Below are 136,465 nucleotides of genomic sequence, written 5' to 3' on the forward strand. Positions count from 1 at the left end.
GTGGGGTGTGGGGGGCGTGGAGCAGGATTCTCAGTGGTTTGGCAGTCAGGACCCAGTGCGTTGAAGTCCACCCCTTCCATAGGGGGCTCTGCTGCCTATGAGAAGCTCGCCGGTTCTGAGATTCGGGTGCGTGGGAGGCAACACTGGTTACTCAGACCACAGCCCTAACACAGTCAACTGAGAGGAAGTTGCCCCAGGGGTGTGGCTTGTTTCCAATGTAACTGGACACTACGGACACTTGTCTGCTTTTTGCTCTGTGTGCATCTGGCCAACGACCTGCTGTTTGCCTGCTGATCCAAGGAGTCATAGTTGGCCTGCCACCTAACCTGTGGGCCTTGGATTCCTTCACCTTCACCGCCACAGCCACAAGCCTGCCATTTCCTGACTGAACTCGGGTTCTTCAATCCCCATAGCTCCACAAACCAGAAGTCTCCAGCCTAACATCTAATTCATGAACTTGAACTTACCTGCATATACAGCTTTATATAAATACCTTTTTCTGTGTATATATATATAGATAGATAGATATAGATATATATATATAGATTGTATAGACATTATACATATTATAATCTTACTGGTTTTGTTTCTCTACAGAACTCAGCCTAGACAGGCGTCCTCAAACTATGGCCCGCGGGCCACATGTGGCCCGCCGAGGACATTTATCCGGCCCGTCAGGTGTTTTTCCACCTTTTGTTTTTTCACTTCAAAATAAGAAATGTGCAATGTGCATAGGAATTGGTTGATAGTTTAAAAAAAAAAAAACTTTAGTGCGGCCCTCCAATGGGTCTGAGGGACAGTGAACTGGCCCCCTGGTTAAAAAGTCTGAGGACCCCTGGATAACCTTCTGCTTCCAAAGCCTGACCTCTCCACCTCTTCTATTCCTACCGTCATCTACATTCTCTCTAAGGATAGCCCTTTACTAATTCCCAATTAATGGCTTCAGCTGAGTCAGTGTCTGTCTGGTCTACCATTTACTTATAAACGGCATAAGACCAATGAGCATAAGACCTTCCTGATCCAGACATTTCTACCAGTTTCCAATCTGCTGATTTTCTTAACATTTACCCAACCTCTCTACAGATGTGCCTGTTACCAATTTCAAACAGTAATTCTGCCTTTCAACTCATTGCCAATCAATACTGACTCCTAGTGTCGGGCAGGATGGAATTGCTCCTGTGGATTTCTAACTCTTTATAGGAATAGAAAGCCCAATCTGTCTCCCAAGGAGTGGCTGGTGGTTTTCAACTGCTGACCTTGCAGATCACAACCCAAACCGTAACCACACCACCAGAGCTCCTGAATTATGTTTAACACACACATAAAGTTTGTTGATACAGCCATTGATTATTCCCACCCCGACCCGACTGCCACTGAGTCGGTTCTGACTCACAGGGACCTACCTATAGAGCAGGGTAGAGCTGCTCCCTAGGACAGCGCTTCTCACCCTGTGGGTCGCAACCCCTTTGGGGTCGAACAACCCTTTCACAGGGGTCGCCCGATTCATAACAGTAGCAAAATGACAGTGATGAAGTAGCAACGAAAACAATTTATGGTTGGGGGGGGTCACCCCAACATGAGGAACTGTGTTAAAGGGTCACGGGGTTAGGAAGGTTGAGAACCACTGCTCTAGGGTGTCCCAGGCTATAAATCTTCATGGAATGAGGGAGCCTCAACTTTCTTTGGAATGACTGGTGGGTTTAACTGCTGACTAGGTTCCTTGCAATGAATCTCTACTGGGTCAGCAAATCAGTCTAGATGGAGGAGCACAAAGGAGGGCAGAGCCTTTTGAACCCAGAGAATGGGGTGGTTAAAAGGCATCTATTATTTTAGTCAAGGACTTAGAGTGTCTGTTAGGACTAAAGCCCTCCTTCCGATCCCCCAGAGGCAAGGCTGCAAATCTGAATATGGAACAAGAGGAGACAAAGGAAGACGCAGCCCCCAGCCCAGGAGCCAGCTGCAGCTCTTTAACATCCCAGCTAGACTCCAGAGACCACTAGACCCGGCAATTTCCACCATTCAAATAGCTGAGGCCCTGCGGTCACCTCTGCTGACAGGGGTCTGAGACCAACCCCTCCCCCTCCCCCCAGCTTTGCCTTCTTACAGCTCCAGTCTCTTCACATCCACCCAGAGATTGCAGAAGGCATTTCCTTTCCAGGGCTGAATAGATTTCTTCCAAAGAGATTTGCATTTTGAATCATATTTTTAAAACGTCCATTTCATGACTACAGATCATGTTTGTTTCTAATCGTTCTCTGCAAGCCTACCTACTCACAAAGCAAATATCATAGATTCATAAATGGCCTTTTCTTTTTCTTTCTTTCTTGGTTAAGCAACTGGAGATAAATGCTAAGTACAAATTCAGGAGAAAACTTTCCCCCCATCTTTTCCTGCCTGCTAGGTGTGCCAACAGTGGTGAACGTGGCCTGTTTGGGGTCTCCGGCCCCACAAGCCTAGCTAACTGGGCAGGCCAGACAGGCAGCTTGATGTACTTTTGTACTGAAGGACTGCCTCACAGGCTAAGCTCTCCTCCCCACTGTATGATGTCTGGAGCATGGTGTCCAAATTAGTCATTTTGGTGACAACACAACACACTTTACAGCACAATCACAGAAAGCATGCCAAATCAGGAACGATGTCCTCTTTCACTTTGGGCCTGACCCAATCAATACTCTTCCTTTTTATGTCCTGTGTCTTATTAAGCTCACTTTCTTCTCCACCCTCATTACGTCATTTAAACAAAACAAAAACCAGCAGCCTCTCCTTTAGAGCAGTGCTTGTTAACCTTCCTAACTCCGTGACCCTTTAACACAGTTCCTTATGTGGTGGTGACCCCCCCCCCCAACCATAAAATTATTTTCGTTGCTACTTCATCACTGTCATTTTGCTACTGTTATGAATCGGGCGACTCCCGTGAAAGGCTCTTTCCACCCCCAAAGGGGTCTCGACCCACAGGTTGAGAACCGCTGGCTTTGGTCCCTCATGCTGCACCTTTCCTCCTGGACGTGTACAGCTAGAGGGGCCTTTTCATCCCTGCCTGCCCTGCCGGGGAATTGTTTTTCCACGGAGACTCCCAGGGTGGGTCTGCAGCAGGTGACCGCACCCCAATTTTCTACTGCAGAAGGTGCTTCTTGATCCCCTATTGTTAGCCCACAGCCCGAAAAGACTCGACCGACACCTGCTCCGCCATCTGTTTGGAGCTGGGCTGTGTCCCGTATTTCCATCACCATCACCTTGTTGCTTTCTAGGGTTAGGAAAAACCATCATTTTCTTGGTTTGATCTTCAGCTTCTGGCCCACCTGAGTCGAAAGAACCATCTACAAGGCCAATTTAAACCATGTGCGCCTACATTCTGGGTTTGCTTTGTAGGATTATTGTCTACCTTCTCCTCTCTAGATTTAAAGCGCCCCCACCCTCCCCAAATCTCACTGCCTCTGTTCTTCCTGGACTCTTTATACGAGGCGCTTCCAGAGCAGGAGCTTCAGTTCTTGCTTCCGTCCACATATCCTCTCAAGCACCCACTCTGTTCCAGACGTCTGCCCTCAGAAAGCTTGCGTTCTAGTTTAAGGTGATTTTACAGGTGAGCCTGCACGGATATTCCGTTAGGGAAAAACCAAGTGGTTGTCTTCAAAGCCCCTCAAAAACCAAGCCCACTGTCACCAAGTCCGTTCCAACTCACACAGCGAGCCAAGGCAGCAGTTCCAAGGCTGTACGCCGTCAGGGGAGCAGATGGCCTCCTCGTTCTCCTGCACGTAGCTGGTGGGTTTGAGCCGCCCAGCTGGCAGAGGGCACCCCAACACTTAACCGATACCGCCCCCAGGATTCTTACTGGGGGTAAAGAACATTGCAATAGCTGCGCACATACCATATGCTAGCACATTTTTTAAATGACCATTTTTTGTGCTTTCGTTTTTAATCAAAACATTTGAAATACTCTAGCTAGGACTGTTTAGGAGGTGCTCTGGTGGCAAAGTGGTTTTATGCACTGGGCTGCTAATCCAAAGTCAGCAGTTCAAAACCCCCAGCCGCTCCTCGGGGGAAAGATGAAACTTCCTACTTCCGTGAAGCTTTTTAGTCTTGGGTCCACAGGGGCAATTTTACTAACAAATGGGATTGCTATGATTCATAATAGACTGGATGGCAGTGAGGTTTATTTTTTTTTGGGGGGGGGAGGACTGTTGAACATTCTTCTAGTATCTAGATTAGGAGCCTGAGAAAGCATCACAATGCAATGACTATATCTGCATTCAAAATAGAAACAGCTACCAAGGACCTTCAGATTTGCTTTTACGCTGCTAGACACGATCAGTTAAATGCTAGACTACTAACAAAAAGGCTGGCAGTTCAAACCCATTCAGAGGTACCACTGAAGGAGGGCCAGGCGATGTGTCTCTGAAACGCTACAGCCTTGCAAACCCCATGGAGTGTACCTCTGCTCTGCCACACATGGTTGGAACTGAGGACTCAGATCGGAACTTGACTTTTTCTGCAGTTGAGCATCAATGTGGCGTCTTTTTTTTTTTTTTACCATGATCTCTGTATATCATGGTTATTAGAAAATGATCTGAAATTCCAGATGTGAAAGGTGAACAAATAGTTCAGAAAAAGACCGGCCACAGACAGGAAGCCTTGTGAGTCCGGCAAGAAGGTAGCGACTTGAAACAGGGTCCCCGAGTGCCACTGACGCCAGGGCAGCGAGTGGGAGTCAGAGGGGCCTGGGTGTTGATGACGCTCTTCTTTCCTCCTCTGCAGCTTTGAGATTTTGAAATACACAAAGTATGGAAAATAAAGATTAAGAAAAAGGGGTAGGTGGAGGGGCAATCGTCACAAGATGGGTTTTGAAGGAAAAGCAGAGGATTCACAAATTAGTTCTGAAACCAAACACAAATTCTTTTATTATTTGCGGGACATCATTTTACATCAATTCTATTAAGACCTAAAACCAGTTTGCTGTACTCGGTAGGTGGCATCATGGTATTGTAGTTAAGCTGGGAGTCACAGGACTTGCGCAACTTTGATGAATGTAGTGCAAACACTGACGACACGAAGCGTTCACAGGTACAGGTTAGTTGCTGCTCATTTAAGGGGACCCCTCCCGCCCCCCCCATTAGAAATTATTTTAGGGGGAAAAAAGCAAAATCCAACATTTTGGTCTCATTTACAGACACCCAACATTTTAGTTAGTCGATGAAGTCTATACATTTATTATACAACATGACAGGATACGGGATTAGGCTGACAGAGGTATTTCAGCAGTTGTAAGAATTAAAACCAAGGGAACAAACGAACTTTAAGAGCTTTCTGTATAAACTTCAAAAGTACTGTGAAAGTGGAGATTAAGGGGCTACAGAGATTTGTCCACTGAACTTGAATCTAGGTCTAGTCCGATTTATAAATCCTAATTCAGAGTTCAAGCTTCCACACTGGTTTGTAGGAACGTTACGGTGGTGGTGGTGGCGGGGGGCTGTGGCCAATCACAAGGGGAGATTTCTGAGCTAAGTGCTGTATTCTGTTAGGTGGCAATCAAATCCCAAGGGGCAGGCAGGGAGAGGAAGGGGGCGGATCTAGCTAGGACTCAGGACTCGGACCAAGATGTCTTGTCTAGGTCCCCATTAGCCGGCAGCTAACTAATCCCATGGTGATCGCTGCCCAGTTGTGTCGCTCATATTTGAGAAAACGTTTGAGGAGAAGGGTCTTATTCTGTCAGGTCCTCTTTTCCCTCAGTTTGCAAAGAACCACCCACATCAAGAAAACCCAGAGCAAATGGCCTGGAACCTATTCGCCTCAGAGATTTTTCTCCAGGGGAGCTGAGAGTATTCCCTTTGGCGCACGTACTTAATGCTTACGGGTCATGCAGCGGCCTTTCCCTGGGCTCTGCACCAGATCATGGCCATGCTGCCTGGGTAGGAGCTGCACTTCTCCCCCACCCCGTGCAGCCGCCCTTTGGATTGCAGGACTGCGTGTGCCTAGTGTTTAAGAAGCACTCCTCAGATCCCAACAACCACTTGCTGAGATATTTCATCTTTGATTTACGTTTGCTGTAAGCAAAACGGCAGTTGACCCATCTTTAAGAACTGTTGCTTTCAATGCCATCTCTTCACTTTGTGGGAAATGCTTTGGGAAGAGCTAAGTTCCCCACACATCCAACTCAGCCTCTGGACATGCCGGTCAGAGTCCAGACGTACCCACGGAGAGGAGCACTCTCAACAGCCGGGGCCGCCCGTCAAATGCTTGGCATTCTTCTGGGGGAGCAGTTTGTCAAGCGGAGTCTGCAGACGGGCCACCGTTAGCACTGCTCAGGCGCTAGAGCGCGCACACCTTCTGGCCAGTTTCACAGCGAGCCAAACCTTCCTGCGCTGGTCTGAGGGCGGGAGGGGCTGCTCCCTGTCCCCCCCCCACCAGGCCCGCTCACGTATGCACACGTGCTCAATGTGCGCACCAAATCTCTGTCTTGGGTGGCTGGCTCCCTTGGGGAGAAAAAATACGACTGAAAGCCTGAACACTGCTGGCAAAGAAAATGTGTGACTGGGGCCTGCTGTCCTCCCGAGCGCCATCTGAGGCTCACACTTCATCGCAAGGGTTTGGGGGGCAGGGGCGGGCAAATGTCAAAGTAATCTCTTCCAATTGTTGCACGTCCAATCGTGGGTCTTGATCGCAGCTACACCATTTGTTCGTCTGCATGGGGTGCTCTTGCTGGACACACTCACCAGCACTGTGCGTGTTGTTTCGGGGGCTGAGGAAGGCCCTCAATAGCACCAGGTAGTTGATGAAAGCACACGTGACTGTGGACACATCTTCCGAAGGAAGAGTAAGGCAAAGACCAAACGAAGCCGACCACCGCCAAAGGACCGGCCCAAACACCGTCCTGCTTGCCACGCCCCCCCCCCCCCCCCCCGAAGGGCTGGCTGCCAGCGCTGGAGGCCTCCCCGGGAAGGGCTGCCCGGCGCTGGAGGCCTCCCCGGGAAGGGCTGCCCGGCGCTGGAGGCCTCCCCGGAAGGGCTGCCCGGCGCTGGAGGCCTCCCCGGAAGGGCTGCCCGGCGCTGGAGGCCTCCCCGGAAGGGCTGCCCGGCGCTGGCGCCGAGCGGAGCTGGGGGTCTCACGTCCGCTGCCCACGGTGGGCATGCTGCCAGGAGGCCGGCCCGAGAACAGCACAGGGAAGAACCAAGGCTTGAAGCAGAACCTCTCACGTAGGGTCTTGTGTCTTTTCAAAACATGAAAAATAAATACCTAAAAACACGCCCCCAGGGACGTGGAGCCGGAAAGGCAGGATGGTGCCGGCGGGTTCCTGGCCAGCAAACCGGGAGGTTTCCCTGGAGGCGTGGAAAGCCACAGCCGACCCAACTGGGAGGGCGAGAATGTGAAGGAAATGGGGGTTGGGGGGAGCCCAGTCAAAAAATGCTCACATTTAGAATTTAAACCCCATGAAAAGAAAGGTGTACTTTTATTTCAATTGCTGTACCTCGAACCAAACTGCTCTAATTGTAACGTTACAAACAGAGGAGCGGCACCTCGCCGAGGCACGGTGGAGAAGGCCGGGGTGCAGCCTGCGCCAGGCGCTACCTGGGCCAAGGAGAAGCGCAGGGCAGTTGGCGTATGTTACTGACAAGTCAGTGACTCCTTCCCTCCTCCTTCCCCACTCGGCCACGTAAGCAACCAGCTCCGTTTCTGGCCTGTTTGCTCCTGGCAACCATCGTTCCGGCTCGCTTTCCGAAGTGCTACAGTGGAGACCAAATGAGATAAAGCCGGTTCGTTTGGGGGTGAAAAAAGAGGGGGGGGTGCCTAGAAATATGCCACAAAATTATTTGTACAATACACTTGTGCAGAAATAATCTCTCGGTGAAGCGATTTCTTTTATACACATGTACAAAATTTAAACAGCAATATACACATAGTCACAGTGAGGACATTGGCAAATTCACCAATCGGTAGTGTGAATACAAACTACAAAGCGGCCTTCCAAGAGAACGATGCCACACAGCAAGCAGAGCCGGCCGTCGGTCGCGAACCCCGAGAGTCCCCGCAGGAGGAAGGCCGTGCCAGGGAAGCAGCATGCGCGTCGAGACAAACAGCAATTTATGGCTAATGGCTGACAGAACGGCGGGAACAGTGACTCGCGCTGAGGCACATCCGGTCCTACGACATCTGCTTGTCTTTGTACCACTCCACGAACTCGTCCAACAAAACTGGCCCTGACGAGGGGAGAGAGAAGATACCGGGATGGTGAGGCCTGGCGGCCTTTCGGGGAGAGGGGCAGGGGAGCCGGGGAGGAGGGAGGGCCAGCGCCAGTACTTACAGGCTCCGTCCTCGTCGTAGTTGCTGAGGTCAAGGTTAATGGTTCTGCTGAACTCTAGCACATTGCACCACTGGTCTTTGTTAACAACTTTGTACTTTGATTGCTGATGGAGGGAAAAGTAGCACGAATTACTGACACTTGAAATCAACAAACGGGAGCATTTCAACTGCCGTCGGAAGCAACTTTGTCCCTTTCAAGGGCGGTTGGCTCTTCCGGTTGGAGGGGAGTCAGGTGCCAAGTGAAGACGGTGAGAGGGAGCGGGGCCAACTCTCTGATGACAGTGTGTCCTCACAAAAATTCCATGGGAACGCAAAATAAAATGGCAAGCACACCCAGAAAGGGCATGTTCTATCCCTTCAAGCGGTCTGCGTGGGCTGCAGGCAGGAAAGGAGGCTGCTAGTGAGGCCATCCACGGGAAGGCCTGCCGGCACGCAGCAGGGTCCACCCCAGTGCAATCAGCCCTGCTCACTGCCGGTCGGTCCCCAAGCACTTACTAAGTGGCCTGAGTGGTCTTAGAACCTGGTGCTCGGGCCTTAGAAGAAACGACCCGTCTAATCTAATCCCTCAAAACTCAAATTGGATCACAGAAGCAGCTAAAACGGCTTCGCAGCTGTCTTGCTATCCCTTCTCAAGAAGAAACAAGCCATGTGGACATTTTAAGACACGCAGCCCTGCAGGAAAGTGTAAACACAACGAAACTTGGAACCAAGAACCTTAACCCTCATCGCTCAGATCAGGCACATAACTGACACAATACAAGTAGGTACACAGAAAGCCAAGAGGAGTCCAGCCAATGGGCTTCAGGATGCAAACACAAGCGGAAATCAAGAAACCAAAGGGGGATGGTCCCCTTTAAAAGAAAAATGCAAGCTAATGTAAGCAATTGGAAAGGAGAGAGAAAGAGAACAAAGCACAGATCACAGGTTGAGCTTCCTAAGCCATTAAAAGTTAAACCAGTCCCTGTAACCATTGCTTATACTCCTGGAGTCCTGCAAAGTCAAACTGGCACAAGGCAAGGCCTTCCCGCTGCGAAGGAAGGCTTTGCTTCCCATTCAAGTGCTGCTAAGGTCTCTGAGACCAAGAACCCACTTGGATTCATGATCAGACTGGGCTGACTGATCTCAGAGGTCATCACAGAGATAAGCACGGTTTACTTTTGGATACAGCCAGTCAGTCGTACAAATAAGTAGCTCCTCAATTACAACCCATTTTTGTGCGGTTTCTGAGAAGTTCCAGTTAGTCATGTGAAAAGCAGCAAGTGCTGGTAGCGGTCCTCAACAACTGCATGAGCTGAGAGCAAGAGGAGTACTTCAAGAGTGAAGCCGGAGTTAGGGGAGGGGTTCTTTCGGGATCTCTCAAAGGTGCAATCCTCTGGTAAGCCTTCCTCCTTTTGAGCCAAGGGCCTTTCTGACACAGGGTTGGGGCACGAGGGCGAATGAGGACGTCACACATGACAACTCAGGTAGCAAACTCACATCTGCGATCCTTCCAACATCGATTACATTCCATCCCAAACCAGGCTCAAAACTCTTACAGTAAGCCACCCCCCGGGATGTGCTAACACCCTTCCCTGTTTCTAATGCAGACAGGAAGAAAGGGCAAGCTGAAGGCTGCAGGGCCATTTGCCTAGTGTTTAAATTGAGGCTGAGTCTCAGACACTTGGGAAAAAGAGTGGATGAGAAGGGACTGTTGTCAGTTCCGGCCCACAGAGTCTGAGCACCCTTGTTCCTATGCCCGAGTCCATTGCAGAGCAGACTACAAATTCACAATTCCTTATAATAATCCAAGAAGGCAGGCAGATGGCAGTTTTTGTTTTGTTTCTTAAAACGTATGCTTAATAAAAACAGCAATCTGTGTAATGTGTAAAGCCACACACATCAGTATTGTTGTGAAAAGCGGTGCATTTAACGCAAACTCCAACAGGGGATGAGACAGGCAGGAGAGGCTGGAGAAGACAGAGCGAGGCTGCTTCGGACGCCATTTACATGGAATGACTGGACACAACATGAAACACACACAGACACACTCAGAAAATGGGCGGCTGCTGGGTGGCCATGACGTCACCATGAGTTCCTACAGGCAGAAAAGCACAGCAAGCAAAAATGGTAGAATGTGGTTAAATAAGTAACTGTGGAAGCTCTAAGCAAGTAAACATATACATTTCATAAAATAACAATTTGGTACCTCTAAGAATTGGTGAAAAACTGGAAAAAGGGGCCAGATTTTTCCTAATAAGAGTCCCAACATGCACTTGGCAGTGTTTATGTCTAGGCTGCGCTGGTCCTTTTCCTGTTTAACAAACAAAAACAAGGGTGAGCCGATGCCCCCGAATAATAAATTCCAGTAATTCAAGTTTCGTTATTAGTATAATTCCAACAACAAATTAGTAAACAGCTCAGTTATCACACACCACAGCACCCTGCATGGAGACTGGGGCCGAGGGGGGAGGGGAGGGGGAGGGAGTAGTCAGCCACAGCGGCAGATCCCACCAGTCTCGGGAGGAGACACGTTCACGATGAGAGGCAGGTCCGCAGCCTAACACAAAAGTCACTTAGTTATGTGTAGAAGCAGCATCTGCCGTTATTTCCCAGTAAGAAAACTATCTAATTGATCGCTTGCTTGGTTGACTGACCATTTAGAATAATTATCAAAATCGTAATTGTTGACCCCAAAGTCTATCTCTTAATTAAAAGGAGTTGAAAGGTTTCGATGTCCATGTTTAGAAGTTCTGCTTCCTCAGAAAGAGTCACTTGTCGACCACTTTATTTCTTCGGTAAATGTTTCCCTACTTGGGCTGACGTAGGACTAGGAGTGTGTGGGAGCTCTGGCGGGCCTCTCTCCCCAGGTGAGGGGAGGCCCCTTCCCCCCACGGCAGGAGAGTGGCGTGTCTACCTCTGCGGTCCTCCTTACCTGGCTCTTGTTACGCGGGAGCCCTCCTGCCCGCCAGCCCTCACTAGCAGGCACGTGAAAGACCCCATTTCACCAGGACACCAGCCAAGAGCGAAGACACAGAAGATGAGCCTGGGAAGACGAAGCTTGTTCCCACTGTGCCTGCAGACCGGGGGCCTGCTTCTCCTTCCTGTCCTCCTTACAGACTTCCTTCTGGAACTCCACGTGGGCAGTTTCCAAGGAAAGGGCGCGGGTCCTAGGGCTGTACCGTCACCTGCCCCTCCCACGCTAGCTCCATGGGCGGGCCTCTGCGCTACAGCGGAAACCTGCAAGCCTACTGTGCAGTGGGCAGAGTGCCGGGCCATCCAGCGGGTGGAAGAACACACAGGCTGAGGGACGAAGCAATGACCACTGCCATGCAGCCACACAAAGTCCTGAACAGTGACACGTGGCCTGGGGGCAGTAACAGTGATGTGCTCTTGGAGCACACAGGTAACTTCCGGTCATCACGCCGAGCCGGAATGTGTGGGACTCACCAACAACACTCAACCACAGCGAACACGATCAGTGAAGGTGTGGCAGATGGATAACAGGTTTGTCCTTTGGTCCCAGTCAAATAACGTGACAATTAAAGAACAGACCAGGCCAGCGGGCTCCACGTCGCCGTCTCCACCACAGAGCTAGAGTCTGACTGTGGTGGGGGCTCAGGAGCGGGAACCACAAATCTCACGGTTCTCCATAAACACGCGGGGCCTCCTTCGACAGCAGCATCCTGCGCTTGCCCTCCTGGCCATGCACACCCCGCTGCTCAGGGCTGCAGCTCCAGCGGAGATGCTCTGGGGAATGACCACTTTCCCCCAACATTGCCCCCTGGCCTGTTGCTCTGCAGGGCTTGCGCTGTGCAAGCCAATAGGATCTAACTTCCCTCTCCCCTGTATCCCACGCGTGGCAGACTGCACAGCGCACTGTGAAGCATTCCAAAAGAAAACAGCCTCCTACGGAGCGAAAGAGAGGCGCCCGTGGACCTGCACAACCCCTCTGCAGCCCTGGGCTGACGACACTGCTGCTCGGGACAAGCGTCCCCTTGCTGGATGTCACCATTCACTGAACCCCAAAGACCCGAGATCTTGCTTTGAAATGTGCTGTGCCTATGACCCATCACAGTGGACATACACTGGGGTGACTAAATAGATACATGGGTACAGAGGACGAGACAGACACTGGGCCACAAAAAAATCCTCTGACAACTGACGACCGTGAAAGATGTCAATGCACGTGCTCGGCAGTAACGTCTAAGCCTGGAGGAGAGGCACAGGACTCACAAGGCCAGAGAGCTGAGCAGCACTATCCTGTTCCTGCTCTGCGGCAGCTCGAAATCCCTCCCACCATCTGCCACCCCCCGCCCCCCGAAACAAATGAGAGAAAGGCATTAGATGCACTCACAACCGGCCGAGGCACAACACAAAGCCGCAAAACTGCCAGCACTTAGGATTCTGAGAGCAGCGAGGCTGAGAAACATGGACAGTGTCTTAACACAGACACTCCCAGAGGGTTCCCTGACAACGGCCCCAGTGGTGAAGGGGACTCCACTTAAACATGAGCAGAATCTCCTAGGAGGCAGTCAGGGAAACTCTGCACAAGGAGTGCCAAGAAGCAAAGCTGGGCTAACAGACTCCTGGGCCCTAACAGCAGAGCGGACACAGGAAAGCACCTGAGACAGCCTGTACGGGGCCCATCGAGGGAGAAGGAAGAGGGGAAGTTCCTGCCCCTCACCCCACCCAGCCCATGGCTATGCATTTCACCCAACTTTAATTTATAATAGTAGAAAAATAGACTTTGTTTCCCAATAGGGGCTTAGCAAGTTCTGTAATACAAAAATGCACACATGTCCCAAATAATAAATAACTAGAACCCACCTTACTTTATTCTCCTTCTTAAATACAGGTGAAAATTGGCAGCTACAGAACAAGGTCAGGCTTTGAGCAACACAGCTGCCGAACCAAAAGCTCCTCCCCGAGTCTTCAGAAGGTATATTGTGCATACAGTAGAAATGCAGTCCCTAAGCTCAAGCCTAACAGTCAGGAAGAGCAATGCCACTGGCGTTAGGTCTGATTCCGAATCCTAATAATAAACTTCACACAAGTGTGTTCCTGGATAGGTCTTCTTGTAAGACACCAACAGTCAACACCTTTCCCTCAAGGGACAGCACGACGACGTATGAAACAACCATGAAACAAAACAGCTGGTCATTAACCGACGTGGACAGGCAGTGTGTTTGAGTCACATGTGAAGAGGAACCTGAAGTTACTATACCGGTAAAAGACTTGTACCAGAGAGGAAAAGTCCCAAAGATTTTCAAGTCTAGTGGGGCCTCAAGAAATGGTTAGCAGCCACGATTCACAGACATAAGTAAGTGACAATGAAGACAGAGGTTGGCGCATGATATCATTAAGGGCTTACAAACTACAGGAGCAGTCAGCTTCACTTTTCTCCTAAGGACCAGCTGGGGGCTTTGAACTCCTGATCTTATAGTTGTAGCAGCCCCACCCCTAACCTACTAGCACTCACTGAGATTTGCAAAAATTGGACAAAGATTAAATCAAGCCAGTCATTTTCTTTTACAGCTACCCAAAGGGAAAACGCACGCACACAGGTGCGCACACACACACAGATTCAGAGCTCCAAAGAATCCAAATCTTCAACCTTTTGACTCAGTGGAGGCAGCTGAAAGTGCAACAAGGTGGTGTTTTGAACAGGAAATTGAAAACAAACAAAAACGCAACCACACATTAAAAAGCTAAAGGTCAGAAGGCTCAAGAGTGCCATCCCCTTGGGAAAAGCCCACCTGAAATAATTAATTTTGTTAAAACAGGCAGCTTTAGTTGCCAGAAAACAGTGTTCTCAAAAACGGCAAGTCAGTGAAGAAGGCGTGGGGCGTGGCCCAGGCAGCCTGAGCTCACTGTATCCTATTACACTTCCTTGAGAAAGAGGAAGAGAATTAATTACACATTAAGAGACCATGAACTTTATACATAACCACTGAGCAAGTCTGTGTAGTACTTCAATAAGCAAAGATGACTATTGAAGTTAAAGTGGGCACCATTTCCAGGGTAAATGAACAGGGGTCAGACAAAAATATTATTCTCACCATGCCCTCACCTGGGCCCGTGTCCTGTGTCACTTACAGGGAGGGTCCGTGGGAAAAGCAGAGTGAGGCTGGGGTTGATGGTGGGAGAGGAGAAAATTAGGCAAATACACAGGCGTACCTCGGATACTGTGGTTTGATTTCAGATCACCACAATAAAGTGAGACACAAAAGAGTTTTGGTTTCCCAATGCGCGTCAAGTTCTGCTTATCCACGTTCAGGCTGTCAGGCGGACAATGGCATCAGCAGCAGTTGTCAGAGAACAATTCATAGCAATCGATGCAAGCATGAAAAACGAGGAGAAACCCAAAGCAGCGCCCTGAGTGGCATCTTCAACAACTGCACCAAGAGCAGCAAGATTAACCTTCAGTGATAAATAATAATAAATGAATTGGAAAGCAAGAGAAAGCAAAAAGTTATTTTTTTGCAAAAACTTATTAAGACCAGACGCTGGTTCTTTGAAAGAACCGACAAAATTGGCAAACTACTGGCAAACTTGATCAAGGACAAGAAAGATGCAAGTATCAGGAGTCAGAGATGAAAATGGCGCCATCCGGAAAGGGCCACACGAAATATAAAGAGACACTCACACGGACGGCCAAAAACACTGCTCACAAGGACAAAAATTGCCCGCAGCCCAAATGCCTGTTAGCAGAAGACTACACAAAGAAACCTCGGTCCATAAAGGCCAGGAAATCCTGTGACACCACGAAACACCTCCTAACGTGGGTGGGCCTGGAGAGCAGGAGGCTGAATGAAGTCAGTCAATCACCAAGGAACAAATCTTGTATGCAACCACGGTGATAAGGCTTAACACCAAGGCCAAGACTCCCAAGGAAGGGATGGAGTTTGAGGGTGGGAAGAGGAAGCAAGGTTGACAGAGTCGCCCTGGGTGCGTGGGAGGACGCAGGTCCACAAGAAAGAAAAGAGGAATCAGTGAGAGGGCGTGGGGTGGGAGGAGGCGGTGGATTTGATGCATGGCTTCAACGGTTGTGTTGCACAGCCGATGGTCGGAAACGTAAATCCCTCACCTAATTCACAATAAAAAATTCATTCTATTAAAAATTGTGTAATGGTATTATGAAAATTTGAAATACTGAACTGCCAAAATGTAACAGGGACACAAATGGATCATACGCTGGTAGAGAAGTGGCACCGCTGACTTCCCCAGTGTAGAATTGCCACAAAGCTTCCTTCAAATGGAGGAAAGTGTTGCGTGCAGGCAAGCAAAAAGAAAAACTACTGCTACATAATCACGGACATCTTTATGAAACAAAAATCCCCACATGTGGAGCTGTTTCTGGACATGACCTTCACTCGGGTCTCTATCCTTCTGCAGGCCACGTTTCCACTTCTCTAACAACTTTCCACCAGGGATTCTGCACCTTCTGACTTCCACCACGCCAACACAGGCACTGGGGCATCCTCCAAGGACAAGCCTTGTGCCTTGGGGCTGTTCTTTGAACTTGAGGAAAGTACAGAGCTCTGAGAGGGCATTCCCATGGCTATATAGTGGATGGAGTATGGTTTCCAACAATTTTCGTGCAGCCGTTGTTACCTTGAAGAATGAGCAAGCGGGTTGAGATGAACCAAGCACCTCGACGCGGATTTACTGCCCTTTCCTTCACCAATGCAGGGGTTCACGTTCTGTCAAGTTTCTTCATCAAAAGCCCTCTTGATCGACATGTCTGATCGGAGCACAAGGGAGCAGACAAAGGGGGAGGAGGAGAGAGTGGAGCACATCCTGGCCCACCAGGCGTTGAGGACGATGGGCCCAATTAGAGCAGCCAGTCCAGAGAGGACCACATGGCCAGCCCCACTATGAGACGTGACGCCCCTCACTGACCCATGGCCCTGTGGGGGTCAGCACCGGAGACACACTGTGGGAATTGCACTCAACCTGATCCCATCACACTGAGGCAAAGCACTGGGGGAGTGCAGCGGAACAGCAAGGGAATGGAGCGGCAAGGTGTCCAGGGAATGCTGAAAGTGGACTTTGGGGCCAGGGTGTGGTACCCCAACAGACTGGACTGGAAAACACTCCTAAAGGCCACAAGCTTTTCTTTCTTGTTGTGCTTTGTTTTGTTGCTAGTGGGTTGTTGTTGTTTTGTTGTATATTGTTGCTTAGTTTTGCTCTGTCTTGTTTTTGTGTATGTTATTATCTCCGCAGGCTGGATGAAGAGAAAACTGGATTGACAGTTCCGGGGGGACATGGGATAGGGGATGTGGGGGGAAACCCAAGTACAAGGGAACAACAAGTGATCCAAATTGGTGGTGAGGTGGGTGTGGGAGGCCTGGTAGAGCATGATCAAGGGTAATGTAACCAAGAGGAATCGCTGAAACTCAGGTGGGGACTGAGCATGATAGTGGGACAGGAGGAAAGTCAAGGGAAATAGAGGAAAGAGCTGGGAGGCAAAGGGCATTTATAGAGGTCTAGATAAAGGCATGTACATATGCAAATATACTTATATGAGGATGGGGAAATAGATCTATGTGCCTATATTTATAGGTCTAGTATTAAGGTAGCAGAAGGACATTGGGTCTCCACTCAAGTACTCCCTAAATGCAAGAATACTTTCTTCTTTTAAATTGGCATTCTATGATGATCAACTTCCCAATGCGATTGCTGAAGACAAAGCGGGTGCATAAGCAAAGGTGGTGAAGAAAGCTGATGGTGCCCAGCTATCAAAAGATATAGTGTCTGAGGTCTTAAAGGCTTGAAGGTAAACAAGTGGCCATCTAACTCAGAAGCAACAAAGCCCACATGGAAGAACACACCAGCTTGTGTGATCATGAGGTACCGAATGGATCAGGTATCGGGCATCAAAGAACAAAAAATCATATCCCTGTGTGCTCACCTCCCTAGTAAGATCTCTGAAGACAAATGGGTACATAAGCAAATGTGATGAAGAAAGCTGATGGTGCCCAGCTATCAAAAGGTATAGTCTGGGGTCTCAAAGGCTTGAAGATAAACAAACAAGCAGCCATCTAGCTCAGAAGCAACAAAGTCTGCATGGAAGAAGCACACCAGCCTGTGCGATCATGAGGTGTCTAAGGGATCAGGTATAAGGCATCACCAGACACAAAACAATCTTACCATAGTGAATGAAGCGGGAAGTGCAGAATGGAGACCCAAAGCCCATTTGTTGGCCACTGGAGATTCCCTTGCAGAGGGGTCTCGGAAAAGGAAACGAGCCAGTCAGGGTGTGATGTAGCAACGATGAAAAATACAATTTTCCTCTAGTTCCTAAATGCTTCCTCCCTCCCCCCACTATCATGATCCCAATCCCACCTTTCATGTCTGGCTAGACCAGTGGATGTACACTGGTACAGATAGGAACTGGAAACAGGGAATTCAGGGCGGATGATCCCTTCAGGACCAGTTGTGTGAGTGGCAATACTGGGAGGGTAGACAGAGAGTGGATTGGAAAGAGGGAAGCGATTACAAAGATCTTCATGTGACCACCTCCCTGGGGGACGGTCAACAGAAAAGCGGGTGAAGGGAGACAAAATAGTTTATAAATTATCAAGGACTCACAAGGGAGGGGGGAGCAGGGAGGGAGGGGAAAAATGAAGACTTGATGCCAGGGGCTTAAGTGGAGAGCAAATGTTTTGAGAATGATGAGGGCAATGAAGGTACAGATGTGCTTTACACAATTGATGTATGTATGGATTGTGATAAGAGTTGTATGAGCCCCTAATAAAACGATTTAAAAAAAAGCCCACCAAATCATCCTGTATTATTTGAGAAAACTATCAAGACCACGCCCTCCGGAATCTCACAAGTACCCATCTGAAAGGATTTCTCTGTCTTGAATTGGCCGGCCCAGGAGATCCCCTAGAAGCCACGGATTTGACTGGTTCTTATTTGGAAGGCGCCCTAATGAGACTAAGGCAGGACTGCGAGAGCCTGTCTGCAGGCACTCCCTGACCACAGAACCGTGTTCAGACACGTTTTGCTATGCGTAAATGTGCGCATCTGTGAACTGGAACACCAGTAGTCGGCAATCCCTAGTCACCTAGAATCGGGGACGTGGGATGAAATGAGAGAAGCCTGCACTGGTAACAAAGGAAGAAACTTGGTCGAGTTAGAAATGAACCCAAATGGGAACAGATTTAGGTTAGATCTCGAGAAGTTCCGTAGTAGAGGTTGCTGACCACAAAACCCTCAAAGCTCACTGCCATCGAGTTGATTCCAACTCAGCGTGACCTTCCAAGACGGTGCAACTGCTCGTGGGGGTGGAAGACTGTGAATCTTTATGGGGGCAAGTAAAACAGGGGTGAAAAAAACCTAAAGAGAAGTAAAAAATTAACCCGGCACCAGTGACTTGTGGGCAGCATCAAGCTGGCTAACAGCTATGAGAGGACTGGAGCACGTGTTTGATGAAGCGGTCACCGAAGAAATCCCACAATTCCATAAACAACGATGAACCTACAAACACCAAAGCTCAACAAACCTCAAGCAAAATAAACGTTAAATAGAATTACGTCAAGGTACAGCACAAGCCACTTGCTGGAAAATGGAATAAAAGCAGTCTGAAAATAGACATTGTATTGAAAGAAAACAAGAGAAAAGTATGACATTAGACTTACTGTCAAAAGCTACACAACAGAGTCGGCAAGGAGAAACATCACCGAGAATACTAAATGAGTGAACTGTCGATCTATACTTGTCAGCCCGGAGAAATATTTTTCTACATTAAAAGCAGAATAAAAGCATAGAGAAGTTATCCCTAGATCTGCATGACAAAAATGGTCAGGGAATTTTTTTAGGCAAAAGAACATGAGACGACATGGAAAATAGATTCTATGCAAAATAATAAAGAATTTTTAAAATGATAACTAGGAAAATATAAAAGGTATGTTTCAATTTCCTTGAGATTCTTAAATTTTGTGTAAATAATGATAACAATCTGTTGAGAGATTTGTAGCATCTCCAATGACAACAGGTATTCTAAGATGCAGCTATATGCTATGAACAAAAGAGCTACTTTACATGTAACGACCCAAATAGGTTATAAGCAAAAAGATGGGAAAAGATACCATGCAGACTTTAGTTAAAGGAAAGGTACAGTGGCTCTATTTCCTGGCCAACGATGTTACCAGGGGTAGAGAAGGACATTCTAGCACTAAATGTGTGCCAGCACTATCGGAGCTTCCAAGCACATGAAGCAAAACCTGAAAGTCTTCATGGGAAAAATAATCACAGTAATTGAGAGAACAAGTGGATAGAAAATCATTAAGGACGTAGAAAAATAAATGAAGAACACCGTCAAGCAATTTGACCTAACTGACATTTAGAGAAGTCTCCAGTAAACGGGAGCAGAATATTCATTCTTTTTCAGTGCAGATAAAATAAGAATCACATCAGACTCTATTCTAGATCATTATTCTCCACAAACGTAAGGAGACTGAAATGACAGAAAACAGAATTAGTTATCAGTAATAGAGACATATTTCTGCCAAATTTGCAAATACTCAGAAAATAAATACCACACGTTTCAAAATGGGTAATTTGTTGGTTTATTTATTGTAAACATATATGTATATATGAAACACTTTCCACTGTAACATCTTACAAAAGTGCAGATGTGCAGCTAAGTGACATTAATTAAACTCTTCATGTTGTTCAACCATAACCAATGAGTAAAAATACAAGGAAATTGCAAAGGCTAGTGGAAGATATTCTGAACTAAATGCAAATAAAAAATACATTATCAAAGCTTAGTTGAATTGAATCTAGTTGGTAAATATGTAATGATTAGATATGGTGGACGTTCTCCATTAAGGCAAAGGAGTAATTCACTTGTCAATATTTACTGAGACCCTCCATTAATGTAATTAAGGGCTGCACCTAAAAGCCAACGCCAAGAAGGAAAAGATCAGCGCTATCCACGTGAAGGCCGCAAGTTCCCTCCCAGACAGGACAATCCCAGGAGGCATCTGGCCCGGGCTGGAAGCACTGGAGGGAGCTGCAGGCATGGGAAAAGGGTTGTAGGCAGGGACCCAGCCAGACCACAGGCAGAAAGGCCAAAAAGAGGGCCGTGGTGAGTTCAGGAACACAATAGCTACTTTGGTTTCATCCCAACTTGGGAGGCAGCACGAAGAGGAAGGTGGAGTGACTTGCAGACTGGCCTTGGCGTCAGAAGCCTTAGGGTTGAGTCCTGGACCTGCTCAACGGTAGAAATGATCATGGCCAGGTGTGTCTATTCTTCTGAGGCCATTTTCTTCCTTCATCAAGAGGAAGCAAGTGTACTGTACACAGACGGAGCCCTGTGTTCCTCTGACAGTGATGGAATGCACCGAGGGCGATGGGGAGCAAAGCGCAGGGCCCGGGGCTGGCAGAAGGTGAGAGTGGGCTGAGAAGGGAAAGCCTGTGGGGCAGGAGCTACTGTGAGAGTGCAGGGCAGGCGTGCAGGGACGCAGCCAGTGCACACGCACCCAGGAGACGGGGCCGCGAGTGCGCAAGACTGGACAGAAAGCCAGGGAAAAGCACAGCCAACAGGGAGCCGGGGGGATCTGGGAGAATTCTGAACCCCCACACCAGGGGGTAAGGCCGCTTTTGGTACAAGTGGTTCAGTGCTTCTAACCCAAGGTCCTGCACCCTAGACGGCACCATCTGGCTTTAGGGGAAAGCGCTGCCATGCAACCTCTAGTCAAAGGAACGATGCACTTACGCCACAAGCAACTGCCAAGTCACTTCTGCCTCCATTACACCTAGGCCAAGGAGTACCACACTGCATGTGTAGGACCTTCTGCACCTCGGTTTTTTATGAAAAGGTTGCGATGGCAACCAGCAAGGCAGGCATCCCTGAGAACGGTCAATGTCCCCACAGATGAGGGTGCCTCACCCAACAGGCCTCTGGGGCCGCCGCACCGCAAAGGGGCAAAAAAGAGGTTGGCAGTAAGAGTAAAAAGAGCTGAACCATGTGTTGCCGCGCGCTCAACTTAAAAAAAAATCATTAAAAACTGCATCCCACAGACAAAGCTCAGTCTGACTTGACAAGCAGGCTAGCAAGCAGACCGGCAACACTGTTGGTGAAATAAGTACCACCGGATGGTCTGCGGCTTGTGTGCGGCTCACTGCAACGCCGATGGCCGACCAGGTGGAACAGTCGTCCACATCCCACGCCAATAGAGCCACTCGCAAGCACTTGGACCTAGCCCACTGGGACACACAGGAGGACCACATTCTAAATGAGGATTAGAGAAACACGGCTGAGTCATATTAACTGCCACTAGGCTTACGTTTGAAATTCTGATGGTTTCCCCAGAGGGCACAGACTAACACTCGATATGTAGGACCGGCTTATTCCAGGAAGCTCCATGGGCAAAGGCTCATTGCTTTGTGTGCCCCGAGCAGGAAAGACCTTCCCCAGGATAACAAAGACATTTACTGAGGACAGGATTTAATGCCCACGTGTAAGTGACTTTTAAGCCAATCACAAGAGCTACTAGAGTCTGTCTGCCACTACAGCTTTCTTGCTACAATACTGAACTGTTGCCCAGAATCGGGTTAGTTTAAAAGCGCACATGTAGGACTAACCTCTAACTAGCACCCAGGCACAAAGGACTCGCTTTCCTGGCTGTGGCAGGTACAAACCAAGCTCAAAAGGCAGTGAGGAGGAGGGAGGGGAAGAGGGGGACATCTGGATAGGCTCCAGAGAACTCACCCGTGCAAAGTCAAATGCATATCTGTAAATAAGTTTAAAGTTTGTAGACTCATTTAATAATGATCTTAAGTATTCCAAAGTATTTCTTAGTTTTTCTGTTGTATCACATCTAGAAAAACAGAATAAAGGCAAATTATAACCTGAGTTTTTTCTTCGTTGGGGTAGTAACATATAAGACACAGTAGTAAAAGGGGGGACTAAAAACTCTAAAACTGGTACATACCCATGCTAACCTGGTTTTCGGTGCTTTGAACAAAAATTTTATATACTTTTAAATAGATATCAAATATATAATACTATATATTTTCAGATGTACAGAAGAGTGGAGATAGCAGGTAAGCATCCAGGCACCCGGCCCTCATGTTCCCAACAGACATGCTGTGCCGTCTGCGGGGCCCGCAGCTCACCAGGAGGTGTCCCTTCTCTGAACCGTTGGAAGTCGCAGTCAGACACTGCCACGCCTCCTGGGACAGGGGCCCTCTCCTACGGAAATCAAATGCCCCCGCTGCTCTCAATGCGCCTGCTACCAACTTGCAGGCCTAAGAGGCAGCTCATCTGCAACCGTCCCAATTCCCCCAAAGTCTTTTCAAGTCCGGTCTTTCCACTCCCGATGCAGCCACGGGCCATGTCTTGCTCTAGCTGACTTCTCTCATCCAGTCTCCCATCGCTTTCTTCCCCGGCCGACTTCGGCAGACCATCTCGCCGATGGCACTGGTCGGGCAGTGTTTTGTTTCTCAATAGGGTTGCTAGTGAGAACCGACATGATGGCACCTGACGTCCGCGCCACCATCACCTCAGCGTTAGTTACATCCTCTGGAGCAGGGGCCTCAAACGTTTTAACCAGGGGGCCAGTTCACTGTCCCTCAGACCCGTTGGAGGGCCGGACTATAGTTAAAAAAAAACCAAAACAACTATGAACAAATTCCTATGCACAATGCACATAATCTTATTTTGAAGTAAAAAAAAACAGGGCAAAAACACCCGGCAGGCCGGGTAAATGTCCTCGGCGGGCCACATGTGGCCCGTGGGCCACAGTTTGAGGATGCCTGCCCTGGAGTCTACCTGCTTTTGGTGATATTACGTTGGGTTATTTGGTTCACAGCTAGCATTCACCAGATTCTCCATTTTGAAAGTGCCTTTCAGCCTTTGGCGAAGTAAGTAAGCCGTGAGATTATGACTGGGCTGCTTCTTACTCGCCATTCATACCCAGCCCAGTTGGCCTCCACTGCCCAGCTGTGGGAGGTGCAAAAAGGCAGTGTCCTGATCTCATCATCTGTCTCGACACTGACCCTCTGACAAGATTCTGCCCAGCTCCCCTTTGTATTTTGGATGTATGGGTTTCGGTCTCCAACTGAGTGGGATATCTATCCTCTGTTACTGTCTTCGTCCACTTGGACATACACACAGCCCCAACTTGGGCAGCTGATCCTTCACGCTAGCAGCCCACGCTCTGACACGCTCCCATCTGCCAACAGGCCCTAGCTTTCTGGAACAAGATGTCCCTGTGCACTTTGTACTTGCCCTGCCCCAGCTTTAAGACCAGCCATTTCTCCAGGGGGCTACGGAGATACTGAGCTATTTTTAATGGTGACACATGGTTTACTGCTCATAAGGAAGCAAAGACTAATTGGTCATCTTTACACACTAGTTTTCTGTTTGTGATATCTAGCACTTAAAAAGATTAAGACCCAAGAGCCATCATTTTATGAACAACACAAAAGCTTGTCCATGTTGGATCTGTGTCCCGTTACTGAAGGGCTTCCCTTCCTACTAAGCAGAGCTAATGCATACTGCAGGGATCATCAAATGAAATGCTTGCCATCTCTACAAACTAAACCATGGTTCATAATAAAGTATCCCGACTTGCTTTGCAGCAGAAAGTTGTGAACGGTCCTTGGTTTTGTAGCTTATGACAAATATAGTTCCTTTGATCTCTCTCCCCAGATGAGAAACCAGCTAAAAGCCATGATTTAATGGTTTCATTTCTATGGGTTCAGGACAATTTAGAATGCTCTTTACTTCCTGATGCTGGATAACTTTACAAAGATAAATTGGAAAAGGTTTCTTCAAGGGACGGACCATGTCAGTTGCCAACTGAAAGGGAGGCATAAACTACAAGCTTGCTGGGGGCGAGGAGGGCTGACCAGACCTAAGCAGCAGCGGTGCGAAGGCCCAGTGGCAAGGGAACACAGCCCAGTGCACAGGGTAAATGAGAACCACCGTGGCCGGCCGGAAAGCACCAAGAGGGAGCTGGCACGTGCCTTCCAAGGCCAGCCTCTGTGGTCCACAGTGAGTGATTTTAAAAACCAAATCCTAGAAAGACTGGGACCTTGCTACCCAGCGTGGGAGAGAGAGAGAGAGAGAGAGAGAGAGAGAGAGAGAGAGAGAGAGAGAGAGAGAGAGAGAGAGAGAGAGAGAGAGAGAGAATATGAACGGCCAGACTTGCACATTGAACAGCTCTCTCCCCAGCTCTGTGAAGAGGGCTTAGGAAAAAGGAGGGTAGAGATCCTTCTAGTCCAGCTAAAGACCCAGTGCCCAGGCTGGTCACAAGGTGGAGACAGCGAGTCTCTGGGAGTCACGAATGGGTGAGCGGGTCTCCGCGTATGTCTGGTTTTTTAATCGTCTGTGCATAATAAAAAGGATAACGATGAGGGCAGAGAGCCAAAGAAGAGGGCAACCAGCTCACCGCACAGGCTATGAAGCTGGTCCCTGCCCTTTCTCCTCACCTGGATAGGAAAGGTCAAGACCAAAGCCACAGGAAATGTTCTTGGTTAGGGAGCATTGAGAGCCCAATCCTGCCCACGGAGAAAGAGCAGACGTCTGTTCTGACAGATGCAGCAGCAGCACCACAAACTCTTCATTAAGAGAACCACTGCACAGCTAACGATGATGAAGCAGCGACGAGTCCTTGGGTAGAGCGGCCAGGCCAAATGGGAGGTCCAGAGTGAGTCCAGCCACCCTGGCCAAACCACAGCCTAGGGACTGAGACGCCAAGAAATCTTGCCCGGGGTGTGGAAAACGATCTGCTCTGTTATTCAGGTATGAAACGCACGAGGTAGTGCTCCATTTCACGTGTTGATTACAGTGATTATCAAAGTTTAAGCTAATACATGGGGGTGGGGGCGCGCGCTATAAAAAGTTCCCATCACTGGTGGGGTAGTGTAATGAGTTGTGAATTGGGCTCAGCACAAGGTTAGTGGTTCAAACCCACCAGCTGCTCCTTGGGAGAATGATCAGGCTTTCGGGTCCTGCAAACCCACTGGGTCTTGGAAACCCAGAGGGGCCTTTCTGCTCTGTCCTGCAGGGTGGCCACGATTTGGAATTGGCTCAGTGGCACTGTTTGGTTTCAAAAGTTTATGGACAAATTCCACTATTTAAAAATTCCATTTTCCCACAAACTCTTCAAAGTTCTCTCATGTCCCCGATGACAAGTTTCATCTGCTTTGACTGGAACTCACCCCCCCCACCCCCCAGAGCCTGCGGAGTAAGCCCTGTTAGGGAAAGAGGCTGAGTCACCAGGTCCAGAAGGAGCCCCAGGTTGCCATCTAGTGGCCTTTAGTCCAGAGTTTGTGCTGCTCTCATTGCTGCGTAGTCGGACTCACAGCAACCCCACAGGACGGAGCAGAGCTGCCCTGGGGGGTTTCGAGACTATCACCTTAGGGGAGTAGAAAGCCTCCTCTTTCTCCCAGGACATCTGCAGCGCTCCCATAGCAGAGGGTCCGTGAAGAAGCAGGCTTGGCAAGTTCAAGCCAGCAACTGAAGTCATGGCACGAAGTAGCCACATCATAAACATCAATTTCCCCTCTGCATGTCTCCGGGCCACATCCAGTGACACTCTCAGAAGCCACCAAGCAGCAGGACCACACCTCGGGGAGCAACAGCATCATTTCCCAAAACAAACACAAACTGTGGAGTCAGCTGTCTGACCTGTGCTGCTGGGACAGATTTAGAAGCCCAGAAATGAGGACACAAGTCTACCCGGAGGTTATAAAACCAGGCAAAGTCAAGTCAAGTTCCTGTTAGAGATTTTTACATCAAGCTTTTCCATCTTGCTGCCTTCGGGGCCTGTGGAACTGCCTTTATGTCATTCCCACACAGCGACAGGAGCCGGTGGTTGCTCTTGCCTGTCTGCGGAGGGGCGTTAGGGTCGTGGCGTGCGGCCCACCAGCAGGGAAGGCCTCGCCCGCTGCCAGCCAGCCCAAAGCCGCTTTTCCAGTCTATCAACAGTCCTCTGCAAAGTTATCTCCAAATCTCACACACCGTTTGTGTTTAACCACAATGCCTCTACCGGCTTCATTCCCCGTGCTGGGACGGGCATGGATAAACCGTCCATCAGGGAGGCGTGTCCTCTGATTGGCATGGAGCTGTGAACTCGCAGGATGGAGGTTCCCTACCGGCTCCTCCCATTTCTCCCAAGAACTCTATGAAACAGCGCTCAGGACTGTGCACCCAGCTCCTCCCGATGGCATCAAGGGGCCAGAGCTGGGGGGGGGGGCGCTCCCCCGTGCCCAGTGGGAGCCACATTCCATCCCTTAAAGAGTCTGGAGGCAGGTTGAGAGGGGGTGGGTAAGACGCAGTCAAAACCCTCTCTGGTCCCGAAACACACTGATTTTCATTTCTACCACACTCCCACTGTAATGATTTCCCCCGCTAAATGCAGCATTTTGACTAAATATATAGATACACACACACACACACACACAGATTTTGCCATATAAGGTTAACTCTAATTTGAGTATAAGGCATTTTATCAGAACAGTTTAATAAAACTACAAAATGTGGGGAATTAAATTCCAGAATAGGATTAGCAGATAATATAAAAAGAGGGACTACTTATCTTCAGCGCAGATATAAGACGCCTTCAAAAAGTTGGTGGAAAAATTCAATGATATGATAATGGGATCTTTCCCATGAACTTTTAAAAGTCCCCTTGCAGTCTCAAGTAGAAAGAAAATGTTTTGAGAATGATGATGGCAACATATGTACAAATGTGCCTGACACAATGGATGGATGGATTGTGGTAAGAGTTGTACGAGCCTCCAATAAAATGATTATAAAAATAAAGTCTCCTTGTAAATAATTCTGAGGTTTATTACTTACTGGGTGTACAAATACAGTACTTATTTGATTTTAGTTCATTTACATAGCACAAACAGAGAGGTCTTACGACTTTTAGATCTTTCATCTGAACATTTTCCCCAAGGGCCTAACCTTCATGGGCTTGACCTTGGTCACAGCATCTGCATCCCCAGACCTCAAGTGCTGGGTTTAGTGCACTGGTTTATGGAACCAGTTAGAAGTCTAGGGAGGCTTGGGGCTTGGAAGGGCTTAGAGCTTGGAGGGCCACTGTCAACCACAGAAGGTTCTTCGGGATGATAAACTACCTCAATGATGAGGAAAGCAATCTCAGGATTTCATGGCACAAAAAAATTAATGGCTGAGTAGCAGCCAGCATTTTACAGGACTCTACCTGCCATTGCCCAAGTCTTGTCAAGTGGCAAGCACAGAGTTAGTTCCCAGCCATGAGCCGGACACTCTCCTCACCCTACCCCCAGACCGCAAACTTTTGGAAATTACCTGTTCACCTCGCAGGAGGACATGACCCTCAAAACACAATTGCCTCAGCAAGGCCCAGCATCTTGACTATGTAAAGATCGATTTGTTTTTTAACATGAAGACTGTGAAAGAAATGCAGGTGTGCCTGGAGGCAAGTGGATGGCCGCTGCCTGCATGTCTGGAAAGAAAAGGCTGCTCTAGCTGTGTGCCCCTCCCACACCCCCTTGCCCCAGAAAGGTACGCCAGAGCAGCCAGCATTGGCCCCTCTGGAAACCGACAGAGAGAAGCAGCCCAGGAAAAAATGAGAGGACCAGAGATGCTCTCCCAAAGGGCAAACGCCATTCTCCAGAGATTCCACACAGATGTAACACCCTAGAATTCCAGAGCATGCCCAGGGTAAAGTATACTTGTAAAAGAACAGGGTCCCTTTTACCTCAAACTCACTTGCCACCAGAGAGTAGTCAGAGGAAGAATGTGACTTTGGACTCAGAAGTCGTGGGTTTTGACTTTTACGAGTCCTGGCTCCCCTCTAGAGGTCAGCTTCCTCAAGTGTAAAATGTGCAGGATAAAGCCTTCCTCACCAAGTAGCTACGAGGCGCGCGTACACACACACACACACAGAGAGAAAGAGTGAAATCAGAAATGACGACGGCACAATGCAAATAAAGCATTGTTAAAGCAACAACACCGTAACTTCCCTGAAGTACACACACGCATAAAGTCATTTCTGCTCCAGTCTTAAGGCAATGAAAATGAGATCTATTTTTCCTAAAGCAAGAAATAAAGTCATTCCAAGTATTTAGGTCAAAGTTACAGTCAAAAATTAGCGCTACACCTTCCAATGCCATTTAAAGAGACTAACCACCCACCCTTAACTGAATCTTCCACTGTTGCCCTGGGAGAACACCCTATGTTTTCTTTGGGTGAAACTCAGAAACCACACATGCACAAGCACAACGTGAACACATAACCCATTACAAACAAGACTGTTATGATTTCAATAAAGGTCAGATTTACTGAAGGCTAAATCACAATTTTAAAAGCAGAATATATAAAATATTTTCACTTATGAGTTATCCATTACTCAACATTTCCTCCCCAGTTGTAAGCCAGGTGCCAATGAGTGAACCTTGGCTTTCCAGTCGCGAGACACACACAGTTCAATACGGCTAGGAGCCAAGGGCAGCATCGTGGGCTAAGTGTGGGTGGGAAGGGCGGCAGCTCAGCCCAGCAGCTGCTCCCTGGGAGGCAGAGCAAACAGCCTGCGTCTGTGAAGACTCACAGCCTCGGTCCTTAGGGAGCAGACCTTCTCCGTCCCACAGCCCACCTGCACTCAGAATGGACTTGTCAGCAGTGGGCTTGGTTTTGGTTTAGGCACATGTAGTTAAACACTTGAAATGAGGCTACTAGGAATTGAGATGTGCTCTAAATATAAAACATCAAATTTTGAAGACTTAAAAGACTTAACTAAAGAACGAAATATTTTATTAAGTTTTAAAATGGTTACATAGAAAAATGTATTTTGACTCTATTAAGTTAATGAAATTATATTACAGTGGTTAATCCCACCTCTTTACTACCATAGCTACCAGAAAATGTAAAATTACATAAGTGGTTCAAATCTCTGAGATTGCACAGAGCTATTCTACGAGACTCTGAAACAGACAGCACACAGAGAGGAGTGGCTACAAAAAGTCCTTGGAAAAATAGGATGAAAAGATCATGCCATTTTCAAAAACTGGCCCCGCCTTGTACATTACCCAAAGTCCCCCAATTACCAGACTCCATCTACAACTGTCTTCCCTCCACAGAGAAACCCAGGACTCGCTCTTCTTCCTCTGGACCTTTTCCCGGACTATCTGATTTCCTCCCACTCCCCCAACCCAGGCTCCCGGGGCGCTCGGCGAGGAGGCCACCAACCACCGGGTGGAGCAGGGTCCCCGTAAGTGCGCCTGGGGACTTACTGTAGAGAGGTCATTCCTTTTAGCCATTCCTGCAGAGTGAAGTAGCCCATGCTTTGTGCATCCAATTTCCAGGCTAGGACGAGCATAACTACCTGTTTGGGGAGGGAAAAGGGAAAGACGGATCAGATGGGAACCACCACCCTCAGCAATGAATTCACGGACCTCCTGCCACGTCTGCTCACGGGAGGTAGCCACTGGAATATGAACACAGCACCTCTGGCAAACAAAGCCCCCGGTGGGCACGCTGCGGGCACGGGCTTGAAGAAGCACGTGCTTCCGAGGGGCACAAGTGCGCCGTGCCTGGTTTGTGCCCTCCCCAGGGGGCACTCTGGCAGTAAGTCAACATGAAAACCCACTCTGGACTAAGCATGTCCATGCAGGGGAAGCTACCTTGCTCTGCACAAGTCCCCAAAGATATATACTTGATGGTATTCATATGGACTGCAACACGATTTATAACACAAAAACAAAACCCAACGGAAGCAACCAAGAGAAAGGGATTCGTTCTTTGCTGACTACATTCTACATCTTACAGGAACACATTAAACAAAGCACCGGTATTTGTACAAATGCAGAACCATCTCTAAGATTTCCTCCGTCGAAAGAGCAAGGCGCAGAACAGTACACAACATAAAAAGGTGGTAGGAGATGTGCAGCTGTAGTTCACACATTAATTAATACCGATGAATGTAACTGCACCCACTAAGGGGAGTTATGTTATAATCACCCAACATTTCACTTACATGGCTCTGAGCCTGTAATGGGACCAGATGAACATTATGACCCAACCTCTTCCCAGTGGAGGAGGGGTCAGCACCCTTGTGCCAACAGCACTGAGAGCCCCTCGCCAGACTCTGAATCTCTAGACCCAAAGTGGGTGATACCAACCCCTGGGGGCGCTGGGAGGGCCCAGGTGGGCTGCAAACCTCAAATGTCTGCCCTTTACCCTACAGTGTGGACTTTAGCACAAATGTTTTCAATCGCCGGGGGTGGGGTGAGGGTGCTGAGAAATATTCTTCGAATTGGGACCCTGAGCATTAGAAGGTTTCCGAGGGCCAATTTCGAAAGTTCCCCGTGCGTCTACTTTAGTACAGTTGTCTCCCACTTTTCAAGTTTTGTTTTTACAAAAGACTTCCCTTTACAAAAGACCTGCTTGTTTTTATTCACCAAAACCCCCCCCCAAAACTTGAAGAGTTTCACTTTCAAGAAAAAATGGAGAGGAATAAAGGGCAACACTAGCATTCAGTGTTGGTTCTGTGGCGATCCCTGGCAGAGGCACCCTGGACCCCACGCGCTGACAGTGGCATGGGTGGCGCCAAGCTCCTCCCCAGGGACGGTGCTGAGCAGCTCAGCGCCAGGCTGCCATGGCTGCGAACTGTGGCTGTGGATAGCATACGTTAGTGTTAGTTTTGATTCCATGTGTGTGACAGGGTTCTCTAGAGACAAAGCCAGATTGCTAATTATATATATATATATTTATACAGATAGATAGATAGGTAACACAAGAAATGAACAGTTAAATTATATCCAGATAGATAGATATATAATACAAGAAATGAACAGTTAAATTATAAAGCAGTACAAATGGCTCAGTGCAACTCACTCCCGTGAGAGAGTTGTGAGACACTGGCAGTCCTTCAAGTCTTGAGGGCTGCTAGGTAGTCCTCTGTAGAGAGATCCAGGCTATCCTGGCACAGGCAGCAAACAGCAAGGCAGGTCACCAACTGGCAGTCAAGTCACCAACAGTCAGTCCCCAGCTCAAGAGATATAAAATCCAATTGTGTGGCGAAGCAGGTCTTGAAGGAACCTCAAATTACAGTGACAGTCCACAGGTTAGTTGTCCCACAGAACAAGCAAGGCGAGACTCGCTGAGCCATTTATCTCTCCGCCCTTCAATTAATCCTACAGGTGTTTATCGGCCAGGCTGGCACAATAAACTACCTACCTCACCGTGTGTTACTGGGTTTGATTTGTCAGGGTGTTTTTTCAGGTCTAAGACCTCTCCAAAACGCTTACCATATAAATCAATGAATGCAAGTGAGTCTTCATTCTGTGCCACTTGGCTGGCTGAAGATTTCATGGGAATGCAGGACCTTCATATCATGACGGAGACCTTAATGCAGTTCTCACCTCTGTGCTTAGTTTTTTAGTGCTACTATCACTGAACACAAGTGGGTTGTTTCAAGAAATAAAATTTTATTTCCTTCTTGTTTGGGAGGCCATAAGTCCAAACACGGTGTACTGGCTCAAGGGGAAGCAGGGGTGGGCATCCTTTCTCTGCTGGCTCTTTTCCATTTACGCTCGTCAACTTTCATGTGGGATAGAATCCGTCTTTCCCAATTTGTTCTATCTATACTTCCTCCAAAATAATTCATCTACTACACAGGCTACACCAAATCATCAATATAACAAAGAAAACTCTATTCTCAAATTAAATCATATGTAGGCTTCATGCAAGATGGCAGACGAGGCAGTCGTGCTAACCAGACCCTCTATATTAACGATGACACAAGAGACCCACTGCAATATACATGGAGACCTGCGCTTCAGAGGAAAGGGCAGAGAAGTGTTGACTGAAGGCCAACTGGGAGAAGAAGCCGGTGAGGACAGACAGACAGAATAGGTGAACAATCATCTGGCCTTGACAGCATAGCCACCTGAAACCTGTACAAGAGGCGAATGATTAGGACAACACCTGGCCACAGGTTCCACTAATCCAGGACAACACAAGTGCCCATCAGTGACTGGTGACCAGAAAGGTACAATCTCCCTTGTTCTCCACACACTCTTGGGGACCAGCCCCCATATTCACTCATCAGTAGGTAGTGGCACCCTTTGCTCTCTACCAAGCCCCTGCTCTATTTGAGGTCAGAGGTACACCCTTGGTGATGGGGCAGCAGGTGCATGTTACCCACGAGTGGGCAGGAACTCCATAGCCAGTCTCCCTGCCTCTTGACCCAGAAGAGCCCCTTCCAGGAACAAGCACTTGGAAGTAAGCAAGCAACTCCCTGGGCTGGCATGCCCTTCTTCTAGACAGGCGCCTGGACCTGAGAGACCTTCTAGGCTGACAATCATTTCATACCGGACTGGGAATCCTGCACCCTGGCTCCCTCTCCCGTGAACTGCTGGGCAGGCAGAGGTGCCAACTCATACCAGTTGCCCCAATTGATACCAATGAATTACATGAACCATCGTTCTGTCCTTGCTGGGCCCGGCCCACTGTTTTTCCTTTCTGTCTCTGCTTAAGCTTTTTCTTCTACTTTGCCTCCCTTTTCTGTTTCTCCTCTCACCTTTTCCACTCTCTCATTGCCTCCTCCCCTCATCCAAGTCTTGGTTATTTGGGGGATTCTCCCCTGATTTTTCACATTTCCAGTTTCCTGATCTTTATTTTCCTTTTAATTATTAAATGCTTTACCTTTTTTGTTGTTGTTGCTATTTGTTGGTTTTACCACACACACCCTCTTCTTTTTTCTTTTCTTTTTTGTGTGCGTGTGGGGTGGCCTACTGCTTGTTTCTTTCCATTGCCCCACTCCCCTTATTGCGCTACAAGGAAACCAGCAATCATGTCCCCTCAGTCTAGCCTCACTCCAAAGCCCTGCCCACTGGCTATTGGCAGCTACTCACTCCTCTACCACCCGATGAGAGAGACAGCAGTCAGCCCTGTCCTCAGCTTCACAATGCACCAACCAGGAGACAGATGGTGAGTGCCTGCGATCGCAACAACACAGAAACACCGATTAAATACAACAACACCAGAGTCAGCACACAAATTCAGTTTACATGAAGAAATAAGACCAAGTGGCTCAGACAAGTAATTAAAATACAGAGACAGAAGAGCTTCCTGAATTAAAAATGGCATTAGAACAACCTGATAAGGAATTTCGAAGAATGGCATTTAGGTACTTTCAATGGCTTTATCAAGAGGGAGAGTAAGAAAGCTGCAGATTAAATCAAAGAAAACACTGACAATACTTTAGAGAATTCAGGAAAGTAATGACAAACTAAGACAATAAGTGAAAAATTAGGAACCACACAAAGAAAGTATATAGAAATCTAGAAGATTAATATTAAAATTTCAGAAATCAATAATGCACTGAAAGAGCAAAGGAAGAGAACTCAGTTAATCAAAGACTGAATTAGTGAGACTGAAGACAAATCTCTCAATACTAATCTAATAAACAAGAAAGAGAAAGAAGAACAAAAAATTCTAAGAATGCCTCAGAATTATGTGGGTCACCATTAGGAAGATTACGTTAATGTGTGGTCAGGATCCCAGAACAGGGAGAGACAACAGAAAGCACAGAGAAAATGGAAAGAAAATATCCCTGATATCATGAACGATGAGAAGACACACATTCAAGAACCGAATGGACCCCACGTGGGTCCCACCCGAGAGGAAGTCTCCTGACACATACCCCATAATCACACTTCCCACAGCAAAGGCAAGGGAGGAGTCCTGAACTCAGTGCAGGAAAAGCAAAAAGCGGCCCACTGATTTGTGCCATCAAGTAATATCAATTAAGTCAGTGCATACCACTTTTAAAATCAGTTTTTAGATTAATATATATTTATATATATTATACAATGCAAATATTGTATAATATATTAAAATATAATATATTTCTATATATATAAATTCCTAGGACTGATCAGTAAACTATGTACTCATCACACAAAAAAATGCTAAAATGGGTTAAAAATGGCAACTTTGGAGACGAATGGGCTACTAAGAAGAATTTCCCAGATAAAAGGGACTATGTTTGTGTTAGTCTGGGTACTTTAAAGAAACAAATCTACAGAAACTCTTATGTATAAGAGAGAGTTTTATATAAAGGTTAAGTACACATCAAAAAAACAGCCTAACCCAGTGCTGCCCAAGCCCACAAGTCCAACACTAACCCATATGTCCAACACCAATCCACAAAGTCCTCCTCCACCTCACAAAACAAACACAATGATGCCGACTGCAGGAGGAAAGCTGAGTCAGTGAATGTGCAAGCACCTCAGCGCTGGCAGGGGTCTCCACACAGGTGCTCCAGCACCCACGGCTGCATCATTATGGGTCCATTCAGCTTCTCCTCAGGGATTTCTTGCAGGAAGTAAGCCTTGCCAGCTAAAGCAGGGAACTGGCTAAGGCAGCTGCACCCTGGTCAGGCAGTCAGAAAGCAAGAGACCAGAGAGCTAAAAAGGCGAGACTCACCGAGCCATTTATTCCTCCACCCTTCAATTAACCCTATATGTGTTTATCAGCCAGGTTGGCACAATAAACTAACTCAATGTTCTTCATACTGGTCACACATTGGTGGATTTATTCATTTCATACCTCAGTTTGTCTTGGATTTCTGACTCCTTACATTCATTTACCTGTAAGTGACCTATGAACTAACCCTTAATTTCTAATGCAAAGTATATATACTCAAAACATATCTATAATCATTCATTAATTTAAGCAGTTAAAGAACACATATAAATACTTGTTAATAAAAAGAAATGTTCATGTAAGGAAATATTCCACACAGAAACTTCACATGGGGGTATATATGACAGATGGCTGAGTAACTGAAGCAGACACTGACACTGGGGGATAATCTTTACACACCATAGGTGTTTCCTTCAGTTAGTCAATAAGGAAGCCAATGACTTGAGGATATTACCATTACCCCAGTAATGAGAAATAGAGCTGAATTCTGTAAGCCTGGTAAGTGTCAGATAAGGTGAGGATTTTAAGTACTTCTGAAACACTCTTCAGTGCAGAAGGCTTTAAACTGCTGTTATTTTTACTGCTTGTTTCACAAATGGTAATATCCCTGAAACTGGGATTCAGCCATAATTGATGGCAGATAAGTTACGTAGCAACAATTTCTTTCTCAATGATACAAAGTAATAATATAATTTGTACTGGTGCAGTCTTGGAATTGAAATACAGTCATAAGTACTTGGCATAATAGTCTGCATTGGGTCTTTAGTCTTAACACTGAAGTGTAGCTTTTCAAGACTTCCCAATCCTATCATGAGAGTTCTAAAAGTCTTATAATTATTTTTAAACGGGGGTCTGTGGGTGTGAATAACACTAACAGCCATCCTTTACCGAGTCCTGGAATCTGAGAAGAGACGCGCCCTCCCTTCTTCATCAATAGCCGTGCTCCCTGCCCCTCAGAGCTTTAAAAGGAAACACCCCCGAGATTCAATGTTCACCTACTCAACCCCTCCCTCTCACACCTGCTCACTCTCCCTCCCAATTCCTAGGTGACTTCAGGCTGGACCGTGTTGCCCACTCCCCTGATCTCGTTAGTGCTCTCTTGGTGGCACGTCTGGACCTACACCTCACTCTTATCCCATTCTCACGCCTCGGATTACATGTTTCAGAAAAGACTGCCACGCTTGGCCCAGATCCCAGCAGGGATGGGTTTTTCCGGTGCCTAGGGGAAGTGCGGTGAGTAGGCTCCGATTTAGAGCAGCCACCAGACACACTCTGTGACCCATCAGTTTTGATTGGCTCATTTGCAGAAGCAGAGTCTCAGGTTTCATCGCTGAGAAGCTCTGCTGAAACGCAGCAACACCAGCCTCCACGGACAGCCCAGTCGTGACTATGCTTGATGACCCTGACCCCAGCCGGAAATTGAAGCTGGACCCCTGCGAAGAGGGCTGAATGTCCACCGCTGCGCACTAAGGACCCCGCAGGCAACACTCCTGTCCCCCAACTTTCATGCTGAGCTGCATAATTTATTAAGAATCAAAATATTATAAAAATTCATACAAACATACATATATATATGGAGAGAGAGAGAGAAGGGCGGGGGAGAATATTCCCTGTTATGAGGCATTGCACACACTCAGGAAGAAATTTAAAGTATATTGGGAAAGGCTCAGAAATAGTTAAGGATAAAGAAATTAAAAGATAAGAGCACTCTGAGTCTCAATGCTCGGCTTTACATAAAAGCATGACATATGCACAGTTACACCAGATGAGGTGGAAATGGTCTGAATGCAGGGAGCAAATTCTTGAGATCTTTTCCAGATCATAAATCCACTTAGGATTGGGGGAAGCTTGCTACATTAGAAGATAATGCAAAATTAATCCATACAGCTAGTAAGCCGAAGCACAAATTTTTATCTTGGCAAAAGGTGAGCATATATGAATAGGGAAAAAAAAAGGCAACAATAAAAAATGCTAAGAATTAAGCAAAAATAAGTTAAATAAAATGGCCTCTAGATTTTTTTTAAATGAAGTATTTAAATTCTTTACACTAAGAATCAATCATTTCAAAGCTAAAGTCAAGTAGAAGCAAAGAGCAATGAAGAATCCGTGGGCATTAGAATCCAAAGCCTTTAAGGATAATAACCCATAGTCCTGGACCAACTCCTGATTCAGCTTCAAAACCTACTGAAGGAAACCAGTGCGCAGAACAGAAAGGTGTGCCCTGCGACTGACCCGTCACTGTAGGCCACATACCCGCGACTTTATCCCGCACCATTGCCGTGTTTTCCTCACCGAGAAAAGAAAAGGGAGAAAAGTGATGTTAGCTACGCCACTCCGGTCAGGAAATTTTTGCTCATAAATCAAATCATAATTGGGCCTTATTTTGTAGGCTGCCTCATGAAAATAAACACCCCATTACTTTTTCATTGTTGCTTTACTTGTCAAGGGACAAGTGATCTGAGTTAAAAATCAAACAAACCAGAAAAACTCATCACCTGATTCACCCAGCTTTTTCATTTTACATCTTTACATTTATTTATAATATAAATAAACTTCCATTATTACCTGGAAGTTAAGAATTTAATTTAACCCCTTCAGAATCATTGCAGGAAATCCGCCAAATTTCACAGCCTCAAGGCGTGGTTTCTGTGACTGCATGCAATTTACAAACCAAAATGACGAATTCATACTTTTTTGTGGTAAAAAAGTTACAAAACTACCACCACCAAGCTATCACTCACACACACGTGCGCACGCACACACAGGCACACAGGCGGGTAGGTTTTCTCAAAGCACCCCTTTCCTCAGAGTTGAAGCCTTACGAGGACAATACCTCGTTGAAAACAAAAGCCTTCCAATGTCTTCATATTTGAAAGGCGTGCGCTCACGCCTCAAGTGACTGTTAAAATCTACTGTAGATGAAAATTAGCCAGGCCAAATGTAAACACATCTATTTTGTCATGGATCATCAAAAAAAAAAAATTGGTGTCAACTTGGCTGGGCCATGTTTGTAGGTGATTAAAGAGCTGTGTGCTGATGAGATTTGGCACAACGTAATGGCACAATCATTCCCTAGGTGGCCTAATACGATCAGCCGAGCAGATGTAAAGGGATGCTGGCAGGATGCACTACCCTTAATACAAGTCACAGCCCTGGGATGAGGAAAGGGGTGTCTCTCGCGTCACCTTTTAACCTGCAGGAGAATAGGAGAGAGAAGCAGGAGGAGAGAACAGAGGGACCTCCACACCAAGAAAGAGCCGAGAGCAGAGCGCATCCTTTGGACCTCAAATGCTGGCGCTAAGAATCTCCTAACCCCAGGAAATGGCTGGTGCCAAGCTACACGAGGATCTCCGAGAACCACCAGGACCGCAGATCTTCAAAGGACACAAGGACTTTCCCCAGAGCCAGCAGAGAGTGAATGAATGACTGCCTCCTCTAGATATGGAGCTGCGGATTCAGACCGCCAGCCTCCTCAAGAATGAGAAGATATATTCCTATGGGAGAGCCATCACTTGGGGCATTTGTTATAAGAGCACTAGCTAGTTCGAGGATATATAATTTCTCACAGTTTCTAGGCATTCATTTACTTGGCTTTTAATATTTGGCCAAGTAATAAAAATCTAATTTTCATAGTTGCAACTTGAGCAAAACTTTTAAGTTAGACTTACATTTTCTGGCTCAACACCAATGTCTTCACAAAATTTCTCCATGCCTTCAGGACCTACGACATCATCAGTACCTGCAAACGAAATGTAGACATTTCACATTTTAATTAATTAATTTAACTTTATTGAAGCCCCGCCACATACACTGTACCATAACGGCCTTAAATTGCCCAAATACTTCAACAACCATGTTGTTTTTAGCTGTCATTGAGTCAGTTCCAATTCCTACTGACCCTAGGTGCAACCACCGTAAAAATCAAATGCCCATATTTCCTTTAAAATAATTGAATATATGTACATTTAAAACCTGCTATTTTAATCACTTGAAGTATTCAATTCAGTGACCTCAATTATATACAATGTTGTATTAATACCATTATTTCCAAAACTTTTTCAAAATCAGAAACTGCACCCAATATGCAAGAACTTCCCATTTTTCCCCCACATCATTGCCCCACTCCCCTCAACTTTCTCTCTCTCTCACTGACTGACACACTGACACACATGCACAAACACACATGCCCAGCAAGGGCTTGGAAATCTCCAATCTACTTCCTGTTTCTATGAAAGTTCTAAGTAAAAGTCAAAACAGTATTACTATTAAAAAAAAGTATAATTTTTTTTTTAATTAAAGGTAAAGCTACCATTTCCCAGCATATCCGCCATCTAGATCTCTGTGCTTTTGAAGAAGGTGTTTCCATCTGGCTGACCCCTCCCTGAAGAATTCTATACTCTCTGATTTACACCATGTCAACTTGGGCGCCGTATGGGCCTCACATGTTCTTTAATCTTCAGTGTGAAGACTCAAAGGAAGCCTCAAAAGGCAGGATGGGGACTGGTGGGTGGCGTAAGGTTTCCTAAGCAAACCCTTCCAGTCGCCTTGGCTGCCCTTGTTCCAGAGCAGGAGCACTGCTGGGATGGGGGAATGCCACAGGGGCACACTCTTGGAATTTTTCTCTCCAATGCTCTTACATCATCTTCATAATACGCCCCTAAAATGCTGCATCCTCCCAGAAAAATCTGTCAAGCTCACTAGATTGGTGATCTATCTTTGGAATCCCCCCCCAAACATTCCCCATAACATTCTGAGCCGAACTCTCCATGGTGCACTGAGCTGGTCCAGTAGAGCCTGTCAATAGCCTCTTTTGTTTTTTCTTGAAGGAAACTAGTGAGACTAAGACAAGTGTATTACTGAGAACACGTGCACAGCATCCACTGATCAGAGACATTCTTCAACGCATTTGGTTGTAATACATTGTGCATGTGTGCACTGAACACTGACTGGCAGCGATACTTCTGGGCCTAGCCTCACAGACTCCATGTTCCTCTCAAGGGCCATACATGTTGGAAGGACCACACACCAGGACTTCGGCTCTCTTCATGGCTGAGGAATTTCTCATGCTGCTGACAGGCTGGTTGGTCTTCTTCATCTTTTGTCAATTGTGAGTAAGGCTGCAGTGAACGCTGTAGTCACATTCCGGGTGGAGGCCCCGCTCTCTGTTCTCTGGGGTGTGTGCCTCGGAGTGGAAGTGCTGGTCATGGGGAGTCCAGCTCAGCCTTTGAAAGAACTGTCCCACTCTTTTGCTTGAGGCTGCAGCCTTCCCATCACCAATGTGCCTCCTCTCCAACACCTATTTACTTATTAAATCATAGCCAGTGCAGAGGGCGTGAAGTGGTACCTAAGGTATCAGGCTGCTAATCGCAAGGCCACGAGTTCAAAATCATCAGCTGCTCCTCGGGAACGAGATGAGGCTTCCCGCTCCAGTCAAGTTTCGAAGCGTTGGCAGCGACTTGATGGCAGTGAGTTTGATGAAACACTAATATGCCATGCATTTTTCCCTGGGCTCATCAGCCACTGCCTGCCTTTTTGGGGGAAATGTGAATCTAGTCCTTGGTAAAAAAAAAATGACTATTTTTTTCTGAAGAAAAAGAAAATCAACCTTGCAAGTAGAAATGGAAAAATCATCTGAAATTTCAGTTGTATCTTTAAAGGGTTCTATTCTGCTCACTTAAATCAATATATAGATAAGCCCTTCAACATATCTGTCTTATCTTAACGTACATCTTATCATGTGGGTCCCAAAATAAGCCTGCTTAAGTTTAAATTCTTGCTTTTTAAAGGGGAACAAAGCTCTTCTATTAGTTTGGTAATAATTTCAATACATTCAATAATCCTGGAGAACAGTCAGCAAAGAACCACATTAAGTTTTTATACAACGGCTGCTCTGCCTTTAGCTCTGTGTCTTCATGAAGAGAACTGTCCACAGGTTTATCTCCCCCTCCGCCAATTAAAATGTGGTCCGCTCCTCTCTCGGTATTGAAACTTTTCTTGCCAGTCAGCATTGACTCCCACTAAGAAAAGTGGTTAAGAAGGTTTAAGTCCTTCTTTTATTGGACATCTTTGGGATACCTGAACATTTGCCCTCAGGGCTTCTCGGGAAGTGCCCCCTCTCATCTGACTTTCCTCCGGTATTTTTAAGGGGTTCCCCGACTTCCGGCTCCTTCAATGTGATGAGCAGAGCCCCCCCACCCGTCCCCAACCCTCTTCTCCCCACCCCAACCCTCTTCTCTCCACTCCATCTACTTACTCTCCCCCAAGGTGATTTCATCCACACTGTTAGTTCTTTCTCCAGGCTTTTGGACGATCTACCGCCTCCTGCCACCTATTCAATCCCTGTAACTAAATGTATCTTCCACCCCAGACCGACTCGGGCTTTCTACAATGCCACCTCACAGAAACAGAGCCAATCACTTCTGCCTGCCAAGCCTAATATGCCTCAAGTACTGTCTTACCTATAGGCGCCACCGGCTATAGGAACCTGGGAGCCAAGCTGGACCCTCCTTCTCTAGCAATCTCCTTCCAAAACTCTTTCACTTGTTCAATGAATATTTCTTCATCTCTTCAGTCTATCCTGTACTGCTCTAGTTCAGGCTCTATGCTGGCTCACATAGATTACTGTATATACTCGTGTATAAGCAGAGGTTTTCAGCACATTTTTAAGCAGTTTTTGTGGTAAAATTAGAGGCGTCGGCTGATATTTGGGTCGGCTTATACTCGAGTACATACGGTATTTACCACAGCCGTCTTCTAGTGTTCCGCCTCCCCTCTTCTTCACCCTGAAAACGGATTCCCGGGGGACGAAAGAATCAGCAGTAAATGCTGAATGAGTAGACATAATTGGAACACTACCTGACCGTGGCTTTGCTCTCCGGACACACCTTAAGACATATCCAGCACCACACTGCTCTGTGGTCTCAGTAAAGCCCCACTTCCACATCTTCTTCTTGCACCTTACCTGGCTAACACCTTGAAAGATTGAAAAGTGACAGGAAGTCTTCCTTATCTCCCAGCCCCACCTGCAGAGGCTGGCCCAGGCTTCCCTTCTCTGCAGCCCCAACTCAAGGAAAAGAAGGGTTCTCTCACACTCAGCGCATTCCCTTAAAATTTTCTCTAAGCGCCGAAAATGATAGAGCCGTTTCTGCCTATAAAACTTCATCATATACTTCATCTAGCACACAGTAGTTGCCCAGTTTACTGGACAACTGAATGTATGCATGAATACCAGAATACAGAAATAACTTTACCACTCTCTCGGCTTCTAAAACAACTAACAACAGAGCAGAACTACCCCTGTGGGTTTCCAGGACTGTAAGTCTTTATTGGAGTAGAAAGTCTCCTCTCTCTGAAGAAAGGCTGGTGGTTCTGAACTGCCGACTTTGTGGTTAGCAACCCAACACATAACACTCTACGCCACCAACACTCATCCACAGTTTCTAGACACAGCCCACGGCCAAGTGAATTCTATAGAATTCACCTCCTTGAAACAGCTCAGTTCCATCGAGATAACCTTTACTGGACATGTCCATGTTACACATCACAGCAGTTGCCAAGGGTGCCAAGATGAATAAAGTATGCTAACTACCTGCCATGATAGTCTCAGGAACAGAGTACATACAAGTGATAATCTTATACAAATAAGCATAAGGCATGTTCAATGTTTTCAATGAACGATGCAAAATCACCTGCAGAGCTCGGATGGCAGTCTGGTGGTATCGCAGCTTGCTTCAAAACTTTTCGTTACCTATTAACTATGTAATGGCTCCATACAACGCCAAACCTGGGCCTGTCCTGACAGCCTAGCCAAGGCAGGTACTCTTTCCCCCATGCCTCTACTTACCCTTAATTAGGTCTGGATCACACACTTGTGTAGCTCACAAGTTATAAAGATGCTTTAAAAGAGTTTTGTTTTTTTTCCTACAAGTTTCACTTAAAAGTGGCAGTAAATGTGTTTTACGAAGTCAGAGTTTACTGGTAACCAGCCCCTCCCTACTCCTTACAGATGACTGTTTACGAAGATCTTTAAATATCCTTCCCAAAATATGCCAACTATAGGATTCCTTATGTACATGACTACACACACACACACACACACACACACACACACACACACTCTCTCTCTCTCTCTCTCTCTCTCTCTCTCTCTCTCTCATTGCCCTCAAGTAGATTCCAACTCATAGTGAGCCCTCCAGGACAGGGTGGAGCAAGACAATCTCTTCATGAGAGCAGAGGCCCCTCTTTCTCTCCCAAAGGGGTTGGTGGTCTCCAACTGCGAACCTTGTGATTAACAGCCCAATGTGTAAACACACACAACACAACCCAGCTCTTTGGGTATGATTCAGTGTACTTTCTCTATGTCTACGTATTTTTATAATATTGCTATAATATATCATGGGCTCAAACAGAAAGAAAACGTTTTGAGAATGATAATGGCAACAAATGTGCAAATGTGCTCGACACAATTGATGTATGTATGCATTGTGATGAGTTGTATGAGCCCCAATAAAATGACTAAAATACAGATATATAGCTATAATAATAAATGTGAATCAATATCGGAGAGCAAAAGATCTTTCAGAATATGAAAATCTCTGCCTTCATTCACACAGCACTCTCATGTCATTGGCCAAGTATCTGGTAAAATGCCAACCACTTTCACAGTAAGCAGGAACTCAGAGTGTTTTCAGAGCGACCAGCTCGGGTGGAGGGCAAGAAAACAGGCTGATTCTACTCCTGAACATGTGGCTCCAGCAGGAGTACCCTGATGACAAAATCTAGGGCAAGCTAGCTGAAGTCGTGATGGGTGATTCCACAGAAGATGCTGGAGCCCTCCCCCACCCACAGAATCACAGACCCAGCGCTGCGCCCTGCCCACCCAAGCACCCCCAAGGAAAGCGGTTCCCTCCCAGCTTCCCTAGGAAAGTCCCCAACGGTTTTGTCTGACTGCTCTGGCCTGGGTGACCTCCTCACGCCTTTGACCATTCTCTGGGGCCCAAGGAGCAGAACTTCTGTCAGAAAAATGGGCGGGGGAGCAACCCTTGTGATCTTCAAAAAGGGTTCAAGTAGAAAGAAGTGTTTTGGAAATGTTGATGGCAGCCTATGTACAAGTGTGCTTAATGCAACTGAATGATAGACTGTTATCAGATTTTTAAGATCCTTCCAATATGATTAACAATAAATAAACAAATAGATAAACAAATATAGATAAATTAATTAAAAACACCGGAAGCCAAAAAGAATTAGGAGCACGGTTCTGTAGAAGCCCACTGAGGGCTACTAAGCTCAATTGAGGGCTTCAAGAGACGTGTGGCCACCTCACAGGTGAAAACAGTACAGCACCCCAGGCCGGAGCCAGCAAGCTAGCAGGTAAGCATGTTTCCGGGACGGCAGCGGGGACTGGAAAGCAGAGGGAAGTGGGCGGTGACGAAGGAAACCTGGCTGGGAACAGAGGGGGCTGATGAGGACAGAAACCTCTCTCAAAGGTTGTTGGACAGTGAAGGTGAGACACCTGGAACAAGGTAGGGAAACGTACAAGGGGCTTTTGCACAAACTGGGTCATAAACTTTGCTTCTGTTTTAAATCCTCGCACAGCCACAGTAACAGCCTACCAATTTTAGTCAGCAGCACAAAAGGAATTCACAACACACTGAGTGACAACACACATTCCCTGCCAACACCCACGAGACGCCTCATATCAAGAAATCCCACTGCATGACGGTAAGGGGCCATGGCAGCAAACTGCTCAGACCAAACCATCACCCATGATGCGCCGCCTAAACAGCTTTCCTGGCAAAATCCAAGTATCCCTCCCAAGCGCATTTCATCTTTTCAGCGCCCTTGTAGCTTCTGTACTCCGGGGCTGTGCCTCTGGCTCCTCTTGCTCAGGGACACCACCACCCGCCAGGGTCAGACTGAGAGGACAGAAACCATCACCTACCTGCATATTCATAGAACCACTCTACGCACCGCTTACTGGAAAAGGCTTCTTCGTCAGTCTTTATTGTCGTTGAATCGTATTTTCTGAACATGCTAGAAATTGAGAAAGCGGTTTGGCGTTACTGAAAACGGATAATTGAGTCCTTTTAAAGGACCTGACAATCCTTATTCCTGTCCCCAAACCAGACACCTCTGCAAACACTGAGTGTATTTCACACCCTCTACTTCCCGCCTGGGGAAGTCTCCGCGTTTAAACCTACCATGTTTAAATCTACCAAGTTTAAATCTACCACGTTTAAATCTACCATGTTTAAATCTACCAAGTTTAAATCTACCACGTTTAAATCTACCATGTTTAAAAGTCACACCTGCAGTAAAATCACAAGCAAAGCACTCGCTGTGGGGCGGCTCTGATGAACACATCGTCAGTAAGAATGGGATAGAGCCGGTCTTTGGAGCACCCCCTCTACTTCATCAGGCAGAGCAAATTAGAGGGTGACAGTGCAAGATGTGTCAAAAGGTGTCTTCTTCAACTGATGCCCCTAGAAACTGCTCCTGGTCCCTGTGTCATCCATGGCAGGCCCAGGACTAAGCACATTCTAAGGAGGAACCTGTCGATTCTGGATAACTCGGGAGTATATTAAGCAGACCGCAAGGAACATCACATTATGCCCAAGCATCCGGAAAGGAAATAAAACCAAAGGTAAGGCTGACTAGAGGGAGGCCCTGGGGTGGCTCACTGGTCAATGGACTGCAGCCCTCAGGACAGGGTGGTACACAGAAGCCCCAACTTGACCCTTCTCCTCTCACTGCGGCACAAGCTGAAGTGGCTCCGGGAACACAGCCACCTCCTCCCGCAACACTGCTCCTCAGCAGAGCTCCTATTCCATGGTACCCAGCCCTGGGAACCCAGGTATTCTCCACGAGGGGAGGAGGCGGAGGCATTACCTCTCACATGATAAGGATATAAAACTCCTGAGTACGCACATTCTGCCTCCCTCATTCATTCACATATAGGAGGTCTCCGAGTGGGGCAGATGGCTTGCACTTGACTACGAACCTAAATGCTGGGTTTGAAGCTACCCAGCGATGCAACACAAGCAAGCTTTGGCATTCTGGAGAAAAGAAAAAGCATTACTGCTAGGGAAATCCCGGGGAGATGAGTCTCTCTGTAAACTAGGGCTCGCCACGAGTCAGAAACAACTTGACAGCCATGGGTTTGAGGGTAAGTCAAAAACTACTGTTAGAAAATCAGAGTCATTTACTAAATAAAAAATATCACAATGTGGTGGCTGGGGTTTTTCAACATATCCTCCGTCTAGATCCATATACCCCCTTGACGGCTGTATTTACCATCTCTCTAGCCCTGCCCCAAATAATGATGAGTTCTTCAATTTACAACATAGCAGTTATGAGAGACAGCAGTTTTGATATCCTGGTGGGACTCAGATTGCGTTCCCTTTCAATGTTCCTGGAGGTTAGGGAATAAGAAAAAGTCCGAGGCAGGGCCAGGTGAGGCCCGTAGGGTAGCTGGGAGAAAGGTAGGAAGAGGCCCACACACTCGAGACAGACACACTCTAGCCCTGGGAAAAGACATGGTCTGTAACCCCAAGTCTGTAACTGGTTAGTTAGTAACCAGAAAAATCACATAGGACAAGGAAATATCTGACTTACTTATACATGCTTTACACAAAAAAACGAGGACCATACGATGGAATACTACTCAGTAATAAAATACAGATATGTACTACCACACAAACCAACCTCAGAACTGCTATGCTAATTAAAGACTATTTTACATGAAATTCCCAAAAACAAATCTAGACAGGAAATGACTGCCTGGGATTTGAGGTGGCAACAGGAAGTGGTTATAAATTAAGGGCACACCAGAGACCTACTCAAACTCACTGTCATCAATTAGATTCCTACTCACGGCGACCCTCTAGGACAAGGTAGAAATGATCCCGTGAGTTTCCAAGACAGTAACGTGACAGGAGTAGAAAGCCTTGTTTTCACCCAGTCTAAGTAGGATTGTGGAAATGCTCTACAACTGGTTTGCGGTACGTAAATAAAGTGAGCTGGAGGGACAAGAAGACTAAGAATGAAATTCAGGAAAGGCTATGGACCCCTTATGTTGCTGCTGTCTTTAGGTGCCACGCAGCCAGTGCTGACCCAGGGACAGACACTAAGTACAACAAAGCAAAGCCCTGCCCGGTCCTGTGCGGTCTTCGCCATCGCTCGCAGGCCCGAGCCCGTGGCTGCAGCCACCGTCTATCCATCTCCTTGACAGCATCCTCTTTAAGCGGCCCTTCACTTCACCAAGCAGGATCTTTTTCTAGGGACTCAACGCTCATGATTACGTGTCCCAAGTATGGGGGCCAAAACCTCTCCGTGTTCCCCTGTGGAGGGTGCTCTGCCTGCTCTTCCTCCTAGGTACCTGTCTGTTCTTCTGGCAGTCTCTGGTCCTCGGAACACGCTTCATAATTCACATGCATCAGCTCTGCTGGGGTCTTCCTTACTCAGTGTCCAACGTTCACGTGCATGTGAGGCGGCTGAAACACTATGGCTTGGGTCAAGTGCATCTTAGTCCGCAAGATGTCATGTTTGTCAACACGTCAGAGAGGTCTTAGGTGGCAATTTCCCCAAGGCAGCATGTCATTTGATTTTTTGACTGCTGCGTCCACGAGCAATGATGAAGGCTCCAAGCAAAACGAATTCCTTCACTTCACTTGTTTTCCCTGTGGATCAGTTTGCCTACTGGTCGGTCCAGTTGGGATCTGTACTGAAGGTTGGCGGTCTTTATCTTCATCAGCCAGTGCTTCAAATTCTCATTGCTGTCAGCAAGCAAGGTAGTGTCATCTGCATATTGCAGGTTCTGAATAAGCCTTGTTCGAATCCTGATGCCACCTTCTTCTTCATATAGCCCAGCTTCTTGGATTACTTGTTCAGCACACAGACCAAGAACAATAAAAACACAGTATGTTCATTATTCCGTCTGAATCACTGCCTTTTGGTCCATGTATAAGTTCCGCATGAGCACAACGAAGGATTAGGAAGGATTCTAGAATTCCTGTTCTTCTCAATGTGATTTATGCTTTGTTATGATCCACACAGCCGAATGCCTTTTCGCTGTCCATAAAACACAAGTAAACATTTTTCTGCTTTCAGCCAAGATATCAGCAATGATCACCCCTTCGTGCTACATATCCTGTCGAATGCAGCTTGAGTTTCTGTAGCTCCCGGTACGCGCACAGCTGCAACCACTGTTGGATTATCTTCAGCAATTACGTGCATGTGATATGACTGACACTCTTCTATAATTTGAGTAATCTGTTAGATCACTTTTCTTTGCAAGAGGTTACAAATAAGCATCTTTCTTAGCTGGTTGGCCAGGTATCTGGCTGTTTTCCAAATTTCTTAACATACACCATGGGTTGGCAAACTGGCTGCAGAGCCAAGTGTGGCTCTTTGGGTAAGTACATGTGATTCTGAAGTAAAATTGAAAATGAAAATAAAACTTTTAGTTTACTTAAAGGATGTAATTCAGATGATGGTGATTTCATTTGTGTAAAAATATATTTACCATATGTACTCGAGTATAAGTCTCCCCGAGTATCAGCCGAGACACCTCATTTTACTACAAAAACTGTATTAAACATGTGCTGAAAAACTCAGCTTATACACAAGTATATACAGTATGTTGTTGTTAGGTGCCATTGAGTCAGTCCAACCCAAACTGACCCTATACACAACAGAACACTGCAGTCCTGCACCATCCGCACAACTGTTCCTATGACTGAGACCACTGATGCAGATTTTCATCTCTTGATTTCTGTTTCCATGAGCACGGACTGTGGATCCAAGTAAGACAAAGTCTTCGACAATTTCAAGCTTTGTTCCATTTATCCTGATGTTCCCTATTGGTCCAGTTGTGAGGATTTTGGTCTTCCTTAGATTACACTTGGCCTTCCATCCTTCCACCACTTGTCACTTTTTTATTCTGTGGTGGCTTGTGCGTTGCTGGACTGTGTCACTGTATTTCAAATGCAGCAGGGTCACCCAAAGTGAACAGACTTCAGCAAGCTTCCAGACTAAGAACAGACAATGAAGAACTAGGCGCCCCACTTTGGAAGCAGCCACTGGAAACCTTATGCATCACAAGGTATTCATGGCTCTCTAATAATTTTTAAATTATTGCTGAGGGGAGGGATTGGCTCTTCCGTCTCAAAAGTTTGCTAAGCCCTGGGCTAGGTGAAGGAACATCTGAGAGGCTTCAGGTACTTCGTGAAACATCAGATGTTGCAATGTTACATGACTACTGAAATGCTATGGTACCCAGTCCTTCTGCACCTCAATGACAAGCTTTGTTGTTTTTAAAGGTCATTTTATTGGGGGCTCTTACAACAATCCATATATTGATTGTTTTTTTTCTTTCTTTTTAAATCATTTTACAGGAGCTCGTACAATTCTTTTCACAATCCATCCATCTATCCATTGTGTCAGGCACATTTGTATATTTGTTGCCATCCTTCTCAAAACATTTTCTTTCTACTTGAGCCGTTGGTATCACTCATTTTTTTCCCCTCAAGAGCCCTTGATAATTTATAAATTTTTGTCATATCTTACACTGTCCGACATCTCCCTTCACCCACTTTCCTGTTGTCTGTCCCCCAAGGAGAGGGTTATATGTAGATCCTTGTGATCGGTTCCTCCTTTCTAAACTGCTGGTATTACTACTTTCATTGTTGGTCCTGAGGGGTTTGTCTGTCCCGAATTCCCTGTTTCCAGTTCCTAACTTTGCTAGTGTACATACTCTGGTCCAGTCGGATTTGTAAGGTAGAACTGGGATCGATAGTGGGTTGATGGGGGGGTGGGGGAAGAGGGAGAAGGAAGCATTAAAGAACTAGAGGAAAGTTGTATGTTTCATCATTGCTATACTGCACCCTGATTGGCTTATTTCCTCCCCGAGACCCTTCTGTAAGGGGATGTCCAGTTGCCTAGAGATGGGCTTTGGGTCTCCACTCCGCACTCCCCCTCATTCACAATGATAGGATTTTTTGTTATTTGATGTCTGATACTGGATCCCATCAACACCTCGTTAGCACACAGGCTCGTGTGCTTCTTTCACGTGGGCTTTGTTGCTTCTCAGCTAGATGGCCATTTGTTTATCTTCAAGCCTTTAAGGCCCCCAACGCTATATCTTTTGATAGCCGGGCACCATCAGCTTTCTTCACATTTGCTTATGCACCCACTTTGTATTCAGCGATCGTGTTGGGAAGGTAAGCACCATAGGATGTTGGTTTAATAGAACAAAGTGTTCTTGCATTGAGTGAGCACTTGAGTAGAGGAATGGCCAGCTTTTAAACTGGCTTCACATACTAAATTATAGTAAAAATTGTTGTTTTGTTAGGTGCTGTGGAATCAGTTTTGATTCATAGGGACCCTATTTACAACAGGAGAAAACACTGCCCAGCAAAAAATGTAAGTGGTGTCTAGTCCCAAAACACTGTATGATTGTTGGCATTTCATGCTTCCCTGATGATAACAGCTACTCCAAGGGAAGACACAGTAACAGTCGTAGCCTAAATATTGCTGGTGACAACTTCTGAATTACTCATGTCTTAGATAGTATTTTCTGTTCGCTTGAGGTGCCAACAGTAACATTATTTTCAAATTATCAGAACCTGCCCTCCGGGTTCCTCCAATTAAGTATGGCATATGAAGTCTCGCAGCAGAAAAGAAACAGAAACATTTCATCTGCATTCCCTGGGCTTCGAGGTGGGAAAGTGACATCTAGTCCATTAGTGCAGTGACCGACATAGCCAGAAAGGGGGAGCTGGAAAAGGCAGAAATGGTTAAGCTGTGATGTTAGCTCATTGTTAAAAAGGTTATAAAACATGACTTATTATAATCCGTGTGAAACAACAGAGGCCTACAACAAACAAATCCAACCTTTGGAATTACCAAAGTTAATAATTTACTTATCTAAAAGAATTGGTTAGAACTGTCTTTTTTTTAACAAATTCTCAGCCCTCAGAATAAGCCTCCGCAGGGTTGATAGTCCAGGTGAGCTAACAGCACCCAGTATGGGCGTTCAGCCCAGGTCCCTTGCAAAATCCAATTATCTGGACTCCCCCATGGTCGCAATTTTGAGTCCCTCTTACACCCACCCACTGCCATCAAGTGGATTCTGACTCATAGCGACCGTAATGCAGGGATTCGGAAGCTGTCAATCTTTACGGGAGCAAATAGTCTCATCTTTCTCCCAAGTAGTGGGTCCGAACCGCCCACCTTGCCATTAGCAGTCCAAGATAACTCAACAGCCCTGACAGGGCTCCCTCCTAGAGACTCTCTTAAAGAAGACTCTGATCTGTGTTCCTTGATCGGCACAGACAGCATAACTTTACAAGGAAAACAAAAACATTACCTGACGTTTGGTGGGTAAGTGGACTGAGGCATAGAATTTCTAAGAACTCCAGTTAGCTGATTTGTTTCATAAAAGCAGACTTGGAAGAAGTACCATCGTACAGATTTGGATGCCACAGCAAATTAGTTTAGAATCAGATGCTCACCTACCTATCACAAAGAATAGTGTTTGGGATCTTAAAGGCTTGTCTTCAAGCAAGCAGACAGCTAAGTGATAGGTGAACTATATGCACATGAAAAGCAGCGTACCAACCTGTGTAATCCAAAGATTAAAACCAATGAAATCGAAATCTGAAGGAGGGGATGGTATCGGAGCTCAAATGGTGAATACCTGGCTTACAGAAGGCTATGCATGACAGCAGAAGCCCAAAGCCATTTGCAGGCCCCACATGGATGAAGCCTCCAATGATCCCCTCTGACCATATCCCAGCCTTGCTGTCAGAAAGCACTGTAAGGTCAAGTGTGGCAGAGCTAAGTCAGGCTGGAAGGGAATGTCCTATCATTTGGTCTCCTTTTGACTCTTTTTCAAGTTATTTCAGCTTTTAATATTTTCTACTTTCTTTTTGATAGAGGTTTTTCTAGGTTGTGTCTAGTTATTGTTGCTGCTTTATTTGTTTGCTTTCTGTTTGTTGTGTTTTATATGATTTTCTATATATCAAATCCAGGATAGGTAAATCTATACAGACAGTAACTGCATTAATAGTTACCCAGAGACATGACAGGCAGGAGGGAGTAAACAGGGAGCTAACAACAAGTACTAGAAGAAGCGTTCTGAAATTAATTGTGGTGATGATTGCACACGTCTTCTTAGTAATGATTCAAGGATTAATTCTATGACATGTGAAGTGCATGCCAATAAGACTATTAAAGAGAAAAAAGAAGTACCATGAAATAATTACACTGTATTAGAGCATCTGGCCAAGCCAAAACAATATTCGAGTTGGCATATGCACACACACTTAGAAGCCCTTCACAGGCTGTGTGTGTGTGGGGGGGGGATATGCTCATGGTCACCACACAGTGTCTCCGCTACGTACCTATCGTGTCTACTTTTCTTGGCCGATAAATCATCTCCAGATGTGGGTCTTCTCTTTTTCCTCGGTGGCATCGCTTTGCTAAAGCAGTCCGAAGAACTGCAAGCTCGCAGACTTCCTATGGAAACCAACAAAGGGCAGAGTTAAGGTCCGCCCGTGAGAACGTTCCAGAGAGTATTACTGCACAGCTCCACACCTCCAGGATCCTGATATTACCTGTAAGTTCTGCAGAGTGAGAGAGCGGTCTTCAGTTCCCCACGGAGAAGTCGGAGTCAAGACCTAACCCTTGCCAGCACGCAGCCCAGACACTCTCCTCAAACTCACCCAGAAGTTCACTTTTCTCTCCCAATATACACTCAGCTTCTCTTATGCAACAATGTCCCTTCCCCAGGAACTCCCCGGGATGCCATTCCTGCACTCCTGCCAGGGGCCGGCTAAGCCAGCAACCTGGAATCCAGAGGACAAGTGCACAGTCCTAGCGCTCTTCAACTTCAAGGAGGAGCAAACCATAAAGAAACAGTATTGGGATTCTTTGGGGAAAAGAAGTCTGACGTGACCTTGAACAAAATGTCCACATCGGGCTGCTAACTGCCAAGTTCTAAGCCACCAGCCGCTCAGCAGGAGAAAGATGAGACTTTCTACTCCCCTAAAGAATCAGTGTCAGAAACTCACAGAGGCACCTCTTCCTGATGGGTCACTGTGAGTCTCAGCATCGATTCAATTGCAGTGAGTATGCTTCAGTTTTTAAGATGTGTCTTGCTTGGCTACTTAAGGAAGATTCCGCTGCTTTCGGTCACGATCATTTGACCACCTTTTATGATATGCTGTCACGAGCCAGGCTGGTTCTGAACCCTTGCCAGTATTCCTTAACTTCACACAAGCCTGTGGGAAAAGGCACGATCATCGCTGCCTTTTCCAAAGAAAATGAGGAGAAGGGAGGCAGAGGGGTGGGAGAAGGAGCCACATTGTCTCGCGTGGGCATTCTCTAACCTGCCGAGAGGCATCGACGTGCCCCATCTGATGGTAAGTGTGATCCAATCAGTCACTGGTTCCTAGGATCCTATTTGGCAGAAGAGACAACCTGACACTTAGGCCTTTGAGTGACTTCCAGGGTCTCAGAGGAGGTAGGTAGTGGTAGCCTTGGCCTCGCAGTGAGCCTCCCCTGAAAGGCGTGCAAGGGTGAAGGGGCCCGAGTTCTAGCTCATCTCACACAGGTCTGGCCAGTCCCTGGCCAACTTTGTCGTCCCCGACTCCCCACTTGAAGAATGAATGAGAACAGTACTATCTACTGCTCAGAACCGCTAGGAGGAAAAGGAACCCAATCCATCCAGCAGTGCAGCGTTGCCAGGCTCTACCTTGAGATGTCGGTGCAGCACAGGCACGTGTTTCCAGGGCCTCACGGCAGCACACACACCTGACCTCCTGGCCCGGTACCCTCTGACGCAGGCATTGCCACACTGAAGCACGAAGAGCAGACTGATGCAGCCCAGAGCAAGCACCTCGACTAAGCAGCCAAAGCCTAGGGACAGGCCTGTGCACCATCAACAATCAAAAGGCAGGGACTGGGGGGCGAAGGTAGACACGAGAAAGGAGAACATCCGGGGCATCTGATGTCCTAGAAGTGAGGAGGAGAATGCTGGGAGGCGAGATAGGTCAAGTGCAGCAAGCGATGTGCAAAGGCCATCCAGGGTGAGGAGTGAAAGCAGCCTGGCCTTAGCTCCGAGCTGCAGTGCCCACCAAGCGGGGCGGGGGGGGGGGAGGGGGGTGGTGTGTGTGTGTGTGTGTGTGTGTGTGTTGGGCAGGGGACCTGAGGTGAGGCAGCAGTGGACATAGTGAACCTGGCCGGCCCACTCAAGAAACCAGTTCTAAAGAGAAGGGGGGAGCTGTCACCCTCTCTGTTACTAATCAGGGATACGGGGCTACAACTCAGTGATCCTATCGGACAGAGTACAAGAGCCCCTGTGGGTTTCTGAGGCTGTCACTCTTTATGGGAGTAGAAAGCCTCATCTTTCTCTGGAGGTTTTGAACTGCTCATCTTGAAGTTGGATAGCAGCCCAACACCAAACCCACGGCACTGAGTTGGAATCGACTTAACGATAGTGAGTTGGTCTTGGGTACAGGGATGCAAACAGGTTAACCACTCGGCGGCTAGCTGAACGACTGGCAGTTGTGTCCACCAGGGGTGCCCTGGGAGAAGGCCTGCTGTCCTACTTTTGAAAAATCAGCCATAAAAAACCCACACAGCGTAATTCCACTCTGACACACTGGCACTGCCCGCACTAAAACCGACTCCAGGGCAGCTGCAGTTATTTTTCAGCCAACATCAGGCTTCAGCTTGGCGCCCGATCCTCCTTATCTCCAGGCTCTTTTATACACACACGCGCGCACACACGTACGTCAATTTCACACACCTGTCCTACTGTGCAGGCAAGGCCTCTTGATGGCCCCAAGGTGCAGTGTGATGGCAGACAAACGTGTAGTGCTGACAAGAGACCCCACCCGCTGGCCATACTGTATGAAGTGAACTCTGAGCCTGAGTTTCCAGGAAGACAGCAGTCTTGGGGTACTCCCCGTGAGGAGTCTCAGGAAAGGGCATGCACCCCACCCCACCCCTCTGTTACCTTGTGTTCATCCTCAGCCCTGGAGTGAATGCTCACTCCCTCCGAACCCAGACCAGGCCAACAGGGCCAGGGCACGATACCTGTAGGGCATGACACCCTTGCTGGCCCTAGCAAGCCCACACCCTCCCATGCGCTCCGCGGGCCCCATACTGAAGGGCAGGCTCTCTGGCAGCAACTGCAGGTTTCTTCCGTGCAACCCAGACCCCAGCTTTTCCACGTGTGTGCTGCTTTCCACTCGGAAGAGGCCATCTCCGGCTCACGGGCCATGTAACGGAAGTTCTAGCCAAAAGGATTTCAGCAGAAACATAAATGGCTGTGCTCAACCACTAACCCAAGTGTGGGTGGGCCAGACCCACCCAGAGGAGATGCAGAAGAGTAGCGCGGTCCACCGGCCCCTAAAATGTGACAGCCCAGAAGGTCTGTGGAGCAGGCCAGTGCCACCAAGGATCAGAATCAACCTGCGTGCAACAGGTCGGGTTTAGAAGGGAAGGAGGAGTTCTGAGATACTTCTAGGTCTCCCCGTTTTAAGAGGGAGGAGGCCCCATGAGTCTTCTACTGCCCCTCCTCTGGTTGCTGCCTCTGAAGTGGCTGAGGTGGTTGAACACGGTGTTCAACCACCTCAGCCTGGACCTCTTCAGCCACGCCCAGTGGGGAGCTCAGGCCTGCAGCGATCTTCTGTCACTTACGCTTTGAACTTGGAACAAGAAATATCAAGCTATTTGAGTTTTTCTGTTATATGAACCAAATACGACCTTGACATAGAAACTCCCAAGCAGGCGACGCCTCCAGGACACTCACGCCAATCAAATTTGAAACGGAAAAGAGAGAGAGAGAGAGAGAGAGAGAGAGAGTGTGTGTGTGTGTGTGTGTGTGTACTCAGAATGAGGAAACCCAGGACAATGGTCCTCGGATTCCATGGCTTTTGCTCCTTCCTGAGGGCTGTGCCTTCTCTGTTAATGACCCCATTCTGTGTCCTACGGAAACCATTTTCCCTCAGCCTCCCACTTGGCAGCCAGAGAAGCTGAGAATTCCTTTGCAACAGCGCTTCTTCTTCCCTGTGTCTGCATTAGGGAGGGATGGCTCCGAGTGCAGGGAGCCCCTGTTCCTCTCCTTCAGATACAGCATGTTCTGCACATGGAGTGGGGAGAGGGAGGGAGGGGGGGAACCCCTGAAGGCCGCCACCTGATCTCCTGATGCAACGCAGAGAGGTGCGGGGAACAAGCAGGAATTTGGGGTTCGAGGGAAGCAAGTGGGGAGGGAGGGCATAGATAAAGCTCAACCCCCAAGGACAAAGCAGATGCGCCCAAACCTGGTTTTCCTCTAGAAATCTTTCACCCTGAAAGAATGCTACCGCCACCGGACGGGCAGGATAGTAGGAAAAGATTTTAGGCTGCGGAAAAAGCAATGCCTTAATGCAGAGAAACGCATTTACTTAAAATGCCAATCTACCAAACCCATAAAGGAGGGACTGCAGGCAGCTCAACAAATGTGGCCCACCAACCCAGCTCCTGGGAGCCTCACTGAGGCAGAGCAGCAGCCAGGGCCTCTTCACACGGGCGCACAAAGGTGCCCCTTCACAGGCAGGGCCCTGTGTGGCCCATCTGTGCATACAAACAGGTAACCCCTTCCTCCTCTCGTGCCGAGTAGACGTCAACTTGTGAGGATCCTCTCTGAGGGTTCGTGAGGAGGACTGCATCATCAGTCTGCGCTGGCTGCAATCTTTACAGAAGCAGACCACCAGGCATTTCTTCCACAGCACAGCTGGGTGGATTCAAACTGCCAACCTTGAGGTCAGCCATCCAGGTGAGTCACCTAGAGACCTTCCTCTGTGCATGGTCAGTAGCTAGTAGGGAATCTGGAGGACAACTTGGTAAAGTAGAAGGCCACAGACAAAGCAGACAACCCTACAGGAACCAGAGTGCACAATCGCTGCAGCAGAGAGCTCAGACACAGCAACAATGGGGGAGGGGGTTGGCATTGAACCAGGCGGTGCTTTGTTCTGTTGCGCAGGGCTGCTATGAGTCGGAGCCCACCGGCTGGCACCTAACAACAGCACAGAACCCCACACGGAGATGCTCGAAAACTAGTTGTCAAATGGCTGTACTCCTTGCACATGTAAATCAAGTTCTGATAAAGAGGCAAGCTTTGACTTAAAAATGGAACACTTAAGAGGCTAAATGATAGGCCCTCACTTCACAGTTTTGTTTCTACTTGCCAGTAAGACAAACACCTAGGTTTTTTGACAAGTAGGCTTTCAAACAAACAAAACGCAAATATTCTAAGTGTTTGCTTTTTAAAATGATCTAAATACATCTTACATTTTTATTTGTATCATTAAGTTTTGACTTCAGTGAATCAAAATTTCTATCATTCAATCGAACTCGTGTAAACTGCCATCTAAGAGAGAAAGAAATTAACACACAAACAATATCAACCACGTGATGGAACAGTCACCAGCTTCAGAGGGTGAATTATCGCAACCCTTTAGTAGGAGTACCTGCTCAGATGAAAACAGTATGACACTCTGTGGCGGCAACACATTTTAAACACATTAATAATAACTGCAAGGCACTTTCGTAACAGTCTCATTGACCTTTGCAAGTCTTAAAGTTCCACTACGGCTCCAATTCGACTGCTGGGAAAGCCAACTGGCCAAGTCAACCCGACAGTCGGGACTCAAGAAATATTTCACAAGTTAAAGCACCTCCCTCAGGAAGTTAAGGGACCCAGAGGTTCCAGAAGTGACCAGCGCTGCGTGTTCTCCTTCTTTGCTATCAGCCAAGACAAAGCAGTGTTGAAAAGGCTTCAGAGACCCATCCCAAATCTCCTCAGCAATGTCTTGTGGGGATACAAACAAGAGGAAGAGCCTGATTATATTAACAATAATCATTTCCCTGCACAGAATCTGGCTGCTGCTCTGGTGACTCGTCTCAGGACGTCTATGTCAGATGCATCTGAAGCCAGTTCTTCCATCAGGAACAGTAAAGTCATTCTGAACGCTGACGTGGCCCTTAGAACAGCCCCACAAACCCTGGGTCTTCTTGGCAAGGGCTATGATATGGGCCCAGGCTTGTGTCTTCTGGGCTGTAAGCAGTGATTAAAGAGAGCAAATTAAATATTCTATAAACTGTAGTCTCAAACAAATCAGATAGCTAATAAATACAGCCGTTCCCGCCCACACTAAACAATTAGAAATGCTCAGTGCGCTGCCAGCACTTTTCGACAAAGTCTAACCCGGTACTTGCTCCAGAAAAACCCATGTAAAAGGCTACTGCAGTTCACCTGATCAGATCAACAGCCCTTTACTGTTGATCCAGCCTGCTGTGTGGATAGCAAATTAAACAAGCACTTGTTAATAACCGAGGTCAAGTACGTGCCCTCTGCCCGCTGGCCTATATAGTAGAGGGCCTTGTCAACAGTCACTTCCTAAAGACCTGCCACCCGGTATGGCCAGTTTCTAGCCCTCCCCAAACCGTGCAACCACCGAGCACGGCAGTTTGCCTTACATCTTCACTGCACGATGTCACAAAGATATAGTACGTTGTTACTAAGTAATAGTTACATTTTTAAGATATCCCAGGACTGAAAACAAATTTCATTTGTTTTCTTCAACAGATCATTAAACTATTTGCATATTTGAGTGAATTATTTTCCAAGTGTACAACTGTAATTCTACTATTTAAGTCAGAAAAACTTCCCTTCCATTCTAAATAATAGTCACTTGAGAATCTATCGATTCTTGTCACTCTGATCGGCTCTTTAAAATATAGTCTATCTGGTATTAAAAAAACCAAAATAAATTCATATTCTCCTCCCCTTTCTGAAGGAGGAAGGCTGGGTGCACCAAAGGCAAGTGTTACGGGCGGAAAAGCGCAGACACACAGCCTCTGTGCGCTTGGTGTGCCTGCACCATGTGGTATCATTCTTCCAATCCTCTCAGACTATTGCTGGGCCAAGAGATAAAGATGCATTGTAGTAATTACGCTCTCAGAAGATTGCCAAATATCGTCGATTTTACATCAAAGGACTCCAGTTAGATATAGTCACTGAAAGAGGGTGTGACAAGCAGATGGGGAATTGTTACTAAGAAGTCACCATCGTTAATGGCCAGTGGGCACCTGCCAGCACTTCCTACACCGAACACCAGCTGTCTCAATGGCCAAAGAAGAGGCATGAGGCCAAGTAAACTCTTTGCTCTCATGGTCCCTTTATAACAGTCATTAACACCCACATGTCAGGCTCCACATCTGGATGTGAGATTGCTACAGCAACAAACTCATTTAAATCAGAAATTCAAAATCAACTCCAAGGCCAGGAATGCAGAGTTCTCCTGGGTGGTGCAAATGGCCAACAAGGCTTGGCTCCCAGACAAAGAGGAGTCTTGAAGGTCTGGCTATCTCTCTCTGCAAATTCCCTCCCGAAAACTCTTAGGACCCAGTTCCACTCTGTCACACGTGGTGGGCGCAGGCAGTCAGAAGGCAGAGTCCACGCAGGGCCATGGGGCTGATGGCATTCACAGCTGGCAAAGACACCCTAGGGCCTTACACACACACAGAAGCATGTGTGAGAGTCAACAGGACTCCGGTTCCCAGGTGCACCAACGTGCTCTTCCAGAAAAGAGAAAAACGGTTTAACTGTTCAAGCTGGCCCTGAAATGTTTGTTTCTGCGTCATCGCCCGGGACCAATGTTGAGTCCACTCCCGCCCACGGCAGCCCGACCCCACAGAGGGGACTCCCTGCCCTCCAGGCTGGCCAAGGCTGTGGTCTTTATGGAAGTCGAGGTCCACTCAGCATTACTGGCTACTGTAGCTAGAAGTTAAACACACTGACATGGACATCATCGTGACTTAAACACATCTCACATCACCAGTGAAGGCTGGAGACATGCGCAGCCATGGATCAGAAAAGCATGGTGCTGTTGTTGTTGTCATTGTCGTTAGGTGCCCTGAAGTCAGATCCGACCCACAGGGACGCTGTGTATCACAGAGGGAACTGCAGCCAGGCCTTGCGCCAACCGCACAATCGTTTCCATGTTGGAGCCCACGGAAACCCAGGCAGCCATGACAGAGGAAAAGCCAAGTCCTTATTATTGCGCCACAACAAGCTCTCCAAGATGGACTGCGTGACATCCAAGTAAGTGCATGCTTGTATGTGGGGAAAATAGAATCATGACCGCTGCCATGACCACCCTCAGGACACAATTCTATGCAACGTGAGCCCGACCTCCGGAGCGCGCACGTGGAGTAGAACCGGGGCTGAGACTGGAGATGATCACATGGGGCAGTGGCCTTCACGGTTTGTTTTCTACCTTTTTGATACTTTAAATAATAGTGAGAAGAAAAAAAACACGTCCTTTCACCGCTTTTAGAATCGTTACACAAATTCTTTTTAACTACCATGAAAAGTTCCGGTGAGTCAGGCACCCCCCTCCCCTCCTGAGCCCCTTCAGTCTGCCAGGCACACCAGAGGGCTCAAGGCCAAGGCAGTGACCCAGGCAGAAAGCGAGAAAGGATGGCAGATGCAGGCCTGTGTTTACCTGGCTGTGGCGGCCACTGGGTGTCAGGCCATCTAATTCAGAATTACTAAAACAGCATGCTACACACGTAGGCCTATTTTTCCAACAAAATAGTTACTTCAATCTCCATCTGATTCTTGTGCCTAATTCACAAGGTCAGTGGCCCAGGACCCGACAGGGTTTAGCAGAGCGTCTGTTGTCAGCAGGGTTGCTGGGCGTCCGAATTCACGCCAAGGCACCTACCAACATCAATTCTCACTGGCTCTCAACCAGCCTGGAGGGGCACCTGTCTGTCTCCACAATGCAGAAAACGAAGAGAGAAAGATTCAGTAGCAGACACACAGCACAGCCCCAGGGATGTCACATTCGGTTCAAAACCACCAGCACCGCCCAAACCCTGCTTAACTAACTAACACACACACACACACACACACACACACACACGTCCACCAGCGGCTGTGGGCGACTGCGTTGTGGCAAAGAACCGTTTCTTCTCACGCCAGGGACTTTGGTGCTAGGCAACACTCTCTCCAGCAAGCATGCGTTCATCCACGACTGCTGTCATTTTCAAAAGAGATGCAACGTATGTTAATAATGTTTGCTGGCAGTTTTAGCAGCTACATATCAAATACAAGTTTCTGAACGTCATGATACAGTGTGGAGCAGTGGTGCCTGTGCGGCCTGCCCGCCCCCAGCTTCCTTGGGCACCTCCTGGGAGCCGGGTAAGAATGCAAACTCTGGGGCCCCGCCCTGAATCCACAGAATCTGATACTCTAGGGATGGGGCACACACGTTTTTAAAATGCCCTCCCCAGAGGGTTATTTGAGAACCACAGAGAGAGAGATAAATTTACAATAAGCAGGCTTCTACTTTCCCATCTATAAAACCTCAAGCTTCTCTCTCTCTCTCTCTCTCACACACACACACACACACACACACACACACACACACACACACCTGTCACATCTGTTTTCGTCTGTTTGGCTCAGTTCAACAAACCCTTCTGAAATACCTTTCAACTTGCATCGCATCACTCACTCCTTTTTGGTGCACACTGGAGATGCTGGAGCTGAGAAACCTGTCTCTGGAAGCTCTGGGGCAAACCCTCCCAGCCCCCTTTCACGGCACTGACATGGCCTGTCAGAAACCAGAGCTTCCAGGCGGACCTCCAGCTGAGGAGGAGCTGGATGGGGCATGGCAGCCTCCACTGACCCGAGGACCCTCCGCCCCCAAACCACCACCTGTAACCATCCAGTGGGTGGCGGGTGGCAAAGTGGAGCAGCCTTGGCTGGTGTCTGCCCTTCATAACGATCCACCAGGGTTTGATCGGTGCTGGGGCGAGGTAGCAGCCTCAGAACACTATCGATACAGTACACACCACTGACTTATTCACTGTAAAACGGGCAATTTTATGTCACCGCTATTAAAAAAAAATCTTAGCATCTAAAAGTACCTGTTTGGCGATCGTCTTGGCCAATGTCTTCTGTTAGATTCTGCAAGAAACATGTTCATTATTACCAAAACATCACAGCCCACACAGCACGTTCAAAATGCAAGTGTTTTCATAAACAGGCAATACCCCAAATCTAAGTTTCTGTCACACGCACTTACAGAAAACAACTTTAAACAATTGGTAGTTTTGTCTTTAAAAGATCAACTTACTAGCTTATTCAGGGTGTGGTAGATCTTGTGAATATTTGCCAGCGTTGAGAGATGAGAGTTCAGTTGAAAGTCTTTCCAAGAAAAAAAAAGGGGGACAGACAGTGTCATTTCTTTCCCACACTGGAAAGATACTCTAAATGGAAAGAAAGCTCCAAAGAGAAGCTTTGAACTGACATTTTAAATCAAGTGGACGCTATCTCAGTTAATTTGACACTTACTACATGGGAAAAAAAGCCACAAATGACGCATCACCTAGAAATAAAGTCTACAAAGGTACATACCAAACCAAATGTCAAGGTTCACGAAATTGTCATATGAATTCTAAGGGAAAGCCAAAATCAAAAATCTTGCACTAGCTGTAAAGCAAGAATGGATTAGAAAAATATTGATACTATAAGCAAATTAAACAAACCAGACAAACATAAAACAGATTTCCTGACTTAGCACGTGATCACTTTTCCTTTCCTGCCCCATAGTTTCCAAAAGCCCAAACTAGCACACTGCCCCGGAGTCCTCTCTGACTGCCAGCAACCCTACAGGGAAGGCGGGTCTCCAAGACTGTAACTCTTTATGGGAGCAGACAGCCCATTGTTCTCCCAGAAGCAGCGGGTGGTCTAGAACTGCTGACCTTGTAGTGAGCAGCCCAACTTGTAACCAACCCACCACACCACCAGGGCTCCTCTTCTGGCAGCTACTGGTACAGTAAGAAAGCATCTGGAAAGAAGATTTGGGGGATGGGGGGTGCGTGGCAATCAACCATGGATCATCATTACCTACAATACAATTATATAATAAGAAGCAGCAGCTATATAATGTTAAGTTCCTCAACCTCCCAATAACAGATGACTCAAAGACAATCTTGCCTGCTCCCACCCAGTCTGATGGGCTAGAGCTCGGTGAGACAGTCTGCAGAGGTACACAGCACCCAACAGACACCTGTACTAGGGGCCTACAGATGCAGCCAGGTCAAAGAATGTATCCAGTTATCAGCTCCAGTGCTTTCAGAACAGCACACTAACTCACACACACAATTAATTACATTGTTCCACATTAGGATCCCAAAATGTAAAGCTTTGTTAAACCGGGAGTCTTCTGAATCTCTCATTTCGCACACATGAACTGCAGTCAGCCTTCAGTGAAGGCAGCAGCCCTGGTCGTGTAGTGGTTGTGCATGGGGCTGCCAACTGCAAGGTCAGCAGTTGGACCCACCAGTCCCTCCTTGGGAGAAAAACGAGGCTTTGTACTCCTGTAAAAGTTACCCTCTCCGAAACCCCAGGGGCAGCTCTACCCTGTCCCATAGCCTTCCTGTGGGTCAGCATGGTCTGGATGGCAATGGTCTTTATTTCAGGGAACTCTGAGTCCCACATTCAAAGGTTCAAAATATGATGGGGGCCAGGGATATATCAGAGCAAAATCCTCTACAGCTGACTTGCATGTGTGGAGGAGGAGACGCCTGAATCACACAAGTCTAAGGGACTTGAGCATCCTGAACTTTTCAGTCCACTGGGTTCTGGAACCTATCCCCCAAGATGCCCAGAGCCCACTGAACTTGTGTACACATAGGCTCTGCAAACACTATGAGAGGGCTTCAACAAGTTCAGCAATGAAAAAATAATGGAATTCTCCCATAAACATCTTAAAAGCATATGAATACTTTCATATTTGACGAGGCATCAATAGAATTATTGTAAAATTAGAATTTACATTAGACTCTTGTGCTTTCCTGGTCAAAAGGTTGAGTCTCAATGTCACCTTAAATTGAAAACTCATTACTATAAGTTTCCAAGTTATGCTATTCTGCTGGGTGAAAAGTCACCCTTCGGTGTTCAGTTTGGGGCACCCATCAGAACCACAGAGCAGGTACTACACTGGAAGTTGTCTGTGCTAGAACTGAACCGGCTTGGCTGGATTGCTACCTCGACTAGTGAAACAAGCGAGCGTCCCTCCAGAATTTATCCAAGCTTTACTTTTACTGCTAAACATGTTAGGAATCCACTTCCGGGAAGGCCTTCCCGGCTGAGGGGCCAGCAGGGAATACAGCCCTAGACATATTCTCTCTCTCTCGCTCTCTCTCTCTCTCTCTCTCACACACACACACACACACACACACACACACGTGCATGCGCACTACATGGCAGTAGTCCCACGCACCAAGAATGGTCCAAAGAACCAGGGTCTGGGGTTGAACCAGAGCAAGGCCTTAGGCTCTGCATGGGTCCCAAATCAAGTAAAGGCACATGATACTATTTGGCATCTGAATGGTTCAGCCATGCTGAAGGTAAATAAATGGCTTAATAACGTGTCAGAGAACCTGGCTTATTCATCTTGTGCAACTGCACAGAAAAGCAAGGGAGGCAGATGAACACACATGGAAAGGGGTCTCTGAGCTGGAAGAGACTGCCCATTTCGAACCCCCAAGGGGTTATGGGGAGCTTAAATTCTTAAGCCTGCCTACCCCAACCCCCAAAATCAAAACAAAGAAAAGTCAGGTTCTTTTTTCACAGAGGAGGGAAACTAGGTCCTTTTTCCCCCACCAAAGGCACACAGAAGGCAAGAAATCTAAGGGAACCTGCCAAAGGCCATCCAAGCAATGAAGTCCTCTGACCCCATGCTAGGCTTTTGCCTTGTCACCACCCTGCTATTTCAACTGTCAAAATTCCCATAAGAGAATCCAAACAAATCAAAATAGCCAACTCCTTCCCCCTTCTTTATCTGAATAGGAAGTCGAGAAACTGGGAAACACAAGATGTTCTCAAGTTCAGAATTCCAGGACTTCCACGAACTGGGCAGCAGCAGTCCTTCCAAGCTTTTTTGGCCATGCCATATATTTTCTCTCATCATCTAGCCCCCCCCTCCCACACACATACGCTTTGTTCGAATGCATCCACACAGTTCCTTACAAAAGACCACAAATTCAGCTGTGCTTGGAATTTGAGATCTTCAAGGGCCTTCAAAAGTTACTGGCAAATATTCCATTTTCCTCAAACTTTTTGAAACCCCCTATCAATTACTTATCCTAAATTCCCGTTATCGATAAGGCTAAGAACCACTAACCAATCAAAAACTGGACATCAAATGGTCTCTGTAAGAGTACAAAGTGAACCTGGATTTAGGGGGAAATACTATAGGAAGGAGGCATGTGGCAATCTCTAAAATCACAGAAAATGCCAATACCTCAACAATAAGAAGACACGTCATTTATTTATTTATCTTTTAGCCCTCTTTATTCATTTATTAAGATCATTTTATTGGGGCTCATACAACTTATCACAATTCGTATATACATCAATTGAGTAAAGCACCCTTATACATTCATTGCCCTCATCATTCTCAAAATTTGCATGCCACTTGGGTTCCTGGATTCAGCTCATTTTCCTTTTTCCCTTCCCCCTCCTTTCCCGCTCCCCCTCCCTCACGAACCCTTAATAATTTATAAATTATTATTTTATCTTATCTTACACTGCCTGGCGTCTCCCTTCACCCACTTTCCTGTTGTCCATTCCCCCAGAGAGGAGGTTATATGTAGACCCCCGAGACCGGTTTCCCCCCTTTAGCACCCCCTTCCATCCTGGTATGTAATTTTATTTTTTTAAGTGGGCAGAAGACATGAATACTTGATCAAAGGAGACATTCAGGTCACCAACATACAAACAAGGAAATGCTCAAGATCTTTGAGAAATGAAAATCAAAACACGTCAGCATGTTATTATATATTATTATATATGTGGATAAACACACACACACACACACTTGCAGGAACAGTAATAACCATCGTTACAAATGGACACAGAGGCACATGGGTCAACTGAACAGGTGTGGGAAGGTATGAGGGAGTACAACACAGGTATGGCAGAGGACATTCCCATATACATTTTAATGTGTGCTGTAAATGTATTCAGGTATACAGTGGAACATGCAGAGGGAAAAGTTAAGCTAACTTCTCAGCCCAGACCAAATACCTTGAAGGGCTGAGTTACCAGGCTTGAGGGTTTAAGATGTGTCTTTGGGCACATCTAGGTCAAAAGGCCTAACACAGTCCAACACTAAGGGCGTGTAAGAGAACAGCAAGGGGAGCAAAGCAATGCAGTCCCTGGGGAATACCAAAAATAGACTTTGGGGCCAGGTCATAGCACCCCATCAGATTCAACCAGAAAACATACTCATAACAGTCAACAAACAAACCTGGAACTTTTTGTAAGCTTTTCCTTTTTTGTCATTGGTTTTCGTTGTTTTGGTTTTTTGCTTTGTTTTTCTCTGTCTTCCTTTTGTGCTTATTTTTGTCTCTGCATGTCTATCTAGATAAGATAGGCTGGATAAACAATCCAGAGGAGAAAACAATGGGACCGATAGTTGGGGGGGGATGACACAAGAGATGAGTGAAAGGGGTTGTCAACAAACCCAGGGGCAACAAGTGATCTAAAATTGATGGCGAGGAGGGCATGGGATGCATGGTCAAGGGCAATGTAGCCAAGAGGAATTACTGAAACCACCCATGAAGGCCGAAAATGATAGCGGGACAAGAGGAAAGTTAAAGTAAATAAAGGAAAGAAGTAGGAGGCAAAGGACATTTATAGAGGTGTAAATACAGGCATGTACATAAGTAAATCTACTTATATATAATGATAGGGAATTAGATCTATGTACATATATTTATTTGTTAATTATTAAGGCAGCAGACGGACATTGAGCCTCTACTCAAGTACTCCCTCGATGTTCTAATAACCCAGCATTTTGTGGTGCTCATCTTCCCTGACAAGATCGCTGAAGACAAAATGGGTGCATAAGCAAATGTGAAGAAAGCTGATGGTGCCCGGCTATCAAAATTTAACAGTGCCTGGGTCTTACAGTCTTGAAGATAAACAAGTGGCCACCTAGCTAAGAAGCAACAAAGCCCACATGGAAGAAGCACACCAGCCTATGTGATCATGAGGTGTCCATGAGATCAGGTATCAGGCATCAAAGACTCCGAACAAAATATCATATCAATGAGAATTAGTGCAGACTGGAGACCCAAAGCCCACCTGTAGACAACTGGACATCCCCTTTCAGAAGGGTCACAAGGAAGAGATGAACCAGTACAGGGTGCAGTATAGCACCAATGAAACATACAACCTTCCTCTAGTTCTTTACTGCTTCCTCCCCCCACTATCATGACCCCAATTCTACCTTACAAATCTGGCTAGACCAGAGCATGTACACCAGTACAGGTAAGAGCTGGAAACACAGGGAATCCAAGACAGATAAAGCCCTCAGGGCCAATAACGAGAGTAGAGATACCAGGAGGGGAAGGTAGGGAAAGAAAGGAGGAATCAATCACAATGATCTATATTTAAACCCCTCCCAGAGGGATGGACAAGAGAAAATTGGGTGAAGTGAGACAGCAGTCAGTGGAAGACATGAAAAAAAATTTATAAATGATCAAGGGTTCATGGGGGGTTATGAGGAGCTGATACCAAGGGCTCAAGCAGAAAGAAAATGTTCTGAAAATGATGGCAACATATGTGCACATGTGCTTGACACGATGGATGCATGTATGGATTGTGATAAGAGCTGTATGAGCCCCCAATAAAATGATTTTTTTTAAGTCAATGTTCTATATCCTACTTTGGTAAGTAGCCATTGGGGTCTTCAAAGCTTGTGAGTGGCCACCTAAGGGTTCAAGTATTGGTGTCTGTCTGTGTAGAACAAAGAAGAGCAAACAAAACGCAAGACTCAAAGAAACCATTAGTCCAAAGGACTAACAGGGGGAGGGGGAGGCAGAGGGGAGGAGGGGAGAACAAACAAGTGAAAACACAAAACAAAACAGGCTAAGGACTTCAATAGACATTTTACCAACAAAGATATGCAAATGAGCGACAAATACTCCAACATCACTAGCCACTGGGGAGATGCAAGTCAAAACCACAATGAGACATTACTTTACCCTCAGTAGGAGTTACCATCTCCGACACCCACACAGGTAGTTCTGCCCAGTCCTGCAGGGCTGCTATGACTCAGGAACAATGAGTTTGGTTTTGCTGTTTTGGAAGAGGATGACTACAATAAAGGGAGGCAGGTATGCCAAACAAACAAATAAATACCACAATGCCGAAGAGGATGTGAAACATCTGGAACCCACACCACTGCTGGCGAGAAGGCAGAATGGTTCAGCTGCTGTGGAGAAGTGGGGGGGGGGGGGGGCGGAGGGGTTCTCAAAAGCTGACGCACACAACTGCCCGCCTTAGGCACCCCTAGGGATTCACCCAAGCAATCGCATGAAGCGTTTTCAACAGATGCCTGTACACCAATGTTCACCGACGGTCAGGATGTCCACGAGGGAGAAACAACCCAAGGCCCATCAACAGAGGAAGTTAAACTAAACCAGGTGTCCTCAAGCTGCGGCCCACCGAGGACATTTATCCAGCCCGCCAGGTGGTTTTGCCCCGTTTTTTTTTTACTTCAAAATAAGTTATGTGCAGTGTGCATAGGGATTTGTTCATAGTTGGTTGTTTTTTTTTTTAACTATCGTCCGGCCCTCCAATGGTCTGTAGACAACTGGACAGTGAACTGGCCCAGTTTAAAAAGTTTGAGGACCCCTGAAGTAAACAGGTGATCTATACACACGACAGTTTTTATTCCTCAGCCGTAAAGACCCAATGCATGTACCACAGAGAAACAGAGCGAAGGAAGTCACAAAACAACAAGCACTGTATGATCCACTTCTATTAAAAATAGGCAAATGTACAGAAACCAAAGTTTATTACTGATCACCAAGAATGAGGAGGGGAGATGAGTCACTGTTGAGAAAGCATTGAGTATCTGTTAATGGCAAAGGAAAAACTGGCAATGGATACAGATCATGTAATTAGTGCCAAAAATGTACACAAAAAGAAACTGAACTGGCCGGTGTTGTGTTGGATCAGGGCTTGGGCCAAGTTCCATTATCTTTTCATTTCATGTTCCCACTAATTTTGGGAAGGAAGCCCCTCATACAGACTTCCCACAATGATACAATTCATAATGAGAGGATATTCTCGGTGCTGCTAGGAGGAAGGCAAGGTGTCCAACACCTCTTACAACGCCTGAGGCACAGCATGACTGACTTTGACCCCCAACACAAATCCCACAGCAAAGGCCCCCAAATTGGAGCCCCCCATAACTGAGGCCTACAGTCTGAGATACACAGCGGTAGGCTACCGCCTACAAAGACGTGGCTGCACCTCTAGCCCTCCGGCTGATGTCCCTAAAGACAGCTGCCAATCACCTCACACACAGGTGCTGGGGTATTCCGTAACAGGGGTGAAGTTTCACGTCACTAGGCAACAAGAATAAAGAGCTTCGTTTTACAAATCAAATCATTCCGAACAGCCTCCAACTCCACATCCAAAGCTCTACTACAACCAATCATCACTCTGCTCCCTCCACCCTCCTAACCGAAAAAGGGAGAAGAGAGAAAACCCACTAACATGATTATTGTCTTTCCTTTCGACAGAGGAAGGAGAAGCTACGGAAGAGCCATACATTCAGGGAAAACAGCAGAAAAGGTATCAAAAGATAAATTCAAAAGGTTAACACACGTTGGATTTTTTAGTTCATCTGTTCAGCGCTCAGGGCAAATAACAGACCTGACTGAAATCTAAAATAGACCTCACACCCTTAAAGGCAGAGCCATAAAGGGAGAGAGCAAATGCTTCACGGAGGGCATATTTAATAAGAAAACACTGATTCATAAAAACCGCCTTCTGCTCACATTCTACTTCCTAAGGGTAAAGGCTAGGTGACTTCAGCTTTATTCCCTGAACAAATGCTCCCCAGAGAGAAGCAAGGATAGGCTCCGGCTCTCCTGTGCCGCATGCAGACTCTTGTATTAAAAGCCACCAAAAAAATTAACTCACCATCATCTCTGACCGATCCTGACCCAGAACAGCCCAACTGGACAGGGTAGAACTGCCAGTATAGGTTTCTGAGACTAACTCTTTACAGGCTTCGTAGAAAGCTTGTCTGCTCTTGTGGAGTAGCTGGTGGTTTTGAACTGCTGACCTTGAGTAGCCCATAGCCCAACGTAGTGCTCCTTTAAAATAAGGAGCTAACAAGGGCTCCGTAAAAAGGTACAGTAGGCTTGATTTCCAGTTTGCCTAAATTACGCCTGCTCTCAAGGGAATCTGCTACCCAGTTCAATTCTAGGCAGAGAGATGAGCTCAAAAATTATGGTGACAGTATTTGGGGATTCCAAAGGGGGTAATCTTGACTTGTTCTTGAAAACTGTCATAGGGGCATATTAGGAAGATGTTTTAAGAAAATGGAGAAGTGTATTGGTGAGAAAAAGACCAGGGAAACAGTGCCTAAGAAATATTTTCCATCACAACAGTGCATCCACTCATCCTTCTAAAGGCAGATGGGGCCGACCATTGAGAATTTCATCAGGAAACCCCATCTATTGTCCCACAGTCTCAATCTTGCCCCATTAGACTTCATTTTGTTTCCCAAACATGTTTTTCAAGAGCACTGAAAAAGAACACTATTTGGTTTCTAGGGGATGCCAAATCATACATCACATTCGATACATTTTGTACAAAGGAAGCAAAGTTGCAACTACCACAGAGCCACTGTGCCAATGGGTCTTGTCAAGGGACTTCCAATTTTTCATTGTCTTATTTTTACAAGCGAAGATGTTCTTTCCCAGGGACTGGACTCTCCCAATAATAGGTCCAAAGTACATAAAATTTAGTCTCACCATCCTTACTTCTAAGGAGCATGCCGGCTGTACTTCTTCCAAGAGAGATTTGTCTGTACTTTTGCCATTCCATGGTACTTTCAATATTCTTCCCAGCACTATAATTCAAGGGCTTTCTCAGTCTTGCTTACTCAATGTCCAACTTTCTCGTGCATATGAGGCGACTGAAAATACCATGGCTTGGGTCAGGCCCACCTTAGTCCTCTCCAAGCTACATTCTTGCTCTTTGAGCTTTTTAAAGAGGTCTGCTGCGGGTTTACCAAATGCAATGCATCGTTTGCTGTCGTTTAACTGCAGGAAATGGGGAAGAGGGATAGAACACTGCTGACAGAAGAGTGTAAAGCCCTAGATGGAGGATATATGAGGAACCCATAGCTGCATATTTTTCTATTTTTGTTGGACAAGTTTCTGTGGTTTGTAGCAATACTCGACTATTCTTGTATTTTAGGCTAAGTCATATAATCTCTACTACAACTGTTCTGCTCTTATGATTTGTTCCAATAAAACTTCCCTTACAAAAACTGGGAGACACACCTGCTGTGGCCCATGGGCCATCACTTATCAATCCCTAGTGTAACGGTACAAAACTGAAGCAGCATGGGAACCTATTCAAAAGGACCCATCAGTGTAAGGGAGGTGACAGGCATAAATGTGCACTATGTATAAACACATGGATCTGACAAGAGCAATCAATAAGAGCCAAGATCATTCAGCACATGGAGGGACAGCTAGCTAACTAGAAGAAAAACAACTGGAATTACAACCTCACCGAAGTTATAGTCAGAAGGGAAGGGAGCCATTGGGGGTAAAGCAAGAGCATGAACTCAAAGTCCTGAACAGTCAGCCTCTCCCCTCCTCTCCTACCTCCCTTCCCCATGCCGTTAGGCCACAGTGGCCTTTCTGTGGTTCCACAAACACTCCCAGCACACTTGCCTCAGGGCCTTTGCATATGTCATTCTCTTGACCCTGAACCCTATTTCCCAATAGTAGCGTGCTCTCGTCCATCATCAGATTTTCATTTAAGTATCAGCTCCTCACACCCGAGTCACTCACCTGACCAGAAAACAGGACAAATTCTCACTGTTACCTCCCCTAGCTTTATTCAGTTTCTTCTTGACATTCTTCAGAACTTCGTGTCATCTGTCTGTCTGCTTTTCCCATTAGAGTGTAGACTCCAGGAAGGCCAGGCTTGGTCTGTCCACTGCTGTCTTCCAGGTGCACAGTAAGTGCTCAATAAATACTGTATATACTTGAATATAAACTGACCCAAGTATCAGCTGAGGCATCTAATTTTACCACAAAAACTGCATTTAAAATGTGCTGAACAACCCGGTTTATACGAGTATATACGGTACTCAAGTTATGAATGAACGCAGAATGAAATGTGCTGTGTTGGGGGAATTTCAAAGTGAGAAGCGGCAGAGGGCAGAGAGGACGCTCAAAAAGAAAGAAAGCAAAGGTCCGGAAAGGAAGGCCTTGTGAATCGTATCCGAGGTTACTCTCCTCCGGACTCGTATTTCCAATTGGGTCACCAGAGAGCATGTCAACGTGCTGGAGAAACAGAACACTTCCGCAATGCCAATTCTACTCAATGGCAACTCCCCTGAACACAAACACGATTATGGTCCAAGACTGGAAAGGCAATTCATGTCACAGCTTTGGGCAATGCTCCCCACCCAGACAGAAGCCCCAATTCCCTCGCCATGCCCCAGTGAAACATTGGCGAGAAGTGGGCGTCGATGACGCCGGTCAGCTGTGCGGGCGTGGGTGGCACATGACTCCAGGGCCAGCGAGGCTGGGCACGCATGGACTGGACGCCACTGAGGTGGGCCGGAAGGGAAGGAGTGGCGCTACCTGGGGAGAGGGAGATCCTGAGCCAGTGGAGGTGCAGCCAGTCCACGTTTGCCTCACACAGGTTCAACGTCATTCCCCAGGGGCAAGAAGAGGACGAGAAAGGAAAGGTCATTTCAACCCTACCGTGACTGTCCACCCCATACTTCCTGAGAACCAGGCAGGAAACCTGAAGCCACCAATCCTTGGGACAGTCTCAGCTTCCACGTGTCAATCACACAGCGTGCATCTTCAAGCACTGGATGAGTTACAGATTGTAAAATATGTCTTTTTAGTAAAACATGGTCCCGAAACAGAAAGCCAGCTGTTTCAACTGGCAACGGTTGAAGAGCAGGCGATGTAGTCCAATGCTGGAGCAAAGAACTGGCACGCGGGATTTCAGAGAAACCTCGCCGATGAAGTGAGCTCCCCAAGTGCTGCCACCGGTATCTGTGACTGTCGCCGCACACGTGGGCCTTAGAACCCAATCTGTGTAACACGTCAAGGAGCTACCAGGGAAAACCACAGGGGATGCATGCAGGGGATGAGAGATGGTTCATGTCATTTGGTCCAACTTTCCCCCAAGCTGGTGAAGTGGTTTCCCAGGGTAGTCAGCTATCTTACGGTCAGGTTGGGAATAATGTATCTTCTTATCCCTAATCCAAAACTCTTCCTCCTTCTGACCTCACTTCCAACAGAGGCAAAAAATATACCGGGCTACATTCCCACTCCCAAAAAGGGAGAGTGCAGCCGTGCTTCCCTCCCAATCTTGTCGGCAGCCAAGCTCACAAACTTAAAAGGAACCAAAACTCTTCATTCTAAAATCAAACAGTCAACTTTCCTAGAAGACATAGGAAGGTGCAAGGAAAACATATTCCAGCCAGCGTTCATTCTACTTCACGGCATTCTGCTGGCGAATAAAGGTTCATAAAGTAATTTCATTATCAGCCAAACTCTAGGCAGCCAATCAATGTATTCTCGCAGTTTTCCAAGTTTTCAATACAGCCCTGTGCATAGATGTGCACTTAATAATGGCTTCCCCTCCCCACCTAGCATTTTTAAAATTTCCTTTCCAACAGCCGTATTGGCATATAATTCACATATCACACTATTCAATAGTTCAATCACACTAGCAGAGTTGTACCATCCTCACCACAATCAGTGTTAGAGCAATTTCTTCATTCTTATCCCCATCGTTTTAGGTTCACAGAAAACTTCCACTATCTTTCCCGTCCATTTTCCGATGGATTTCCTTGAAGCCCCTTGTATATGAGTTTGAAGATATGAGAAGGAGGCTTCAAAAAGTTCCTGGAAGAATGGAATGGAAAGATAGTGAAAATTTCCCACAAACTTCTGAAACTCCTTCATACATACTCTGTGTGACCTAAAAGTCCAAAAGGCAATTTTAAGTAAAAAAGTTAGCATTAAAATAGATTCTGCCTCAAAATAACTTACCATACAGTGAACTATACTTTTTTGTTCAAACTACAAAAGCAGTATTTTAGATCATCTATATCCATTATGCCTACCAAGTGATAATCACTAGCTAGCAATCAATGACATAGGCCTTCATGTGACCAAACTACTGAAACACAGAAATAAGGAATGAGTTTTCCCAAAGCCGCAACCAAGAAAACCCCCAAGGTAGGTCTGTGGGTCTGCTCTGTACAAGCCCCTCCCTCACTGCTGGAAGTAAGATTTGTGTGAGCTACCGGTTAGGGACAGTGCCGTCCACGGCTGTTCAGTCGATTCCTACAGCACCGAGTGCAGCTGCCCTGCCCACAGGACTTCCTGGTCTAACTGTGGAAGCTGTCACATCCTGCCCAGCAGCTGGTGGGTTTGAACCCTTGACCTTTCGTTTAGTGAGCAGCTGAGTGCATTAACCACAAGGTGGCGGGGAGCTCCTTGAGAAGGCTGTCAGGGTGAACGGAGCCTCTGGAGCGATGTGCTGAGAACGGTGCCTGGCGTGCACACAGGAAGCACACTACCTAAGCACTGGCTACTGTGTCACATGGTGAGCAGCCATGAGTGTGAGACCTGCCCAATGAGTCCTCCCACCTACAACCCAAGCCCCACCTGACGAATGAAGCTAGGTGATGGTGGTGCAGTGGTTACGGCACTTGGCTGCTACCCAAATGCCGGGCAATCTGAACCCACCAGCCTCCCCACAGGAGAAAGATGGGCACTCTGCCGCCACAGAGATGACAGCTCTGAAAACCCCATGGGGTAAGGTCTACTGCCGCCCGGGCCCCCGTGGGTCTACATGTGGTCCCCTAACCCAGTGGCTCGCGTTCGAATCATCCAGGGAGCTGGACGAATCGCTGCTGCCAGGGCCCCATCCAAGTCCATTCAAGACAAATGGGGGTGGCGGTATCCATCTGGGTCCAAGCTGCCCCCAAATGATTCTCTAATGTGCAACCGGAACATCCACACGGCTTCCCACCCTTGACTCAGTTCCAACCCGCTGGCAGCCAGCCAGCCTGCCTGCCTGCGGACTCCTGGAAGCGCCTGGAGCACAGGCAGGCCATCAGCACAGCAGGGATGAGAAAACATTACAGCTGAAGGGCCAGGAAAGGAAAGCCAAAGGAGGCGGTGAGGAAGGTATTAACATCGCTCGCCTCACCAATAAATATTTGCTATTTATAAAAGCCCCAAAGCCAAAAATCGGCAAGTGGCAGAGAGGGAAATGATTAAGCGTGAGGAACAGGTCACTGCAGGGGACACAGCGTTTTCACTGACCTGGAAAGCCACACACTGAAGCTGTGGGCTGTTCCCTCTGAACTCTCACCCATCAAAGAGGGCTGGAGAAGAAACCGCCACGCACGGGAGGCGGCATGCCACCTAGACCCATCTCCAGCCCGCGCTGCTTGGACCTGCTGGTGCCAACTCCAACAAGCCAGCCACCTAGGACAACTGATGTCCTGGTAGTTGAAAACAACAACAACAACAACAAAATCCTTCCTCTCACTCATGTTAAGAGGACCCACTTCACAGGCTGCCATGAGAGAGAATGAGATAGTACAATTACATTGTAAGTTTTCAGGCTTGTCGGGAATGTTGTTATTTAAAGAGAACAAGTATTTTGTACATGTGTCTATTTAAAATGAGAGGCAGACTAAAAACTACCCTTTCTTTAGTGCATCAAGGCGAAGTATGGACCTATTTTTCTTTGCTACGATCCTTCAGTGGCCTGATCGAAGTGGACCTTTACATGCTTCCTGTTGGTGTGAGCCAACGGGCAGGAAGGAGAGCGGGCAGAGAAGGCTTCGGAAAACCTAATCCTGCTGCGGCTCATTCCACGGAGAAAAGCCGCAAAGGCAAATCGGGGATCATCAGATGAACTGTCTCTGCTGTCATCACTCATGGGCCGGCGACAAAAATGAGATTCCAAAACCACTGCAGGGTTACCATAGGATTAAATGAAACACGAGCAAAACACTGAGTGTTATTCCACTGGCAGCGACAAGGCACCCAGACTGGGAAGTCAGACTGCTTGAAGTGAGCAGCTCAATTCACTAGGCACAGCTGTGTGACCTTGAGGCAGGTGCTTAACCTCTGCACTTCAGCTGCTCATCTGCACACTGTGAACAGCAACGCCCGTCGGACTTCCGAGGCTGGCTGTGAGCACCAGCAGAGCAGACAGGCAGCGCCCTGGGTACGCTGGGTCCTAGAGCACCATGCACATTCGGGGCTCGCCCTGGGCCCCTCCTTCCTCCTGTGCGGCACCCTCTCTCCTTCTATCGCCTCTCCCTGGCACTACCCTCCTCAACTCACCCTGCCCTTCACTCCAGCCTCCCAAACAGCCTGTCCCCACCACGCTCTTCCACCACCGGCCAGCCAACCACCCACACGGCCGGACGGGCCCAACCACTTTCCCTTCTTCATCGTAAAACTGTTCCAAAGCTCAACTCACAGGACAATGCCTAAACCCCACCTGAAGTTTAATTTTAATGATTTGCACTCTGATCCCCAAGCCACCTGGGCATCCCCGCGGGCCGCAGGCATCGTCCCTGACTCCTTACAGCCTGCAGTCCCAGCTGCGCCTGGTTAACGGCAGGACCTGAGAAACGGCCGCGCTGTGCGGGAGCCTCGCGAGGAGCCTGCCGCTGCACACTGGTCAGTCACGACAAGAACCGAGCACTTTTCTCACCACTTGGTCTCAGCTCATTTCATTCTTGGAACCAGTTTGCTTGGTGCTTGCTTGTTTGTTTCTTTAAGTTGGCCAGTTAGACAATTTCAACATGCAAAAGCCTCGGACACAGAGGACATCCGTCGCCGTGTGTGAGCATGATCACCCGTCACTTGCCCTCGGAGCCTCTTCGCACCCCCTCCCTGCCATCCAGTCCACCTGACTCACAGGGGCCCTGCGGACAGGGTCCCGGCCCCGTGGGTGTCCGAGTCTGCAACTCTTTACGGGAGTCGAGGAAGCGCCGGCGGGCTCTCCCTGGTTCCTGCTCACCTGCTCCCTGCCCGCGCCCTTCTCTGCACCAGCCTCCTTGCTGTTCCCCAAACACAGGCCTGCTCCCCTCGGAGCCCCTGGTGTCTGCGCTGCCTGGGATGCCCCCGCACACCTGTCATGTCCTAATTTAAAAACTCGGGGAGTCTCGACCTAACCCCCTTGTGAACATGACAGCAGCCTGTTTCCAACTCCTTCCTCTCCCCACAGAGGGGTAGCAAGTGCTCTCAGCCTTCTGCTATAATTTTCTCTTCAGAATATATTAGTAGCTGACAAGCTGCATGATTTGCTTGTTTATTGGCTGTCTTCTCCCCCAAACTAGAACAAAAACTTCAAGATGTGTGTGTGTTCTGTTCACCTCAGCACCTGGAACATGCTGTGCTGCAGGGTAATTGCTGAGCAAACATCTGCTGACTGAACAACTCCACACCCAGCAGTGAGTACTTTTATCCCGGAGGACGAACTGTGAAGCCCACAGAGGGGACAGGAAAGTACAGTAACTGACCCCAGATCACACAGCTCCAGGGCTTGAGCCCAGGCATTCTGACCGAGGGCCCCAACCCAACAGCTGTGCTTTCCTGCCTCCTTTCCTGACCCTAAGACAGTGGTTCTCAACCTTTCTGATGCCGCGACCCTTTCATACAGTTCCTCATGTGGTGGTGACTCCCCCACCATAACATTACTTTCGTTGCTACTTCATCACTGTCATTTTGCTACTGTTATGAATCGAGCAATCCCTGTGAAAGGGTCGTTCGACATCCAAAGGTTGAGAATGGCTGCCCTAGGCGATGGAAGACATCCCGGCATCCATGGAACAAACAGGCACTGCAAACCTTTGGCAGACACAGGACAGCCGGCTTCCTCACCCTCAGAACCAGGACAAATCCGGCTAGACCACAGCATGTCCACTGGTACAGACAAGCGCCATCAACACACAGAATCCAGGACAGACAAACCCCCTCGGAACAGAAATGGGAGTAGAAATACCAAGAGGGTAGGGGGGAGGTGGAGAAAGAAGGGAGAGAAAAGGGGGAACCGATCACAATGATCGACGTATAACCACCCCCCGCCAAAGGGGATGGACAACAGAAATGTGGGAGAAGGGAGACAGTGGATGGTGTAAGACATGAAAATAATAATACTTCACAATTTATCCACAGTTCACGAGGATGGGACAGTCGGGGAAGAAGGGAAAAAAGAGAAGCTGACACCAAAGGTTCAAACACAAAGAAAATGTTTAGAAAATGATGATGGCAACATATGTACAAATGTGCTTGACACAATTGATGAATGAATTGTTTTAAGAGCCCCCGATAAAATGATCTTTAAAAAAAGAGAATAGAAAAGCAGGAAGATGAGGGAGGGGAAAAAAGAGGACCTGATGCAAAGGGCTTAAGTGGAGAGCAAATGCTTTGAAAATGATGAGGGCAAAGAATGTACAGATGTGCTTTATACAATTGACGTATGTGTATGTATGGATTGTGATAAGAGTTGCATGAGTCCCTAATAAAAAATGTTTTCAAAAAAGAAAAGCAGGAAGAGCCATCCCACCAGAAAACCTGTCAACAGAACAAGGCACCTAACTCGGAGCAATGTCATGTGGTAAAGTACTGATTATCGGCATTATAAATAGTACTGATGCTTTTCTTAGCATTGATTAGCTCAGATTAAACATACATATATTTATCACAACATTTTGTACTTTGATCTCCCCAGGAGCCACAAAATACCAAGTAGCTGACAAGGCAAAGGCCTAAAATGACATGTATTAGAAGCCAAAAACAGGGGGCAGGAGGGAATTCCTTTGGGTAAGGAAAATGCTTGCTATCTCAACTCTAGCAGTGATTATACCAGTATATATATTTCTTGGAATTCATTGAAATAGGTACCAAACTATAATATGCAACCTATATCCCAATAATGTGGATTAAAAAAAACAAACCAGTAGGACTATCAGATACAATTGTCCGCTAAACAAAATAATCAGATATTCCACACATAAAAAGCCAAAAAGCAATACTTCCGTAGGTAATATTAATACAGACACCACCCCGGGGAGCAAAGAAGTAATTAACCATTCAAACAGTTCAATAAACAGATGTAATGCTGAACATATAAACTTTTCTAGGCCAGGAAATTTGGAAAACACCTAACTGGACAACCAACAGAAGGAATCTCATTCTTGTGCCCATTCCAAAAGGATGATCCAACTGAACGTAAGATTTATCAAACCGTCTACCACTCGTTAAATTTTTGCTGAAGATCATCGGAATCAATGCAGCAGTGCATCACCCGAGAACTGCCAGAAACGCAGGCAGCCAGACTCAGAAGAGGATGTGGAACATGAGCAGCATTGCGGATGCCAGACGGATCTCGGCTGCGAGCAGAGAATACCAGAGAGATCTTTGCCTGTGCTTTTTGTCTATGCCAAGGCTTTGGACTGTGCGGATCCTAACAAATCATGACTAACACTACAAAGAATGGGAATCCCATACTTAATTGTGCTCCTGCTGAGGCCGTCTTTGAAAAGAACAGGGGGCGACTGCGTGCTTTAGTCAGTATAGGTGTGCCTTATGGCTGTAGCCTGTCGTCATATTCCTTCTGAATGCTGAGCAAATACGCTGAGATGCTGGGCAATATGGAGAGGAATGCAGATAATACAACACCCTCCTGCTTGCTGGAGGTGAAGAGGGCACAGTCATTTACTGAAGATCAGACACAGCCTTCAAATGAACATAAAGGAAAATAAACCCTCAACTGGCTCGAGAAGCAATAGGAAGACAAACAGAGAAAAGATTAAAGTTGTCAAAGCCCTCACTAAACTTGGATCCACAATCGCCACCCGTGGAAGCAGCAGTCGAGAAAGCAAGTGGCGTACTGCACTGGGCAGATCTGCTGCAACAGAGCTCTAAACGAGTGGAAAAGCAAGGATGCGAATTGGAGGACTAAGGCGCATTGCACCCAAGCGACAGCTTTTTCCATCGCCTCACATACGTGTGAAAGCTGGACCATGAGGACAGCAGGCCAAACAGGAACCGATGCCAGCTGAATCACGGTGCTGGCAAAGAAGACTGAAAGTACCGTGGATGGCCAAAAGAACAAGCAGAGCTGTCTTGGAAGAAGTACAGCCAGAATGGTCCTTAGAATGAAGGGGGTGGGACTTCGTCTCATGCTCTTTGGACATGTTATCAGAACTGACCAGGCCCCGAAGGAGGACGGACATCGTGCCTGACAAACTAGTGGGTCAGGGAAAAAGAGAAAGAGCCTGGATGAGTTACACACAGAGGGCACAAACAGCAGCACCGGTGAGGTCGGTGCAGAACCAGGCAGTATTTCATTCTGCTGTAGGTGGGGCTGCTGCGTGTTATCACCAAATGGACACTCTCGGACAAGGACCAGCAAAGGCAGCCTTAAGAGCCTTAGGTGCTGAGCAGCAATCTGGTGGCTTACCTGTGCTTCAGAGCTCACCAGACCATGGGCAGGGGCAACGCCAATAGACTGCCTGCTCCTTCTCTCCGTGCTTGGGGTCACCTCTCCCCAGGAGCAGAGTAGAGGCAGACCACTGCTCTTCTCCTCAAGGGCTTCTCCCACGTGCTTGAGCAGGAACAGGTCTTGGCACTGACCTTGTCAGAATTGTCGCAGACATCTACAACCAATTCTACCTAGCTAATGAAACCAAAGAGATAGTTAATGTTAAACAGCTACTGGATCGTTCGCAGAATCTCTAGGAAATCCAGAAAACCAAGCCTTACACCTGCCCAACCAAAACCGTGCTGGAAGGCACACACCCCCGGAGCATTCCAGGGACAGCATTGTCAGAGTCCCCGCACAGCACTCATCTCCAACTCCTTGCTCTTACTTTCCAAATGCAGTCTTTCCGCCATCTCAGTGTCCTCCAGTTGAGGACCGGCAGGTGGGCAGTTACCCACCAGCTGCTCTACCAGAGAAAGTGCGGCACTGGGCAGCATAACCACGAGAAAAGGCTCAGGTGCGCCCGGGGGCAGGTTGTGCGGTCTTCTCTGAAATGTACTGTGCACCTCAAGATGGCCTGGGTAGACACAGGATCACTAACTGTAAGCTTGGTGGTTCAAATGCACCAGCATTCTGTGGAAGAAAAGCTGAGGCCGTCTGCTCCTATCAAGATTTATAGTCGCAGAAATCATAACGGAAGACTGCCAAGAGTCGGAATCAACATGAAAGCAGTGCTTCAGGATGGTTGACACAAAGAAATCAGCCTCAAGGGTCAGAATCTGTTCCAGACACAAACCAAGCGGTGATGTTCATCACAAGTCCCCCAGCCCAGTCCAAATCCTCTGCGCCACACCCACACTTCAAAACTTCTATGAATTTAAAAAGAAATACTATTCAACTAGACTGCATGTGATGGACTTTATCCAAAACAAAACCCAAAAAGCAAAAGATGAATTAACCCATTTGCATACTCTGAAGAAAAAAGCTAAAGATAATAAAAGGCAGATGCATAATGGATACCAGATGGAAGATTTCAAATTTCCAGATAACCAACTAATTTTTCAATTGATTACTATCAATTCAATACATATTTCAGCAACAATACATATTTTAGTAACATAGTGGTTACGGCAATGTCAAGGCCAGCAGTTTGAAACCACCAGTCGCTCTGCGGGAGAAAGATGTGACTTTGTTAGTTTCTCCAGGATAGATGAACCCCTCAGGACCAGTGGTGAGAGTAGCGATACTGGGAGGGTGATGGGAAGGTGGGGTAAAAAGGGGGAACCGATCTCAAGGATCTACATATAATCTCCTCCCTGGGGGAAGGACAATAGAAAAGTGGGTGAAGGGAGACATCAGGCAGTGTAAGACATGACAAAATAATAATTTATAAATTATCAAGGGTTCATGAGGGAGGGGGGAATGGGGAGGGAGGGGGAAAATGAGGAGCTGATACCAAGGGCTCAAGTAGAAAGAAAGTGTTTTGAGAACGATGATGGCAACAAATGTACAAAAGTGCCTGACACAACAGATGGCTGTATGGTTTGTGATAAGCGTTGTACGAGCCCCCAATTAATTTTTTTAAAGGGCGTTTCAAGAAACCCATGGGGGCAGTTCTATGCAGTGACAGAGAGCTGGGTGAGACGAGGGATCAAGCTGGACTCTACAGGAAAAATACCAAGCAAGAAACGGTACTTCTCTAGGGGGACAGCCTCATTGAGGAGGGAATGGGACAATCAGGTAAAGCTGTTACTCTTAACCGGAAAACGGGTAGTCTGCGTCCACACTGGGCACACAGGAAGAAAGGCTTGGCCATCTTTTGAAAAAGGAGTCCCTGCAAGCCCTGGAGTGCGGCGGTCGTATGCCGACACCGTGGGCTCGAGGTGAGCTGGCGCTGACTCAGCAGCAAATGCTGGGCAGCATTCGCACATGGATGAGACTGACGAAGAGAAACACACGGGCCGTCCTTTGGAGCTTCAATGGAAAGGATAAGATGTGCTGGAGGGGCCATGGCAACGAAAAATTCCATGGAAGCATGGAAGCTTGAGCTACCCACGCTGTTCCCTTTCCTGACCCCGAGGAGTCTGTACCCGTAAGTAACTGGGAGCCTTGGAGGTTTGGGGGATGCAATTCATCCGTGATGGAGAAGACAGAGTTGGGGCCGGCTGACACCAGCAGAGGGACGACGGGGTATGAAAGCAGGGTGAGACATGCTGGATCCGTCTTCCCTGTCATCGCTTTGTGCCACTGAGGTGATTCCAACTCACAGTGACCCTGGAATGGCAGAGCAGAGCTTCCCTTAAGGGTCTCTGAGAGGAGACTGCCAAATCTTTCCTCCCGTTGAAGACCACTGACCCTTCAGCAACCCAGGCCTTAGCCACTGCGCCCCAGGGCTCCTTGGATCAGATCCTTCCAGGAAAGCGCGTGGTCAGGCTGCACGGAACAGCAGCCACTCCCTCGCACTGCTGTCTGAGATGCCACTGTGATTGACTAGATTAGCTAGTTTCATTAACCCAAACAAATAAAATTGATCTTATGTCCCTCGTTTTTGCTACTGGGAAGGGCCTGGAACCAAGTATTTCTAACGTAAGGCTTGTTTTTAATTTTCCTACACGATAAAAGTAGGATTTTATCTAAGTTAGTTTGTTGTTCTTAGGGCTGGTGAGCTGATTCCGACTCATGGTGACCCTATGCCCAGGACAAAACTTGGCCCGGTTCTCACCTTGCTCACTCCATCCCTGCTACGTTGGAGTTTACTGTTGTCACCACTGCGTCAATCCGTCTCCTCGAGGGTCTCCCTCTTTGCAGTCACTCCTAAGTCTGATAGAATGCAGTGGAAAACAAACCAATAGGTAAAAGAACTGGGACTGAGGCAGTCAGCCAAAGATTATTAACCTCTGAGCTGCCAACCCAGAAGCTGCCCCGGCCCTACTGCTTCCATCTTAGGAAAGGCCACATCCCGCAACAGTGGCTGAAAACATCAACAGAACTTCCAGGGTTTCCCAGCTCCCTGGCAGAAAGGAGATGGTTCTGTAGATGAGGCTCAGGTGAGGAAGGTCTGGAGGAGCCCTTCCGGCACAGCTTCTGGGAGAGGGGAAGTTACAAGGAACTACACCTGCTTCCTTCCAGGCTTCTTCCATGATGTCTAGGCAAGCAGCAACCACAACGGAAACAGGAAGCTAAAGGCCTAAGGATCAATATGCGCAGATGAAGACGAGGAAGGATGCAAAATGCTTACCTCTTCAATGTCATAATTAAGCCACTGACCACTAGTTGTTGTTGGGGGCTATCGAGTCAGTTCCGACTGCACAGTTAGACCCACCTATTTCCGTACTACTTGTTACTGAGCAATAATAGCCCTATTTTATTTAAAACAAGCAGGTTTGGTGGCCCAATGGTTAAGTACTCAGCTGCTAGCCAAAAGGTTGGGAGGGTTCAAATCCAAGAGTTGCTCCAGAGGAGAAAAGACCCAGTGATCTATTCCCCTAAAGAAGGCAGCCTAGAAACCCACATGAGGCAGTTCTAGACTGCCATCGAGGGCTGCTATGCGTGCCGATTGATGGAACAGCAATTCCACAAGCCATTTTTAGCTGAATCCTGTCACTTGCCAAAGGCATCCTAAAAATATTGTGATCAAGTTCTTGGAGACAGGAGCAAAGAAAAGAGTAGGTTTAGAGAAATTCTCTATGTTTACAGATGATGAGACACTTTCTTTTCTGGTAATGTTATACAGAACAATACCTAAACACGCCTTCCAATATAAAACACTCATGAATTATGAGTACAGTATGTTAAAGCACCCACCGAAAGGCATAGCTTTGATCGGGAGAAAAATAAAAGAACTGCTCAAGGGCCAAAAATTAAGAGAAATTTAAAAACTAGAGGGGAGAATATAATGGGACATGAGTAAGAGCTGAAGGCTTGATTTAGGGCAGTGGTTTGCCCTGATCCTTTAATCCAGTTCCTCGGGTTGTGGTGATCCCCCAACCATAAAATTATTTCCGTTGCTACTTCATAACTGTAATACTGCTATTGTTATGAATCAGGCAACCCCAAAGGTGTCAAGACCCACAAGTTGAGAACCACTGGTGTAGGAGGTTGGGATGTAAAGGAGTAAACTGGGCATACAAAACACACCTGTCCATTGGGATGAAGGAGAAAAAAAAGGAGGGGGGGTTAAGTGACCAACCTAATATTTTTTTTTCAAAAACAACATCTTGAACACAATTATAACTTTGTTTGTTCTTTGTAAACTACCTTGTGGGAGAGCAAATGACAATAAGGAAATGTTCTCAAATGGCCACATTCCATATTTACCTATTATAAGGGTTTCCTGAATATTTTACGACAAACTTAAGCAAAATAGGACACATATAAATCTTTCCCCCGCACCCCCAATTTTGGGGAAAATGCCCAATTTTCAACCACTATGAACAAAAAACCCTATTAAACATTCGACTTCATTATATTCAGTATCCATACTCAGGTCTCCAAATTTTACCTCTTCTTGGTAAAATTTCCATCATTGAATTCCCAACTGGCCATTCTAGCATTTCTTTGGGTGGCTGTGCTCCTAATAGTGCAGACACTTAGTGACCCTCTACGGGGTTTCCAAGGCTGTAAAGATCTTCAGGAGAGCAGCCAGCCTCATCTCCAGAGGGGTTTTGAACTGCACACCTTGTAGTTAGGCCTCCGCCCAGCAGGGCCACAATAAAGAGGCAGAGAGAACTACAGCCTGAAGTGAAACCCCAAGCCACCTAAAATTCTCGAGGTCCTCTGTTTTTACAGTTAGCCTTCCTCTAGTCTAGTCTCATTGCTTCCCAGGCTTTGCTGAACACAGAAAAGATATTCTTTTTGCCCACTCTCACGTCTTTTAAGCTGGCTTTCTAAATGGAAACTCCCAATTCCAATAAAATGCCTCCAAGAGATTCACTCCCTTTCCATTGTCTTTCAGAAACTCCCCTTATTCTTGGACAATCCAAACAGTTCAAAAAACAAACACAAGAGTTTATAGTATTCTCACTGATCTCCATTCCTTCCCAGATTTAGGTAAGACTGACCCTTTCAACCAAGTGCTTTGCAGTTGCCACATCTGCTTTGGCTGCTGGGTGTTAAGAGCCATTAAGCAAAAAGGTTAGCAGCTCCAAGCCCAGAAGCCAAATCTGGCCATTGGATTATGTAAGGTTAGGGGCCTTGAAAATCTTGAGGCAGTTCTACTGCTCTTTGGGGTCACAATCTTCACGGCAACTAACGACCAACGCTGCTTTGGATTATGTTGCACTTTGTGTTTCGACAAGCTATGTACAGTCCGGCACAGGACGAAGCATTTTACTGGACAAATTAGTCCATCAATAGCAGAGGAAAACGATGAACCCAGGGATCAAGAACTCAGAAGTGACTATGCAGTCTGCACGTGGGTTCCCCTCCCCCCACCCCCAAAAAAGGCAGGCGCGCTAGTGAATGATCCACAAGGACAGGAGCGCCTCCCAGGAGGGTGCTCTCAGGGTCCAGGAATAAAACGAGAGTTAGCAGAAGAGGGAGACCTGGAGCTGCGCACTGCATGCTGGGACTCGTTTCCACAGTTACCCACGTGCACCCAACCCAACCGGAGCCCGGCGCGGCCCGGACTACAAGTCCCAGAATGCCGTGGAACCGCCTTTCCCCTTCAGACCGGGCGACCAGAGCAAGCCACTGAAGGAAACCCCTAAAGCGCCCTTCTCTGGCTTCCAAGAGAGGTCGCGCCCTCCTCCTCCACCACCCCCACACCCCCCACCCCCGGCAAAGAGCGGGACCTCCAGGGCAGCCCTTTCAGCAGGCAGCGGCTCTCCAGAGCACCAGCCGCCACACCTGCGGGGCAGAAATTAGACAACTGCGTCACAGACTGCCAAATCAATCTACAGTCCGCCAGGCACCCCGACAGCCCCCCTGCGCAAATCCCACACCCAGCTTCCAGGGCCAGTCCCTCCAGGCTCCCGCCCCGGAAAACCGACAGCCCGCACCCCCGCCCCGCCTCCTAGTCCCGCAGCAGGAGCCCCGTGTCAGTGCAGATTGCCACCCCCCACCCTCCCCCAGCTAAGGGAATCGTGGTCAGTGCCAACCTCAGGGCACCTCCCTGCCCCTACTTCAGCCCCGCCCCCTCCTCTTCCCCACTACGCGGAGCCCAAGGGCCAGGGCTTTATACGGTGGTTTGATGGAATTAGGGAGGCGAAGGAGAAACCCTCCCCCAGCCAGGCATCCCTCCCCTCCAAACCCGTGCAAGATCCAATCCAGATATGACAGTCTTCCCGTGGTCCAGCCCCTTCCACCTTCTTCCTCTCCAACTAGCTTTTCACCCCACCGAGGATCCTCTGCCCCTGCCCCCATACTGCCACACAAACTCTACCCCTCTTCCTCCTCCTCTATCAATTAACCCATTTCTTCTCTACGCCGGCCCCAGCTCATCTCCCCGCCGTCTTCTCCGCCCCCTGCCTCGCCTATTCGCCCGCCGGACTCCCCAACTGTCCCATCCCACCGCAATCCCTCCCGCAGCAGGTCAACCCGTTACATCAGCCCCCGCCCGACCCCGGCTCCCCCACCCCATTGTTCCCACCACTCCAGCCATCCAGCCCTTCTTCCCATTGTCCCCGCCCCCGCACTCCCCTCGCACTCCCCCGCCTTTCTCCCGGAACCGCCCGCCGCGCACAGCCCCTCCGAAATCCTCACCCCAGCGTCCGGCTCGCTCTTCCCTGCCTGCCCTCTCACCACCAGGCCACCCCCCGAGCCCCGTGCGCCCGCAGCAGCCTCCACCTCCATTCACCCGGATACTCCGGTCCGGGCCCTTCATCGCACGTCCCGCCCCCCCTTCCCCCAACACTGAAAGGGAGCCAGTCCCCACCCCCTCCCCTCCGCCCGCCCCGGCAGGCCACCCCCTCCCCCACGCCCGCCCCCACCAGCTTCGCCCTCCGCGTCACCACCGGCCGGGGCCCCGGAGGGCAAGGGAGGCTCTGGGGCAGGGGCTTTCGGGGGCTTTGGGGGCGTGAGGCACTAGGCGAGCCTTAGAAACTGAGTGGGGAGTGCTGGCAGCCTCCCGGTCCGGCCCGTTGGCTCCCCCGTTACTCACTGACAGCGGCGGCATCCGAGTGCATTTTCGGACAGCTCACGCCCCGCTCACTGCCCAGGCTCCCGCGCTTGCTTCGCGGTCCCCCCACCAGCTCGCAGCACCTCCGCTAGGAGCTGAGGACCCGCCGCCAGGCAATCCTGACCCGCCCACCTCGGCTCCTCCATTGGCTGACGCTCGGAGAAGGGCCCGCCCCGCCGCAGCTCCCATTTGACATATGGAGCGACGGGAGAGCGAGTCTGTAGCTGGGGGAGAGGCCCCGCCCCCTAAGGTCTAACGCAATTGGTCCCAGTGCCGGGCCTCCGCAAAACCTCTAGCGGAGGCCACGCTCGGGAGCAGCAGGTTGGATCGTGCTTCTGTCAGTCATTCCGGGGGTCCGAAAGCGCGTGTAGGGGCGAGGCTGGGGAACTGGTCCACCTTGACCCTGAAGCCCCGCCTCTTCACCGGCTGGATTGGTGGAGCTCCAGACCAACCGAGAGATGGGTTTGCATCTGAAACAAAGCACTGGAGCGAGTAGCACGGTTGGGGGAAGCTCGTACTTCCCCAGGGAACTCAGCTCCTTCCTAGTTTTGAGTGCTCTTCCGGCCCTCCTTCCTGGGTCTCCCTCCTCTTCTCTCAACTCTCAAAAGCGGCTCTCCACACAAGCACTAGCGGCTCTCTCCCTAACTTGGACTGGGACGTCTCCATCAGCTGTTTCCTAGGAGAACCACGCCACTACATTTCCAGCAAAGCCTCTGGGAATCAGCACATTCCCATTTCCTGCCCAACAATCCAGCTTCTCCCCGTTTTCAAAATACAATTCTTTTCCAGAATTTGATCAACACCAAACCAACTAAATCCATTACCATCGAGTATGATTCCAACTTATCGGCATTCAAGGATGGAATGGAACTGCCCCACAGTGTTCCCAGGCTGTAATCTTTCTGGCCACAGACTGGCACATTTTCCTCCCAGGCCCATGGAGTCCAACAACCCACCTTTTGGTGCTTAACTACAGCGCTACCAAAGCACTTCCTTTTATCAAGTGTAGGTTGTGCCAAAGTCTTTGGAATGCTACCAGTATTGTCTGCCATACACATCTGTGAGCCCCAAACAGCCTATGGCTACACTCTGACTTTGGGTCTGTGGGCAGTCCAGGAGTCAGGAGGCCAGCTCAAGGAAGACAAGTAGTGTGCACTGAAAGAACCAACATCATCGGTGCTGGAAGCTGAACCAGAAATAAAACTGGTTGTCATTTGGGCGAGGGAGGTGTGAATCACAGAGAACCTTCAGGATGGAGTAGAAGTGCTCCCCAAGTCTCCTGGGGCTGTAAATGTATGGGAGCATACAGTTCATCTTTATCTCTAGGAGCAAATGGTGCATTGCCCCCATCAGGCCACCAAAACCCAAAACAAACGCACTGCCATGGAATTGGTTCTGACCGTATGGGACAGGGTAGAACCGCCCCCGTGAGTTTTCCAGACTGTAAGTCTTTTAGTTAGCAGCCCAAATTTTAACCACTATGCCACCAGGGCTCCTAAACCAGGCTTCATTTGGTAAGCTAGAGTTGGAAAGGAAAGCAAGAGTTCAGGTGAATGCTTCTGACCCTGGAGCTTCCTAACTGGAGAATTCCCTTGTTTCCTAGCATTAATCAACCCATTAGTCTACCACATAATTGTGGCAATATTTTAATGTATTCATTGAGGCTCTCCTCTGCTCCCACCCCAAATCTTTGATCACAACAGCAACGCAAATACCACGTGCTTGTTGAGCGGGGCCCTTCCCAGCCCTGCAACTAAGATGATCTGCCTCCAAAGAGGAATGTCACCACAAGCAAGCCATAACAAAATAATCAGTCACTCGTGTGTTAGATTTCTACAACCAAGGCTTTAATTTTAAGATTTTAACAGGGAGTTTCAAATCAGGGCATAAAAATTAGTGAAAAAAAAAATTCTCAAAAGAACGAAAGGTCAGACAAGCCACTTCCTGTGCTCCATACCCTATTGCCATGGGGACAATTCCAACTCCTAGTGACTCTGGTTTCCCAGGCTGTAAGTCTTTACAGAAGCAAACTGCACCATCTCTTCTGCAGAACTCCGGGGTGGTTCAAACCACCAACTACCACCTTGCAGTCAACAACCAAGTGCTTTAACCACTGTGCGACCACATCCCTCTTAATCCTCAACTTCTCATTACTAAATCATAGCCTTATAATTTTTATCAGTCATAGGCCTATCTTTCAAACATTTATCAACCATGTCATGCAAGCAAAAATCTCACACTTGAATAGAAAGTCGTCCGTTTCAGGCTCCTTCCTAAGGCAAGGATTTCTCATAAACCACGCTCTAGCTCGCTGAAGGAGTCCTGGTGGCAACAGTGGGTTAAGTACTGGGCTGCTAACCTCGGCGTCAGCTGTTTGAAACCACCAGGTGCACTGTGGGAGAAAAGCAAGGCTCTCGCTCTCTCTCTTAAAGAGATACAGCATCAGGAACACAAAACGGGCAGTTCTACCCTGTCCTGTTGGGTCGCTATGAGGCAGGACCAATTCAATGGCAGGAAGTTTAGTTTGGGGTGGATCCCCTAGTGGCCCAGCAGATTGCATGCTGAGCTGCTGAAAGGTGAACTGTTCCAATCCTCCAGTCGCTCCACAAGAGAAGCATGTTGGAAACCCTGTGAGGCTTTACTCACTCTGTGTAGGGTCAAATTGATGGCCGAGGCACTGGTTTTTATGGTTATTGATCATCTTTTTCCTGACAGAGCCTCAACTTGGCCTGAAAGAGATGGGTAGATACCTCTTAGATTCTTCGAGGTAGGTGTTTCTTTGTTGGATGGAGCTGATTGTAAGCAAGTCAAGTTCTTCTGCTGAGCACAAAAGCTGCTCCTGCAAACTTCATCCCATTTCTGTTCTCGGCTTCTCTCTACATCTAAAACCAAAGCTGATTACCATCTAACTGAGTCAGGTTCACAGCAACGCCATGTGTGTCATGGCTTGCACGGACTGAGTTTTCAGAAGCAGACCAGATGATTACAGTGCCATGCAAAGAAAATGGAAATCCTCACAATGGGATCAATAAGTAACTCCAGGATAAATTGAGAGAAAAATTGAAGTCAAGGATTTCATCTTGCTTAGATCCACAATCAACACTCCTGGAAGCAGCAGTCAAGAAATCAAATGACCCATTGCACTGGGCAAATCTGCTGCACAAGTTCTTTTACAGTATTGAAAAGCAAAGATGTTACTTTGAGGACTAAGGTGTGCCTGACCCAAGCCGTAGTATTTTCAGTCACCTCATATGCATGTGAAAGTTGGACATTGTGTAAGGAAGACTGAAGAAGAATCGATGCATTGGAATTATGGTGACAGCAAAGAAGAGTGACAATACCATAGACCGCCAGAAGAACAAACAAATCTGTCTTGGAAGTAGTACATCCAGACGGCCCTGGGAATCAAGGATGGCGAGACTGGGTGTCATACTTTGGATAGGTCATCAAGAGAGAAGGACATGAGGCTTGGCAAAGTGGAAAAGCAGCCGCAAAGAGGGAGGCTCTCCACAAGACAGACGACACAGTGGCTGCAACAAGGGGCTCAAGCCTAACAACGATGAGGATGGCCCGAGACCGAGCAGTATTGCGTTCTGGTCTACAGGGCATCCCTATGAGTCGGACAACAGTAACAAGAGCTCACCAGGTTTTTCTTTTGAAGCACCTCTGGGTGGACAGGAATCTCCAAGCTCTCAGTCAGTAGCCAAACACACTTTTCATAGCTCCCGAGGCTCCTGTTCTACTTCTCGGTAAGCAAACTCACTGCCATCAAGTCCTTTCTGACTCATAGTACCCTTATAGGACAGGGTTGAACTGCCCCTGTACATTTCTGAGTCTAACTCTTTCCCACAGTAGAAAGCCTCTTCTTTCTCCCCAGGAGTGCCTAGTGGTTTCAAACTGTTGACCTGGTGGTTCACAGTCCAATCCATAGCCACTACACCACAAGGGCTCCTATTCTACATCTAGAGGTTAATAAACCATACACAGTTTCTAAAATGTGCCATCTTATGTAAGGAGCCCTGGTGACACAGTGGTTAAGTGCTCCAATTCAATGAACCAAAAGGTTGGTAGTCCGAACCACCCAGCAGCTCCACAGGTGAAAGGGCTGGCAATCCACTGCCTCAAAGATCACTGCCAAGCAAATCCTGTGCAGCTTGCTCTGTGTCCATGACCAGCTGGACAGCACCTAATAACAACAAATAGCTTAGGGATCTTCAGATGTCTTCACAATGCCAGGAAATTTATCAGGGCCATGGCATGATTTTTATTTTATTTTGAAAAAAAATTTTTTTTACTTCCATCAAATTAAAGTAAGCCAAAAAGTTGTAGCTAGCCATCTTCTGAATGGATTTATTTGCACAGAACTTTACAATGGTATGTATTATGACTCAGGTGAGGTCCTGCTCGCTGCTCCCCGACCCCTCCCCCCCCCCCCGCTGACACAACAGTGTCACATGGTCTGTACCCACCAAGTAGTACCGAACGGGCCACCTGCGTGCTCTTTCAACATTGCTGTCAATTGAGTCCGGGTGATTTTCTTATTAAAAACCAAAAACAGTAATTTACCCAGATCTGGGTAATGGATCAGGAGCCTGGGTGGCAAAGTGGTTATGCATCAGGCTGTGAATCGCAAGGTCAGCAGTTTGAAACCGTCAGTTACTCCTTGGGAGAAAGATGAGGCTTTTTACCCCTGTAAAGAGTTACAGTCACGGAAGTCCACAGGGCCAGTCCTCTCCTGTCCTATAGGGTGGCAGTGAGTCAGAATTGACTGGATGGCAGTATGTCTGCAGGCCAGTGAGCAGCCCAGGTACAAAGAAGCAAAGCTCCTTCTCATTGAGCATTGCTGCCAACCTGGTTTATGAGTACCACATATACTCGAGTATAAGCTGACCCAAATATCAGCCGAGGCACCTGATTTTACCACAAAAACTGCATTTAAAATGTGCTGGCAAATCGGCTCATACACGAGTATATATGGTAATAAGCCTCCTTCACCGGCAGGGAGTCTATTCTCACTCAAAGCAAACCCCGCTGCACAGAGTAGAACTGCCCCTGTCAGGGTCCGAGACTGATTCTCTAGGGAGTAGAAAGCCCTGCCTTTCTCCTGCTGAGCAGCTAGGGTTTCTTTGACCTTGTTGTTAGCAACCCAACATGTGAGTAAAAATCTAGGTGTCATAAAAAGTCACTACATAATATTCTGCACATGCCTCCCTGCCATCTTACTTAAAAAAGGTAAACTTTTGAGGTCCAGTAGATTATTTTATCTATCTTTCTTTTACACCCTAGCTCTCAGCTCAGCTTTCAACTAATAAACATTAGTCAACCTGGGTGGAAGAAACATGAGCCCTGTCCCTCCTGTAAGGATTTACAGGGGGCGGGTCAGTTCTACTCTCTCCTACCAGGTCACCAGGGATGAGCATTGCCTAATGGCAGTGAGTTAATCCTGATGGTGCAGTGGTTCCCAAAGAGTTGGCAGTTCAAATCCACTTGAAGACTCTGAGGAAAAACGACATGGCAATCTGCTTCTGTAGAGACAGCAGCCAAGAAAATCCACAGGGGCAGTTCTAATCTGTCACATGGGGTCACTGGGTGTTGAAAATGGACTCCCGACAGTTTACAACAAGTACTGTTCATTGTTCTCTAAAGAGAACTGAAGGTTGACTGTGATATGAAATTTTAGATCTCAAAGGAATCTCAGACCTCACCTTTCTCATTTTAAGGATATGTTAATTATGGACCCAAGGAGTTGAATGTCTAATCCAAGTCACTTAACTGGTTAATAAACAAAGCAGCAGTTCAATTTAAGTTTCCCGATTCCCAATCCAGGTCTTGTCCCCTTCACCACACTGTTCAACATGAAAGTTTCCCATTTCAAAGTTAATTACACTACCTTTGGAAGACCTGATGGCATACTGGTTACACATTGGCCTGTGATCCGCAAGGTCAGCAGTTCAAAATCACTAGCTTCTCCTGGGAAAAAGACAAGGTTTTCTACTCCCATAAAGAGTTACAGTCTTAGAAATTCCCAGGGGAAATTCTACCTTGTCTTATAGGATGGCTGTGAGTGAGATTCAACTCAATGGAAGTAATTTTATTTTTTGTTTTATTAAATACATTACCTTGATATTTGAAAGTGATTATGTAATTCAGGTGCCAATGCTCTAATATCATAGTTGGAATGCTACCTTTTTAAAAATGAAACTCACTAAAGCTTTTTTAAAAAAAATATAACATTTCCATTCTCCCCTCATTGGTAACATTCCAAAATACATCGTCTGTGTAGAGATGCTTGCTGAAGTAAATCACGCCACAAGTATGTGTACTTCTATTAAAATCCATAAAGGAAAAAATATATATGATTGAGTGTCTTGGATATGTTAGGAATAAAACAAGTTTGGAGATACAATCTTAGACCATTTCAGGTCATCTATGACGGCTGGTGGTGCAATGGTTACGAGTTAGGCTGCTAACCACAAGGTAAGCCGCTCGAAACACCAGGCACTGTGGAAAAAAGACAAAGCTTTCTACTCCCAAAGAGAGTTACAGTCTCAAGAACACACCAGGAAAGTTTTATCCTGTCCTGTAGGATCACTATGAGCCAGAACCGACACGAAGGCAGTGAGATATTTTTGAGTGACAGCTCGAAGCTAGCATTACAGCAAGCTACCTTGTGCCAACTGCTTTACAGGGAATTTTCTAATTCTTCTTTGAAAGCAATTCGTTTGAATTACTAGTTGTATTTTGACATGTCCTTAAGGAGGCTCAGGGTGGCACAAAGGGTTAAGTAATTGACAACTAAGAGCAGGTGAGTGATTCCAAATGCACTTTGGAAGAATGTCCTATCACAAGATCACAGCCATTGAGAATTTAATGGACCGCAATTCTACTTAGAAATGCCCAGAGTTGCCATGGTCCGGAATTGACTCCACATCAAAGATTTGGGTTAAGCCTCAATTGGAACTTGAAAGCCCAGTTAAAATAGAGCACCAAATGTTAGGAAATATTAAAACTTGTCCCCTGTAGTAGTTACAAAATTTCGTGTTAACTTGATACATAAGTGTGGTAGTTACATAATCTGTTGTCAATTTGCGAGGATTAAGAATGAATGGGGTGGAGTTTAACCTGTCAATCAGCTGGCATCTTGATGACCTCGTTTGGAGGCATTAAGGAGATAAATAGCTCCCTGGATGTGGGGCACAGGTTCACTCCCTGGGAGACATTGCAGCTGACAAGACACATGGAACTACGCTAGTGCCCTGAGCTGAAGAAGCCACACATGGCGACCCCTGCCAGTGCTGAGATGCTTGTAATGCGACTGGATCCACAGACTTCCCACCCTCCAGCCTGTAATCTTCCTGAATTGGACTTTATTGCATGTGTTTCATATGTCTGAAGAGGACTTTATAGATCGGTATCAGACATATGGGCTAATATCAGATTTATGACCTTGATCTGGACTGGGCTGGGATATTTTCTTATTGTACAATTACTTTTTATATAAAGCTCTTTCTTATAAACATGCATGTCCCTCAATTTGCTTCTCTAGTCAACCAAACCTATGCACCCCCATTTGCATGAGGGAAACTATAGCATACATTTCTTACATGTCTTTTTTTGGGGGGGGGGCAGGGATGTAAATCCATTCTTCAAAGATAGGATAGTTTCTTTTTACAAACTCAAGATCATGTTGTCCCAAATAATATCAACTTTATTTCGCCACCACTCATCTGTCACTTTGTCATCCTATGGTTCCTTGTGTGCTACTTTGCTGCTGGAAGCTATGTCACTGGTATTTCAAATGCCCGTAGGGTTACCAAAGGATACAGGTTTCAACAGAGCTCCCAGAATAAGAACAGACTATGAAGAAGGACTTGACCTCCAACATCAGAGGAAGTAACCACTGAAAACCTTATGCATAACTTCAAAACATTATCAGATACTGAAGGCCTGATGAATGGAAGCAGGAGTTTGTCAGAGATAGTGGCAGAGGATGGGCACCTCCAGTCGGAGAGACTTGAAATGTGGCTGAGGAGAAGATGCTTTCTCAAAGTAGATCCTGACTCATAGTGACCCTATAGGACAAGGAAGAACTTCCCTGTTTGCTTCCACGACAAACCTTCTACAGGCCTAGAAAACCTCATCTTACTCTCAAGGTGATTTCCACCTGTTGACCTTGTGGTTAGCAGCCCCATGCATAACCACTAAAACACAAGGGCTCCTAGCTTACATCTAGAGGTTAATAAATGACATGTCATTTTAAAATTTGCATCTTATGTAAGGAGCCATGGTGATGTAAGTCAGGTAAAGCCTGTGGGAACGGGTCCTTCAGGATCTTCATTTGCTGAAAGGACACAACTCAAAGTAAGGAAAAATCACTGGGAAAAAAATCTAATGGTCACAAGGTAGAATGTACAAAGTATGAATCTAGGAAAATTGGAAGTGGTCAGAAGTGAAATTGAGTGCAAAGATCAATATCTTAGGCATTAGGGAGTTGAAATTAGCTGCTCAATATCTGCAGCTAAAACCAGATCAGGAGCCAACAGTGAAACAATCAATTGCTCCTATGTAAGTTCAGGATAAAGCTAAAAAAAAATTGAACAATGCACGAGATCCAAACTATGACCTTGAATCTATCAGAGCTGAAATTTGAGAATTCGAAAGAACAGATGGGATGCAGTGACCACTAAGGACAAAAGTCTAATGAGCGGTGGAGGACCTCAAGAACATCATGCATGAAGAAAGATTGAGGTCATTTAAAAGACAGGACAGAGAGAAAAGGTCAACGTGGATGTCAGAGACTCTGACACTTGCTCCTAAGGGTAGAATAGCAAAAGCTAATGGAAGCAATGGTGAAATCAAAGAGCTCAATGGCAAATTTCAACGTTAAAAGAGGGTAAATAATGTACATTGCATGACTGTCAAGTAGCCTACCTCAGAGAAACCCTAATTACAAGTGTGCCATTTGAACAGCCCTTTCTCTGAACTCAGCAAAAAAAAAGAAAACAAGTAGGGATTCTGTATGAACGGGCTGAATCCCACCACTGATGGTAGGCTCCACTCTCCTAGTGCTTCTCCTTGACAAAGTATTTTATTTACAGCAATCCAGTGAGGTGGGTACTAATAGTAACCCCCTTGCTACCAATAAGTGAGGCTTGGGAAGCTTGAATAATTTGCAATCCAAAGTAAAAAGTGATAGTGTGCCAAAGTAGCCAAACACCTGAGCTAAACTAGTGGCATGCTGGGCTTCAGCCTCCTCAATTTTTATTCAGGTGAAGAAGTGCCCTACATTCCTCAGAGATTTATTTATAAGGATACAATAATGTGGGTGTGACTGGGCATATCAAAGACCGCAGATGAATCCAGGCCTCTCTCTCTAGAGTTGAACCTGTAGCCCCTTCAGCTGCCTTTGTAGATCCATCTACAGCCTGAAAACAGAGTTATTTCCAGGTCACTCCATGCTTCTTCACTAGTCTATGCTTTTGACCTCATTGCAATGGCAATGACCGACTTCATGCTATGTTCTTAATGAGATTACTTATCCAGAGGACCTCATGAGGCTCTGCTGGATGTGATAAATTCACTATTGTGGTTTTTGTCTAGTGCCTCACTGAGCGGACAGTCTCTTTAGTCTTACAGGAACTAACCTTTTAACCAGCATGGCCTGTGCCGCTGAGAATCAGCTTCATCTCTTTAGCTTTTAATGACTTAAGACTGTAGTGTATGTAGTTGTTCACACATGTGTGCAGAGCTATGCAGATTGCCGCTTATTTCCAGGGGCATAAAAATGTTGGTTTCATTTTTGAGGCCTGTGCACAATCAGGTCCTAAGGATCAGATGAACTGTGGAGCTTAGCTTGGAGATCTTTTCCTCCCTGTCACCTGTGGACCCAGCTTCTCCTCAGACCGGTAGTGGTCATCAGCAAGCTAAAAGGAAGATGCCATTTGCCATCTATTGTCTTTTATGAGGGAATGAATACCCTAAAAACTGGAATGTTATTTTTCAAAACTACGTATTTATATATATACATATATATATACACAAAAATATATAAATATATTTATATATATAAAGTTATATATATATATATTTACAAAACAGCCTTATCACCTTTAATGTATTTTCCATTATACTTAATACATTTGCCAAGTCTGCAATTCCATTCTTGGCAACAGTTTTTCAAACTCATCTGTTTGGATGGCAAACAGCACCTCCCTGCTGTCCTTTCATGTCCCTCTTCATTCATGAAAACAAAAAGTAGTAGCATGGAGTGAGGTCAGGTGAGTAAGGTGTGTGGGGCAAGAGGGACATGCTGTTTTTTGTCAAAAACTGGCACACTGAGATGGCTGTGTGAACGGGTGCATTGTCATGGTAGCAAAACCAGTCCTCCATCGGCCACAAGTCAGGCCTATTTTTGCCGCACACCATTACACAACCTCTAAATAGAAAGTTTGATTAACAGACTGACTTGCTGGAATGAACTCCAAATGCACTGAGTCAACATTTTCATCCATTTGGGAAGGTGACAGATGTCCATAACAAGATTTGTCATCAATTGACATTTCACCTTTTTTGAAATGAGAAAACCACTCGTACATTTGAGTTTTTCCCATAGGGCTCTCCTTGTAAGCTGTGTTCAGCATCATAACAGTTTCTACAGCATTTTTCCCAAGCAGGAAAAAAAAATCTCACAGCCACACACTGTTCTTTTTAATTGGCCATCACACATTGGAAGGCTTTCACGAAAAAATTCACTGTGACCAGTGAGAACTTTCCCAGGCGATACCACTGGGTACACTAACTCAGAGTGTGTTGCTGCTCAATGCTCACTTAGTGGTGAAAATTTGTGCTACTAAAACTCTGCCCAGCGGAGCTTTATTTCAGTTTTTTTGGGGGAAAATATAGTCTATTTTCCCATCAGCTTTCTTTTCCCTTTGCTTAACATCAGGAGCCCTTGTGGTGCAATGGCTAAGCACTGGCTGTTAACGGAAGGTCATCAGTTCAAACACACCTGAGACTCCGTTTGAGAAAACACCTGGTTCCCATAAAGATTCCAGGCTGAGAAACCTCAGGGGGAAATTCACCTTTGTCACACAGGGTCACTATAAATCTGAAACAACTCAACAGCACCCAGCAGTGACATCTGACTCTAGAAGTCTGAACACTGAGTGGTTGTTCTTTTTTTCAACACATGTTAAGTAACCTCTTTATAATCAGATTTATTTAGAAATTTTAATTACTCTCAGAAAATGAGCTTATCATGTATATTCAAGGGCCTTCCATACTTCCAGCAGCTACATTGAGACTGTACTGTGTGTGCACCCCTCATTCCCACCTCACTCGCTGCCTCAGCAAATTAAAAACCCGAACAGGTGGAATTCAACATTTTTGACAGATGTTCAGGCACCAACACCTCCCCCCGAAACTGCAAGATAACCTTTTGACAATTTGTGGAAAGCAGACATGGGCTTCCAGGAAGCCACATCGCCTGAATTATAATTCTTTTGACATGCCACTCAAGAGAGCAAATTACTTCCCGTGACTTTGGCTGGCTTTCCACATGTGTAAAACTGCAATGTTAGGCCCTACCTTGTAGGGTAGCCACTGATGCCAAAGATGAACAACATGGAAGTTTTCGTTTCTGTTACATCCAATTGTGCAGCTTGAAATTGCATATTGAAAGAAGGGGGAAGTGCAGAGTGGAGACCCAAGGCCCAAGTGTCGGCCACTGGAGATCCCCTCATAGAGGGGTTTAGGAGAAGAGATGGGTCAGTCAGGGTGTGATGTAGTACTGATGAAGAACACAGCTTTCTCCCAGATCCTGGATGCTTCCTCCCCGCAACTACCATGATCCGAATTCTACCTTGCAGGGCTGGATAGGGCAGAGGTTGTATACTGGTACATATGAGGGCTGGAGGCACAGGGAATCCAGGGTGGATGATACCTTCAGGACCAGGGGTGTGAGGGGGTGATGCTGGGAGAGTGGAGGGTGAGTGGGTTGGAAAGGGGGAACTGATTACAAGGATCCACATGTGACCTCCTCCCTGGGAGAGGGACAGCAGAGAAGGGGGGGAAGGGAGACTCCGGATAGGGCAAGATATGACAAAATAATGATGTATAAATTACCAAGGGCACATGAGGGAGGGGGGAGAGGGGAGGGAGGGGGCAAAAAAAGAGGACCTGATGCAAAGGGCTTAAGTGGAGAGCAAATGCTTTGAGAATGACTGGGGCAGGGAATGTATGGATGTGCTTTATACAATTGATGTATGTATATGTATGGATTGTGATAAGAGTTGTATGAGTCCCTAATAAAATGTAAAAAAAGAAAAGAGAAAAAAATGATTAGGGCAAAGAATCTACAGATGTGCTTTATACAATTGATGTATGTATATGTATGAACTGTGATAAGAGTTGTATGAGCCTCTAATAAATTGTTAAAAAAAGAATAAAATTAAAAAAATAAAGACTCCACAAAGCAAAAAAAAAAAAAAGAAATTGATGAAGCATGTGCTCAAAGAGCATCAATAATTACTGGTCATTGGAAGGCAAACATTTAGAACAAAGAAGGACATTCCAGAGGTTGGAAAACTGGCTTTGGTGGCAGAAAGGATACCAGAGATTGCATAACACGATTTTGCAAGACCCATGGGTTATTCATTGCAGTGCCATGCTCAAAACAGAAGCGGTAACTGTCCAGGTGGACCTGGCCAGCTGGTATGCACAAGAATCAAACAGACCGCATCCACGGAAATATGTGTGAAGAAGTGCATTAACGTCCGTCAGGGTCGGCCGCGGGACAGCTAATCGATGGCTCATATGTGGACTCAGGTTGAAGCGGAAGAAAAATGAAAAGTCCACAAGAGCCCAAATACACCCTTGAGTAAATCCCACCTGAATTTAGAGAGCGTCTCCAGAGCAGAATGGATGCACTGACCGCTAATGAGAGCGGACTGTCGGATAGCATGAAGAACATCCCAAAGAAAGCAAACCGGACCCTAAAAACAGAAGAAAGAAAAGACCAAGGTGCCAGAGAGATGTTGAAATTTGCTCTTGAATGTCGAGTAGCTAAAAGAAATGGAAGAAATAAAATTGCTGAATTGAATATTTCAAAGGGCAGCTACAGAAGACAAAACTTTATAAAGAAAAGGGCAAAGAACTGGAGTTTGAAATCCGAAAGGGAATAACATGCTTAACAGTTTTCAAGCTGATTGAACTAAAGAAAACATTCATTCCTTGAGTTGTAATATTGAGTGATCCTATGCACAAATTACTGAATGACTCAAAAAGCACTGAACGCAGACATAAAACATACACAGAGACACGGTAGCAAGAATAATTGGTTGCTACGCGACCTCCTGAAATGGTTGAACATCATGAAGAACTGATGATCTTGAAGAAAGACATTCAAGTTGCAATGAAGGAGTTTCCATAACAACTAGATTACATCATGGTAACTGAGCTGCTTCTACAAACAGATGCAGTCCTGGAGGTGGCCGCTCATCAATGCCAAGACATTGGGAGACGGCTCCCTGGCCAACAGACTGGAAGAGATCCGTATTTGTGCCCATTCTGAATAAAGGCGATCCAACAGAATGTAGACATTAGCCATCAATTCCATTCATATCACACACAGATAGATAGATAGATAGATAGATAGATAGATAGATAGATAGATACATACATACATACATACATACATACATACATACATACATACATACATAGAATTCCTAAGTGGTTGCAGCAGCAGGGAACAACGAGGAAGGCACACCAGATTTAACAGCGCACATAGACCAGGGGTTTCATGGCAGACATCAGGTGAATCTTGGCTAAAAGCAGAGGAGACCAGATATAGGTTTACTTGTATTTAATTGACTATGCAAAGGCCTTTCACAATGTACATCCTTATTCCCCAAAGTGGCTGATACTGCCCCATGGGCACTAGAACAATATAGGTGGGCCACAAAAGCCGATACCTATACTTTATCCCGGGTAATGGTCTATAGTATGAAATTTTTTCATTATGGGCTATGCTGACTAGCTTTTTTTCTGCCAGAGGGTCCAATGCCAAATAAATTTGGGAGCCTGTGGTGTAGATCATAACAAACTATGGATAATACTGCAAAGAATGGGAATTCTAGAACGCTTCATTGTACCCATGTAGAAACTACACATACCAAGTCATTCAAACAGAACAAGGGTATACTGTTTAAAAGTTTTAAAACCAGTAAAAGTATGGATCAGGGTTTTATACTTTCACCTTACTTATTTAATCTGTTTTCTGAGAAAACTCTCAATTTTAGAAGCTAGACTATTTGAAGAAGAACATGGCAGGGTTGGAGGTAAATTCATGAATAACCTGAGATATGGAGATGACATCTTGCTTGCTGAAAGGGAAGAAGACTTGAAAACTATAGTCTTCAGTATGAATTATTCCACTGCATAAAGGAAACAAAAATCCTCATAGCTAATACAAGATAATAAAGGGAATTGCCAAGGATTTCATTTATGTACTTGGACCCACAATCAACATCCACGAATCAGCAGTCAAGAAGTCAAATGGCATGTTGCACTGGTCAGACCTGCTGCACAAGACCTCTTTGAAATGTTGAAAATATCACTGTGCAAGCCTCCACTGACAGATGGCTAGTGGGTCACCCATCGGTGGTGCACTGATCAGGAATTGAGTCCAGGTGTAGCCCTCATAGAAAGTGAGCATTCTGCCACTGAGCCACCAGGTGACCCTGAATGTAGAAAGTGGCATCCTACATAAGTGAACAAATGATAAGAAATTGTACCAGGTTCTACACAAATCAGTGTTCCATAATGGATCTTTTGTTCCTGAAACTTTTAGGTGGTATTGTCCTTCCCTGATTAAACACTCCCTAGCGGACAGGTTAGAGCCTCTACAAACCCACCCAGGAATGCCTCCAGAGAACTGCCTGGTGCCCTGCTGCTGAAAGATTACATGTGGAAAGCACCAGTGGACACAATTCTACCCTGCAATACATAGATTGGCCAAGAGTTGGTTTTGACTTCATAGCAACTGGTTTGTGTTTGTTTGTTTGTTTGTTTGCTCTTTTACCCTTACCCCAAAGCCACCATTTTTGGTATAAGCTCTGTTTATCCTTATACCTTTAACGATTGCCTTGGGGCCAATCTGAAGGAAGACTCAAAACCTCACTGCCAGCAAATCGCTGCCAACTCATGGAGATCCCATAGGCAGAGCAGAACTGCCCCTGTGAGTTTCTGAGGCTGTAACTCTTTTTTTTTTTTAATCATTCACTGTAACTCTTTTATTTATTTATTTAAAAATCATTTTGTTGGGGGCTCATACAACTCTTATCACAATCCATACATACATCAATTGTGTCAAGCACATTTGTACATTTGTTGTCATCATCATTCTCAAAACATTTGCTTTCTACTTGAGCCCTTGGTATCAGCTCCTCATTTCCACCCCTCCCTCCCCCTCCCTCATGAACCCTTGATAATTTATACATTATTATTTTTTTCATATCTTACACTGTCTGGCGTCTCCTTTTACCCACTTTTCTGTTGTCCATCCCCCAGGGAGGAGGCTATATGTAGATCCTTGTAATCGGTTCCTCCTTTCTACCCCACCCTCCCTCCACCCTCCCAGTATCGCCTCACCACTGGTCCTGAAGGGGTCACCCGTCCTGTATTGCCTGTGTTTCCAGATCTTATCTGTACCAGTATACATCCTCTAGTCTAGTCAATTCTACCTTATAAGGTAGAATTGGGTTCGTGACAGTGGAGTGGGGGAGCATTTAAGAACTAGAGGAAAGTTGTATGTTTTTTCGTTGCTACCCCGCACCCTGACTGGCTCAGCAACTCCCCTCCACTGTAACTCTTAACAACAGTAGAAAACCTCATCTTTCTTTCAAGGAGAAGCTGGCGGTTTTGAACTGATGACCTTAGTATTAGGAGACAAACATGTAACCACTATGACACCAGAGAGTCATGAAGTAAGACTCAGAACCTCCCAATTACGATCCTTGAACAAACCACCAACATGCCTGGGACCTGAGTTTCTTCAGCTGTGAAAATGGGGGCATGCTGTCAATGGTGGTTAAGAAAGTCAGAAGGTGTGAAATGGCATTTATAGAAGTGGGAGGGGAAGCAGGAATGAACGGGGGAGCCCCAATTACGGGGTGCTGTGGTTTTCTGGGGAAGCTGACACAACCACATGTGGCACACACAGCTGGCTAATCTTGCTTGCAGGCTATTCCAAAGACTAAGGAGTTCGTCTTTTCAAATGTGCTAGACAACCGTGGCTTCTTCCTGTTGAAGCCTCTGTCCCAGAGTGTCTCTTAGAATAACTGCAAGTTTTCCATGGGTACAGATTTGATCTGAGTGTTTTCAGTTTAATTCCATCTAGCAATGCAGTGACTTCCCCCTTGTCCTAAATATAAAGAAAATTGCATTTATTTTTAAAACTGCGTCTACCTTCCAAGATTTCATGAGACATGACTATTAGGACAGTTTTTATAAGCCTATTTTGTGGATCCTTTCTCCAGGACAATTACAGGATACTTACACCAACTCTTTTTTTATAACTCAGGACCCTTTATTTTATGACAATTACACCTGCCTAGGGAATTAACAGTATTTGAATAAAAATGTATTCATTAATTCATTACCACATGCTCTTCTCTGAATTGGGGATATTCACCTCACTCCTGCTATTGAGCTAATCGAGCCCTAATGAAGTGGCATTAAATTCTATCTCAGAAGGTATAATTTTCCAATTGAATCTAAACAATGCATGACCTCTGTGGCGACTTCCAGAAATGTAGCATTGCTTCTATGACTCCAGCTAGCAGGGAATTGACAGAAAGAAAACCCATTTTACTTGGACACTGGCTCCTGTGTTTTGTCAAGCTCTTCTATCGCTCGCCTTTCCTAGACTGCCTCCGTGAATACGATGTCTTTGTAACCTCCCTCAGGCCAGTATTGGAGACTCCATCCAGCTCCAGACACAGTGGCCACACAGCACATTGTCTCCGAGTGAAGCATTCTGGGAGAAGGAAGAAGTGGGGGTGGAAGAGAAGGAAAGGGGCTGTGAAAAATATGTGCTCACTTCCTCGATGGTAGTATCTTCCTAGTTCTAGAAAGGAAATGGTGTAGGATGTCCAACACCCATGACTAAGCAGATTCCAGACCCTATAACTGGCGGTAGTTGCCTCAGCCATGCCAACACTCAAGCCCAGATTCTCCATTCAATCTATCCCTGGAGCCTTGTTGGTGGGAGGAAATCAATCAATCCAAGTAGTTAAGAAAAATGATGGTTCCAAAATAGAAAAAGGAGAGAAAATGGATACACACGGCATGGCCTTATTTGTTGAAAAAGCATTTTCTTCCAACATCTGATTGACACGTTACCAGGAAAGATTCGGTCCTGGAAAGGGACTTGGTGAAGTGAGGGCCAGTGCAGAAAAGCAGGGTCCCACATGAGATGAACGGACACAGTGGCTACACCAAAGGACTCAAGTCCAACAAGCTTAAAACTGGCACAGGGCGGGCTGCATTCTGTTCTGTTGTATCCTCCCTGTAAGGTCGCTAGGAGGCAGAACCAACTTAGTGGCGCCTAGCAGCAAACTCAACTCATGCATTTTATCTTGTCATGCTGCTTTATCCAAATAGATGAAATCAATTTCCCTTAACGCCTTGGGAGTCACAGATCCCTTTAAATTTTATTTATTTATTTTTATTAAATACTTTTATTGGGGGCTCTTACATCTCTTATCACAATCCATACATTCATCCACTGTATCCAGCACATTTGCACATATGCCGCCATCATCATTGTCAAAGCATTCTCTTCCCACTTGAGCCCGATATCAGATCTCCATTTCTTCCCCTTTCCTCTCCCACCCACCCTCCCTCACAAACCCTTGATAAGTTATAGATTATTATTTTCCTACCTTACATCGTCCTAAAGAATCATTTTAAAGAACGACTACAGAAAGGCCTGACACACGCCCAGTGCCTTTGAATTGATCCAACTCATGGTGAGCCCGTGGGTCATGGGGGAGAGCTGTTTCTTGGGGTTTTCATGGCTGCCAACTCTATGGAAGCAGACGACCAGGCCTTGGAGTGGACTTGAATTTAAGGACATAGTCAAACTCACTGCCTTTCTACCATGCAAGTAACTTATGCTCACCCCAAAATGTAAAAGCAAGCCTAAGCCCCGCTGTAGAGGCAAGCCTGGCACACAGCACCCTACAGGGCAGAGTGGACCCACCCCTGACCGTTTCTAAGTCTGTAATGTCTATGGAAACACACTGCCACATTTTTTCTCCTTCCACAAAGCTGGTGGGTTTGGGCCACTAACTTTTTGCTTCACAACCAAGTGCTTAACCACTGCACCACCAGGGCTCCTTGTTGGCCTCTCCAACCTCTCCCAAATGAAGAAGTCCTACTGATTGATTGACACATATTCCCTAGCCCCACAACCCAGGGGGGGATGAACAACAGAAACCAGGGGTGGAGAAGGGAGACAGTGGTCGGTGTCAGATATGAAAACAATAATAATTTATAATTTACCTAGGGGTCACAAGAGTGGGAGGGGGGATGGAGGGAAAAAAAAAGAGAAGCTGATACCAAGGGCTCAAATAGAAAGTAAATGTTTAGAAAATGATGATGACAACAGATGCACAAGTGTGCTTGATACATTTGATGTATGGAATGTTATGAGCTTTAAGAGCCCCAATAAAATGATTTAAAAAGAAAGAATTCCTACATTAGGCAAAGTGAATGTCAGAAGACACTCAAACTTACTCTTGCACAGAGTAGCTAAAGCAAATGGAAGAAATGAAGAAGTAAAACAGCTGAATACAAAATTTCAAAAGGCAGTGTGAGATAAAAAAATGTATTGCAATGAAATGTGCAAAGTTATTAAGCCAAGAAGGAAGAACACACATAGCACATCTCAAAGCAAAAGAGGTGAAGAAAATAGTCACACCTTGAGTTGCAATATTCAAGGATTTTACGGGCAAAATGTTTAATGATGCAGGAAGTATCCAAAGAAGATGGAAGGAACACACAGTCACTGTTATCAGAAAGAATTGGCTGACTTTCAACCATTTCAAGAGGTAGCGTGTGATCAAGAACTGATGGTGCTGACGGGAGAAGTCCAAGCTGCACTGAAGGCATGAGCAAGAAACAAGCTCCAGGAATTGATGGAGCACCAATTGAATGTTCCCACAAGCCGAGGCAATGCTGGAAAGCACGTCCGTGTCTATGCCAGAACATTTGGAAGACGGCCACCTAGCCAACCAACTAGAAAAGACCCACATTTGTGCCCATTATAAAGAAATGTGACCTAGTAGAATACAGAAATGGTCGAACACTATCGTATGCAAGTAAATTCAGCAACGGTTGCCAGAAATTCAAGTTGGATTCAGAAGAGGATGTGAAATGAGGGATATCGTGGTTGACATCAGATGGATCTTGGTGGAAAGCAAAGATTACCAGGAAGGTGTTTGCTTGTGTCATATGGACTGCAAAGACACGGGTCTGTGCATCATGACAAACTATGAAGCGAGGGGGAACTCCAGAGCACTTAGCTGCGCTCATGCGGAGTGTGTGCACAGACCAGACAGTGGTCCGACAGACTAAGGTGTATCGAGTAATTAAAAATCAGGAAAGGTCTGCACCACAGTTGTATCCTTTTATGAGATTTATTCAATCGACTGGTGTATGCTGAGAAAATAATCTAAGAAGCTGGACTATAGGAAGAAGAATGTGACATCCAGATTGGAGGAAGTCTTTATTAACAAGCTGCGATTCACAGATGATACAATTTTGCTAGTTGAAGTGGAGTAGGTCTTGGGGCACTTGCTGATGAAGGTCAAAGGTTTCAGCCTTCAGTCTGAACTGCACCTCAGGGGAGTGGGGGGAACCCGTACTAATAAGCAACATCATGTTAATGGAGAAAACTTAAATTGTCAGCGATTTCATTTCACTTGAATCCAGAATCAATGCTCATTGAAGTCGCAGTCAAGAAATGAAATGGTGTACTGCACCATGCAAATCTGCTGCAAAATGCATGTCCTTTTTTTTTTATATTAGTTGTTGTTGTTGTTGGTGGTGGTGGTGGTGGTGGTGGGGTGGAGTGGTGTATCTGTCTTAAAAAGAAAAAAGATATTACTTTGAGGACTAAACTGTGCCTAACCCAAGCCATGGTGTTGTCAACATTCATGGGAAGTTTCTCATGTAATTTCTTATACATGGGGAACTTGGACAATGACAGAAGAAAAAACATCCATGTAGATTTCATGTCTCAGCATTATGATGGGGGCAAAGAGTGTTAAAAGTACTGTAGACTACTAGAAGAATAAATAAATCTACCTTACATGAAGACTGGCGAGACTTGTCTCAGGTACAGAGATACCTACCTTGACTTTGGAAAGGCTCTAAGCTCAAACTTTCCACTGTTCAGAACAGCAGGGTCCTTCCCTCTCCCCCCCCCCCAAAATCAGCTCAGTGTCCTTTGTGGACCTGAAAATCTAACTTGATTCTGACTCCAAATGACCTTGTAGGACAAGGTCGAACTACCCCTGTGGATTTCTGAGACTATAATTTTTTATAGGAGGAGAAAGCCTCATCTTGCTCCCACTGAGCAGCTGGTGGTTTCAAACTGCTGACCTTGTCAGTAGCAGCCCAATGCTTAACCACTACACCACCTGGGCTACTTACCCATCATTAGTGGTAATAAAAAGCAGTTTCCCCAACTCTATCTAGCTTGCGGACCCTATTTTCTTCCTTGTTAAACAGACTAGAGGACCAGCCAATAGGGCTTCATGTTGGGAATGGGAGAGGAGGGGCCAAAGTAGCAGAGACAGTGCTGGTAGCACCAGTTTTGAAGGCTTGCTATTGTTCGCTCACCAGCACTCCCCCACTTATTCACACCCTCCCACTTCTCTTTCCAGACCCTTTCCCTCCAGCCCTGTGTCCGGGTGTCCCAGGCTCTTCGATGGGGTCCCTGATGACGGCCTCTTCGACAGCTCCCCATTTTTAGACCAAGTCTTATCCTTAGAGACTAGTGAGAGCAAATCTCGCTGTTTGTTCCCTAAGCGTTATAAGAGGCTGAAGAAGATGGAGATGAGTTTGAACAGAATCCTTGAGGGAAGCTCCAGAAGGGGCCCCTGAGGGATTGGAAGAAGACAAAGCCGGCAGCAAAGTTTTGGTGTCTCAGTGAACATGGGCAGGGCTTAGCACCAACCTTGTGCATAGGGAGCTTCACACCTTTTTAGCATCATGAGGGAAGACGTTCTTTCTTACCCGCCTCCCTGAATCTCTCTCCACGTGGTTGGAGCTCCCTGTCCCTCATCCCTGGCCCCGATACCACACAAACTATAGGTCCCAAAGTAATGGACCAAATGAATACACCCCAGGGAAGCTGGCATTCAGGACCCATTTTGAATTCACTTTGCCTTATAAAAATTTACCTGTCCTGTGTCTCATTCCCTCAGATCCTGGGGGTGACCAGCTCGGATTCTGAGAAGCTAATTCAGAGGAAACCATAGAGACAAGTTAACATGTTCGCCCTCCCAGAGGCATTTCTGTTTAAAATAAACTCTAACAAACAAATGACTTAACACTAACACGACCGTACATTGCCATGCCAGCGCCCGGCCTTCAGTCTCCTCGCCCACCTCTCCCCACACGCAGCCCCTCCCTCCTGAAGCGCACCTCCTCTGTGAAGCCTTCCTTGACTGTGACTGCCCACACTCATGTCTTTCCCCACTGACCACCAAGAGCACTAAAACAGAACGCAGCGGGAACTAGAACCAGAACAAACGGGATCAGAATGTTGGCGCTGCTGAGTTCAGACATGAGCGTGGCATGCACTCCCATTTCACAGGTCTGGAAGCAGAGACACCAACATGACCAACAACACACAGCAAATCAGTGGCTACTGTTGGGATCATCCTTGGGAGTAGTCTCTGGCCAAACTTCTTTCCATTTCCCAGAAAGAATCTCCTCTTTTTGGGGGGGAAAAAACGACTCACCCCAAGCTCTGAGAGGTTTCCAGTCAGGGTAGCTCTTGGGCCCAGTCAGCAAAATGGTCTCAGCTGGGCCAGTCAGCCACCTTTTATGGAGTTAAAAAAAAAAATCAGACTTAAGGAGAAACAGCCTTCTCTGTCTGTGGGCCCAGGTTGGTAGTAATCATGACTCCTACCCTAGAACAGGCCAATTAAAGAGAGACTGAGAAACAGCAACGCCGGCTTGATTGAGCATTCGTTTGATCATGAACCAATTGCATTTTAATCAAGGGCTTTGTGTGTGCCAGACACTGTGCTGAGCTCCAGGAATCAAATGCTGAGCAAAAACAGATAATGTGCCTTCAGGGGTGTGGTTGTCCGATCCCATTGAGTCGATTCTGATTTATAGCTATCCCATGTACAGCAGGAAAAAGCACTACCTGGTCCTGCCTCATCCTTACAACCTTCGCTCTGTTCCTGACTCACTGTATCGATCCCTCTCCTGTAAGGTCTTCCTCTTTCCTGCTGCCCTCTACTTCAGCAACCATGATGGGCTTCCACAGAGACTGGCCTGCCAGGGGAAGCCAGCCCCTAACACATCATCATGGGTCCGGTAGGAGCAATTGTACAGTGATAATAAGTAAAGATTATAGTAAAGTTATAGAGAGCATGAGAGAGAGAAGAGAAATACTGAAATAAATGGAGGCAGAAACAATTCATGGTAGCATGCTCACCTCAGCCCCGCTTGGTGATCCACATGGAGGGAGAGAGAATCTTTAATGTTAGCCCAGGCTTTTATGTTCTCTGGGACATGCAAGTCCCCTAATTATAGGTGAAGACATACATCATAGGAAGGGGTGCTATAGGTAATACAGTAATACAGTAATGTGAGGGGGTAACCTAGGGGTATCCACGTAATAGGAAGAGGAGGGATTGGGGATATACATGTGGCAAAATGGGCAGATCCTAGATACAGGATGGCAGCCTAACTTTGGATGTCACAGAGCCAGTTTGGCCTGTTCCCTGACTCAACTGATAGAGATCATTAATCTATTGTCTCTGGCAGCAGGGAGCAGGGCCCCCCCCCCCCCTGTGGCCGGGAGAGACAGCAGTATGACAGTGATTGCCTTCAGGGATGTCTGTAAGCATCTGACCTCCCCCCACACTGGCCCTTCCCGATAGCATGACTGACATTCATGACGTGACGTTTCCCAATCCTCACAACCAAGGAGCATGCTGACATTCAAACAATGCATTAGGAAAATCAACTGCACAGGACCTCTTTCAAGTATTCAAGAGCAAGGACATTACTCCGAGGGCTAAGGCATACCTGAACTGAGTCATGGTATTTGCAGTCACCTCACAGGAAAGCTGGGCATTGAGGAAGGAAGACAGAAGGACTGATGCGCTTGAACTATGGTATTGCAGGGGAACATGGAAGTACCACGGACTGCCAGACAAACAAATAAAGCTGTCTTGAAACAAGTACAGCCACAATGCTCCTTGGAAACAGGGATGGCAAGACTGCATCCCATGTACTTTGGTCCATGTCCATGTCGTGAGGAGAGACCATCCGTGGAGCAGGCATCAGGTTTGGTAAGGTGGAAAGGAAGCTAAAAGGAGGAAGACCTTCAGGGAGATGGACTGACACAGTGACGCCATCCCTGGGCTCCAAGCTCGTAACAACTGTGAGCCTGGCCCAGGACCGGGCAGTGTTCTGTGCTCTTCTGCATAGGGTCACCATGTGTGGAAATGGACTGCAGGGCACTTAGCAACAACAATGACAACAACAATGTGACGAGTAAATTTATTAATTATTTAATAAGAAGCAGCAGCAAAGTAAAATGGTCACTGTGTCACATATCTGAAAACCTGCAAAAGTCGGAATCGCTGAAAGGCAGAAACCCATCAGAGAAGAACAATTCAACCACTTCCCGTAAACATGAGCAATAGAAGAGTGGGAAACTACAGCCGGTCAAAGGCAGGAAACATGGGAAACTGAGAAAGCAAGGCAGTCTCAGCGAATGCTGCCTCTCACCGATTTCATTGCGTCAGAAGGAAATGCTTTTGACCTGAACTGCCCTCTAAGCATCGCTGCTGATGTCCTAGCTGCTCATCCCTGGGCACCATGGCCTGCTTTGGAAATAGGGTCTTTGAAGATGTTATCATCTAGCAGAAAGCCCCACTGGAGTGGGGTGAGTCCTGACCCCTTCCAAGTGGTGTCATAAGAAAGAGCATGTGGAAAGGGGGTGGGGGGAGGTCGGAGGAAGAATTTCTGTATGATGATGGGGAGAGACAACGGCTGTAAGTCAAGGGATGCCAACGTGCCTGGGAGCCGCCAGGAGGTAGGAGAGAAGCATGGGACAATTTCCGAGAGCTCTCAGTAGGGGGCTACAGGCCAAAGAATTGGGCTTCTGAACGTCATAACCCTGAGGTGACAAATTTTTGTTCTTAAAAGCCAATCAGTCTGTGCTGGGGAACAAAGACCGGTATGGGAGGCGTCTGAGAGCGTACAGTGCAGGCTCTGGCTCAGCTGCCCCGCAGAGCTGCCCAGTCACAAAGGACGGCAACCAAGGGGGCCGGGGGAGCTGGAATTCCACTTGTACTCTGCTTGTGAACGTGTGTCTGCCAAGGAGGAAGGGGCACCTTGTTCCTCCCACACTATCACTGTTCACTCAAAGCGGCACCTTTTCCTAATTTGCCCCCAAATCATGAGCAGACCAATCAGAACTCTGAGCAGAATCTGGACAGAGAGAGGGGATCTGGGCAAGGAAAGAGACTTCCCCGAGGGGGCAATTGGAGCTGAATGAAGAGTAGGAAGTAAGATAAACAGGAAGAACTTTCCAGACACAGGGAATCTCTCATGTAGCCCTTAAACAGCATTCTCTTGATGGCTTAGCCCTTGGTTCCTGAACACACGGGGCAAGTCCCTGCCCTTCCAGGGGGCTGATCTCATTTTAATACATTTTCCTGTGTAGTTCAGGTTGCAGTTCGCTAACCTGCAACCAGGTGAGTCTTGGCTCACAGAGCAGAGCTGGCCCAGCTCACCTACTTCCCAGGTCCAATGGGCCTCCATTGTTTGTGCCAGAACCCACCACACATCATGTGTTAGAAATGTCTACAGTACCTGGTCCCCTCACCCAGGAGTTTAGCTTCTTCAGAACAGAGTATGTATCCTTGATAATATAGCGTGATCTTTCGCACACAACAGAAACTGAATAAACATCTCATGAATCAAGAGTTGCCTCACGTTACTGGTGGTCTCTTTGTGGACAGTGACTGGACAAACCGTGCAAGTATTTGGGGGCAGAGTGGCTTTTCAGTGTCACCCACCAACTTCATCCACAGCCTCCACCGGCCCTGAGCTTACACAGCCTCCAGCTCATATTTATATGAATAGATGCCTGTGATTTGTCTAACAATTTGGCTCTGGCTTGTTAGGGGGTTGATTTCTTAAGGAAACCAGTTGGTGCCTTTTAGTCTGTCTGTGCCTGCTGAGAACCAGTGGGTTCACTTAAGGAAAAGCGTCTGTAGCCAGAACAGAGCGTCTGTAGCCGGGTGTTAAAGACTGCACTCACCACTTAATATCCATTAGAGCTCTGTCTAAGGCTGTCAAGCAACTTGAAAACCTCCATAGGTTCGTCAGCCAGGAACAGCCTGCTTTCCCAGTGGTCTTTGTATTATTCCTAAATTAAGGCCAATCATTCCTCTGGGCATTTCCATTCCCTCCAACTGCAGGACCTGAACCAGGAGGCTCCATGGCTCTTAAGCCACTGTTGTCACTTGCTATTTGTTTTGTTTTAAAAGCTTGCATTTGAGGCTTTGTGAGACTCATGTCTTCTTAAAATAAACCAGATTGTATTGGCTTGTGCCTCAGACTGTCCCTTGGAGGATGCTGAATAAGCCAAGCTTTGGGAAGAAGAGCCATGGAATCAGGTTACATCTCTTTACTGTATCTCCAGGTGCAAGGGTTTTAAAAGACGCACATCCTTTTCTCAGGCTCTGAATCACAGGGAAAGACAGACAAAGATCAGACATCGGCCAGATCTTGTTCACATTCCCGTCACCAAAATTCCAGCAGGGTACTGAGAAGCTTTCACACCCAGATTCTGGAAGGCAGCAGCCAAAGGTTGAACAGAGGACATCTCACCTGAATTCCAAGGATAGCTCAAGATCTGCACACTGAACACTAATGGCAGGAGACCGGGTGAGCTGTGGGAGGACATCAAGAACATCACACATGAAGAAAGCAGATCATTTAAAAGAAAGAAAAGATCAAAGTCGATGTCAGAAGACCCTCAAACCTGTTCTTGAACATAGAGCAGCTAAAACAAATGGAAGGAATAATAAAGCAAAAAAAGCTGAAAAGAAACTTTCAAAAGGCAGCTCGAGAAGACAAAATATAAAGCATTCTAATAATGTATGAAAAGACGTGGGGTTAGAAAGCCAAAAGGGAAGAACGCACTCAGAATATGTCTGGTTAAAGGCATTAAAGAACAAATTTAAGCCTTGAGTCGCAATATTGAAGGAGTCTATGGGCAATATATTGACTGATTAGGAAGTATCAAAAGAAGATGCACGGGCTACAGAGTCACCGTACCAAAAAGAATTAATTGACACTCAACCATCCTAGTGGTAGCATATGATCAAGATCCAATGGTATTGGAGGAAGAAGCCCAAGCTACACTGAGATGTTAGTGAAAAAACAAGGCTCCTGGAATTGATGGGATACCATCTCTTCACTGCCATTGAGTCAATTCTGACTCCATGGAGCAGGGTGGAACTGCCCCTGGGTGTTTCTGAGACTGTAACTCTTTACAGAAATAGAAAGCCATGTCTTTTTCCTGAGGAGCTGCTGGTGGTTTCAAACCACTGACCTTGAGGTTAGCAGCTCAATGTGTAACCACTACACTACCAGGGTTGGGTTAGGCAAAACAAAACAAAACAAAATGTATTACCATCAAGTCAATTCTGACTCATAATGACCCTACAGGATAGAACTGCCCCTGTAGATTTTAGAGGCTGTAAACTCTTTTAGAGGATTAGAAAGCCTCATCTTTCTCCTGTGGAATGGTTGATGGTTTCGAACTGCTAGCCTCGAGGTTAGTAGCCCGGTGAGTTACCACTATATCACCAATGCTCCTTTGGACTATGACAGCAATTAAGAAATCAAACAAAGGATTGCATTAGGCAAACTGATGAATAAAACCTCTTTAAAGTGTGAAAGAGCAATGATGTCATTCTGAGGACTGAGGTGTACCTGACTCAAGCCATGACATTTTAATCAACTCGTACGCATGTGGCAGTTGGACATTAATAAAGAAGACCAAAGAAGACTTGATGTTACCGATGAAGAGCACAGCTTTCCCCCAGATCCTGGATGCTTCCTCCCCACAACTACCATCATCCGAATTCTATCTTGCAGGACTGGATAGGGCAGAGGTTGTACACTGGCGCATATGGGAGCTGGAGGCACAGGGAATCCAGGGTGGACGATACCTTCAGGACCAGGGGTGTGAGGGGCGATGCTGGGAGAGTGGAGGGTGAGTAGGTTGGAAAGGGGCAACTGATTACAAGGATCCACATGTGACCTCCTTCCTGGGAGATGGACGGCAGAGAAGAGGGGAAGGGAGACTCCAGATAGGGCAAGATATGACAAAATAACAATGTATAAATTATCAAGGGCTCATGAGGGAGGGGGGAGCGGGGAGGGAGGGGGAAAAAAAGAGGACCCGATGCAAAGGGCTTAAGTGGAGAGCAAATGCTTTGAGAATGATTGAGGCAGGGAATGTGTGGATATGCTTTATACAATTGATGTATGTATATGTATGGATTGTGATAAGAGTTGTATGAGCCCCTAATAAAATGCAAAAAAAAAGAAAAAAAAGAAAGAAAGAAAATGATTAGGGCAAAGAATGTATGGATGTGCTTTATACAATTGATGTATGTACATGTATGGATTGTGATAAGAGTTGTATGAGCCCCTAGTAAAATGTTTTTTAAAAGAAGAATTGATGTATTTGAATTGTGGTGCTGGTGAAGACTATTGAAAGTGCCATGGACTGCCAGAAGAACAAACACATCTCTCTTGGAAGAAGCACAAACAGAATGCTCTTGAAAGCAAAAATGGTGAGACTTTGTGTCATGTATTTTGGACATGTTATTAGGAAGGACTTGTTGTTGTTGTTGTTAGGTGTCATTGAGTCAGTCCCAACCTTATGCACAACAGACCCAAGCCCTGCCCAGCCCTGTGCCAGCCTCACCATTGTTCCCATGCTTGAGCCTAGTCCCTGAAAAAGGACATGGTACTTGGCAAAGTAGAGAGTCCGTGTGTGCGTGGATGGGAGAGGAAGAGCCTCAAGGATATGGATTGACATACTGGCTGCCGCAATGGGCTCCACCATAAGCATTGTGGAAGTGCATGGCGCAGGGTTGCATTCTGACATGCTATAGCGACTGTAAATTCTACAAATTTGGTTGCACACACAGTGGCTGATTCAGTGGCACCGCACAACAACATCTTTGGTGGCTGGAGTCCTATTGTGATACCAGAAGCCAAGCTACTTGTATTTCAAAGACCACCCTGGTGGGCACAGCCATTGTGAGTACAAGGCAGCACGGGAAATTGCTTCCATTTGTTGTGCTTGGGACTGATCTGAGCCACAAGGTTCATCACTGACAGTGCGAGGACTGGTAGGAGTTAGAATGGACTCGGGGGCAGTGGGCATTTGGTTTGGGGAAGAGAAGGTCTTATGCTAAGCATGGAAAAAAAAGATGGCTATTTCATAATTATTCTTTTAAGAGAGTTTTTCTATGTAATGGCATACTTGTTTGTTGTCGCGCCGGTTCCCACCTGCAGCAGCTCTGTGTAGACCAGAATGAAATCTGGCCCGGTCCTGGCTCAGCCTCACAATTGTGATGTTTGCACCCATTGCCTCGCGGGCGGCCTTCCTCGTTTGGTCCTCGACTTGGGCGAGCGTGATGTCCCTGTGCAGGAACTGGTTTGTCCTGATAATACGTGCACAGCAGGAGACAACGCCTCCCCATTCTCCCTTCTAAAGAGCATCCTGGTTTACGGCTACGATTTGTTCTTCTGGCAGTTCACACTATTTTTGATTTTTTTTCACCAACACCATGATTCAGATACTTCCATCCTTCTCTGGTCTTCTTTTTTCATCGTGCAACTTTCCCATGCCTATGAGGGGATAAAAAATGTCAAGGTTGGTCCAAGCCCATGTCAGTCTTCAAAGGCACATCCTTACTCGTGAGCACTTTAAAGAGATCTTGTGCAGCATATCTGCCTCATGCAATATGTCATTTGATTTCTTGGCTGCTGCTTCCATGAGCACTGATTGAGGGTCCAAGTAAAATTAAATTCTTGCCAACTTCAATCTTTCCTCTGGTGTTATCTATCGGTCCAGCTGTGTTGATTTATTTTTTTTCTCTTTCCATTGAGTTTCAGTTCATACTGAAGACTGCATGATTTTTATCAGAAAGTGCTTCAAGTTTTCCTGGCTTTCAGTAAGCAAAGTTGTGTCATCTGTCTATTGAAAGTTGTTAAAAAGTCTTCCACCTTTTCAGATGCTGTGCTCTTCTTCATATGATCTAGTTTATCTGAGCACACATACAGGTAAATATGGGGAAAAGGTCACAAGCCTGGATTACATGATGAACGGGAATTGGAATAGCGATACCAGAAGAGTAGGGGGGAGGTGGGGAGATGGAGGAAGAAGGAGCCTATAACAATGATCAACACATAACCATCACCACCCCCTCCAGGGGGTGAACAACAGAAACCATGGGGGAAGGGAGACAGCAGTCTGTGTAAGATATTAAAATAATAATAATTTATAATTTATCAAAGGGTCATGAGGGTTGGCGGGGAGGAAGGGGAAAAGGGGAGCTGATTCCAAGGGCTCAATAGAAAGTAAATGTCTGGAAAAGAATGATGGCAACATATGTACAAATATGCTTGATACAATTGATGTATGGATTGTTATAAGAGTTGTAAGAGCCCCCAATAAAATGATCTTTTAATAATAATAAAAAGACAGTGTGATATTGGCATAATGATAGCTATAGCAATCTGGGACAGGAGAGTTCAAAGCAAACCCTTACATTCATGTCCATTGATTTTTTTAAAAAACAAATATAGTTCAATGGGTTTCTCTGATAGATGACTTTTTCTGGCGCTGGTTTGTAACCCTAATTCTGACCCTGAAATGACTGGTTGGGCCACAAGATTGCAAATGACTGGTCTGTTCGCTACCAGTGTAAATTATTTGTAATCCACCCAGGAGGACCGAGTGGATTGCTGTCAGCCTGGGTGATTGATCACTTTGCAGTTCTACTGAAGGGCCACACCTTAAGATTACCTGTATTAGCAGCCGACTCTCAGAGGTTTCTCTTCAGGTGTCATCACCTGCCAAGAACTTGGAGTAAAGTGTGAACTACTGAGAACTTCTTAGACCCAAATATAAGACCTGTAATACAGAGCAAGTAGTGTACCGCTGAAGACAGAGAGAGATGGAGTGAAAAGCTTGGAGAGGAGCTATGCAGCCTCAGCCAAAGGTTGCTTCTAGAGGCCCCAGATCCTGTGCAGGGTCTTCCTGCAGTAAGGCAGAGCTGGTGATGCCAAGCCTAGAAAGATCTAGTGGCAGAGCAGAGGTTGGTCCCTGCAGCATGGTTGAGCTGTGCAGGCCACCCTGGACAGCCCTGACAGGGCCATGACCACAGCATCTTACCTGAACCAATGCACTGCTGAGTGATAACATATAAGCATCCTGCCATCGAATTTGTTCCAACTTAGCCACTCTATAGGACAAAGTAGAGCTGCCCCTTTGGTTTTCTGAGACTTTCAACCCTTACAGGAGTAGACAGACTCAGCTTTCTCCCAAGTGGCAGTTGGCGGGTTCAAACTCCTGACTGTTCAGCTAGCAGTTCCAGGCATAGCCCACTCTACCACCAGGACTCACTGACTTAGGTAATTTGGGTAAGCTGGGGTGCCCCCACTGAAACATAGGCAGGACCCTATCCTACAAAGTGAGCTGTGTGTTCACTGAAAATAGCCTGTTCTTATTTATAGAACCATTTTCTTTCTATTAATCTTAATAATGTTTTCACTTGGCCTACACTATATGTGAGTTTCTATCACTGTGAGCAGAGCCCCATGGAGTAGTGGATACTGGTGGGTAGAGTCCCGCCTCGGCTCTGACATGCATGAGAGGACCATGAGTCAGAATCTACCCCAGGACAACTGGTTGTCTGGAGTCTTCTTGACTATGAGACTTCTGACTTCTTCAGTATAAAGGGGAAGCCCTCTAGTTCCATTCAGTTAGTAAACATTCATTGAGCGTGACTGATTGCCCAGAATTGAGCTAGACACCGGGGACAAAGAGAAATAAGAGGTAGTTTTGTTTTTGTCCCCCGATGGTGAGTTTATGGTTTAGTGGGAGAGATAACGGAATTTTATTGAAAAGTTCTCATGTAAAGGATTTCTCCAAAGAGAGGAGAATTGAATCTCACTGGTGTTAATGTTGTAGATGCTGCAACGTGCTGCTTACAACTACCTGAAGAAGTGTAGGCCTTAACTCCATGGGCTGTAATTGCTGGAGTGGCCAAGAGCTATCAGCCCTCGCCTTGCTTTGAGAATGTCCAGCCTATAAAGAGCTGTCTTGCCAAAATTCCCGACCATGTTCCAGGGGTGCCTGCACTGACTGATACACCAGTGAAGAGGCATAAAGCTACAGTCCCTTAAGCCCAATGGAAGGCAGCTCAGGTTTCCGAACCAAGACCGCCACTGTGAGTGCATTGTAGCCCAGCTCCTGCTGCTCAGTATTGTGTTTCCTCTCTCATCCCCTGATGTGCATCTCAAAACAGCCCTTTCCTGTAGAACTTCTGCACCCTAACTTCCTTCATGCTTCCTGGAGAATCGAACTTAAGAGAGTTGGTGACAGAAGTGAGAAGGCGGGTCTGAGAAGGCACAGGGAGACTGGGCAGGGAGCGTTCACTCCTTGACTAGTGCCCGGAACCCCCCCTTACTGTGGGAGAGGGAGCCCCGCATCCGTAGCACCGAGCATAGAAAACAGCCTTAAAACTGACCCTGTGGTGAATGGAAAGATTCCGTTAGTGGGAGAGAACTGGTTGATGAAATGTACCAGCATTTAAGTGATGTGCAAGAAATCGGAGCTACAAGGACATTGGACATGGGTGGCTGTTTCTAAGCTGGATTGACACTTTAGAAAAGAATAAAGAAAGGCTGAGAGTGATTAATTGGCAATTAAAATCCCAGTGTGAATGCCAGAAGGTCTCCATGGTCGCTTATAAAGAGGCTCTCTCCTGTAATGGGAAGGCAGAGAAAGCTGAGGCCCAGGCCCAGAACTTCATTGTCAAAGGAACAGAGCTTCCCTGGTAAAACTCTCAACCAAGGCGGGTGCGCTGCCAAGGTCAGGGCCCTGGTGGGCACAGAATGAAACCCTTATGCATGGGAGGAGGACATTTGTGTAATGCATCAGACAACCTTGAACCCACAGACTCCCAGAACCTTCCAAGCCTTGCTTTGAAGGTCTAGTGTTCCCTGCTTAGTGGAAGACAAAGCAGACATCTCTTCCCTGTAAGACAACTGCCCCCTCCCTGCTACAGGGTCAGCTCCACCTCCCCTCTTGGTGACTTACCCAGTAACGCAGGTTGAGTCCTAACAAAACCAACTCTGGATACCAATGGCCATGCTATGGAAAGGAGAGATGATAACATTTTCCCTGGACATAGCACTACAATCAGGAAAGTCTAGAGAAAAACAAATGACTCGACCACTCTAACTCCACCCTCACGGAGCTCCAGGACCTGGTAAGCATGCACTGGCTGGAGCTAGGAGTCACGCGTGGAATTGGCGCCTGAGAGCACTGGAGCAAGATAAGAGAGCTTGTCAAGTTGGGGGAGTCCTTGCGTGGTACGAACTCCACTGCCATCCTACAGGCTGGTGATCTCAACCCAGAGTTGCTGCAGAAAGAAAAAAAAAGAGAAGATTTGGTGATCTGCTCTCCCGAAGATCATAGCCAAGAAACCCCAGAGATCAGCTCTACTCTGGAACCCACAAGGTCACCACGAATCACAGTGAACTTGGCAACCATGAGCTTGGTATTTCTTGTCAATTTGGAAGCACTGTCATAGACTATAGGACTACTAAGGTAGTAAGGACGCCAGACCAGGAACCCTGGTTGTACAGCATTTCTGTGTTGGGCTGCTAACTGCAAGGTCAGCTGTTCAAAACCACTACTGGGGAGAAAGATGGGGTTTTTGACTCCTGTAGAGAGTTACAGTCTCAGAAAGCCACAGGGGCAGTTCTATCCTGTCCTATGGGGTCATTATGAGTCAGAATCAACTCTATGGAGTGAGTTTGGTTTTGGGGGGAAGGACCCCAGAGGTAGTGTGACTTCATGGCATAAAAAAGAGCCAAAATTAAGTGGTGTAGGGATGTCAGAATGACCATGGTCAAACAGTTAAGAGACCCAGAGAAGTATAGAATGACTGTGCTGTGGAAGGTTGGAAACCCACCAGATAATTATGGGCCATAGACTAAACCTGGAGGCTGCACAACTTCCCAAGGCCATAGGAGCTATACATCGGTGACAGAAGCATTCAAATCAAAACTGGACTCACGGTCACCGAGTTGGTGACTCACAGTGACCCTCTAAAACAGGGGAGCACTGCTTCTCTGTGTCTCCAACGCTGTAGCTCTTTACAGGAGAGGAACCCTTCATCTCTCCTCCATGGAGCAGCTGATGAGTTTGAACCACCGGCCTGTGCTTAGTGGCCCAGTGCCACCAGGGCTCCTGATGGAGGCATGGAGCTCTTGAAGTTTCGCAGTGTTGTCGTCAGCTTTAGATGACGTCATTGCTCACTGCTTGAGGGGGTAGAGAACCCCCTCACTGTGCGAGATGAAGCACTATAGCACCATGGGAGTGAGAAGCTCCCGCAAGACCGAAGCCAGTTACTGACTAACCATTAGAAACCTGATTATCAGTTGTTACTTGTTAGGACATCGAGTCCGTTCCTACTCAGGTAGACCCCTCCATGGGGCTGCTCACCACATGGCAGCTCGCTCCTCCAGGTCCAAGAGTGTGACATCAGGATGAAGGCCAGAGTGCCTCTTATAACCTCGGCTTGGAAGCTGCACACTATCTTTCTCTCTTGTTCCCTTCATCAGAAGTAAATTGCTAAGTTGGGCCCACTTAGTGAGTGTGTTGTTGTTAGGTGCTAGCCAGTTGGTTCCAATCCATAGTGACCCTATGTACAACAGAATGAAACCCTGCCCGGTCCTGGGTCATCTTTTTTCCCCGTTACGGCTGTTTTTATTAATAGTGGCCTGTACAGGTTGTCTCTGAATTAAGAGATATTCGAGTTGACGATGAACCATACTTGGGATCATCTGCGCTTTTCATTTGGATTTTCGTGCACCGTATCATTATGAGATGTCCTGCGTACAAAGCCGTAAGCAATTTGCAGATGTGATCATTCTCAGATGTTACTCACAGATTGAAGATTACATTTATGAAGACACTGATGATAAAATGCAATAATAAAAACTTACAAGCTGGGGAGGATATTTTACTTACACCAGAACTGACAAAGTCATTGGATCAGAAAATCAGGACTCGATTATAAGACAGGGGAAACAGTCACCGGTGGGCCTGCTCGGGGCCTTTGACTTTGTTCGTGGCTGGGCGTATCTGGTAACCTGCTGACCCTCTGAAGGACACAATGTCTTACTGCTCCAGCTTGAATAATTGAAAACCCAGGGCATGGTTAAAGGCTTATTGATAATGATAAATAGGTGCTTGTTACTTATCAACATTATCATCATCTTGGGGGCTTTGCTAATCACACTTAGAAGCAAACTTCCTCCAATGTCAGATTATTCTGAATTCTGGTTCTTTGGTTTCCCCAGGTTCATAGCACCTCAAGCAGAAGCTGTTCTAGAGATCCAGAGAGCTTGTCTGACCCTCTGCTCCCCTGGCTCAAGCTTGGAGAACATCTACAGTCTGATGCTGACATTGACAGGACAGAAACTTACAGAGCTGGGGGTCACAAGGAATAGCAGGGGAACAGATGCCTTTAAGGTACTTCACTTCTTTTGACCCATTTTCAGCAACACCTGATGACATCCCCCTTGGGGTCCACCCTCTGAAAAGCTCACAAGGCGTAGAACACGTCCGGGTGGCTCTCCATTGCACAGAGACTGAGATTCAGAGCTCACTCAGGAGGGACTTGGATTTAACGATTTACATTTTGTTGATTCCAACTCCTGGCATCTCTGTGCGGTAAGTATAGTCAGTCACAGATTATGAACAAGTTCTATCATAAGTATGTCTTTAAGTCAAGTCTATTCCTAAATCACAGCACTTATATAGAAAGTATACCTTTCTGACATCAAGAAGAATACTTCACCTTCCTATGGTCAGCATAATGGGCTGGTGCATGTCCAAAAGTAGCACCTTGAAGTATTCTGAAACACTGTCTGTACCACATAGCTTTTACTAGAGTGGCCTTGGAGGCTTTCACAGCCCAGGGACCACCCTGCTCCATGGGATTCTCAGTGGCTGGTGTTTCAAAAGTAGATTTCCAGGCCTTTCTTCAAGGTGGGTGGATGCAAGCCTCGAAGTATTTAAAACAGAGCCTTGTCTCTGAGGAACACTCTGGCCATACTTTTCCCAAGACAGATCAGTTTGTCCTTTTAGCAGTCCTTGGCACTTCCAATAGTCTTTTCTAACTTCATAATTCAAGAGCATCAATTCTTCTTTGATTTTCCTTGAGCAATGTCCAATTTTCACATGCATATGAGGCAATAAAAATACCATGGTTTGGGTCAGGAGCACCTCAGTTCCCAAAATAACATCCTTGCTTTTCAATACTCTTCAGAGGTCTTCTGCAGCAGATTTACCCAACGCAAGCCAACTTTTGATCTCTTGACCATTGCTTCCATGAGCATTGATTGTGAATCCAAGCAAGACACAGTCCTTGCAACTCCAATCTTTCTAATCATCAGAGACCTATGGAAATTGTTAATAGAGGCCCTAAAATGCACGTCCGTCCTTTTCTCCCTCTCTCAGTTTCTCCGCCATCCTGAGTGTGGTGTTGCTCTGGCGTCACCATGTCGTCTCGTAAGACTTTAGGATCAAGAGATTCCAGGCCAAGAAACAGAAGCAGAATCGGCCCATTCCCCAAAGGATTCGAATGAAAACCGGTAATAAGAACAAGTACAACTCCATGAGAAGACACTGGAGAAGAAACAGGTGGGTCTGTGAGGAGCCCCCGGAGGAGGCTGCATTACATTAAGACTTTTGCCACCATCTGATCCATTGAACTTCTATTGGCAAATAATCTGGTCTCTTCCTTGGTTTTTATGCTTCCGCATCAAGTATAGCAATAAATAATGTAAGGCTGTTGGTTTGAAAAAAAACGTTAATAGAACACAGAGTCCAGGGGCAAAAATAGGTGGACCACCAACAAAGACATTACTTAATTGAAAAAATAATATGACTGGGTCATGGTCAAGTAAAGAGACCAGTAATTCCTTTATCCCCCAACAATAATCAAACTGGAAAGAAATTTTGGTATTTGGATTATCGCTCAGACATTTTGAATCAGCAGGCTGGATCTGAGGTTGGAAACCAGCCTGATTTCCAGAAATGGTTGTTTGGGACTGTTTTTCCCCCTCAAATGGGGAATGATTAACTTCCATTCTGAATGATTAGCTTTAATTAGTCACCCTGAGAAGCGTCACAAAGTCTCATTTTATTCTTTGCCTGTGTGGACTCCCAGCTTGCTAGTAGAACAGGAAGAATGGCCCCCCTGTGTTTCAAGCTGTGGTTTTCCCCTGTCCTTGGTCCTCCAGGGTCTTATTTGAGATCTCACAAAAGCAGAGCCCGAGACAAAGGCTTGACGGCAACTGACCTCAGGAGGATTTGAGCAGACAACAGTGACGCAAGCACAGAAGAAAAGTCTAGATGGCTTTAAGGCTATTTTCGGGAAAGGAGCTCAACTCCGTAAGGACTGTTGAGAAGATGTTCATCTACAGGACCTGAGACTAGAGCATTTATCTACTGGCTCTTGTCCTCACTGGAAAAGGATTTCCAAGAATATAACCTTTCCTATACTTAGAGGTTGTACCTCTAAGAATCCTCAGTGTGTTTCACCATGAATCACTCACAACAAAGGATTCTCAGAAGCAAGATCCAACTGCTTTTGAGTTGGACGTGGACCCAGTGTATGAAATTGAAATCAGGGATTCTCAAGGGAAGCTAACTGCAAATTGTTGAAAATATCCGCTATCTTCATCAATCCAACTCCATTTATTTTATGCCTTTCAGGGATTTCTCAGGATTATTCACAGGAGTACTTAAAATATCTTACTGGCCAATAATAGCACGATGTCTTTTAAATGTGTTTTAACTTCTGTGGCCAATGCCATCAGACAAGAAGAGGAAGGTGCTTGAGGACCACTGCTAATTATTTTAATGAAATTTCTCCCCCACCGCACCCCAAATCCTGATCAAAAGGGTGAAAATGTGAACTGGAATCTGAATTACCAATGGGATATTGACTTTGTCCAGCTAGCAAGACTGGGTGAACCCCAAGAATATTTTCTTAAGATAATTTAAAACTTTTAAATCTCAAAATAAGAGTATCCTCAGAAGTCGTCTTAGACCAAAACAATGATTTAGCTTAATTAGCAAAATATTTCATTCGTGAGAATTGTATTCTTTTTTTTTTTTTGAAGGTAGAAAACTTTAATGGATCAAACACCACAGATAATATAACAAGACCACGATGGACAGGGAGGGGCTGGGGCTCAATCTGCCTCCCAGCCCTGCCACCCCATGGCTCATTCTCTGAGCGCTAAGGGCAGGGTGGCCGGGCCCTGAAGCCGCCTCAAAACTTCAGGGGAATCACTGGCCAATACTTAGGCCTCTTGCGATCACAGAGCTTGTTGAAGCTCAGCTGCACAGCTGCCTCCATGGCCATAATCTTGGTGGCACTATCCCCGTATAGACGTTTCATCTTGGCCTTGCGCCTCTCGTCAGGCCTCCCAGATGGGGGCTCCACCGACCGGTGGTTGGAGAAGTACAGGTCATGGTCGGCGTTCACATACTCGCTGAGACGTTCTTCTTCCAGTTGCTGCAGCCGCCGTGGCTCCTCTTTGTGCCGCTTGGTCTGCTCAAAGTACTCGCGCAGCTCCGGGGTGATCTGCATGTTGCTCAGGTCGCACTCAATCTCCTCGTCTGACTCGCTCACCATCTTCCCCTCTAATGTAAAAGCTGCCGTTTCTCTGGTGCAGGTCTGGAACTGAGCGTAGGCACGTGGGTGCTGCCAAGACCCCCAAGGATGCAACTGTGCACCCTGGGGGCTCTGGGGCCCCGAGTGAGGGCCGTAGGAGGACCAAGGACATTCACTTTTCTCAGCAGGATTGCTGTAGTTTAGAGACACAGCAGAGAAGTACCACATGGGATTGGCGTAGGATTCTAGAGCCTTCCTGTAAGCAAGGCGGTGGTTCTGCAGCCAGGCCATTCCTTGGTAATAATGCTGCCAATATCTCTCATAGACCGGATGGAGATACCAGGGGTCAGAGTCCTTCCACAATGGCACATTTGTTTCCAATTGAGGAAGCGTCCCAGCAGGGTATCTCCAATAGGGCTGTCCATACATTTGCCTCAACGGGGCCTGTGCTTTCCATTTCCTGGTCTGCATTCTGGAGCACGGCAGTGAATGATGACTCGTAGGGATGCAGCTTGCAGATTCCGGGCGGTGGGCGATCAAGGACCTAGTTTTCAGTGGCGAGAATTGTATTCTTATAAAGAATTGTCTATGTGGGATAAAATTGACAGCAGCAACTTGAAAGATTAAACAAGAAGTTTAAGAGGCATTTATGTTAATGGTGGTGAAATAGTTGGAAAAAAGAGAGAGAGAATGGTTGATAATTTCAGCTCATAAAAACTCCCCTGGAGACAACAGAAAAGTTGGGTGAAGGGAGACATCGGAGAGTGCAAGATATGACAAAATCATAATTTATAAAAATAATAATTTATAAATTATCAAGGGTTCATGAGGGTGGGGGGAAGTGGGGAGGGAAGGGGAAAAATGAGGAGCTGAAGCCAGGGGCTTAAGTGGAGAGCAAATGTTTTGAGAATGATGAAGGCAATGAATGTACAAATGTGCTTTATACAATTGATGTATGTATTGATTGGGATAACAGTCGTATGAGCTCATAATAAAATGATTTTTTTTAAATACTCCCCTGGAGGTGGGGTGGAAAGGGGGAACCAATTATAAGGATCTACATTTAACCTCCTCTCTGGGGGATGGACAACAGAAAAAGTGGATGAAGGGAGACATCAGACAGTGTAAGACATGATAAAATAATAAATGATAAATTATCAAGGGTTCATGAGGGAAGGGGGAGCAGGGAGGGAGGGGGCAAAATGAGGAGCTGATACCAAGAGCTCAAGCAGAAAGCAAATGCTTTGAGAATGATGATGGCAACAAATGTGCAAATGTGCTTGACACAATGGATGGATATATGGAATGTGATAAAAGTTGTATGAGTCAACAATAAAATGATTTTTAAAAAATTCCCCTGGAACTGAATAAGTCTTCCCATAAAGTGTAAAATTTTAAAAACAGTCTTACAGGACATAATCTACCCATATCATATAATTCAATAGTTCAATCATATCAAGAAGAGCTGTACAATCATTACCACAATTAATTTTAAAACATTTACTTCTTTCTTATAGTCCTTGTTATTAGCTCCCCATTTCCCCACCCCAACCTCCCATGTCTTACCCCAAGAACCATTTATCCAGAACTGTCTCTATGGACACATCTATCCTGGATTTCATATCTAGAAAAACATACGAAAACAAAGAAACAAAAAAGTAACAAGAATATCAAAATAAAATCAAGAAAAACCTAAACCAACAAGAAAGCAGAAAATATGAAAAATTAGAAAGACTTAAAAATGGGCCAAAAGGGAGAGTCAACTGGTAAGGCGTTAAATTTTAACAGTATTACATAATGGTCAACCTACTGAGAGTCATGTCATGAATGGCCCACCACGTTGACACATATCTTGAACCATCACTGCCAACATCATGCTCACCTCATGCCTTGGTACCCATTACTGCCAGATGCATCTTATTTATGCTCAAAACAATAGAACAGCGGTTTTAAAAAAAGAATTGTCACAAATGAAAAATGTCAGATAGTCATGAAGTGAGGAGTAGTATAGTTGCTTTTCTTGGTGTTGATGTGAGGAGATTCGGGCTTGTGGAATGGCTCTCGCCACCTTTAAAAGAAAAATCATCTCTGTCTTTATTCTGGCCTTCTTTCCCAAGAGGCAGAATTAAAATCAGCAGTAAGAAAGTCAATAAAATGTTGTTGCTATTCTTAGATGCCATCAAGTGAGTCCCAACCCATAGTGACTTTATGCACAACAGAAGGAAACACTGCCTTGCTCCGCCATCCTCGTAAGGGTCCCTGTACTTGAGCCCATGGTTGCAGCCACTGCGTCAGTCCATCTCCTTGGGGGCCTTCCTCCCCTCCACCCCTTTACCAAACACGATGTCTTTCTCCAGGGACTGGTCTCCTGACATGTCCAAAGTATGTAAGGCAAAGTCTGTCCATCCTGCCTCTAAAGAGCATTCTGTCTGTACTTCTTCCAAAATAGGTTAGTTTGTATTTTGGGCAGATCCTGGTACTTTCAATACCACAATTCAAATGCATCGATTCTTCTTCAGTCTTCTTTATTCAATGTCCAATTTTCACATCCATATGAGGCAGTGGAGAATACCATGGCTGGGGTCAGGCACACCTTAGTCCTCAAAGTGACATCCTTGCTTTGCAATACTCTAAGACAGTGGTTCTCAACCTGTGGGTCGAGACCCCTTTGAGGGTTGAACGACCCTTTCACAGGGGTCGCCGATTCAGAACAGTAGCAAAATGACAGTGATGAAGTAGCAACAAAAATAATTTTATGGTCCGGGGGTGTGTGTCACCACCACCTGAGGAACTGTATTAAAGGATCACGGCATTAGGCAGGTTGCGTGCGAACCACTGCTCTAAAAGAGCTTGTGTAGCAGATCTACCTAATGCAACTTGTTTTTTGATCTCTTGATGGTTGCTTCGATGAGTATTTATTGGGGATCCAAGCAAGACAAATCCTTGACAACTTCACACTTTTCTCCATTTATTAGGATGTTACCTGCAGTGCATTGTGAGGATCTAGGTCTTTAAATTGAGTCACAAATCCACACTGAAGGCTGCAGCCCTTGACCTTCACCAGCAGTGCTTCAAGTCCTCCTCACTTTCAGCAGCAAGGCTGTGTCATCTGCATACCACACATTGCCATTACACCTTTCTCCAAACCTGCTGCCACATCCTTCTTCATATAATCCAGATTCTCCAATGAGTTGTTCAGCATACAGATTGAACAAGTGTGGTGACAGCATACCGACACTGTCAGCAGGAGAGAAACTAAAGAGACACACAGAGGAGCACAGCCCACAGGCGCTCTGGAAATCTCCCGCAGAGCTCAAGCGCTCTGCTTTTTGTTTTCAGCTAACTCCCCACAGTATCGTTTCCCAGCTATGCTGGTCGTCTCATTTGTGATAAGAGCTTCTAAAGTAGTGCAAGCTAGCACTGCTGTTGTTTTGATGGACATTCAAACCACGACGGGTACAGGGGTATTTGATACCTTTGATGCCCACAAAGCAAAAGCTGTGCAAGTGAATGGCGCTTTGATGGAACTTTAATTTTGAAGGAACTTTGAAATCACGGACCTGCTTGAGTAATTTGCTTTCAGTATAGTTACAGTCAGTACCTGGAAATGAATTCTCCAACACACACACACACACACACACACACACACACACACACACACACACACACACGATGTTTCAGTGTTTTTGCCATTTGGTGAGAAAGGAGGCAGGTTTTGCTGGTGGGGGAGGGGGGTTGTTTTTGTTTTAAGTACATTCCAGTTGTGAAAGAGGAGAGACAGGGGTGTTTGCGAAGCTGTGGAGCCTAGATTGGACTCTGCAGGATATGATAGCAGTCAGCTCCACTGAAGTAAGAAAAGCAGAAACAACATAGCAGGGCTCCCATTGGCCATTGTTCCGTGGAAAGCGAGAGAATGGTAGCGTCTTTGGGAATTTCTAGATAAAGGCAAACAGAAGCGCAGCTTATTAGTAAAGACAAAAGGCCTTTGGCCAAAGATACCTCCAGGATTTTCTGCAGCCACATCAGAGCCAGAGAGCAAGTGTCAGACCTCAGAGGTTGAGCCGTTTGTCTGGTTCCTAGTAGCTGCTGCGTGACCTGCTCGGCTTGTTATAGGGTAGCGTGTTTGTTTCTAACCAGATTCCCAAAGATTGACTTGTGATCCATCAGCAAATTAGCTCAGGCTTATTTCTTCACCACCCAGCTGTTGATTGGCTGGGAAGTTTCCCACCTGGACTAATCGCAAAATAAAGGGTGCTGACGGCAGGAGGTAAGCCCCCTTGCTTGCCTGAAACACAAGACCGTGTTGGCGCGGCACACTGAAGACAGCACAGGGTGCTGCTGTGGTTATTGGAGTCCTCCGTGGGAAGATGGACGCTTCTGTGTTTCCTCTGACTCCCTGACTCACTCCCTCCTCGGCCAAAGCGGGTCTAGAGGCAAAGGGAACGGAAAAGCATGGGGAACAGGTCCCAGCTGCAGCACCGACACATAGGGTCCAACTGGGCCTGCAGATCCCCTGGACTCCCCCAGTGGCACGTCCTCCTGTCCTTAATGGTTCATAGTATTTTTTAAAAGTTTTTTTTATCAATCGCTTCTCGGCCTTTTGGCTAAGATCAAGTGTAGTATCTGTTCTTATCAGTTTAATATCTGATACGTCCTCTATCCGAGGACAATATATTAAATGGATTTTTGGAGCAGGGAGTTGGAATAGGAGCTTGCTCCATCCACTCCACGCATCGACCTGGTATTGCAGTACTTCCAGGAACGGTGCACAAAAAATAAAAAAAAGGTTTTTTTATCGTGGTAAACATATATGGCAGAATCCTCACTGTCATCGAGTCAACGCTGACTCATAGTGACCCCCTGTGGGTTTCCGAGGCGGTAGCTGTTTAGTGGAGTAGAAAGCCCAGTCTTTTTCCTGCGGAGCTGCTGGTGGTTTCAAACTGCCGACCATGCGGATTGTAGCCCAGGGTGTAACCACTACACCAACAGGGCTCCCAACACGTGGCAAAGCATTTGTCATTTCAACTACCATACATACTCATGTATAAGCCGAGTTTTTCAGCACAAAAAAAATGTGCTGAAAAATGGGTTCGGCTTATACATGGGTCAGTGGTACCGCAGCAAGGACAGCATCTATGATGAGCTCACACCAGCTGAAGCTCTGCAATGGGATACAGATGATGACGAGGAATCCAGTTTTGAAGGATGTTAACTCTTTACATTTTAGCTTGGTTGCTGATTGAGCTCAGGGAATAGTACTCTTAGGGTATCATTGTTTATACCTTATTGTTTTTGTTGAACCTATTTTCTGCTTACTGTGCTGGTTTACTAATGTTAAATGACTTGTCCTTTTATTTATGTTTTTTATTTAAAATAAATCTTTAGATACATTACCCCACTGATGTCTCAATTTTTAGTAATTTTATTTTCATTTGTTTTGATTATTGAAACTCACCAATAGCTTCTGCATTTTCCACCCTAGGTTTATACACGAGTCAGTCAGTTTTTCTGGTTTCCCAGGTAATAAATTAGGTACCTCGGCTTATACTCAGGTCAGCTTATCTTCGAGTATATACGGTATGTTTTCAAGTGCATCTCAGTGCCATAAATTATGTTCATCATGTTATTCAGCCAGCACCTACTCAGCTCCTGAATTCTCCCATCATCCTGAGCAGAAGCTCAGGGTGCCCTAAGCATTGAGGGTTAGTGTCCCTCCTTCCTCCCATCCACCCCTTGGTGACCACTAGTAAACTGTGGTCACAGAGAGAACGAAAAGGAAGCAGTAATCACATATTGAGTTCATCAGAAGTTACTTACTCGAACCCCAATCAAACGCACTGCCATCGAGTCAATTCTGAATGACAGCCCCAGTGGCACAGTGGGTTGCATGCTGGGCTGCAAACCACAAGGTTAGTAGTTTGAAACTACTAGCTGCTCTTCGAGAGAAAGATGGGGCTTTCTATTCCCATAAAGAATCATAGTTTCAGAAAACCCACAGGGGCAGCTTTATTGTCCCTATAGAGTCACTATGAGAAGTACTTATTAGAGCAAAACAAAAAACAAAAACACCATGTCCAATACTACACCTGTCGGCCTGAAAAATACATTGGCCTTGAAATGAGTTGCTCTGGGGTGGTATCTCACCTTCCCCACTTACTAGATGTGTCTTTCTGGGAAGGCACACAATTAGCCTGAATCTTAGTTTCTTTACTTGAAGGCTTGGTGTGATAGGTGAGAGGTGGCTGCTGGCTAGGGCAAAAAGCCTGTATCCGTACTGCTTTTTCATCCTGACCCGTTAAGTTCTCTAACAATAATTTATAAAAACCAAACTTCCTGCCCTGCAGTCAATTCTGACTCGGGGCAACTCTATAAAGCAGAGTAGAACTGGCCCTGTGGGTTTCCAAGACTGTAACTCTTTATGGGAGTAGAAAGCCCCATCTTTCTCCTACAGAGTGGCTGGCGGTTTTAAACTTATGACCTTGTGGTTTGCAGCCCAGCAAGCAGCCAACATGTCACCAGGCTTCCTACAATTCCCCTACTAGACCCCAAGATTGTGAGTATTGTCTGTGAGTTCTGTGTAGCCATGGTGACAAGTTATCGAACCCAGCAGAGCTATAGGGAGACTGAAGGCTATCAGAATAGGGGCGATATGATGGTGGGGTTCGGGGGGAGGCACAGCTGGCCTCTGACCTGTGGCAACAGGCCTTGGGCTGATATGGAGTTGAATTCTTCTTTTCCTTACTGAAGCCAGAGGAAGTTGGACATGACCATCACACCATTTCTTCAGTCATTAAATTTTGAGGTCATTTATTATGTAAAAATAGATAACCAGAACATAAATTTAAAATATGATTATAGGGATCAAAACAAATTTGCATATATTCACAAATTTATTAAAATGGCTTATTGACAATCTTACCAAAATTCTTTACAAAAACCATTTTATTGAGGGCTCTTATAGCTCCTGTAACAATCCATACATCAATTGTATCAAGCACATTTGTATATATGTTGCCATCAGTATTTTCTAGACATTTATTTTCTGTTGAGCCCTTGGGGTCAGCTCCTCTTTTTCCCTCCCACCCTCACCCCCATGGCCCCTTGATAGATTATAAATTATTATTATTTTCATACCCTACACTGACCGCTGTCTCCCTTCCCCACAGTTCCTGTGGTTCCACCCCCTGGGGTGTGGGGTGCGGGTGTGGTGATGTGTTGATCATCATGATCGGTGCCCCCATCCTTCCCTTAGTAAGGCGATGAGGAAATAGAATCCCTTGGGAAGGTTGTATTCCAAACAGTAATTTACAAATGGAGTATGTGAACTCAAAATAATTTTTCCCGTTGACATCCTGCTATAAAGAATAACGAGAGGCCAAGACACAAACCAGGAGTTTCCATGCGTGTTGGAGCAATTCTACTCTGACACTCAGCGGACTCGCAGTAACTGCTTTGGGGGATGCTGCATAATTACACTTTTAAAATGCAGCAACACTGGTGTCGTGGGTTACACGTTGGGCTGCTAACCTTGAGTTCAGCAGTTCGAAGCCATCAGCCACTCTTCAGGAGAAATATGAGGCTTTCTATTTTCCTATACAGAGTTATAATTACAGGAACCACAGGCGGCAGTTCTGCCCTGGCCTATGGGGTCACCGTGAATTAGAATGGACTGGATGGCACTGAGTTAAGATGCAGCAAACCCACAAATCTTACGGATTCTGCAGTCACCTTTTCTTAAAGCCTCCTACAATGTACTCAATAAGATCAAACCCTTTTTAGTCCAACTCAGGGCGTCCTGGGAGATGAGAGCTGTATGAGGACAGCAGCTCTGTCTGTCTGCTTGTTCTTTGTGTGTGACCTCAAGCACAAAAACGCCCTCAAGGCCAATTGTTTCTTGCAGAGCCCGAGGCAGTAGGGCACAGAGACCGAGGTCTGATTCTGCCCTGCCTCTTGTAGCTGCAACCGTGGGCAAATGGCAGATTCTCTATGGCTGTAACAGTAAAAGGCGAATCCCTAGTGCTTACCACAGCGGTGCGCCAGTGAAGATTCAGCAGAAGACACGTGTAAAGGCTTGGCACATACTAAGTGCTCAAAAGATAGCCTCCACTCTTAACACTGTAAGGGGCCCTGGTGGCACTGTTGGGTTAAGCATTGGATTGCTAACTACAAGGTTGGTGGTTCAAATCCACCAGGCACTCCTCAGCAGAAAGAGAGGCTGTGGGCATTCATACAGATTTACTACATCAGAAATGTAGTAACTTGATGGCAATGGGGTTTGGTTTATTACTGGATAGTGGGAATGGGTCACCAGGGTGCTTAACTGCCACCAGAGTTCTTACAAGGCCCCCGTGGCTCTGACTTCAACTTGGCCTGCAAACCAAATAATTGAGTTATGTGATTCCCACGCTACCTTCCCGCAGTGTGATTATGAATTCTGTAATTCTGATACGGGACTCTTTTCTTATGATTTGCCTCCTGCCCTCCTACACCTGCCTACAAATGGAGTGCAGGGGGAAACCCTAGAGCTTGTTAAGGAAGCCTGGTTACTGTTTACAGTCACTATTTACAGAAGCCTGTGTGCTGTTTACAGCCAAATGCTTGCTGTTTTCCAGCCTGTGGTTTTCTCGAATGTCTTCACTCTCAAATTCCTTAACTGTGCTGCTGTTCCCAGAGTCAGAACGGACTCAACAGCAATGGGAACCAGTAACTGCTGCTCCCGCAAGGCTGCGCTCAGGATGAAGGCAGCTCATGATGTTCACGCTGCTTGAGCCCCTTCATGCAGATTCAGATAGCTAAGAGACATCAGCTTTTAGGGAGTGATTGCCAAATAAGCTAACACTTCCCAAACAAAGAAGTCCTGGTTGCACAGTTGGGCTGCTAACCCAAAAGTTCAGTGGTTCAAATCCACCAGGTGTTCTGTGAGAGAACAAGGAGGCAGTCTGCTTCCCTACACTTCTATCGCCTAGGAAACCATAGGGAATAGTTCTACTTTGTCCTACAGGATTTCTAGGAGGCAGAATCTATTAGAAGACAGTGGGGTTTTGTTGTCTAGCTTTTCCTAAATACATGGGAATCCAAATAGCTAGAGGTCCAACTGCGGGAAAGAAGACAGACCCACCATCCCACCACAGAAGACGACGTGCTTCCTGTCCTTGTCTCTTCCAAGGTATCCTTGGTGTTAAAAAACGAAGGAGAATCAAGAGGCACGGGGACATCTCGTGAACTGCCAGGTCCTACTGCATAGGAAATCAGTAGAAGACTGGAGAACGAGAAACCTGGGCCCCAGAATCGCGGGGACAGCTCAGTCCTGAGGGGCCGCACTGTGAAGGAGAGAGATTTGGATGCTTCCATCACCCCATGTGGAACTCTGACTTTCCTAATCCTTAGGCTCCTTCAGCAGACCCATCTCCCGAAGGGCACACTCAGGAAGTAAGGACTCCCACATCTTAAATTTTAAAGGAACAGGCCAACAGCGAACAAAAGCCCAATCCAACCTGCCGCCAGCTAGCGAAGTTTGCAGAGGTGGTGAGGCTATCTGTCCCTGTGAAGACTGACCATCTCAGAACCCCGTCTGGGGTCATGCTATGCCTTGGAATGGACTCGATGGCAGTGGGTAGATTATCCATAACACATGAGATTCATCTTTGAACCATGAAATCTCTTCTCCGGACCATGGATTACTTAGGTCACTCGCTTTGTGTTTCCAGCTCAGTTTTGTGATGGTCAGAGAACAGTCACTGTATTAATTCATTATCTTGACATTTATTGAGCTCTGTCTGATTTGGGGCCCAGCATACGGTTGGTTTTGATAAATGTTCCTTGTACACTTACAAAGAAAGAGCAATTTAAAGTTATTTGGGGCGCTGGTCTGTATGTCAATTCGATTGTGTTGTTCAAGCTTGCCGCGTGTTCTCTCGCTCACGGAAAGAAATGTATTGATGGCTCTCAGTTGGAGAAGCCATTCGAGATGGAAGGCAAGATCCCTGAAGTGTGGTGAGTTAGCAGGCGACTATTAAAGAGAGATGACTGACGCAGCCTGCATTAGAAATGGATTGAAATTGGGGGGGAGGTGCAGGCACCCAGAGAAGATAGGGAGGAGGTTGTTAAATGGCCTGGTGTGGATGGGACAAAAGATTTGTCAGATCAGGGCATAGTAACTAATTACTCTATTTGAAGATGTCCCGAGTTTCTATCATGTAAGTCTTTCCTCATTGTTCCAAGCCTTCAATGCAACATGCTCCCCATGAAAACACAGCGTGAGAGAGCTTTGCTTTGTTGAAGTCAAGGAAAGAACCGTGTCCTCTGTGCAGCTTGTTGGCTGCAGAACAGAGGCAGCCCTTGCAGTCTCAGTGAAGTTCTGCCTCCCAGAACTTGGGGAATCCAGGTCACCAGCTGAGTGCTAGACGCTGACTAGGGACATGGAATTCCTCCGAGCATAATTCAGGAGGGGACTATATGTCTATGAACCAAAGTATGACAGTGTCAGGAGATCAATGAGAGAAGTGACCACAAAAATGCCACTCTTACCCTGACCCTTCTGCCTTTCACCTCTCCCAGCCCACAGGCATCTCTGAGGCGCCATCTTTCTGCGGGAGTAGAAGGGGAGTTCTGACCATCTAAGTTAGAGCTGAAGGGCAAGGACATCCCAGTTTGCATGTTGAAAACCTAACCTCAAA

At 46.5% G+C, this 136,465-nt stretch overlaps 1 protein-coding gene, 1 non-coding gene and 1 pseudogene across 7 annotated transcripts; 1 reads left to right on the top strand and 2 right to left on the bottom strand.

Annotated features, from left to right (window-relative positions):
* Nucleotides 1-7,422: 7,422 nt before the first annotated feature.
* DCUN1D4 (defective in cullin neddylation 1 domain containing 4) lies at nucleotides 7,423-87,643 on the bottom strand. 6 transcript variants are annotated; one of them, XM_075544357.1, is made up of 13 exons: nucleotides 87,487-87,612; nucleotides 83,110-83,207; nucleotides 80,367-80,582; nucleotides 61,918-61,988; nucleotides 61,709-61,748; nucleotides 52,123-52,237; nucleotides 44,661-44,752; nucleotides 38,389-38,459; nucleotides 29,521-29,612; nucleotides 22,001-22,109; nucleotides 10,478-10,582; nucleotides 8,294-8,396; nucleotides 7,423-8,189 (listed from the first exon to the last, which is right to left on the bottom strand). In XM_075544357.1, the coding sequence occupies exons 6-13, from the start codon at nucleotides 52,191-52,193 to the stop codon at nucleotides 8,134-8,136; spliced, it is 699 nt and encodes a 232-aa protein (XP_075400472.1). In that variant the 5' UTR covers nucleotides 52,194-52,237; nucleotides 61,709-61,748; nucleotides 61,918-61,988; nucleotides 80,367-80,582; nucleotides 83,110-83,207; nucleotides 87,487-87,612; the 3' UTR covers nucleotides 7,423-8,133. The 6 variants fall into 6 exon arrangements, with proteins under 6 accessions (XP_075400472.1, XP_075400473.1, XP_075400469.1 ...); XM_075544358.1 differs by lacking the exon at nucleotides 80,367-80,582; XM_075544354.1 differs by lacking the exons at nucleotides 80,367-80,582; nucleotides 83,110-83,207 and having other exon boundaries at nucleotides 87,487-87,643.
* Nucleotides 87,644-125,401: 37,758 nt separating this feature from the next.
* LOC142443670 (gem-associated protein 8 pseudogene) lies at nucleotides 125,402-126,340 on the bottom strand (annotated as a pseudogene).
* Nucleotides 126,341-130,373: 4,033 nt separating this feature from the next.
* LOC142443872 (U2 spliceosomal RNA) lies at nucleotides 130,374-130,564 on the top strand. Its single transcript, XR_012783600.1, has one exon. It is a non-coding gene; the product is annotated as a U2 spliceosomal RNA (small nuclear RNA).
* Nucleotides 130,565-136,465: the final 5,901 nt, after the last annotated feature.

Source organism: Tenrec ecaudatus, chromosome 3, assembly GCF_050624435.1.
Source record: "Tenrec ecaudatus isolate mTenEca1 chromosome 3, mTenEca1.hap1, whole genome shotgun sequence".
Classification (NCBI taxonomy): Eukaryota; Metazoa; Chordata; class Mammalia; order Afrosoricida; family Tenrecidae; genus Tenrec; species Tenrec ecaudatus.

Coding starts and splice junctions, on each gene's coding strand:
- DCUN1D4 (XM_075544354.1), bottom strand. CDS start 87,511: ATGCACTCGGATGCCGCCGCTGTCA. Junction 61,989..87,486: donor CTCGGATGCCGCCGCTGTCA/GTGAGTAACGGG, acceptor TTTCTTGGAAAG/ACTTTCAACTGAACTCTCAT. Junction 8,190..8,293: donor CTACGACGAGGACGGAGCCT/GTAAGTACTGGC, acceptor TCCCCTCGTCAG/GGCCAGTTTTGTTGGACGAG.